General features: G+C 37.8%; 2 protein-coding genes across 2 annotated transcripts in view; one reads left to right on the plus strand and one right to left on the minus strand.

The window, feature by feature from the left end:
- The first annotated feature begins 45,456 nt into the window (after positions 1 to 45,456).
- Positions 45,457 to 103,277, plus strand: KAT6B (K(lysine) acetyltransferase 6B). The gene is made up of 16 exons (XM_009701701.1): positions 45,457 to 45,462; positions 46,223 to 46,331; positions 52,593 to 52,708; positions 52,859 to 52,940; positions 53,945 to 54,077; positions 57,718 to 58,646; positions 59,555 to 59,676; positions 61,331 to 61,446; positions 63,531 to 63,672; positions 66,767 to 66,928; positions 69,389 to 69,482; positions 92,532 to 92,763; positions 94,868 to 95,027; positions 95,637 to 95,903; positions 97,144 to 97,453; positions 99,391 to 103,277. The coding sequence occupies exons 1-16, from the start codon at positions 45,457 to 45,459 to the stop codon at positions 101,874 to 101,876; spliced, it is 5,466 nt and encodes a 1,821-aa protein (XP_009700003.1). The 3' UTR covers positions 101,877 to 103,277.
- Positions 103,278 to 109,037: 5,760 nt separating this feature from the next.
- The window catches only part of DUPD1 (dual specificity phosphatase and pro isomerase domain containing 1), a 24,585-nt gene continuing 15,503 nt past the window's right edge, over positions 109,038 to 118,119 (minus strand). The window contains exons 3-4 of the mRNA XM_009701700.1: positions 114,415 to 114,635; positions 109,038 to 109,335 (exon numbers count right to left, since the gene is read on the minus strand). Of these exons, the coding sequence (XP_009700002.1) occupies positions 109,088 to 109,335; positions 114,415 to 114,635 (469 nt within the window). The 3' untranslated portion in view covers positions 109,038 to 109,087. The remainder of the gene's footprint in view (positions 109,336 to 114,414; positions 114,636 to 118,119) is intronic.

A 118,119-nucleotide genomic window follows, 5' to 3' on the forward strand; every position in this document is an offset into this window, starting at 1 on the left:
CGGCCCAGCCTTAAACGGTGACATCTGTAATCAGGACTGTATTTGCCTGGGTATGAGGACAGACCCATAATAGTTCCTATAATTCTGAGGACCTGTTGTAAGTCAGAATACTAAGAAACTCTGGAAGCAAATAGAGGGAGTTGCTGTTGTGTACTGGAACGACACTATTGGGGCTCAGATCGTGGCTGTAGAATTTTGAGAATGACCTATGTCAAGTCAGGCACCCTTTAGCTGACACATCCCCTGCTGTCCTTTGTGGTTACATGATAAGAGGCAAACCAACTTTTAAAGTAGTATGATTTCTTTTCGTTGCAAAATCACTTCTGTGCGTGTTTGTTGTTTTTCCCTGTCTGCTTATATCCCTCCTCATTGAGGGACATTGTAACTGGTGTCAGTTAGATTTTTTTGTTTTGTTTTGTTTGTTTTTTTCCCTCTCCAGGTTCTTGCAGGAGAGCTTGACGTTTCGAATTTGCAGGCACAGGCAGCCTTCTTACAATATGAATGGTGTGAACTGTTAAAGGGATGTCAGTACAACCAACTCCAGGGCTGCTGCATTTGGTTCTAGGTTTGTGTGGGTTATTGTGACTTCAGGTTGCGCTGTGGAGAAGCTTTTCATAAGGAAAACATCCTGGGGGTGAGGTAACTGCAGTCTTGTAAAGTTACAACTCTTTTGTCTTGTCTCTGTAGTAGTAGCAGAAATCCCTGCGTGTGTGTGTCTTTCTAAAGTGTTTTGGGTCTAGAGGTGCAGAGAGTCCCATTTATCTCCCCTTGTGGCTGTGGTGGTACAGCCCATCAGTTACCAGCTAATGCAGTACTAGGTGGAGTTGCCTTGAGACTTCTGTTTTTAATTACGAGGAGGATTCTGGCACAGAAGAAAAGCTGTGTATGATCTCAGCAAAGTTGTCTGGGAGGCATGGCTGATGTTTCCTCATCTAGGAAGAATCCTAAATAGAAGTGGGGGCTAGTGTAAGCTGCGACAAGTTTGCCACACATTTTCCAAATGCTCTCCAGCATTTAATTTCACCACCAGTGGTGTTTTGAAGTTGACTTCAATTTCACAGCTCTGTTTTTTCCGAAATGGTGAAAATTACTGACTGTAGTTTTAGGAATTAATTTTCATGTAATGTCTATGTATCCATGGCAACATTAAATAGCAGTGTTTGCATTTGGCTCAGTAAGAGATATGTCAGTGGCACCTGTGTTTCAGACATTGAGTACACATAGTTCTTAACTAATGAATAAGTAACAGTTGAAAAGACTATATTCAAGATAACTTTATCATAGATGTGTAGAATTTTTTTGTCTTTGTGTGGGACTTGTGTTGGAGCACCTCTTTCAGCACTGTCTTAATATAGTGATTATAGTGAAGATGGTGACTGCTATTTCTCAAATGGCAAAAGGATGAGATGAGAGCTAACTGACACAAGTTACAGCAAGGGAAATTGCAACTAGGTGAAGGAGAAAATACTATTTAGTGAGGATGGAGAGACATGGAACAGGGGCTTGACATGGCTATGGAATCTCCATTCTCAGAGGTGGTCAGAGCTTGTCTGGGCAAGGTCTTGAGCAATCTGAGGGAACATTTGAGTCTGGTCTTGTTTTGAATCATAGGTTGGGATACATGCTCCAGAGGTCTCTTCCAGCCTAGAGCATTCTATTTCAACTTGAATTGAAAGTTTGTTTGTTTCTTCTGACTGTTGGCTAATAAAACAGAAGGTATAGTTTCTTTATGCAAGACTGTAATGATGAAGATTTGCAGACAGCTGTGTCAAATAGCCAAAGTGTAAGCTAAAGAAGTTTTAAGAGGAATGGAAGCTTCACCTGGGAGAACCTGGTATTGTTGGGGTTTTTTTTTTTGTTGTTGTTGTTCAAGTTTCTTTCATAAGTGCATTTTGTGTGTGTTGCGTTAAGAACAGTGAACATACTGATTTCTGCTTTCTTGGGACTCCCTGAAATCTGGAAAAATAAAAACTTAAAATTTACTGAACTTTTAGCTTTATATACGAGACCCAGGAGGCTGGGTCTGAAGCCTACTAGGCTTCATTTACATTCCACAATTATGTAGTGTGGATACCTTATCTGGTGCTGCGTGGAGAACTGTTGTCCTTTATATTGATCTGTAAAAATGTGAGTAATGCCTAACTTGCAAGTACTGTGTAATTCTCGAAAGTGCTTAGGATTAGTGGATAATGAGCAGTAGTTAGCAGAGGGGTTGTACAAAAATGCAGTTAAAAGGTGATGAAAAAGGCAGTGTTTGAGCCTAAAAAACATTTTAAAGATCTAAGTAATCTCCATTATAATCACTGAACTTAATAGTAGTTAGTTAACAAGTTTTATGCTTATAAAGGCTGCTGTATGCCTCCCTTCTGTTCCAAATTTGAAAGATACTCAGCTTTCATTTCCTACTTTGTTTTTTCTCTTTTGTCCTCTGAACACTAGTATACCTGCTGCAGCAGGAGTCAGATTAACAAGAATATGTTAGTGGCAGAGAAAGAGGACAGTGTATTGACTCCTGCAAATAAGTATTTGGTTATCAGTCAGTTTATAAACATATACCTGGAGGTTTATGTAATGAACAGTGGGATTATACATAAACATGGTATTTTCTGATCTGAATATTCTTGCTCTGCCTTAAACTGTCCAGCTCTCTTCCCTTCCCTCTTTATCCAGTTGTGAAAACTGAATGTCACTGAAAATTCGTTAAAGCTGGTTTACAAATATTAATGCTGCTTTAATATTGAAAAATTGTATAGTAAAAACAATTTCTATTTATTTTGTCCTGTTTGGCACACATTCTGCTGATTTGGCAAAGCAAGCATTCATTCACATGTTACAGATGTTTTCTGACAGTCTAAAAATTGTAGATAAATCAGTCAAGAAATGAGAAAACCACTCACAGGGAAGATTCTCACGTTAGCAACACGTGCTATGTGCATACAGAATGGTCAGTCATTGTGCTTATTTATGCATACGTTTAACTACATGAAAAAGTATCGGCACTCACACTGTCTTAGAAACCAGTGACTTGTTCTTCTGTGGCCATTTTAAAGAATTCCTCTTGTGTCACTTGACATTCTTGTCTGCCATACACTTGAGGAAGGAAATTATTGGTGCTTAGGTCTTTTAATGGTTTTAAATGTTCTTAAAAACCATTTGTAAAAGTGACAGCTTCCATTGCAGTCAAGCAATTCCTCCTATTTACATCTATGCATTTAACTTTACTCTCTAATGTTTAAAAGTCAAAGATATTTCACCCCAGATAAAACACAGAATGCAGTAGCTGTTTTTTTTAAAAAAATACTTAAAAATCCCGGCTTCAGCTAGTCCTGCTTTACATTAGTTAAAAACTATTTAAGAACTAGGAATCTGAAAACATGAGTTCTATTCTGGGCTTTGCCACTTGGAATTATGTGGTGATGGGCAGTTGTTTTCACTTTATGCATATTGTGCACTGTGTTTATAAAAACAGTGAGTAGCTGCTCATCTTGCAGGCATGTTTTCAGCTTTTCATTAGAGAGTTTCAGAAGTCTTTTCAGATCAGAACATGAGATGGATGGTAGGAGTCTTTTATTTGGAATAATAAACCACTGGAGGAATCTTCCCCAGTGTTCCCTACTTCCGATACCACTCTGAACTCAAGATGATACCTCAATTCTGCCTGTGAGTTTAAGGAAATAATTGTGGCTGCTATTCAGCTCCGGATTGACAGATTCTGTTTTATGTCTCCTGGAAGATACTAGTGGTGGGAGAGGGATGTACTAAAATTTTGTTCAGTACCTCTCTTTCTCATTGAGAGCCCTGCCTTCTTAAGTAACATCTTCAACGTGTTTATTAGGCACCTTCAGCCTGTTATGGAAAAGGTATTGATAATTTTCAGAGTCAGACTAGAAATAAAACTGATTTTTCTTTTTTATGTTAATAAACCTCGTGGAGTTGACTTTATTTGAGAAGATTACTTTGACAGCTGGCAGCTCTAGTCTGCCTGGGAAGACAAAAAACCCCCTGGATGTTCAGGCTTCATTGTGTGAACATGCCATATTTAATTTTCTGTTTGTAGTTCTAAACAGAACTGCCCATAATCTGCTAACATAAAACTGAATCTTAATGATCTGTATTGTTTCTTTCTCAGTATTGTATTTGGATGTATTTTGAAGAGTCCGCTGAAAGATTTGATTTCTAGAGAAGAGCTACTAATACAACTGAGGACAAACTTTTTCCCTGTCCTGATCTCTGTCTAGTGGTAAAATTCTAATTTGCTTGGTATTTTCTTATTAAAAGTGAGTTTCACTAAAACAAGTGCATTTCTTATTTTCGCAGAAGTTTTGTATGGAATTTTCTTGTAAAACTTGACACCTTAAAATTTTGTTTTTTAACTTGGAGTTAGTTAAAATATAAATATCTTGGTGTTCTCAATTGGAGAAGAGAACAAAAGTAACTTTCTTGCCCTTGTGTAGCAGTGGAAGGAATCCTAAAATACTTTTGGTAGCTAAAGTGTTTTTAACCTTGAATCTCTTATTTTACTTTTTCTGTCAAAAATGTTTATCTTAGTTTTTAGCAGACTTGTATCTTACCTTTAAATTTGTGAGAGCAGCCTTAACAGCAAATTTTTTCCTCTCCCCACAACACATGCATTTTGTTTACTTCACTGTTACTGATACCATTGTGAGGACAGCAACTTTAAATAAGGTTAGCTTTTGTCTTTTATGTGCACAGCTATAACGACTCCCATTGTTATTGCTTTCTTAAGCCATGACAACTTGACTTTTTTCTTTTTTTAAGTATGTATTTAGTAGATTTTACCAATTAGAGTAGACATCTGTTTGGAGATCAGTAGCACTCAAAATCACTTACGAAGAAATTGTTGGCTCATGATGGATCTAAAATATTTCTGGAAGTGCAGCTTCTCTTTAGCTGTTGCTAAGAGAGAAATTTTCATTGACATGAAGGATGTGAGGACATGTCAGCATGCTACCAGTTGTTTTATAGGCAGTTAGCTCTGCCGCCTTGCAGATGGTTGGAAATCTCTTGGTAGTGGGTAAGTGTGTACTGATTATCTCATTGAATTAAGGTAACCTTTTTGCCATTCATTGAATTCTGCAGACCAGGCACTGAGCAGCTGGTCTGCTGTTGAATTCTGGATTTAGTGAATACAAAGATTATGCTAAAGGGTATTTAGTCCTGTTCCAGGTACGGAGCGTTGGACCACTGTAGGAATGTATTTATTTAATACTACCTTCAGTGTGTTAGTAATCAGGGCAATCCAGTAAGACAGTATCTTCCACATTGTGACTAAACTGTGTTTTCCAACTTTGTTGTCACCACATGTTCATTGATTTGTTAAAACTTTGGAAGTAGGTCAGAAAGAGAGATTGCAAAGAACTGTTGTTTCTTCCTCCTTCCAACTTCTCTCCCTCTGTCTTTCTTGAAGTGGTGCAAAGGGAAGTAACTGTTGTTTCTACCTGCTTTTTGTATTACTAGTTTTGGGTGGTGTTTTGTTTTGGTGTGGTGTTTGGTTTTGGTCTGTCTGTCTCATCCCTGTTCCACAGCTGCGGCCCCCCCCCCCCGGTAGTCTGATTCGATACTAGCTCATGTGGCAAATATCACTTAAAACTAGTTCATATTTTATTGATAAGACTTGCCTCAAAAACAGTTTAAGCAATCTGATGATTATAAATACATCTGTTTGTTTGGAATTATACTTGTGAGTGTGCACCTCATGTATTGGGGGATATATTTAAAGGTCATAGTTCACTGTCATGTTAAAACTTGCTTGTAAACATGTTTCCCCACTCTTTTGAAAACAAATTACCAAGCAGAATTAGGTTTTCAGTGAGGTTGCTTTTATTAAAGACTGTTTTCAAGATTTAAATAAAATACTTAGTTTCTAGAACGATTTTGGAAAGGGATTGGGGAAGGAGTCGGGGTGTTCCCCAGGTAAAGCCTAAATTATTTGGATTGTAGAAAGCGAAAACACTTCTGGATTGTTAGACAATGTTTACAGGCTTTCAAAAAACAGTTAAAATCTTCAGATCAGTATAGTTTTGTCCTGAAAATTCTATTTTGTAAGGATCTGAAAGGTGGGTTTTTTGAGAATAATTCTATTGCTTGGGAAACAGAATGGAAAAAATATAACTAGAATAAGGTATTGTTGTAGCAACTACATATAAAGGGGTATGCTTGTATACTGTGCTATATAGAAGGGGGTAATATACTGTCTTCTGTAACATAGTAATGGATGGAGGACTTAAGGGATCTTTTAGAGAACTGCTTTTTCAAGGCATTATGGTCCTCTTGGTGAGATTTAGAAATAGATTAGAAGTAACTGTGCTTGGTATTACAGTAGCTCTTTTCTGGGATTGGAGGTGAAAAGAGACCTGGGAGGTTTCAGGGTCACTGCCTAATGCACCTTATAGGAGAAGGTGTTTCTGAGATCCAGTTTAGGTTCATCTTCCCTGCCCTGCTTAAATGTAACTTTGACTTAGTTCTTCAAAGTGTGGGGGATATGTTTTGTTTTGTTTTATTTTATTTTAATGGAATATATAATGTTTTAATGGGTTCCTATGTTTCCTCCCAACCCTCAACCCAAATGATATGTACTGATTAGGCTTCTGCCAGTAAATAGTTGCCCGACTTCCATGCAATTTCAAGGTGTAATGTTGGGCTGTTTCTGTTCAAAAACTAGAAAGTCTATTTTGATGTCAGGATTATAATGAAAAAGCTGATTAAAAATCAGTATTTGAAGTTTAGAATTTAGAAATGAATAATTTTTAATTGTATGAATTTTACTTATTACCTAAAACTACAGTAAAATGGGCATATGATATTCTGAAGAAATCTTTGCTGGAAGTCTGGGAGCTGAAGTGTTTTCCCTGCTGTAAAAATACCACAGTTGAATGATACATCTTTTAAATAACGGAAAAAATGAAGTGGCTTTGCATTTGTTTGATTACCCCTAATAATTTCTTGCCCTAATAAACAAATTAGTTTCCATTTCTGAATACAGTGTTAACACTTGGGTGGAATACATTCCATCATAAATGTTTGAAATAGCTTCTCAGACTGAAGAAATCAATTGTCTTGTACTTAGTGGAATTTTTTACAGTGTTTCTTTTTTTTTTTTTTTCTCCCCTTCTACTTTACTGAAATGCTGACATCTAACTCCAATACATTTCCAAGAATTCGTCTCCACTTCTGTTAAGTATCTAACAGGTTTCTTTTGTGACATGGTTCATGTTTTGAAAGTTAATAATGGTCATAGGGTATAAAAATCTGAGATACTGTCATAGAGAAATAGCTTTAAAAAGTAGTCTGCTCAGCATCTGTGTGATTGCTCCAATGTTAAAACTAACTATTGCATAATAGTATGTATGGAAATCAAGTCTTTCATCTCTTGGCAACCTTTCCTAGAATGTATTGGGTCACTAAGGTAAACGGATTATTAATGCTTGCTTCAGGCAAGCCAGACCAAAATATAATAGCTCATGCAGTGGTATCTTTCATTTGTGAGGGACTGTGGCCTCATTGGATGCAAGGATGAAGATACGAATGCTGCGTGGGAACTTCAAAAGTACCAGCTTCTAGTGTCAGAGTTCAAAATGACAGCTTATGGTACAGCCTTGGTTACAGCACTGTTGTTTCTTGGTGGTGCTATAATGTGGCCAAAAATAGCACAGATCAGCATTGCGTGTACTTGTTACAACTTGGGAAGTTTTATTTGATTGTGTAATCTAGCAGTCCTATTCATCTGAGGTCTTTTTAAGACCTGTGGTAAAGGGTCTTGCTTTTTGGTGGCTTTTTAATAAAACATTGCAAAATGCTACAGTTGGAGGAAAAAAAACCACCCTGACTTAACATAATAGTAAATATAATATTTAATAAATATTAAATTTAAATGTGGCCTCACCAGCACAGAGTACAAAGGGATGATCACTTCTCTTGGTTTTCTTGGAAAGAGTTTTGCCAGGAGGAGGTACTATAGGGAATGTTGTATATTACCTTATTATATCACTCTATTGGAAACAGGCTGTTAAGACTATTGAAGCCAGTAAGAGGGGGTAATTAAATTCTTAGTTGGGGCTGATATTAGCAGAGGTACAATGACAAATGTTTTGATACAAGCAAAACAACATCAGGGAAGCATGACTTAGAACTGCATTTCAAACTTAAGAAAGCAGCTATTGCCTGTAAAGAGCTATATGAATGTGCGTTTCTCCTGTAGTCTGTTGATACATTGACTTCTATATAAAAGCAAAAACACCAGTTTTGCTAAGAGTTTAAAGTAGTACTACAAGAAAGTAGTGTTTATATTTTATTTGCATTTTTAACTCACTTGTATTCACAAAACAGTAAATACTTAGTCTACAAAAATATTTTTATTGGTAGATCTATTAAATTCCATCACAGATCTATTTGATACAGCTTATACTGGCTGTCAGCGCCTATTTCCTCTGTGGTTACTGCCATAGAAAACAGATTTGGCATTTATGCTGTATGCCTGGCTTTGTTTCCTAGGTGCGCGGTTCCAAGTGCTTTTCATAGAATCATAGAATCATTATGGTTGGAAGAGACCTCAAAGATCATCAAGTCCAACCGTATACCTGATACCACCATGCCCGCTAAACCCACTAAACCATACCTTGAAGCGCCACATCTAAACGTTTTTTGAACACCTCCAGGGATGGTGACTCCACCACCTCCCTGGCGAGCCCATTCCAACGCCTAACGACTCTAAACAGTGAAGAAGTTCTTTCTAATATCCAGCCTGAACCTCCCCTGGCGCAACTTGAGACCGTTTCCTCTTGTCCTATTGCTAGTTACTGGGGAGAAGAGACCAACCCCCGCCTCGCTACAACCTCCTTTCAGGTAGTTGTAGAGGGCGATCAGGTCTCCCCTCAGCCTCCTTTTCTCCAGACTAAGCAACCCCAGCTCCCTCAGCTGCTCCTCATAAGACTTTTTCTCTAGGCCCTTCACCAGCTTTGTTGCTCTTCTCTGGACACGCTCCAGCAGCTCACTGTCCTTCTTGTAGTGAGGGGCCCAAAAATGGACACAGTATTCAAGGTGTGGCCTCACCAGGGCAGAGTACAAAGGGATGATCACTTCCCTCGTCCTGCTGGCCACATTTCTGATACAGGCTATTTCTGATTTCAGGCTTTCCTGAGAGCAGCATAGTCTAGAACAGATAACCCACTTAGCGAGAACAATGGCAAAATACAGAGTTTGTTTTTTTTATTTTTAAAAAATGCTTTTTATGCTGACTTAGAAGTGCATTGAAGACTTTTTTGAGATAGGTGTTTGTTGTTTAACCTCATCAGTGTAAAGCTTGAGGGAAAGGCTATAGTAAATACTTGATTAGCAGCTTCCATGGAGGTAGTAAGAAGTGTCTTGTTATCAAAGTGGGAGGCAGTTCAATATAATCTATATAAAACCTGTTCACACTACGTACAATTTAGCTAGGTTCTCAGGGTTCTTTTGCCCAAATTACCAGTTTATATTCAGACTCTATACTTCTCAGGTGCTAGCAGCATCAGTGAAAAGAGTCTACTGTGGTTTTTTTGCTACTTTTGTAGTCACTTTGAATGCTTCTTCAGAGTGCTAATTAGGAAATCACTAATACAAATAGCACAAGTGATAGATGAGGCCCAAATGTTGTGTCAAGATGGACAGATTTCATTCTTTCTCTTTTAAATCTGTGGCTACTTCAGAAACCTCAAGCTGAGCGGTGTTCATTTCTTTGTACAGCCCTTCCTCAACTTTTCCCATGAGGGGACCTTAACTGGTAAGATCTTAACATGGGTTTTGTGGTTTCACTGCTCATAATTAGGGGAAGGAAGAAGCCAACTATGATGTGAGTTTATCATTGTGGTATACGACACAGTATAGCTCCTGCTGTTTCCTGTCATGTCATAATCTCTATTAGGTTCTCTTGCAGAGTTTAAAATATTTTAGTATTTAGCTTAAAATAATTTTGGGAAACAGGAAACTTAGGTGATAAGTGTTGGACTGTTCATCTGCTGAAGGAGGGAAAAAATCTTTTTCTCACCTGTTTCACTAGGAGTAGCTTCTCCCACCTACCTACCTGCCTTCCACCAACAATTCACACAGCTTAAAAAAAAAAAAAAAGAAGCTGTCTTGAGGCCCTGACTACAATGTATATTTCTTTAATAACGTAGAATTGACTAGAAGATGCAGGCTTAAGGCAGTGCTTGTTTCCAAATCCCTGGGAAGGGACTCATGAGTCCCATTTATGGTATATTGTGCTGCAGGGTCTGCAGTGGTAGTAGCACAGGTGAAGCTTTACAATAGGGTTATCTCATGTGTTAGCTCAAGAGCTCAGGCTTTTATAGCTGGATTAAAATAATCTTTGATCGTGAGTTGTAACACCGGATTAAATTGTGACTGAGTTAAATAGATAATCCATTAGAGTAGAATCAAAAGACCAAATAAGTGCAGTGAAGACAGATAGTTTTTTAGAGCCTAGTACTTAATTATTCTGACTTGGGAGAAGATTCTGTCTTGAGAGGTGTCATGCCTGTTTTATTTGAGGATGGAAAGGCTTTTACTTAGATTATAGGAGAGAGCTGTTCTGCAAACAAATGAAAAAGGTGGAATATTGTTAATAGAACATTACTCAGAATTGAGTAGCCTGATTTATCCTGCAGAAGCGCATGTGTAGTACTGTAGTTTTTTCTGTTTAACATCTGAAAGCAGTATTAACAAAACCCTAGAAGTCCCTAACAAAAAGCTGTATTATGTACTTAAAAGGTGTTGTCCTTTAAATTCCAAGGGAGAAACCATAAAAAGAGTGTTAGTTACTTTCATTCTATGAAATAAAGGGTAGAAGTGAGGAGGGGGGAAAATACTACCTTCCTATGAAAGTTGTCTTCTGTGCATATGCATGGCAGTATGCAAACGGCTAGATTTCGAAAATCATGCTTTCCCTGTTGCTTTTTGCTTTGTAGGGATAAAGGGTATCGTACAGTACAGTTGCAGGCTGTTGAATCCTGTCTGTCTTTTCTACTACTGCTTTCTCCTTTGATTCATTGGAGACCATTCATGACCTCTGGGGGCCAATAAGAACGGGCTTCTTGGCTTTGAGACTTTCAGACCTTTTATACAAAGAAAGATACAGGTGTTTTCTCGGACATTCTTGTTCTTGGAGATAAAGATTTTGCAGAAGTAGATGAAAACATCTTAGGATTTCTCATGGCTATTTGAAATTATATACTTTCTGCATCATCCCTTGTCTTCCATGTCTACAGTACAGGGGGTTGCCATTTGAAGCTGTTTGGGTGGAAGAAATTCTAAGAACACGCGTTCCAGGTTTTCCCAGGAGGATCTAGGAGAATTTAACATGTTGGTCACTAGTTGAAATTTGAGTCAGCTACGACACTTCCTGTTCAATATTAGTCCAGAAGAGTATCTGGCATGGCTGGACCTGCAGAACTTCTGTCTGCATGTCTCATTCACTGCTGTAATTGGAAGTAAATGTATTAATTTCTAGTACCGGAGGTAAATGAATCTTGAGCTGCTTTTCAGTTTCTAAGTAATGAGTGTAATCTATTGCAATAAAAGCTCTACCAGTCAATGAGTGTGGTACTTCAAATAATTCTGTGGTTTAAATCTAATTACTGTACTGTGCTTTTTAAATCAAACTTTCGCTGGCTGCAGGGCAAAGCATCTTAAGCCTTGTCAGACTTAAACTGTACGTTACGTGGAATTATTTTAAGAGTGATAACTATGATCCTGTCTTGTGCAATATGTTCTGTATTTACAAGCGAAGAATTGCAGCTGTTGAAGTTGGTCAATTATATAGGAAATAATGGGATCGACTGTACTGAGATGCCAGAAAATAATTGAGTGTGTAAATGAGAGCCAGGCTCATTAGTCTGTGACATCATACAGTGAATGCAAGGTTTTAATGATAAACTAGGTACTAATTATGAAGCTTTTTCTATGCTACAAATGAGCTAATTTATAAACTGCCAGCACCTGAAGAAGGAAGTCTCTTAGGGCCAGAGGCTTGTGTATTATAACATATTTATTGGTTTGATAAAAGCTGTGTTGCGTTATCTGTCCAATTTAACCAGAAAGTATTTTTCTTATAATTTAACTGTAAATCTCAAGAGGAGAAAACTGTAGGAGAGTGATTTTTACATTCTAATGCTGCTTAGCAGTAGCAATTCCGGGATTGATGCAAATAATTGTTTTAAACAGCTTCCAGGGAAGGGATTTTTTTTTTTTTGAGAAGTGATTTCTGTGTGCCTTGGGGTACTCATTTTTACACTTATCTTATATTCATACACAAATGTGTATATATGTATGTTTTATTTACATCACCCTCATTTATACAGTGATTTACTAACCTTGTTGTCTTGTGAAGACTGACAGATTTTGATCTTAAAAATAGAAAAATATGGTGCAAGGCTCCATGAGGATGCAAGGGGAAAAACAGAATACTCCAGGGAATGAAAGAAGGGTGGAAGAAGAAAATACTCTGTGTACTGTTGACTTTGTAATGGTGACATTTATTGTTGAGAGCAGCTTCCTTTCTGCAGACACTGGCAACCATTCAGCAGTGTTGATGTTTTTCACTTGTCCTTTCAAGTTAGTTGAGTAACTTGTTGATAGCTGCAACCAGCTGCAGATGCTTGGGCCAAAAGGTGCAGGGTTGCTGTAACAACTGTTGTGGCATGTCCCACTCTAATAAACCGGGCTTTTATGATTGACATGTTGTTTGGCCTTCTGAAATCACTAGCAAGATTGTCCTGGAACCTGTAGTGTCAGCGTGTTCCTCATCTGTGAGATAACTTTATGCGAAAGTCATGTGAAGGGTGGGAGAAACTCAATAGGACAGCCATTCAGGTGGTTCTTTGTTTTGTCGTAAGAACTTAAGGAATGATCTTTGCACTATCACACTTCCTTAGTGCTTGTTTATGGAGTAAGCGGTAGTCACCTGAACATCACTTAAATAACTCTGTTATCATGTCTGGTTTTGGAGGTGGGCAAGAATTTCTAGGTACTTGAATCCCAGTTCAGAACTCAGAGCCTCAAAAGTATACTAGACTAAGCCCTATGGAGGGTTAAATGTTAGGAGGAAGACAAACTAGGTATGTCCTTCCCTCTTTCTTCCGGTCTAGTATTCATAACTTATGAAGTTACGTGTTTACCTGGAACACCTTGAATATTCTGCTGGTTAAAGTGACAGAGAATTAGCTGATGCTCTGTGCACACTCTCAGAGAGTTTGAGTTGTTATTTTCTCAGTGCCCACCTGTGATGCTTCACTGAAATCTCTAGATAACATCTAGAGATCGTAAGTAACCAGCTCTGATCATCAGCTTATCAACTCCTGCTTTTCCTTCACCTTCAGATTTATTTTTTTTGCAATAAAGCTTTGCTTTTACCGAGTTTTTCCCTATTGAAAAATTAAGCCTTGAGAGATTTTTACGTTCCTTGCAGAGCTGGTCCTTGGTTTTCTGGTCCATCTTAAGGACCTTAAATTCCAAACTTAATCTGCTGCCAGAAGACTCTCTCTCTCATCCTGGCTTATTGACAGCTAGCCTTCATTGCTTGTCTTCTGTGTGTCACGTTCATAAAAATCAGAGCTCTACATTCCCCATAGGTAGTGCTGTTGCTGCTACCATGCAGATGACATGGAGGAGCCAAGGGCCTTACTTTTCTAGTTTCCACTGCAAGAGGGAGAGCTAAGGCTGGAAGGTGCTGTCTCTGCCTTCAGGCTGTAAAGAACCAGTTTTCCTTTATGTAGACCGCTTTTCAGACTATTGCTGATGAAACCTGTGCTATAAAGCTGCAAGGATCAGGATGCACTTTTGAGGGGATTCTGCCCACTGGCATGTTTTCTAGCACCTCTCTCTGTTCCTTGTGGTGTCGTGTATCTTGTCTTGTATTTTCTCATGCAGAGTAATTTCACTGCCTACATGTAGTAGTAACTGGGATTGGTTTGAAAGCAGCATGTCTAAATAGCTTTGGATGGTAGTAGTTGGTGGTTTTTGAAGAATGGGAAGACTTTTTCATAAGGGCTCAGGGCGAGTGGGGTGTTCCACTTTTTTTTAATTTCTAAGAATACTGTCTTATTTCATGCTAGGTTATCCCCCTCTTCCTTCCCACCCCAGTCTAACATGTGACTGCTGTTTACAACTCAGATGTGGCCTAAGTATTGTACTGTATCTCATAGTAACACCTGAAATTACATGGGTGCATGTTTCTGTTTCCAAAAGAGAGGACATGGAGGCATAAACTATGCATAGTGAAAGCAGAGGGAGTGGGACAGGACACAGCATTGTCTTGGGAAGATAAAAACTTAACTTGTGAACTTTTCCACCTCTTGAAATTGTATAAAATATTTATTCTATCTGAAGTAGATGATGTGTAAGCACTTTGAGAAAATATGAATCTTCAGTGTGTGTATCAGTTTACTCGTATCATCTAGGATTTTGCTTGAGTGCCTACCTAAGAGCAAGCAGTCCCCTTGCATAAAGTGTACTGCCTATCTTGTCTCTTAAACTAGAACAGAGAAGAAAGGTAAATGTGTGTGGAAGTGATTAACATTATGCTCTTGAATTAATGCACGTGCCTTTAAGCACATTTTTAGTGTAACTATCTCTGTTTTGCCAGTGGTTTTCACATTGCATTATGCAGGCATCAGGGCTTGTGATAATATATGGTGACCGTCATGTCCTGTCCTGGAAGAGGAGGGGGTAAAGACTTCAAGCTGGAGACTTGCCCAGATTGCTGAACTATTCAGTGTGACCTGGCAGCTACATACAGAGCTGTGATTGCTGCCACCTTTTGCAGAGTTGCTGATGCTTTTGAATTCATGTAGAGAGGAGTATTGGTATAGTTCTCCTAGCTGGATCTGTCACTTCCGTGCAGTCAAGTGACTCTGCACAAGTTTCCTCAGCCCATGGATGTGATGTCTCCCAAACTGGCTTTGCACAAGCCACCTGTGTCTGCTGTTGATTTACAAGCCAACTAAGTCTGGCAGCCACAGTGCTAAACCACATCTGTGTTAGAATTAAACATAACTCTTAAACCAGGAAGCTGGGAAGTTGTCGTAATAGCCAGGCTTCTAGACACTTTATTTTGGTGGTCTTCCTGCTATTTGTCACTGTGAATTTCTGTAGTCAGGAAGTAAAGAGAATCTGTGTACTTCAAGAAAATGCTTTGAAAGCAAATAGATCATTTATGTTGGCTTTTGCTCAGACCAAATGTAAATGCCTTTATTGTATTATATATTAATGGTCTCGATTTGTTTGGGTTACTTTATAATGCACGATCATTTTAAAGGAAATGAATCTTTTTTGACTTTGTTCAAATACACCAGGCTTAATGAAAGGCAGTTTAAACTGGATCGGTTTAATGAGGCCTGCTTCTATCAAATTTACTGCTTTAAACCCAACTACAAATAAAGTGAATTAAAGACCAAATTATTTCAATATAGATGTGCATTGAGCCAGGGTGTTATAATGTTTAATTTCCTCAAGTGTTTAATTCCCAGTACGTTTTTGTGTCAACAGCTAAAAAGGAATTTATTGACTTTACATTAAACTTCGTTTGGTCTAGTTGATTGTATTGTTGAAGTGTAAATTAGCGGGTGGTAGAAGATTGTGTTGTATTGGAATTTGATTTTGTCTTAAGCAAATTGTCCTTATTAACAACTGGTGCTTAAAATGTATAATTCTGACTCCTGGAATAGATGCTAGGGCATTCAGAAATGTTTTTAGAGAGTTTCTCCTATTTATTATGTAAGAACATCTGTATTAAAGCAGTGTTTTCCCCCTCCCCTGCCCTAAGAGAGTGCTGTTAAGACTGCGTAGTAAGTTTGAATGTTTTTGTGGGAAATACACTAGTTTGTTTTCTTATTTATTTTATTGTATGACTGATAAGATGTTTGGGTTCAATATCAGTGTATGCAAATTTACAGACCATTTTCTTATCTGGGGTAAACATGATTTAGACACAAAACACATCACATTGCTTCCCTTCCAAGTCCCGTCTTGTACATCTCTGGCTCTAAATAGACGACTTTCATTTGTCTCTTTGCATTTTATGGATTGCAGTCAGGAAACATGATTTGACTAATGTCTCCTGTCTCATGCAAAGATAATGCTAGAGGAGTATCTAGTTTTTTTGCTTGTGTTTTAAAGGGCAGCAGATGCCATGTGAAGTACTTAGTACAGTGTATTTATCATTGTCAAAGAAGTTGTATCCTCAAATGCATTCTCTTCTCCCCTACCCTAATGTGGCATCAGAGTCTCATTAGGAGTGATAGGTGTTGAAACAGATGATCCTGATAGACCTTTTTATGTTTCAATTAAAAATTGTGCTGTGCAAATTTTTTAAAAAAGCAGATTTCTAGTTGGACATGACAGCCATCTGGTTTGAAAAATAATTAGTGTTGGATCAAACTTTCTGTTCTATGTCTGTTATCAAGCTATCTATCAAAGAAAATGAGATGAGTGATTAAAAGGTTCAGATCAAAGGCACCTGATTTAGCTTCACTGGAGGCTCCCATCTTTTAATTTAAAATGTATCTATGTCTAACTGATTACCTCTCACATTTATAAAGAAATATTGACATCCTGCTAAAGTATGCAATGACCTCACTTCTAGCTGAGTTGTGTAGGTTTCACTGCAGGCACTCGGAAAGCATTGATATTCCTGTAACCTTTTGAGGCAAGATATGTGTTTAGTGTATTAATGAGCTGGTTGAAGTGATGTACAGTAATTTCATCCTTGGGTAAAAACAGATGTGAAAGATTCTGTTTTAATATTTAATCAAGCTCAAAGCCTCTGTTGGCTTGTTTAAGTTGACCTGACAGCATTATACCTGGAAACACTTTGAATTAAATCCTGAGTGCTTGACCTTGTTCAAACAGTTGTAATTTAATAAGGCTGCTGTCTTTGTGGAGATAGTGCGGCTAATGGGCAAATCCTTTCTTGGCCAGGATTGCTTTATTGCAGTACAAAAACTTCCTTTCTGCTCTTAAAAAGATTTTAATCAGACGAAGTAATAAAAATGAAATAAATAGCAAAAGAACTTTTGTATGATAGTTGCTAGTCCTAGATTATAGTTAAAGAAGGGATTCCAGAAGATAACCTACTTTCTTCAGATGTCTTCCGGCATTCTCTTATGACAGGTCTTTGGCAATCACTATACTGTAGCTCCTCTCTTGCTAGAACTTTTCTTAGGGTTAGGAAATTATTTCTCGAGTGGTATATGTTGGTTTGGCCTCGGCGAAGTCAGCAGAACTTGCATCAATTTAAGGCAAGGGGAATGTGTTTTGTTTTTTTTTCCTTCCCTGCTTGTGCCTGCAAAAATGTTTCTAAGCTTTGACATGTTTCTCAAAACAATGGGACCCAGGAAACAAGTGCTTGAATGTTTGTGAACGAGTGTCACTGTATTGGCTAAGCTTTTGTGAAAAGAGGTGAAATGGAGTAGAAAGAAGATAACCAGTGAGCATCAGAGTAGGTTTCAGTGTGGAATCTGGGATCTAAATGAAGCGGGCTATGTAATGTTGAGAGGGGTCCTGAGACACAGGAGTTGTTCTCACTCATTAAATTTAGTCATCAAGCTAGGAAGGAAATGAGAGAGATAAAATTGTCCATCTCATTCTACTAAATATGATTTGCATATACTAAAAGCTTGACTGTTTTTTCTGCTCTCATTTTTTCAAAGGAATTGGACCTGTATGTCAGTTCAAGTTCTACAGCAACATTTAGGTCAATCATAGAGAAATACTCTGTAGCATGCGTGTATGTAGGTTTTCACCCGCCTGTGTTTTCTGCTTTGCTTACACTTCCGCAGAGTTTTGCTTGTTTATTTTTAAGGTATACCTAATAATGTTCTCAAATCACTTAAAATCTGTCTGTGGGCATTTTGAGCAAAACTGGAGATAGATTATAGGTATAGGTTGAGCATTACCTAGAGAAGATTTAAGATTTGATAGAGAAGAAAGGAAACAGATGATAAGGAGCTGCCAGTGAACAAGAAAAATAGAAGAAGTTGAAGTACAGAAATTTAGATGGTTACATTTTCAGAATCCATCTCTTTCTAATTCTATGTGTGTATTCAAAGGCTTAATAAAATTGTCGGACTTCTTAAAGATTGTCTGGGCAGGACTGTGCTGCTGTTAAAATTTGCCATCAGATCTGCGATTTAACAGTTGATTTGACTGTCTTGCTTCCCTAGGTTAAGCATGTGCGTTAGTAATTCCAGAGGCTACATAGTTTAGATAACAACAGTAAAATCAGAATTAATTTGAAGTATTTTTCATTCTGAAATATAGCAACGCTTTAATTATGTTACAGTACTATTAAAACATCATATGGTTGTTGTTAAAGAGTATTAATAGAGTTTGAAAGTACGTACTGGCAAGGACTGCACATACTTGCAGAAAGCTACCACATGTAACATATGCCTCACAATGCCGAAAAAAACAATCATTCGTTAAAAACCCTTTTTCTCACTCTAGCAAAACGTGACTTTTATTATCAAGTTCAGTAAGATAATTCCAGTTTTAATGTAATGGAATTTACATTGATGTAGGACATTACATTACAGCTTTCATTGTATTTGTAGGATACAGTTGATAAACATGGTGTGTATGGATGCATGTATTCAACACTTCTGTTCCAGAGTCAAGCAATGGATCAGGGTAAGCTTGACCGTGCAGTATAAAGAATTATGCTAATACTGACTGATACCCTGGAGTGGATCCAACACATGGTGATTTTTTTCGATCATGAGTTTTTTCAAAGGCACAAAAAGGAAATACCTGTTCAGAGTTCTGCTAAACCTCACTGAAGCATAGCTAGTTGTGGGTGGTCTTTAGCTTACGTGGGTAAAGAAAGGAAAACAAATTCTAAAATAAGTGTTTTTTTGTCTAATAGTTACTTTATTGACACCTTGCATTTAGGGTTTAACTGCTTCTGTGGTTTGAGAGCTTGATAATGATTTGTCAGTCTTGAGTTTGTTTCTCTGATCTGTCACCACTGTTGTTTTGTGCAGTAGCCTGCTGCTTCTAAAGCCTGTGTTTCTATTGAAACTCTGGCATGAGTATAAGGACACCAGTGATAGGAAATGGCTGTCAACTCTGTGTTAGTGTTGGGAACCTCTGGCAAGACTTTGGCTTCAGTTTCAGTCTGTTTTTGTGGATCTTCTTCAGATTCTACTTTGGCTTTTGAAATGTTAGTTGGCAGCATTTTGGCAGTTTATTGTTGTTTGGTTTTACCCTAGAAGGGTGATGACATGTGATGCTTTTCACCTCCAGGTGACTATTCAAAATATGGTTCAGGCCCTTTACTATAGGGGGTTATCTTAGCCATTTGCAGGCTTATGTAAATGACGGGGAGTCTCGGTCCAGTTCTTCATGAACAGGTGTCCATTTTAGACTTAATCAGGCTAATTTCATGGTCTTGCAAATTGCAGCAGGGACTCTGGGCTATTAATTTCCTGTAGCATAGGAAATACGTAAAGATACTGCCTTTTAACACAGTCATCCCTGTTTTAATTTCTTACAATGTGTCTCTGAAGCTGTCTGATAAACATGTTTGAGGGAACTTCATGTGCTGTACTTGTTTGACATGCTAAAAATACATAGTCCTTTTCCCAGGACTGTTACACCAAGCCAGCAGGCGGCTTCTGTTGTCTCATTTTCTTGATAGGACCTGGGGCCTTGCAGGTGGCTGCCTGTTAATTGCTGCTTGACTCATGTGGACAGGTGTGGCTGCTTCTTAGACCCATGATGCAGGGGTAGGATGTGCTTTTGGCAGATGTATTCTGTAGCAATTCATTCTGCCAGTAGAAGGAGAGAGGCTTGAACTTAGGCTTACTTGATTTGGATGTGATTGAACGACCACTCCACTTGTCTGTGCTGTTGGTTTGGGATTGGACCTAGTCTCAAGATACAATTTATCTTTTTTTAAATGAATGTCCTGTGATTTTTCAGACTATTTGTTCCTAGTTATTTTTTGAATATAGCAAAAGGGGAAACACAGGCTTCACTCTCTCAAAACAGGTTCATCATTCACGAAGATGCAACACTGTTTAAGTTTGTTTATTAAATGTTTCCTAGAAAGTTAAGTCTGTGAGCGGATTGGAAGCTTCTTGGAGTTTCCTAGGAACCCAGACCACATCTTTACATGCCTTGTAGTATATATGAATGCTGCTGTTAGCAAGAACATTCACTATGTACTTCCTTTATCCTGTGGTTATTAAAAGCTAGATTAACTGCATTTAAAAATTGACAGTTTGCTAGTTCTGAGTGTAGCTGGGCCTGAGGAGAAGGTGTCCAAGTTTTGACTTGTGTAAGGTTGTTTTAAAATGCAGCCCAGTAAAACTAGGTAGAGGGGGAAAAAAAAGGCAATTCAAGTGTTGTAGCAGATTGTCAGGTTTTGTTTGAATGGGAAGTCTCTAGTTTCTATACATCTTTCAACAGTGCTAGTTTCTTCTGAAATATGTTCATCTTGGATGTACACTGCTGGAATCAGTAGAGATGCTTAAGGTGAGGCTGGCCTGATATACAGGAGAAGAAAGAGTATTGGAGCTAAAATTTCTGTGAGGGGAAAAGTAGTACATTTGGCAAGGTTGCTTGCTTGCTGGGTTACTTTCTGCTTTCCTACGTTTAAAAAAAAAAAAGTTGCAGATACATTGCAACTGCAGTCAATGTCAGATTTACTTTGCCCATCTTCCTTCTGAAAAGTTTAACTTAATGGCCAGTTTCAAACAGTTAGCTTGTACTCAATCAAAAATGACAAGTAGGTTTTATGGAAATTGAGAGTGGCAAGGAGATGCCTTTGGAAGCATTATTGCTGAAGGAAAAGCAGGACAGCTTTATCTACGTGTTTGTTGTTGGTTTTTCAGATAATGGTAGAGATGGTAGTCAGCTGAACAAATCACGTATGGTACTGGATTAGAAGTGGTATATGTTCCTTCTTAGTAAGCTGACGACCCAGGGTAAATAGAGAAAAGGAGGAAGAATATTGGGGATGCCAGTGTGAGCATGAAGGATTTAGTTTGAGAATTTGGAGATGGGGGGCATAGTGAAGGAAATACAAGATAGGTAGTCCAGTCAGAAGCTGGGCTTCACTTGATGTGGTGTTCTGGGAAATGAACTGTTCATAAAGGTCCTAGACTCTAGGTTATGCTAAGTTTGTTACTATGAAACGAGATACTTTCACAATCTCATGGGTTTAAGGGATATTTCATAGCCTAAAATAAAACGGGAAATCTGTGACTGTTGTTTTTCTTCCTTTAGAGCAACAGTTGCAGATTTTATTCTCTTGTTTAAACAAGGATCTGCATATTCTGTCCTTTAGTGTAGCCTGTGGAATTAACCTGCTAGGGTAGCCAGACATAGCAAGAAAAGATTCTTTCATTTCTTTGGTGTGATGTCTCTGGCCTTTCTGTCCTCTTCTCTGCCATCCTGTCCCCATTACACAAAGTTGGTTCCAAGTTACATGTTCTTCCATTTGCATACCTTAATGGTAGATGCAGTGAAGCTAGGAATTGCTTCATTTTGTGTAGTAACATGATCCAGGAGTCGAATGTGAGTTCTTCTTTTATTTTTTGGCTACAGTGTTTAGCATGTGTTCTTAAGAGATTACCCCGGAACCTCTTGTGTATACATCTCCCCCTGTCCTCTTAGAACTTGTGTAATACAAGTACAAACCATGATTCTTCTCTGAAAAGTATGTGGTGATATTTTTGATTTGCAGAGCCCTCCAGAAGTTGGAGAGTTGTAAAAAGAGTGGAATGCTTTCCAATGATTGGGATGAAAAATTTGAAAACTAACTAACTTACATAGTACTGATTAGAGAAATGCACTTGCATTGTTTTGTTGTGAGCTTCTCCATTTGCTTTGTCTTCCTGAAAAATATATACATGCATATATAGTTAAACCAGGAATCAGACTAGGTTAGTTTCCTCAGTAGGAGATGCAAATAGTTTTACAACTTGTTTATCATGACTACAGCTTTATTTTCTGAAGGTGCAAGCAATTACCTGTGTTGAATTAACTGTATACTTGGTGTCAATACCCTGCACTGCGCCTGCAGAGTGATCAGTGTCACATTGAGTGCTGCATGGTAGGATCTATCTAACACGGTTCTGTAACACCAAGCCCAGGGGGGACTAGCAGCAAGAGCAGCAGTTTGCTTTTGACAGCAGAATGTCCTTGTTGCTATTGATTGGGTTGTTCAGTGAAGTGAAAAAACATTGATCCAGCTTTAAACTGGTAGTTATATGATAATCCTGGAGATGAATGAGTATCAAGTGAAGTATTGCTGGAGGGAGGTGGCATGGGAGGAATCCAATACTGGGGTTTTTTGTTTAGCTAATAATAGGCTAATGATACTTTAAAAATAGGTGTTTTATTATATAGATCTGTACTAAATTAAATGCAACTAATAAATATCGAACAGATGTTTTTGTACAACAGATGTTAATAGTGGTAAAAGGACGTAGATCTCCTCTCTCTAATTCCCCAAATAGGTGTTCTTTGTGTGTCTCCCTAGTCTGAGGCACTGTAAGTAATGCTGGTATCTTCACTGATGATGGCGGGTGGGGAGTTACTCTTCCAGTATTTTGGTGTCTGGTTGGCACTGAGCTGCTCAGAGACAACGTGTATGTGTTTTGCAGCCACTGCCAGTTAATTCATGTTTAAGGCCCGTCGCCCTGTACCCATCTCATGCCCCTGTTACATCTAAAGCTATCTGAATCACATTTCTTTTTCTTTGTAAAACTCCCCCCCCCTTCTGAAAGGAACAATCTTGAGGGGTGGAATATTAACTTTGAGCTGACTCTTGCAAGATTTATCTCCTGATTCTCAGATATTATTAGGCTAAAATAGATGAGTGAGATGGCATTGCTGGTGTTAATGTTTTCTGGGATTTGAGTCTGCCTTGACTTTTGCAATTTTTCTTTTGGGTGGATGCTTCTTACACAGCTTACTTAAGGAATGGCACAGGCATCTTGAATATGGGATGGGAGGACCCTCTTCCCCAGTCAGTATTTGATAAATGTCTATTCAGGGCAGGACTAAATGCCACTGTTCTATTGCTTAGCCTATATTCTGGCAGCAGTAGTGGTGAATGTCTGCACCTTTGTGTTCCTGGCTGAGTGCTGGTGGTGCTTGTTCAACCTGGGATCGGATATGATTTAGCTTTGAAGGATGCTGTGATCTCAAAAGGTTGTGCTTGCAACAGTATGCTTTTGACCCCTTGTTACCACTGCCGGTCACCAGTTCATAGGCTTGTGGTACTAGGGAGTAGGATTAATGGGCTTTCTTTTTCTTGCACTGTGTACTTACTTTTCTAGCTCCATAAAGCTATGCATGCACTTCTGAAAGACAACGTGGAAAGATCCTGTGTGGAGATCTTAATTTCTTTGTTCAGCGTGGTCCACAGAGCCTTCTCCAAATAAATGCACCAACTGTAGTTTACACTAAGAAATCATACTGGCAGAACACGCTGCAGGTCAGGTTTTCAGAAATGCTGAAATCCATCCTCCTTCCCTGTCTACTTTTGCCTTTCCCATCCCCCTAAAAGATTAGTCTCTGAAGTGCTTGCATTGTCTGTGTGCATGAGCTGTAGAGATAGTGAAGTAATTTTGAAGAAAACTGATTTATAATCTGCTGTTTAAAAAAAAAAACAAACCAAAAAAAACCCCCAACCAAACAGAAACTGCACCTGACACAATGTATTCTTTGAACAAATTAGTCAGCTAGTGGTGGGATGTTTTTTATTGTTGTTGATTTGGGGGTAGGGGATGCTTCAAGATATAACAAGTCCAAACTTTCTCCTACAAGAATGTTGGAGTCTTGGCTTTTCAGCATTGTAACTTACTTAGGGCAGGTCGTGTTAGTTAGAGATAAATCTACACAACTGGTGAAGAATCCTTTGTCCCAGCTTGTATCTGGTTTCTTCAAAAATTCAAATCGCCCTTAGTGCAGGAGGCCTGATAGCTGTTACAGTGCAACTGAAGAGAAGCTATCACAATGCTCAATGCACAAGCTAAAAGTTGGGGAAGAGGTTTTTGATCTGAGCAGTTGAAAGTGGTTTGATTATGGTCTACATTTTATTTCAATGACTTAGAAGGCAGATGATTTTGTAATATGTGCTCCTGAATATGGTGTCAGAAAACAGTTGCTCTTCTCTGATAAATCCAGCAAAACTGGGGAAAAACTGGAATCACTCCAGATGTTAGTATAGTAAAATGGAGTGGAAACAGAAACCTACCAGGCTTCTCTTACAGGTGGAAAGGCGAGGGAGGGAGGAGGAGGGGAGACCACAAACTGCAGAGTGCAAAATTGTAGTCCAGTAGGCTAGTGAAACAGATACTGGTCATACCTGTTTCTATTGGCATCTGGAGAAAGGGATTTGAATTTCATCAGCTTGAGTATTCTAGGAATTTACTGCCTGAACTTCATTGCGTGCCAGAATTTAGCAGTTAGACATGAGCACTCGCCTGGTTTAGTTGCATAAGATGATTGTGTTCTCTATCTGCACATCATTGCTCCTTTTACCCTACTGAACATAGCTACCAGTAGGGATGGCCAGACCAAAGAAATTGCTCAACTGTCTATTGCATTTCCTAATAGGATTGTAATTTCAATGCTTTAATTTTAAACTTTTAAAAGTTTTCATTTACAAAAAAGAGAAACTTGGTTTTGACAGTGAAGTAAAATTCAGGGGGAGAAATAGGTCTAGAAAAGAGCTGACAAAGCAATATTGTCTAATATACTGTGCCTTTATTTGGGTTCTTGGAGCATTTTTTCATAAAAAGCTGCTTTACAGTTACTCTTGTATTCAATTTTTAGACACTTGATTAGAAGTATGAGAGGTCACAGATTTTACTGCAGTGCTTGTATCCAGAATCAGGGTACGTATTAACTTGGTCTTGTATTTTCATATTTGACATCATCTGATTCCTTGTGTCATACAAAGTTTATTTATCTGTTTACAAAAATATCTCCTCCCAATAGTCATATTGACTCTTAGTCTTGTATTGCTTCCTGACCGATATGCATTTTAGGTTTAATAAGTAACAAAGAAACAAAAGACAATGATAGCTAATTAGTGGTGACATCCATTTTACTTCTTTAAATATATTTACCTCTTCCAGGAAGGCATTGTAATAACTATCTGTAAGACCTTTTCCAAATGGGGATGTTCTTCATAAGCCTAAGCGTTGAACATGGCTTATGCTACCACTTTTTTTTTTTTAGTGTGCTTGTGAGGGAGGGGATCACATGTTATTTTAAGAGTTGCTTCACTTCAAACTGTTACTTAAAGATGTATCCAAGAGACACATCTTGTCATTTTATTAGTGGCTTGTTTTGGGAGAGTTGTATTTGTGTTAAGCTCAGTCGTCCTTACTTCTGCAATAAAAAATTAATGGTACTAAGTTTTAAAGAGGCGAAAACAATTTCTGTATTATTCCTGTTCTACAGTACATTATCTGACCGTTTCCTCTCTTTGTTTCTCTGCTGGTCTTTCATCTTTAACTGTCAGCTCTAACAGTCTTCCAGGAAGGTTAATGTTGACTGGGAAACTCCTCTTCCACCCCCACCCCCCCCTTGCCATTAATTATCCTCAAATTTACCACTAAAGCATGATCATTTGCTGATCTTGACTTATATTTACCCTTCAGTCTTGCTTTATACACTTCTTGAGATCAGATGATTATGCACTTAATTGAGAAGCTAGAAGTGGCAAATCAGTTTAAGTGCTCGGCTGTAGTTGTCCTCAGTATCAAAATTGTGATGATACTGCAACAAAACCTGGTTGCATCAGTTGCCTCCTTATCTGTCTTGCATGCAGAATTTAAGTGTATGCACCTGTGTACACGTTTCCCCTCTCCCCCTGTCTCCCTGCTAATTTCAATATAAACCAGTTCTGTTGCCCATGTTGTATATTTTCTTGCCCCAACTCAGTTTGTTTTATGCAGTTGGGGAAGTTACAGTAACAATATGTTAGATCAATTTGGTATAAGTTAAGCCCGCACATTCACAGACCTTGTTCAGCTGTTTTATTTCTAACATCGTTAAGTACTGTAACTTTTGATTTGTGATTAGATTACTGGTACTTAGACAGTAGTGGTAAGAGTTTGCAGCTCTGGCATGCTGTTCCTTTTGCTGCACGTGAGGAACTATTGGGAAAGATGCAGGCTTAAGAACTGTTCAGGAGGCAGAACAATACACACAAGACTTCAGTTCTTTCCTTTAAACTCCTTTTTATGGTTTTCCTTCTTAGAGAGGAGATGGGTAGTGTATTTAGCAGGAAGTACTGGTGCACTTAAACTCTCAACATATATTATGCATACTTCATAATGTAAATGTGTAGACAAAACCTTTTTTATAATCTGAATTTTGGAGAAGGTCCTTTCATGCAATGGAGAGGTCTGTGTTAGAGCTGCATGCGGTTCTAAAAAACAGTTTCATTGGCAAGTGTATTTTCAAAAACATGTCTAATGGGCTTAAGACTATTGTACACTTTTATTGCTACACAGAAATGGTCTTTCTAGCATTAGTTACTTCACTTGCTGAAGTGGCATAAACTAAACTGGAGTATTTCTGTCCGCATAAACTATGTATGTTGAGATGATATGTCACTGTAGGTCACAAATGCTGGATGATTTTCGGACCCAGGAACCTATTTGGGGACACTAAAGAATTCCCTTTCCCCCTGCCATGGTCAAAACTAAACTTTAGGATTTCTGGTATCCCACTCACTCTCCAATCACATGACCAAGTATTTTTATTGATTTTTCTTCATGGACTACAGAGTCCATGCAATTTTTATGCTTACCTAATAGGTACCTGTTCTTACAAATGAGTGAAAGGGTTTGGTTGTCAGATGATCACTTTTCAAACTAAAATAAAATGAAGGCATTTCCCTTAATTCTTCCCAATATATCTGAATGAGTGGAAGGGTCAGTTTGAGAAAGGTGTTAGATATTTTGGTATTTTTCTGTAAAACAAGGTGGGATAGTCTGGAACTGTGAATAGCTTATTAGTTTGTGGGTATGTTGTCTTAAGAATAGAATAGCTTTAGAAACACTTTAAAATATTAAACTGATGTCTAGGGCAAATAATGAAGTTTGTTCAGAGAAATTATGCTTGCTTTGATCTTCGAGCAGATAGAGTACAGATGAATGCATGTTCACTAACTCTGCTAGAGTGTTGAATAAAGACTGACAGTCACTTCTAAACTGCTTTATTATTGCAGGTGTCCCAGAAATGCTTAACTTTGACATTATTGCACAATCTCCTCACTTTTGTCTCGTGTGTACTTGGGGGTTTGGGTGGGGAGGAGGTTCCTTCTGTCTGTAAACTTATAATCTTGAAGCTGAAAAGTTCTTAGTATAACTGCTTCTGAGAATGAATTAATGTCTTAGGTTACTTTCTCAGAGCTGACACCTTTTGACTGAAACTGTGCTGTAGGCTTCTGTATTTTTTTCCCCTCATGTATCATTTAGGGCATATATGTCTGCTGACCATGACACATCGACTGTCTGTGCGTGCAAAACTATAGTCCAGCTGCATATTCAGCCCCAGTTCAAGGGGCAGAGTCAGAGCTCCTAGGTGCTGGATTCTCTCTGGCCATATTTAAGTATTGCTGGAAGAGGAAAGAACAGTCTGGAAGTTCTATAAGCATCGCTCTCTTCTAGTCTTTTTTTTTTTTTTTTTTTTTAACAGTGATACTGTAGTCAGCTATCCAAAGACAGTGTGAAAGGAGTCAAATCACAGATCCAAACTAGAACCTGGATCTCTTCATTGAATTTGTATTCTGGCAGTTGTTTCTAGCTTAATTCAGATAATTTCAGTTAAATGGGACTTGTGAGGAAGCTGTAAAAATACCCTGGTACATTGTTTGGTATTTTAGTGGAAATACAGTTAAGTGGGGGAATGAGGGATTAATTAGTGCAGTAATGAATTCATGCCCCTATATAAACAAAAGTTGCAACTATGGATCTGGCAGCTTATGCAGCTCTGTCAGGTGGTACCATTGTGATCCATTTGCTGGTAGGTTGTATATGATGCTTATTTCTGTTTGAATTCGGAGATTTCAAGCTTTTGGAGAATGTGCGTGTGATAATAGAAGGATTTTTTTTCCTGAAAAAGTCAGGAGGCTGCCCAGAGAGACTGTTGAACCTCCATCCTTGGCAGTGTTCAGTGCTGTATGATGCTGGTTTGCAGTGTTTCCCTGTTGTCTGACTTGACATCAGTTTATTTGCTGTGAATTTGTCTCCTTCTCTGGATACGCCATGGAAGTTCTTTGTACTTTCTTTACAGAGGTGATTCAACAGAGGTATTCTGCGGGAAAGAGTGAACTTCGGAGATAATGGTTTCAGGAGGCTGCATAGATTTGTATGGGCAATACCTTTTGCCTAAGCTGATGGCTTCAGTATTCCGTTCTACTTCACTCCACCTTTCCCCTCCAAGCAGTGCAGGTGCTCTAGAGGACGCTGTGCCAGCAGATTCTGCAAATTCTGATGATGAGGGTAGACATCTTAGAGAAGGTCTTGATTTTTTTTCCTAGAAAGCAGTGCTGCAGTAGTGACTACAGTCACTGTGTGATTAGCTATGATAATGGACAGGAGAACAGCATTTTCTCCCAGGAAGTAGAAGTCTTAGAATGTAGAAAAAGACTCTTGCAGTATCTTTTCTCCTGCAGTTGTAATGGAGAAGATGACAAGATGCAAAAAAAAAAAGTAACGAAGATGAATTTGCCAGATGTCCTAACTTTTCTACTTCCTTCAGTACCCACGGGTATTATCCGTAGCTGTTGTGAAGAAGTAGATGGTGTTTTCTTCATCTGTGATGTGCGGATTTTTTGGGGGTTTTTTATTTTATTTTGAAGAGATTCAGATCTTAAAGCAGAAATTTATGCATTTTTAGTTTTATGGTCTGGAAAATTTAAATGTAATGTTTTTGCGTTTAAAACTGAGCATTTAGGAAAACATACCTAATTGTATCCATGCTTCCTTTTTGCTATGATCAGTGAGACAACATTTTATTGTGAATGCATGAAAGATCTCATAATTAATGTTGATGTTTTGGGGATGTTACAGTACAATGTCTTTTCCCTGAGCTGCTGGGAGAGAGAAGATGTTAGGAAACACAGAATCGTGATATTGTCAGCAGGTTTGGCTTATAGCTGCTATTTTCTATACTGGTGGCTTCTGATATGGAGACGTTCTTTGCTTTGATGTGACAAGGGGTATGGGGTATAATATATAACAAAGTTATTAGCTGTCATTAGTCTTTTCCAGCACACTTTGAACAATAAACTTTACTTCAGTGAATAATTGTCAAACTTACAATTGTGCTCATGTGAATACAGAATCATTAAATTGCAATGATATAATTAAAAGGTATATGAATCTGCAGGTTGTGTGGGCCGTCACTGATACAGGATTTGAAGAGAGACCTTTCCAGAGCCTTATTTTCTAACAGTAGAAATGCCTGACACTTTCAGGGTGAGGTGAGTTTTGTTGGTGCGGGGGGGAATAAGTTTTCTTACTCTGCTGTCAATAGGAGAGGAGGGACTGTTGCCTATGAAAGCAGAAGCTAGATAAACTGTAATCATGGTGTTCTTCCTGAGTGCATTTTAACTGTGTTTTTATTGATTCATTGATGGACAGGAGGAGGAGGGAAGAGAGGAGAGAGTTGTGTTCAGTAGTCAGTAGCAGCAGAACTACAACCTGTTAATTTCCTCAGCAGAAGGAAGGGGTTGCTGTCCCTAAGAATTTAGTATGTAGCAGAGAAATTGCTAAGAAACCTCTGTTACCACAAGCTCATGAACTTTGCCAAACAGCAGCAGTGATAAGTATTATCGTACATATATCTTACAAGTGCAAATTTGTTTTCTCAAGTATAATGAAACTTTAAAAGCGTTTAAGAGAAATAGGCTGTGTAAGCCTATGTCATAAACCACTCACGACTTGACTTGTCTGTCAAGGAAAATCCTTGTCAGAAGGCATTACTTTGTTCCTTAGTATGCACTTCGTAGTCTTGCTAAGCAAACTCAGTCTAAATTTACTGAAATCTGCACCGAGTGGCCAGTAACATTTTAAGTGTTCTGTCTGTAAAGAAAGTAGTATTTGTTGTGATGCGAAAGTACTTGTCCTTTCTACCTGCTCTCAACTCACTTGGTGAATAAATTGTGGAATTCCTTCTACAGTGCATCCAAACCTGGCAGATGTGTGCAGCCTTCGTCTCCAGTCAGCACCAAAGAATGGTGCTGTGCTCTCTGCATAATCAAAGATACTGAATATATGAGTAGTAGAAACTTAAAACCTTTACAGATGTCTTAAATGACTGGAAACATGCACTCTTCCACCACCCCCCTCTCCCCTTTCTAATGAAGAAAGCAAACTGGTTACTATATGAATGTATGTATTAATACATAGCTGTGTCATAGATTTACATTGTGGGGTTTTTGTGTGTCGTAGAGTGGAGTCCCATGTTTGCATGTCTCTGTCTGTGACTTAGGTAGTAATTAGGTAGATGCTGTAAACTCTTGGAGGATGTGAAATTAATGCTTCTGGAATCTCAGTTTGATTCCACTGCTCCTCCTCCCCCCCACCATGATAAAATGGTTGTTACTTTATCAGAGTGCATTGACCGTTTGGGGTTTGAATGTATTATCAGAGGGGACTACAAGGAGGATTAAAAATATGTTACTAGGAGAAATTGATTTTTGGCTTTCTTTATATCTGACTTTCTTTATATATGTTTTTAACATATAATTTGAATTAATCATATATTAATATATTGGCAAGTCGGAAATGTAAATCTGGGGCTGTTTTTCTGAAATATAAAAGTAATTGTGCATGATCTGAGTACTACTGGATCTAACCCAAATGAGAAATAAACCCACTGTTGTCAGAAGGAGATTCCTGATCTCAGATATGTGTCACAGAATAAGTTGCATGATTTAGGTTTGTGTTTCTGAAGTTCTATCAAACATAATTTCAAGAAATAGTCTGTCACTTTCAAAAAAAAAAATCAGAAAGATTAGAGTGAAAAGTTGTTTTTGGTTGCTGGGTTCACTTGATTCATGTATTTTGACTTTTAAACTTTGCTATGTTTTGAGTAATAAAATTATACAGGGATTTTTGTGCGATATTAATACTTTCCCCTTCCTCTCCCCCCCTTTTTTCTTCCTCTCATGTTTTGTCACTGTCATCTCCCTTCAAGTGTAGATTTATTTCTCATACAAATTGTTGTTTTCTTTGGCAGGAACTGCAAGCAAGTCTGTGTGAAATTATGTAATGTCTGAAAAGTTATGTTCATGATTAATTAGCCTATCATGAAACTGTTTTGGTGTGTGTGTGGAATAACTAGATCATACTTTTTATTTATTTGGCTGTGGTAGAAGGCACTCTGGTCAGATCAAGTAACTTTAGAGTGCTTTGTATTAGCTGTTATATACATTACCTGATTACATTTGGAACATGAAATGTATGGCTCTTTTATTGGTCGGTTAATGTGGAGCTTGCATTTAGATTCAAATAAACTTTAAAGGAAACTCGCTTGGGCTGCAAGTATGTCTTATTTCCCAAATAGTAAAATTTATAGTTGTTTGCTTAAAGCTGAACACCCTTTAAATGACACATTATAAGAAAACTTTGCAAGAAGTTAAAAAATGGGGAATGGTATGTTCTATCTGAACTGCATTGACATCAGTGGCACAGCTCTCAGATGGCAGTGGAGTCAAGATCTCAACCAGAATTTTCAGTCTGGAGAGGACTTTCTGTACAATTTATACTGCAGGGACTTCTTTTGGTTTGTTTTTTTCTTGTAGGCTTGCCTTGTTGTGGTGGTGGTGGTGTTTTTGTTCTCAAGAAATCTATCCAGTACAGGTAAAGTATCTTCCAAAAATTCCAAGGTGTAGATGTTCAGTCTTTCAGATATTGACTTGGTTAGCAAGACTTCTTGTTAGTAATGAAGGCTTTTCGGTTATATTGTAAGCATCAAAGCAGGGGTGGGGAGAGAGAAAGGGCCTCTTCCGTGGGTTGGGTTATATAGAATTCTTTATAAGCTGTTATTGAAGTGATCTGTGATTTAGATAATTAGTTTGCAAAACGTTTTCTACACTCTCTAAAAATTCTGATTTGCATCACTTGATTGATATTTCACAAATGCTTGCTTTTTGCAAAACTGAGGGAGATACTGTACTCCTCCTAAATGTAATTAGTCATTTAAATTAGCTTTGCTGTTAAAAACCACCACATGTAATTTCTTGTTTTCACTAAATTAATGGCATTCTTTCTTATGCTGTAAGCATAGATGCTCAATTGTAAGCATTTTAAATAACTACCAGAGAGTTAAGCCGCCAAAGGACAAGAGCTGCAAGTAATACTTTGATTTAGACTGTTAGGAAATAGCAGCATAGCCGATCTTCTTGCTTGTGCCTCGAGATCCGCTGTCTACTTGCTACTTCTGACTGGTTGAGAGAGATGCTTTTCTCACACTAGCCTATAAGGGAGCATAAGGTAATGTAGAGTCTGTAGGGATCAGAATTGCAGACTACCTTGTGAGAGATCGAGGTCAGAATTTTGTTGTATTTATCTGCTAGTGCTAAAACAGCTGAACAGTGAGTACACAAGGTGAAAAAGACTGACTTGTTTACTTGTCCCTTGGCCTTACAGGTTAATCCAGTCCTAAAGACTATGCAGTGAGTTGTACAGGGTAGCTCTTGTCATGCAGCTTCTCTGTTTCCGTTGGGACGTTGCATTTTCTCCTGTATGTGAAGGAAGAGGCAAGGGAAAAAAATCTCTGCACAGAAAATTTTCTGATGAAGTGGATTTCTGCAGTATGTTTTACATGAAGTTATCAGTGTGTCTTGTCCCAGCCATACTCTGCACTCATTTGGAATTAGATCAAAGAAAGTATTTTTGTGGTTGCACTGTACAACAAAACTTGTGGAAGCAGTTTGAGTATTACAGATTAAGACTTTTCGTTTTAAAGGGCAGTAGCCCTTAACTGTGGATGATGGTATAGGTGGAGGTTATTTCATTACTTAGTGCTGTTACTGAATGGAAGTGAACAGGACCAGCTTCCCCTTACATTAAATAATCCTGTCAATGTTGGAGGGAGGTTGATGCTAGAAGACTTAATTTCAAACTTGGGCATGGTCCAGTAGTATTGTTAGGTGGATTTCCTAAGTGATGATTTTTTAAAATACATTCTTTTCTTCAATGATGCCTTTTTGTTGGAGTAGAAGTTTTTTGCCACCTTCTGTAGGCTATCAGCAATACAGTTGCCTTTTTTTGAGGCAGAGCATAACCACCCTGAAGCACTGTTTAAAAATCCCTCACAAAATTACAGTAAGCAAGCTGCTGGCTGAATGAACTTTGCTATGACTGTTCTCCAATCCTGTTATTTCTGTAGTACAAATTCTGATTCTGGGACTCGTACGCTTCCCCTGAATAGTGTGGCAATTTAATATTATTGGTAGGACAGAGAATGGTATCTTGGACTTCACGGGTTTTGTTTAATACTACAGACTTTGAAATAATGTAGAAGATAAATTAAAACCAGGGTTTGAGAGCCTGACTAGACTTGTTCCTAGAAGCCATGCACTACAAATTGCTGCAATAATTATTATTTTTTTTTTAATCTGACTTAAGTGTAATAGTTGAAGGCAAATCTCAAGCCTGTTTCCCTCAAGAGACTTTTATTAAACTTTATGTAATAAGCCTACTTGGAAACCTTTATAAGAAGAACTGGTCTTTTGTGAAATATTTACTGGTAGTCTTCTGAGATGTTAGAGCTCTGGTTTACATAGCATGACTAGTTAACAGTGCTTTATTATATTCTAATGGAGATAATTTTAGTGTATTTGTAAGATCAACTACAGTGATCTGGGTTTTTAATTGTAAAATTACATTTTGATTTGGGGAGGGTAATTTCTTCACAGTATGTCAATATTGAACATTACCTATACATATAAAGAAGCAGGGACTAATAGAGCAATCTGTTTCATTTGTTCAAAATGCCAGTCTCTTAGGTAACACCTTGGGGTATAGGGCTACTTCGCCTATTCACCTTTATTATCCCTCTGTCATGGATTTCAGCTCTTGATCAAGTAAAAAACTGCTATTCTCCTAGGTGTTGTGTAAAATACACTGTATTTACTTTATGGATCTGGCAGATTTTCAATGTCATTGTGTCTTGACTGATGGCTTGTAAAGGTAAATGCCTGCAAGTGATTTCAGTGTCTTGGCTGTTGAATAAACTACTTTTCTTCTCTCAAGAAGAAAGTTCAGTTCCTGTTGGGGGAAAAAAAAAATGAAGCTGTTAGCATTTAATCAGCTATTTTTCCAGCTTTCTCCCTCTTCAGAAAGGAGACCAAGAATGACATAATTTTAAAATAAAGAAATTAAAAATAGATTTTTAGAATTTGTATTGCTCTGTAGCTCACCTCTTAGAGTAGTAGCTTAGTGCCAGTGTTTTTACCAAATAAAAACCAGTGACTCAGCAACAGAAAAGTCAGTGGCCTTGCTGCTGTCAGTTGTTGCCCACAGGAATCTAGGTGTTTAGCTATGTTAGTTATCTACTACTTGGGCCTCAGTAAGAGAAGTGACTGTGTTATTTACACCTGCTCTAAAAATAATTGTTTGAGCAGAAAGGATGTCAAGTTATATGTGTGTGTTAAAACTAAATCCTTTTTTTTAAAAAAAAAAAACCAAAACACTAAACCACAGCAAAACCAGAACATAGCTCTCCTTATTTAAAGCTTCCATTTCATAATCACATTGGTGGAAGAAATCTAAAGAAACAGTTCTTTTGTAATCCCGTATCAGGTTCTGAAACTTGCAGCCTTAATCATTTTGCTTTGGTCCTAGTATTTTTCCCTTCAGGTATGTCAGGCTACTAGGCAGGGTATTTCTTGACTTTGTCTGGAAATTCAGCTGTTTTATCTTGAAGTAGAATGGGGGTCTACTTGTTCTATTTAAAATTGCATTTCAAACACTAGCACAGCCTCATAAAGCCCTACTTCTGTATTTAGTATAGTGCTGCTCAAATCTAGATAGTGCTGACAGTAAACTTGCCCCAAAGAGTAAACTAAATAAAATATGCATATGATCAATTTAATATGCAATTAAACATTTTCCCTGAACAATTAGCATCAAGACAACTAATAATTATCCTTTGCTATGCTGAAAACATGTTATACACTTTTATGTAGGATGACTTTAGTAATAAGTTATGAACAAAAATATGCATATATACAAACATTTGAGTAAACGTAATATTATGGCAATGAAGTGTGTGCTTTTCATACTGGATTTTGTTTAACCTGCTTTAAAGCAACACTTTTGCCAAAATAATGTAGAAATTGACATACCCATGGGATCATGGTCTGTGAATTGCATCACTGCTTAGCTGCTTGTGAATTACGTGTGTCACCTGCTTCAGCCTGGTTGCATTGCAGTAACAGGTAGAATTTGGAGTTAGGAAATGCAGTCCTGTTTGAACAACTGTAAGTACATGGGACAGAAATGAATGGATTCCATGCCAAAACATTTGGAAATCTCCTAAGCATATGAAGAAATAGAGATATATGAAGAAAATGTGAAAATAAGCAGCAAGTCATGAGCAGGATTGTAGAAAGCTAGATATTTACATAATTAAGTTTACCTCTGAATGAATACCTAGAAGTGTACTTAGAGGTGAGATTCTTGGAAGGGTTACATATTAATGATGTGGATAATGTGTGTTTTTTAACTAAATGTCGTCAAACATAATGGATGGCATTGTGGTTGATGGTATAGAAGATGAGGTTATGATGAGGATAATAATCATAGGTAATTGTTTTAAGGCTCACGTGCACTGGTTTTGTGACAGAGTGCATGGTGAGTAACAGAAATGTATGATACTCTCAAGACATTCAGATGGATTTAGAGGATTGAGTTTTGAGGGAAGTGTGAAGAGTGAAAGCTCTTACTACTTTGGAAAAAGAATTGGAGCTACATAAAAAGCAAATGTATTGGAAGATGACCTCATACTTCAACTAATGATTACTCTGTAAGGAGTAATGCAACTTTGAGTATGATTTGGCAGTAGTGATTTCACTTTGGTCTGTGGGAGTCAACAGACTACTTCAGAAAGGGAATGAAGAAAAGCAAGCCTGTTTTTGGTATACTTGAGATTGTTTTGTGTGCCAGATGGAAGAGTTTAATTTTTTTTTCAAAAAAAAAAAAAAAAGGCTTTTTTAGCCAGAAACTGAGGTTCAGGATATGTTGATTTTGAACCAATTGCTCGTCTTGTAGGCAAGTAGGGAACAGAAAGGATCAAGTTTTGAGTTCAAAAAAGTTCTGCAGCCCTTCTAATTTTAACTGTTATTGAAATATCCCTTCAGATGAGTCTGAAAACATCAGGTTTTTTTACATCTTAGGTGTAAAGAAAGTGAATCTGAATTATCTTTATATAAAATTGATCTGAGTTATCTTTATATAAAAATCTAACTTACAAATACATTTTGAATTAATTTCCCAAGGTTACCTTGCAGAATGTGAAAGAAGGGAGCAGACCCAGTAGCAGTTGAATGTGGAATTGAGGAACATTGTCTACATGCAGTACTGATGGTGCATGGTCTTTTCAGTCTTGTCTATATGATACAGACAACTTACAAATGTGTATTGCTGGAGAGAATATATTGCCACAGGTATCAATAATGTAGCTGAAAAGTACTAAACTAACGTCCCACCCCTCGTCAGTCTTTTCACCTCAAAACCACTGAAGACACAGTTTCAAGAAGTCTGAAGACTGCTTGGCCCAAGGTTAGATTTGCACAATGTAGGTGATGGTCATCAGAATTACAGCAAGATGCAACTAGAAAACTGCAGTGTGTATAGGATGTATTTACAGCTTGAGCTATTTCTGACCTGACTGGTAAGCGTAAGTACCCCTTAGTGGCAGGATCTGTAGTTGGGCTCTAATCTCACAGTGGAGAAATGCAGAAGAGGGGACTTCGGGATAGCCTTCTTCATAGCCCAGTTATATCAATAGCCTTGGTTACAGGACTTTTTTTAAATTGTTTTATAAACACTCTCACTACTACAATAATGGAAAGGTGAATATGTTTTTTAATTGTTTAGTCCCAGGTGCAGGACCAAAGCAGGAAACCCACACATGAAATAACAAATTCCCTCCCATTCAGGAGGGAAGAGCCTTCTTTCTGCTGTAGTGCTACCATAGGAATTGACAAAAGATCACAGAAGGGATACAATTTAAGTAAAGTATTGGAGTTCACTAACTTTTGAAACGATAGCAGGGCTATCCAAAGTGTTGGTTTTAGGCTGTCTACCATAGTCCTGTGTGCCTATTAAACTTGGATTATGATTTGAAAGCCTCCTCTCTAAGTGTAGAGGCTTTAGGTTGATTCTGCTAAAAATGAAAGCTGAGCCTCCAGAGGACTGGGAGATTCATCTGCATTTTTGAGTTGCCGCTTTGCACCTTTCTTGAGGAGATGTATCCTGTGCTTTGGGTGGTGATTTTTCAACAGAAAGTGGATTTTTAAAATTTTCAATGGATATAAACTGCAAACAAAACATGAATGCAGGTTGGCTTATGTGCAACTAATTAAGCGGATCAGGGCAAATGAATAAACCTCTTTCTAGAAAAGGTACGTGTGTGTACATGTGTGTTTCTGTGGGTTTTTTCTGGCGTTTTTGATCAAGATTTCCTCTTCCTTGCATGTTGAGCAATATTCACTATGTAGAGCACTAATCTTAGTTGGTTTCTTGAATACAGCTGAAGCAACTTTAATAAATTGAGATTTGCTTTGGTTTTGATTCTAAGATCTTGTACTACTATATGAAACAACAAAAGTCTAATTTGAAGTAGAATTTTACTCTTACAGTCTTTTCCATATTGCAAGGAAAAGAGACTTTTGAAGCCTGAAGTTGCATTCTGTTTTCTGGGCAGTAATTGTTGTGAGCTTCCCTGTTCTAAGTTGTTAACATTTCCCAGTTTGGAAGAGAGCATGAATGCTCCTTTCAGTAACTTAAAAATAGAAACTGTATTTAGAAAACTGTCTAGTAGTATATGCTGTTTTATGCATGTCTTCATAAGCAAGTGCTGTAATGAGGAGGATGCAGGTTAACTCTTTCATCTATTCAGTTCCATCAGCTGTAGTGGCGCTTGTTGACTGATGAGGTTAATAGTAAGGCACACAAAGTGACATGAGGAGCTGTGTTCAAGTAGGACACATCATATCCAGGGAGGCAGATGATATATTTTCCTGTGAGAGCTAGTTAAAATACTCTGGAAGAGAAATGTCTAAACATACAATTTTGCATTGTAGGCTTGCCTGTCTTTTTTAGGGTGGGAAGGAAGAGGCAAGTTTTTTGGTTTTACACTTCTTGACTTAAAAAAAAAAAGTAGCTGTTTTAAGGATATGGAATGGAATTATTGGCTGAAGAACAATCAAAAAGCTGGGAATAACTTCGTGTATGCTCGGCATACATCGTTTCAGCTCAGGTTTGCAAGGGAACCGGTGTGCTTACATGAATAGAGTTCTCAAGCCTGTCTAAGGAACCATAGGTTTCTTATGGGCTGAGGTAGGAGACTGCTCCCCCTCCTGCTATTACCTGTAGAAATATGTCAATTTGATTGCACTTTCAGGAGTTTCCCACTTCATCGGGAGTGCAGGATGGAAGTGAGATTTCCAGTTTTCAAGATGACAATTCAGGAATGTTATATGAGAGCTGATCTTTATAGGTGTGCCCTCACAATCTTCTTCACCAGTCATCCACTGATTGCTCTGTGTGTGTCCACACAAAGTGGAGGTCATGGACCTGCAAGAATGTGCTTAGAACTCTGAGATCTAGTATCACTGTTGCAGTTAAATGCCTTTCGGGTGTGTGAATCCAGGACACGAAGGTTTTTAAACTTCTCTGTTTGGGTGTTCACGTACTTCTCACAGTTACGTTGTGTATCATAATTCCCATACAGACATACACCCTTTGAAAGTACAGGAGAGGGATGTGAGCAGAGGAAGCCACTCTGTAGTAACGAAATCAGAATTTTGCAGAGCAAAAGAGAACACGAACCTGTATTCTTGCAATAAAGATACTATTATGGGGGAAGAGGAGAAGCTTCAGGCTATAGTTCTTCCTCAACACATGCTGTTTATGTAACTTATTGACGCAAAGGTGTACTAAAAAAATTTGGCACCCAGAATTGTCCTTTTTTCTTGGAACTGCCCTTGTGCTGCCTTTTGCTTTGTGCTCTCTGGATGTGTAGGTGCTACTTCAAGGTTTGTGACAGGTCTAATGTTTTCACACTTCTGCAGTAGTAGCCTGTCAGTATGTTTCTACCATCATTTGAGTTAGTGTGTACTTTTTACCCTGTGATACCTGTGTGGTACTGTAGAGCTAGCATGGGATCTACTGGACAGTTGTCATTAAGAAATTGTTTTAAAAAAAACAAAGTTTAGCTTACCATATAATAACTAGTTCCTCAAATGCGATGGATTTCTTTCAGATGTGGAAATTAAATTCAGGTGTTTTTTTTACCTACAGAATGGATGCAGTAAGGGGATTGCAACTGAAAGTACCCGTAATACCTTGTCTTGCCTGTGACCAAGAGCAACTGTTTCAGTAGCTGAGACTAGAAATCAGTACCTGTGGCTCACTTAGTTTTTGTTTTTCAATATTAATTAAAAAAAAAAAACACACCACCAGTATTTAGAGATGCTACTGGTAGTATTTCTTGTTCACAGACTACTTTTTTCAAATTATGATATGATGGTCAAAAAAATAAATAAAAAAAGCCCGTGATGGTGTTTTGTTGAAAATGTGCATATTCTGAGAAAGCAAGCTTGGCTGCTTCTGTCCTTCCTAAGGCTGTAAATAGTTAAGTAATTGAAGTAGGGTGAAGATTGGGACCAGAACAGTGGATCCCTAGTGAAGATTCCATTTTCAATAAAATTTGCCTCTCTATCCTATTAACTTTGAAATTACTTGCATGCTGTTTCTATTCATAGGATAATAGAGATCTAATATTTGTGTATCATGCGTAAGGATATGTCTTCCAGCAGGTTGTCAGATGATGTTAGGGTGTTTCTGAAAAGACATTGAGAGACAGTTGCAAATGTGAATAGTTGAGGGTTTTGGTTTACAGTTCGAACTTCAATTTCTTGGGAGTATATGTGAAACTTTTCATGTCTTTTAACATATATATAACATTTAATGAGACTAGCACTTAAAACCATAATTGTGTGTACATGGCTAATGCCTAGCAGTTTTCAGACAATCTGTTTAAAACCTCAGAGTGCTATAGCAATGCAAATAGTAATCTCCTTGCTTTCAGTGGGATTTATAGTTGTGAGTAACTTTGCATACTCAAAAATAAGACTTTTCAAGAGTTAACGATGTGACTCTTTGGGAAGTGGGATGTTAGAACATGCTAAATGCTTTAAGAATTTAATGGGAATTATAAATGTAGTCAGATGAGCATGTAAGCTCTACAAGCACAGAAACAACAGTAGGAAAATAATTGTTATTTCTGGGCCAGAGTTTTGAGACTCATTCTGTTGTAAGGTAACAGAAGTCCAGCTGAATTTTTACCAAGGATTCATTTTATGCAGTGGCAAAGCCTGTTAGTTTCTCAAAATAGATAGCTGTGATTCATATAAATAAATAAAATAGTTTACTGGTTGCATACATGACTTCAAGGTCTTTGCTTAAATATGGAAACTGCACTACTTTAACTAAATGCTAACACTATGTTGTTATTTCTAAATTAGTATAATTTTTGTGTGGACCAATCTCAGAGTTTGCAGTATATGTCAAGACTGTGAAAAAGCAGTAAGGATAGTGGGTCCTTAATGTTTCAGAACTTGTAAAATATATGCTAAATAGTTGAAACTCATGTTTGGTTTTTTTTCTTCTTTAAATTTTAAAAACACTTCCTGAAGTCACCAAACCCAGTATTTTTTGTTATTTTTAGTCTTTATCTGTAGCACAAACTTCTAAATATGGCTTTTCTTCTTTTCTGAAGTGACTGAAAAGATGAAGTTATAATCAAAATTTGGTATACACACATTCGTGTACTTTTCAGTGAAAATGATCTTAAGTGTTAAGATAATCACAAACAAGTGTTGTCTAAAATAAGTTTAAAACTATAAATGTTGTGAAATTACATTTTGGGGATGTGCTTACTCTAAACATTGGGGTGTCGGGGAGAAACCTGAACTTCTTATGGAAAGGTTGCTGTAGCATCCAGTGCTCCACTGACATCTTTGGCACTGCGTCTGAGTCCTTGCCAGTCTGTGGACATGCGGCTAGCATCCTTCTTAGGCTTGATTCCTTGGGTAGCCCATGGGTTTTTTTCTAATTACTGCAGTAACCCGAATCTGGAAACACTACTCTCTGTTCTTTAATTCCCTGGTGTTTCTGCTCTGCCAGATGTTAAAGTTGGATGATATTTTAGATTCTTTATGGTGAATGATGTCACTTGTGCCTTTTCTCTTTTCCTTTGTTATGTGGGTGGTTGCGCTTCCTTCCTTTTTCTACCCTGTATCAAATGCATGCAAGAGGATGAACTGTGATGCTGTCCTTCTCCGCCTCACCTGCTGCACCAACTTGCAGTCTCCACTTCCCCCTCTACCCCTGCCAAGATCCCCATGATTTGTTCTTCTGCTCGTGCATTCTTGCCTTGCATGGTGGGGTAATGGCGTGGAAATCTTCCTTTTCCCATTGCTCAAGTTGAGGCTGTGTAGGCACGCTGAGGTGAAATCATGAATGGGTTTGCATTTCCTTCCTGATGAATGGCAGTCACTTTCAGACTTGACCATCTGGTGGTCTTCAGTCTTTCTCTGTAGATACTTACTGGTGGGCACTTGAATATGATACTTGTTCCGATGGTTTTGGTTTGTTTGCGGGGTCTTTATGCAACACAGAAAACATCATAGTGTATATGGTATACCACATTTTTGTTGGGAGTAACTGAGCTGCAGACTTTACTTGTTCCTTCATCTTTTTAGTGCCCTCTTTAGGAAAGTAGGGCATTTATGAGATCAGAGCAAGAGTTTATGTAATGCCTGAAGCAGAGACACTAACTGGGACTTGCTAAATAGTCTGTGATATTCTTTATACTAAGCCAGTCTCTTGAAAACGTACCTGCATAGCTTTTCTGGTTCACACAACTTTTATGACAAGTGTTCTGATCGGCTGCAGTCGGTGGCTGTTTATAGGAATAATTTTGCCTCTGCATTTTTGCCTGAAGGGAAGCGGGGGGATACATTTGAGATTTTCTGTTGTGAATGTTAAAAATAATGCCTGGTTTAACATTTGTACTCTGTGCGTAGCAAGATTAAATAGATATCTTCTCCCAAAAACTAATAATTTGTCAGTGTAAAGTGATACAATCTGTTTAAAACTTGTATATATTTGAGCAATTTATATACTGTATTTTGCAGCATAATCCTTTCCTACTTATTGTAGGGAACTAAGAATGTAAACATAGGCAGATGATCACAGTGTGTGCATCATAAGGGTTTCTGAGCCAGAATTACTAAGAAGAGTAAAAATGTCGTGATATTGTACTTGGTTTTAACACTGTTTAGACGATTGGTGGACTGCAGTGGTTGGATGTATGGTGTTTTAAAGGATTGATGAACTGTGACAGTTGGATGTATGATGCTTAAGTATTGTTCAGTTTCTAATTGGAAAGTAAAAAAAAAAACAACCACCTGTTTACAGGTGCTGAGTTGATGGTCTCTTACTGCTCTATGGCATATAATATATTGAAAAAAAAAATCCTATTGCTGGACTGCTTTTTGTGAAGCTTCAGTTTTTGAATGCAACTGCATATTGGCATAAGGTATGAATTTTCTGCAAATTTGCCCTTACTGCAATTGGAAATACAGCACAGGCAATAGAGAAATAGAAAACAGAGCAGCCTTTTAAATTTGGATGTACAGTTTCTAGTGACCTAGAAAACTAAACCCTTTTGAAAGCTGTAATTTACCTTGTTCCCAAAATTAAGGGAATGAAAAATTCTTCTCAGTTTATTAGCTCTGTTGAAGAAATAATAGTATGTTACTGGATAAGCATTACTGGGTAAGTTATTCAGACCCATCTTCAGTGGCAGAGCAGACACCATACTCTTAAAGTTTTTGTAACACAGTTATTGATGTAGTTCTTAAATAGTAGATGAAAAAGTTATTTTCCTTTGAGGTTGAATGACAAGAAAAATATTACAGGTTCATCTGGTGTCAAATATTGCAGTGTTGAATAACTGGCCATACTAGTTCCTCTTAGAGATGAAATAGAATTAACCTTCCTGGTGATTAATCATTGTTATTCAGAAGATGATACTTGATTGCTAAGAGGAGAGACCGGTAGGAGATGCATTTCTGTTTGGATTATATCCTGACCTGATCAAAAAACCAAACTACACACCACCACCCCCCCTCAACCAAAACCCACTTAATTTATCCTAATTGAGACAGTTGCGAGCCAGAAATAATACTAGCAGCATGAATATGGTTTTGCTTTGACTGTGCAAGCTAATGCAATATGAAACTACATTTTGTTTACTGTGCTGACAAGAATGTGTGTATTCTTAACTTTCAGTAGCTCAGGGATCAGATCCAGTAATACAGTTATTAATGTAAATGGTTTCAAAATATATACTGGAACCTGTAAGTTTCTTGAAAACTTGTGTGTGAAGTGATAGGATTTGCAAGCTCTCTATTATTAGGTTTGGTATGGGAACATCAGTCTTTGTAGCCCTGAACTGCCAACAACCTTTGTCCTTTATTTTACCTTCAGTTAAAAACAAAAAAAAAAATAAAGGGGGGGGGGGATAGGGAAGTAAATGAATGTTGGCTAATGGCCATGTCTTTTCCTAGAGCAAGAAAAAAAAAAATCTTGGAAGGATTAATGAGATTGTGGACCTGGATTTGAATGATACGTAATGTTTTGTAAATTATTTATCAGAGCAAGCCTTTCTGAAATGGCTAAAGCGCTGTTATATTAAAGGCAAGGAGAACGATATGCTTGCCAAGAGGAGATTTTATTGGATTCCACTGAAAGAATAATTTTTCTTTTAAAATTAACTGCTACTTAAAGTTTAATACAGATAAGAAATGTCCACAAGATGCTGCAAGTAAATAGTTGTGTTTGGATAGCTCTGAACCATTTTTCTGCTGCTGATTATTTGTATAATTCATGTATTTTTTTTTTTTGATTAATATAATTTTGCTCCAAATGCAAGTCTGTTCAAAACTATAATGATGGGACAGATCTGTTGAATTATGGTAGCTTACAGTAAGAATAGTAACTAATTCATTTTCTTTTATTTGTATATGCGTTGTTTTTAACTTGCAAGTGAAAAATTCTGCAGGTAATTGGCATATCCTTTCCCACCTATAGAATTACTGATGTCATTCAATGCCATCCTGCCAAAGCTGACAAAGAATATCAATAATTTTTTTTAATTTTTTGAAGCATGACTAAATTGGAAATCTGCCAGTTTTATAACTTGAACAATTACTTTTGTCCAGGTAGCAATTTAATATTTCAGCTATCCATATAATCCATAATGGAGGCCTTAGTAAGACTAAGGACTGCAGAGCATGTTTGTTCCTATTAGTTGTAAGAAGGTAATATTGCAGTTCCCTTTTGTAGTTTATGGAAAAGGGCAGACATCTCCATACTTAAGGAAATTCTTTGGCTCTGGTCATCTTTTACGTGTATTCTTTGGGGTGTACAAGTATGTCAGTATTCCAATAATTGGATTGTGAAGAGGTGAACAGTGAGCAGACCCTCTGAGGACTAAGCTTTCAGAAAAAGTACTATGCCTCAGGGTATGTTTATGTAGAAGTTGTTGTAGGCTATCGTAAGGATATGTGTGCTCCTCTTGGCTGGGTAGGACAACTTTAGCTTGCGGGTGTAACTATTCTCTGGAATCTGCTGCTTGATCTAAGATGATCCTAAAGCTCAATAATATAAACCTAGTTTCAGGATTTCTGTATTATGTTGTCTTGAGGTATAAGGGCTTATCTACACTGAACTGATACCTTCTCAAGAATACCCTTAAAAACAAGCATTCCCCACTTTGCAGAACTGTAATGGAATGCAGATTCATAGGTCAAGTGAAGATAGTCTGTCACCTATCAAAGTATTATGCCATAGAGTGGAAGTGTAAAAACTGAAGGTGAAAACAGCAAATAATTACTTTCATATATAAAATTAACAGCATTGCTTAGCTAAATCTGGAAACTATGAATTTGTTGAAAAACTGTTTTAATTTTTGAGCTGTTGTGATACTACTGCTAGAGGCCAGTCTGGGAAGGTACTGTATTATTTGAGTATGCCACTTGAAGAAGTAGTTGTACATCATTTTATTCGTTACAGATCTATTTACAGATACTTCTATGTAGGCATTAACACATGAATATTTTGGATGATGCAGGTAAGTAGTTTCATTAAAGCTTTAAAATTTATTGCAGAAACCGTTTTGGGGTGTTTGATAGTTTGTCACATAGCAGATTAGGAAGATCGGGAGGTAAGTTTGTATCAATTCTTAAGTCTTTGTCTGAAAAGGTCTGTGTATTGCTTCCAAACATTGAAAGATTTGCATGGTTTTTTTTTATTCTGATTCTGTATCATAGCTGATGGGACTCATCAAACTGGAATGGATAACTAGTGATCTGTTGAATCCAGTGCTTTTACCCTAAAGTGGTAGTTTCAGAGGGAAGTGTGAGTTGTATTAGATGGAAAAGTAAAAAAGTGTGTCTTAAATTTGAGCATTCTTGTAAAAGTTCCTGTTTTCTTGTGGAAAGGAACTATATTCATCTGTAACAGAGGCCAGTTTGCATCTTAATCTTTGAGCACTATTGCATCTGAAGAACAAGTGATTGTGTTCTGGAGTCGAAATTGTGTGTTCAAGAATAGTGTCCTAAGTTCTAGTTTTTCCTTGGTTTTGTTAACGCTAGTCTTGTATTGGAGAGATTTACATGAATTAGTACAAGGTTGCTTATTATGGGCCAACTTAACGTTTATGAAATATGTGAAGATAAGAAACTTTGTTATTCCAAAGTTACTGAAATGGATGTTTGTCTCGGTAATTAATATGTGGTACAACAAAATGTCAGGTAAAATTGAAAGAAAAGAAAAGACCACTGAGGCTTTTTCTTTGCTAGCTAACTCTGATTATTTATTTTTAAATCTAGCCACGAGCTGATCCCATCCCGATATGTAGCTTTTGTTTGGGAACGAAAGAATCAAATCGTGAAAAAAAACCAGAAGAGCTGTTGTCTTGTGCAGACTGTGGCAGCAGTGGTAAGTTGGCTGAATTTACAAATACTAGAAATGTTTATGTTTAAGTCTGGTTTTAAGGTATTAAAAACATTTTAAGCTTCTGAATGTCATCTTCTCTTTGGACTTAGAGAACTGAAACAAAATGGGGGGTGGAAGAGACTTTTTTACTAAAATTTTTTTATCTGGTTAACTACAAATGAGAGGTGTGAATTCATCTTTATGCCAAAAGTATAGATCTGCTGAATAAATTCATAGGGAAAGCATGCTTTTAAAATACTGCGAGTCTGTTATTGTTTGGGATCTATGATTGATCAGTTTTGCATTGTGACATCCAGTGATGATCAAGAATTTTGCTTGCACAGATTTGCAACATTTCAGAAGCTGAAGAATAATAGTAATAATAAAGACTGTAACAGTCTCTTCTGTTGTGTATCTTGTGTATCCAAATTTTTTTTTTTTTTAAATAAAACTCTTTTGTCACTCAAGTGGGAATCTGAATATTTCAAATAACATACTAAAGCTGATAGACACCTTTTGCTTGTCGGGCACAAGATAGTGACATGGTACTGATCATAGGTTACCTTGCTCCTGTGTGTTACAGCAGCTCTTGCAGACTCCGTTCAACTGCTCTGAATGCAAGTTCTTCCCTTAAAGTGAGCAACTAAGTTAATTTTTAAAATATAGCATAGCATACTTGGTTTGCGCAGTGCTTCTGCATGGGTGATACCAAATGTGTTCTTGGCCGAGGTTATTCATGGTTTGCAGAGGGATTTGGCTAAGAAACTTGGGCAAATGTCTTGAGCAACTCTATGCCATAAAGCTTTCTCTGGTGCAACTGTAGAGTTCTGGGTGTGAAAATCCTCTGATCAGTTTAGCTATTCTGAACAAAAACCCTGTGGAAAATAACTTTATGCTGGAAGAGGAGTTATTTGGCCAGTATAGTTTGTCAGTTGAGTAGACTGCTTCTTGTTTAGCTGTGCCAGTTAAAAATCTTTTGCTTCCGTAAGCTTACAGTTGCATTGAGAAGTACTTCTGGTAGAGCATTGCAATGTGGGCCATCCCATCCCGTCGCAAAGACAAAATTGCAGTGCTGCTTAAAGTCACAGGCTGCAACATCCAACTGCTTGGTACTGCCTCTTTGTGCTGGCACCTGATTGCCTATAAACTGGACTGAGGAACAAATGTAGTTGAAAGACAAGTTTGATCAGTTCCCTAGTCCAGTTCACTGCAGAGCCATGCCAGCTTCTATGCCAGAACGAAGAAGAGGGAAAGGCTTGCGAGGGAAGTGAGTAGAGAAGCGGTAGGGTCTGCGTAAGCCAGCACTGCTTTCAAGAAGGCTGGAAGTGACAGTATTGTTTTGGTGTCTTTGAATTCAGAGTCCATGTGTATCATCATTTCATAGGTGTGCTGAAGATAGTCTGTCTTGGGTACTGTGATAGCTATGTAAGTGCTTGAGTGAAAACAAAACAGTGTGGACCAAAAATGTGTTTTCAGTTAATCAGGATCTGCTTTTGATTGTGTGCTTCTGAATCCGTCACCTCGGACAGATTCTTTTTATTTTAGCCAGTGTATTCTTTAGTATTTAGCAAACGATTAAACAGTGAAGTAAGGCAGTGGCTTTTTCACCCCAGTATGCAAAACCAAACCCCACAGATTTTAAACTGTCTTCCTTTAATGGTTTACAGGTTTCCTGTATTTTCAAATCTGTATTCTAATATTTGGAAATATAATAGGATTTGTGCTTGGTTAGACTCTGATACACAGAGTTTACATTAATCAGGTGGGCTTAGATATCAGCTACTCTTCTGTTGTGTAATAATCCCCTGGTAGGTCTAAGACACTTTAGAACTGGAAGTCTCGACTTTCATGGATCAGCTTGGATTTGAATTAACACTGATACATTCTCTCTGCCTCATTAAGACTAAATTGTCTTTAATTAGTTCCTCAGACGGATGAGATATAAAGAATGAAATGTTGAGACTGCCAATCAGATTGCTGGATGGTTAAACTTTAGCTACTGATGCCTGACGAAAATAAAAACCCATCTCAATGCAATTTATAAATAACAAAACTTCACTCAAGTGGAGGTTTATTGTAATTGGATTTGTAATTTTGCATATTGCAGTGTATCTCAAAGCTGGTCTTGCTGTCTAACAAACATAAAGGAAATTGCATGTTGCGCACAGCAAGCAGATTGTTCAGTTGATCAGAGATTAAATTGCAGTGCCCACTACTGGCATGTCTGCTTTCCTTTATGGTTTTGTGTCAGTTGCTTGTGTCTGTTCAGATAAAGCTTGTGCATTCTGAAAGCAGAAACTATCCAGATATCTGCACATTTCACTGATGTTACTTTTATTTTGTAGTATTTGGGAGGATAATGTATTTGAGCAGTGCAAATGAAATGCATTGCTATGTCACTTTGCACAGGGCATTTTCTAAAGGAGTAAGATGAGGGATGTCAGATGTGAGAGAACAAATCTTATTACGAAAGCAAACATTGCTCCTCTTCCCTGCCATCCCCCCCCCCATGGTTTTTTCCCCCTGTGCTTTTTTCCCCCTTATCTTTTCATTTTGAAAAATCGATTAGTCTTGAGAACTGGAATCGAACTCTGCTTCTGTTTTCCCAGTTGAGAGATGAAGAAGGAATTAAAGAGCTGCTGCTGACAGATTTTTAAAGGGTGTTGAAGTTTTAGAAAGAGGAGGGGAAAAAAGTTGAGCTACTAGGGAACTATAATAAATACTTTAAAAAAAGGGGAAAAAATAGCTAAAAGTAGAATGCCTGCAAGTACTGTCCTTTCAAACAAATAGTATGTTAGGCTGAGAAGGCAAGAGGGTTACCGATCAAAGATAGGTAGGGCAGGCTGGAGAGAAGAGTAACAAAGACAGCAGACTCGGGTCAGGAGGAGTAGGGACAGAAAATGTTTGGAAAGGACTGTGCAAAGGTTGCTTTATAAAGGAGATTTAGGGTATGCTTTAAGAATAAGGGAACATGGGAATTGTATTAATTATTGCGGTCTGTGGGAGGATGTTGGCTAGTTGGATAAAATGAACTGCTAAGAAACCTGCAGGTGGAAAAAGCTATTACATAGGTGCACTGATCCTCTCTGCTCATAGGTAAAGTCACCCTAAATAATAATACTTTCTTCCTAAAATGTTGCCAACACAAGACTTTTTTTTAATGAATTATCTTATATGTTAGTTCGCAACATTTGTATCAAAGTTAAAAATAACTGGAGATACCAGCCTATCTAATTTAGCGCTGCCCATAGTTCTGGTCACTGATATAATGCGTGTTCTTTTAAAAGACTAGTTGTTTTGTCAAATCGTTTGAAGAATAAAGAAACCCCAAATTTGCAATGAGGAAACAAAAGTGGGCAGGTTAAAGGAGTTGCCTTCAGTCACCAAGGAGTGAGACATTATGCTTTATTTTTCTGATGTCACCTATTTCTGCCACAACAATGCCTCACAAATATTAACCTTCTCCAACTGGGATGGATAAGAATGAATTTTAAAGCATTTAATTTTAATAGGTTTATTTTAAAGTAAGCCTATATGTATTCTTGGTGGAAATTGCCAGCTTTCAAAGGTCTAAATTTCCGGTAATCTGTTAAACTTGTGTGCTACATTAAAATATTGATGCTGCTGAGGTTTAAAAGAAAGTCAAGTGATTGAACCAGGAGAAATTACCATCTGAAACACTTAAAACTAGAGATTGATCAAGTGTTGAAAACCTCTTGGCAGGATGTATCAGCTTCTGGATATGGAGAAGATGGTATGTTTTCAGTTTCAGTTTAGATCAGTTAGAGCTGAAATACTCTGAATTTTAAAGCCAGAAACATGCTTTCCCTCTTCAGCTCTTTCAAATTTAAAGAAACTAGCTGTAAAAATCACTGGAGGTCACAGTGACTCCATTTAACTGTCTACAGAAATTTGTTAACAGAGTCGCTTTTAATAGTGAAAGCTGTGTTGATTACGATTTCATCTCTGGTAAGCATTCCTCTCTACTTGTTATATTTGCATGATGTCAATTTGTGTCGAAAATGCAGAGTGTAAGTACTATCAGCTATTAAAGAGCAATACCATATAGTATTTTGAAATCAGAAAATTTCTGTGCTGTCTCTGCTAGTGCATACCTTGGAAAGACAGTAAAAGAAGATGGCAGATGTGTAGTGAAGATTCCCATTTGCACTCTTCTAGCCTCTAGTTATTTGTGGCTCAAGGACTTGGAGTTGCAGGCAGAATCTTCATATTTAATACTAATGGAATTATTTTAAAAATTTTTGTTCAATAGTAAAATGTAACAATTAAGGATATTAACAAATGTATTAAGTATATAATTGCTTGAATGAGAAATGTTATGTTGGTAGATAACGGAGAAATAAAGTAACCCTATTTACACCTTATCTGTGCATAGTTATAAATCAGTGAGAATGAATGTTTCTCATGTTTATGCTTTTCAGTTATTTACTTAAGGCAAAGTTAAAATCAACAATTTAAACCACAACTTACTTGCTACTTGAAGTAAATCACTTATGTGCAGCGTAGATACTGGAATTAAATGTACTTATATAGAGGTAATTGGTTTATGATTACACTTTAATGTGTTAATATAGTTGTTAAGTCACAGTTGATAAGTCTTTCTGTGATATTGATTACTAATATCAGCCACTCTAGGGAGCTTTTTTCTTATTTCTTAGCAGATTTTTTTTTAAATGAAGCACTTGTTCCCTTCAATAAAGCTTAACAGTGTAGCATCAGACTCAGCTACGCAGTTAGAGTATATTTTTCACTTTCAAGAAAAATAGTCACTTTAAGTGCATACTGGGTTTTGACCACAAATGTATCTTCAACTGTATACTAAGAATCAAATGGCAATGCTTTTTCAATATCATTGTTTTTGAAACTACTCTTTGAATTTATTATTGATTGTTCTTTACCAATACATTATATTCCTGCATTTTATTTTAAGAATATGCTATATTTACACAATTTAGATTGTCTTTTAAAGTTTAACAAAAAGTGGATTAAGCCTTGGGTATATATATACAAGAAAAGGAAATAAAATCTGAAATTTGCACTTACTAAACTGGTTTTTACATTCCATCACTCATCTTTGCCATTCATGCCTCAGTCCATTAGAAGACGAAAATAGCAAATGCTCATGGATTAGATTGTATTCTTGTTTGTGGTGGTTTAGTTCACTCTTGGACTGAGAAAGAGCAGATGGAGAAAGTCTGGATCACCATGACTAGACCATGACCTGGAAGAAAGCATGTATCCCGACTCTGACAGTGAAGAAAGCATCCTTCATGTGCATCATTTCACTGCAGCCATCTATAAGTGCAGGATGGCGTCAGGGATTCTTATCTCTGACAACTTGTGGGTTGATGTTTTTGATAATCTCTGAATATAATACTGGTGAAAAGTGTTTCCCTGGGAAGGCTTATCCCTGCCTGTTTAGAGTGCTTTTATCTTTTGTGGATACAAAGGACACTGTTGAGGTGGTTGAAGACATGAAAAATCACTGCCAGTATTGCCTGAGGTGTTGTGTGTGTTCAGTTGCCTGATATCTTGTATTAAGTGGAAGAGTCATGTAGGCCGCCTAGGCTACCATGAGAAGAGGGTGGTCCCGCCAGGGAATAAAATAGTTTCATGGGAAGTGGTAGTTCAGCTGCTCTTCCCCCCACCATTTTAAATCTTCCTTTGCAGTAAACTTTTCTTTGCCTGCTTGATTTTTTTTTTTCCCCTTCTTACTGCTCTGAAATTGTTCTTTGTATATTATTAAGTAAGAAGTTGGAATGAAAAATGCATATAGTGAATAGTCAAACTGTTAAATTTCTCTGGTACGTACTTGGTATATTTAGAAAAATAACTAATATGGCTTTATCTAAAGATTTCCTCTCTTCATGTTGCACTGCTGTGAAAGGGGAGTGGGGTCAAGTTTGTATTTGTAAAAAAATACTTTTTTCAGAACCAATGGCAGTTTAATGTGCTATGAAAGTAACCTAGTGAAAATAAAAATTCAATTTCAAGTGCTTGTCTAGACCATTCACAGGTGTCAGTTACAGTAGAAGTCAACTTTCTACCTCTCTTCATAAACGAGTTCTATGGCAGTTATTCTGTATCTTTGTATGAAGTAGATTATTTAATTAATGTGTTGCAAAGTTCTGTAAACAGCTGGTGCTTGCAGGGTTCTGTTGGTGCTGGCTACATCCTGTTGAACTTAAGAATCGGTCTTGCCAATCTTAAATCTCAAGCTGTAAATATTTTGGGTTTTTTTAGGACATCCATCATGTTTGAAATTCTGTCCTGAATTAACAACAAATGTGAAGGCCTTAAGGTGGCAGTGTATTGAATGCAAGACATGCAGTGCATGTAGGATCCAAGGCAAAAATGCGGTAAGTTGGACTGTTGAGTGTTATCTGACTTTTCTTTGTTTACCATAGCTCTATACTTAGCACATGTGCAAATACAAATCACTGATGTATAACTTCAAGCAATCCTGTATTAAGTCTTTTTTTCCTCTTCCTCCCCCTGCCCCCCTTCAGGATAACATGCTTTTTTGCGACTCCTGTGATAGAGGGTTCCACATGGAGTGCTGTGACCCACCGCTTTCCCGAATGCCAAAAGGTGATAATAAAAATCCTTTGAATTACAATACTTTCATTCACAGTCTTTTCTTGTATTAAGTGACCAAAAGCTCTTGAGCATGCTAATATTTTTTTGCATTGGTAAACAGTGTGATTTCAATTATGTCAAAGCCAATCTTATTTTTCTTTACTGGAGTTTTTTTTTTTTTTCTCAGGAAAATAAATCTGGTCACTTGACCAGGTGAATTCACTGTGTATTGAGTTGTTGGCCAATTTATTGAAGGTGAAGTTTTACGAAGGCTGTTAAAGTGTTTGGAGTATATATACTGACAAGGAAATCCTTAGAGCAGGTGAAAGAGCCTGCTTCTTCATGCCTTTTGTAAGACTAATTTGAAAAACAGACAAACAAAACACCTGTGTCTTCAGGTTCTCTAATCTCTAGATTTCTGATATATAGCACCTATCAGTTCTGCTCTCGCATCTTTATGGCTTTCCCTATTTAATCTTAAAGTTACACTAAAGACTTTTTCCAACTTTTTTTTAAACCCTGAAATTCCTAGCCTTATCTATAATAAATAAGTGTTCAGACATGGTCATCTAATGTTGAAAGGATGCCAAATTCAAGTTGTGTATTAAAACAAACATACCTGTATACCGGTATTTTCTTCAGCGAACTCTACCCTAGATTGCTTTGTACTGCATGTGTAATTTTTTTTTTTTTCCCCTGTCTTAATTGTGTCTGAAGAAAGATCTAGGTAGTATAAGGAAGGACAACCTAAATCAGAAATTCTTCCATTTGCTCACAGTCTTTTTGGTGATCCTTCTTGTCTCTTCCCCCCGCCCCTACCTTCCACAAGCATTTTACTTTCAAAAATGTCAAAGTATGGGTAGAAGTGGATCACTTTTCTCTGTCCGCTCCCCCTTCCCTATGTCCTGTTCATAAGATAATTTGTTGACTTTGTGTACTAGGTATGTATCTTGGTAGACACCTGCAGTACAGATTAAATAAACTGTGTACAATTAAACTTTTTTTCCTTTATGTAGGGATGTGGATTTGCCAGGTCTGTAGGCCAAAGAAGAAAGGGAGAAAGCTACTTCATGAGAAAGCTGCCCAAATAAGGCGACGATATGCAAAACCTATTGGACGACCGAAAAATAAACTAAAGCAACGAATGTTGTAGGTTTCTCTTGATTATTTTTTTTTTTTAAATGTTTCTGAGAATGTTGTCAGATAAGAGTTGATGCAGGTTGAACTACAGTTTTTAACTGTATTTCAAGGTGGGGAAAGTAGGTGATGAGTATTCTAGTATATGCATTCCAGCCCAGTGGCCAATAACCTCTTAATTCTTGTTAATTACAGTGGGTGCTTTTTGTGTCATGTAAGAAGATGATGAAAAAAATTCCTGTAACTTACTTTTCTAGATCCTGTAATTTCTTAACAAAGCTTGTACCTATAGCAGATGCAAATAAAAGTCTGTATGATAACATATGCCACAGCTGTCTTTCAAGTGTAACTTCAAATAACTGAAGTCCATACAGAATACACACTAAGTGGATAATAGTGAGTTACTTATATCCAGCTTCAGGAGACTGTTCTGCTCAGAGAGCTGTTCAAAAGTTGTATAAAAATTACTTTAATATCAGCTCACAAAGCTCCTTCCAAAAACCAAACTATGCAAGTACTACAGAAGTTCTGGTTTCAGTGATACTCTGGAAAAAATTGTTACTTGAATTCTGCTGTTAAGCTGCCTCTGGTTAAAAAGGTTGCAATTCCTCTTGCTTCTCAGGAATGTGTTTATCTAAGACAAGAGAGTGCTGTAATTCTTTTGGCATCTATCTTTCCAGGGAACAGTGTAGTTGAACATCTTAAGGCTTGATTGGAGGATTGTTTAAGTAGCGTTCAAATGCTGAGTTGACATTACACTGAGTGTTAAACAGGAACAGATTCTGTGTTAACTCCAGTAGTATGTTGCCCTCCATCACATGTTCCTATCCACATATGCCTTTCTTCTCTTCCTATTTAACTGTTTGGTCATGTCAACTCAGCAGCTGAAAAGCTTTCTGGCTCTATCCACTGCTCATTCTGTCGTGTGGCTGTTACCCAACCATTTTTCTCTATAGTCTAAACACCTGTCTGGTATTCTTCAGAGTTGCATGGTAGCTGCTGTAAAACCTCATTTTGCAAAATAAGGATTTCTGGAACCAGTGAAACCAACATGTAAGAATAAAAGATTTATAAAAAAAAAATACACTTGCAGTACTAGAGTACAGCACAGTAGTCAACTTGATGTACTTGGTGCTGTGCAGCTCGCTATATAGTCTCTTTCCACTCTCTGCCAGGATCTCTCATCTCACCTTTTTGGTCCTTGTCCTAAAGTTTAGTGTATGTTGCTTTAGGAAAGTAGTACAGGACAAGGACGAATTTCGGTGCTACATAAAAGTAAAAGATGTAGTCGTAGTGGCTCATGAGAGCATGCTGTTAAGGGAAGAGTGGGTGAAACATTCGTCTACTTCTCCATTCTCCTCCTGACTAAATAACTTCGGAATTTTGAAGGTCACTGAAATAGCCATACAACTTTCAATGTTTCAACTGAAATTCCTATGTATCATTGTGTGTGCATAATAAAAATATTCCCTGTATCTCTAGCTACACCTCTGGTTTTACCCCTTTGAAAACTCCTAAGCCTTCAACTGGAGATTAGGGTTCTAATACAGTATTGCCATCCTGCTTCTCTAAAAACATGTCCCTGATTTGGGTTCCCACAGTGAGTTTAGCAGGAATGTCTGTCCGACACAGTAATTTTGCTTTTCCTCCTTCCTCATACATGTAAAAAAAAAGTTGGAAAGGTTGTGAGGGTTTTACTGTTATCTTTTGCTAATGGGATTGTGAGTTACAACTTTTAAAATAAATGTCATGCCAAAGGATGCAGAAGTTCTCTTAGTGTTGGATGATGATTATAAATATTTTAATAAAGATTTTCTTTTTGTAGCGTGTGAGCCACCTGAGCTTGTTAGCGTAGTACTTGGGGGGGGGGTTCTTTGTATAATAAATACTTGCAGTGCTGTGATACATTTCTATTACTTCAATGTTTTGTATATTAAAGTAATCTTGGTTTGCAAAAATAGTGGTTAGGAGATGGGATAAGAGTAGAGACTCTTCCTCATGCAATCCTATTTAAAAGATCATGGGGTGCATAAGATGACAGTGTCATACATAAAAGTGTGTGGTCACATGAAAATACAGGAAGGTTAGCTAATGCCACTTAGTTCTTCTTGTGTACTACAAAGAAAATCTGTCTAGTAGTACTGGAATGTTTTGTTTTGTTTTGTTTTTTGCCTGTTGACCATCTGTAGGAAGCCCTTCACAGGCAAATTGCTGTGTAGTATTAACTAAAACCAGGTGTGTGTTGGCCTCTGGCATCAATGGTGATTACTACATCTGCTAGTGAGAATAGGTCTTGTGATGGACATAAGCTTATGGCACCAAAGGATTTGAAAGACTTAGAAGTTTTTGGTTTTGTTGCCTCTTAAGAGCTAACGAAATTTAAGGATGTGTGAGTGGAAAAGGGGATAATTCTTAAACTAGCAGGCCCTTGGAGTTCAGTAAACCAGATGGTAGCCCCGGGCTGTTCAATCTCTAATTAGAAGTAACCTGTTAGAATTAATTACTTCAGCATCTCAATTAAGAAGGCAAAATCTGCGGAAGAAAACTTTCCACTGCAGAGTAAATAAGCTAACTTCAAAGAGCAGGATGGAAAAGGGAATGGAAGCATTGGATGCAACTGTCCAGCTTTGTTTGGATTTGCAATTTGATCATGGCTGCTGATACATATTTCTTTTACTGCAAATATTAAGTGTTCTATTTCTATATACTTAAATTCTACTGCTCTTAAGTGTATCCTTCACTGTTGTTCCTCTCTCTAGTCATTAGTGACCAGCTAAATGTGTACTTTTGCTGTCACAAATGTTGGCTTTCAGCATGTCGTTTTTCTTCCTAGCATTTAAATAACATTCACTGCTCTTCCTTAACACCTTCCATGTTAGGCCTTGATTGGTTTACGGCTTTTCTACAACCACCACTTGGTTTTACAGTTTTGCTCTTTCCTTTCCTTTGCTATTTTTGTTTTTGCTATTGTTACAATTTCTAAAGAAAACAGAGTCTATGTCTTTGGTTTTGTTGTAATGCTCTTCATAAACTACCTTATTTTGCTTTTAGGTATTGGGTGGTTATTTTTACTACTAGTGTTGACATACATAATCCAATGAGAGTGTGCAAAAAATAGCAGTTTCTTGAAAACTGACTGTATTGCTTTAAAAAACTAATAGACTTTCACTACAGTTTAAGCAAATGTAGCCTGAAGTTAAGTGTTTGGATACGCAGTAATTTATTAATACTGAACATGTGTATCTCCTTTTTGTGTAAAACAAACTCTATGGTGATGGAGGAGTTACTGTACTCAGACACAATGCATTGATGTTTTTCTCCAAAGAAGCATGCTTTTATGATGTCTAAAAGTAGGTGGGGAGGTTGTATATTTGGGAGATCTTGTTAGCCCAGCTGCTTCTATTTATATGTACTGTGGACTGTCTTCTGGGGGGCATGGGTAAACAAAAAGAAAAAAAGGGAAAAAAGAATAGTTGGATGTTATGTCATACTGTGAAATGTATTTCCAAAGTATATATGTCTTTAAATTTCTTTAAAGATTTTTATATACAGTGGCATAAGTAACTTGTATAAACTGTAATGCTATTTGACAGTAATTATAGATTTATTTTTTTTTAAATGCTGATTTTCATTTTCCAAATTTTTTGCATAGGTCTGTAACCAGTGATGAAGGATCCATGAATGCATTCACAGGAAGGGGGTCACCTGGTAGGGGTCAAAAGACTAAAGTCTGTACCACACCTTCATCTGGTCATGCTGCATCTGTGAAGGATTCAAGCAGCAGATTGCCTGTTACAGACCCCACTCGGCCTGGTGCCACCACCAAAATCACCACCACCTCCACCTACATATCTGCCTCTACACTTAAAGTTAACAAGAAAACCAAAGGGCTCATTGATGGCCTTACTAAGTTCTTTACACCATCACCCGATGGTCGCAGATCACGAGGTGAAATAATAGACTTTTCAAAGCACTATCGTCCAAGGAAAAAGGTCTCTCAGAAACAGTCATGCACTTCTCTTGTGTTGGCTACAGGTACCACACAAAAGCTAAAACCTCCACCTTCTTCACTTCTACCCCCAACCCCCATCTCTGTTCAGAGCCCCAGTTCGCAAAAATCCAGCACTTCCACTTCTGACTCTCCCCAAAGTTCTTCCAGTCAGTCAAGCATACCCTCCTTTAGTAGCCTTCCTACTAACAGTCAGCTAAAGGGACTCTTTGATGGACTCTCTCATATCTATACCACTCAGGGACAGTCTCGAAAAAAGGGACACCCGAGCTATGCACCACCCAAGCGTTTGCGTCGTAAACCAGATTTATCTTCCACATCAAAATCTAATAGCCTTTTCTATGGAAAGAAAGAGGTTAGGAGTAGATTTATTTCTCATGCCTGTACCTCTGGATGGGGTGTGTCTAGAGGACATGCTTTTAAAGCAATTGCTCACCTCAAGAGAACAACTTTCCTTAAAAAGCACAGGATTCTAGGCAGATTAAAGTATAAAGTGACCCCTCAGATGGGTACCCCCTCACCAGGGAAGGGGAGCTTGGCAGACGGAAGGATTAAACCTGATCAGGATGATGGTAAGCAAAGGTCAAAGCGCCAACCAAACCTGCGTCCCGTCCAAAACCAAAATTCTTATATTGTCACATAGGTCTTGGCTATTTCTCTTGTTCTTACTTCACTTTCATACAAAAGCAACAAAACTTTGACTTTTTATCTAATGCTGACTAAATCTCAAAAATGTTTTTTCTGACTAATACCACACCACCTTTTTATTATTTTTTGCATCCGTAGTGACACTAGGAGCCCCAAATGCCTTCATAATGTTGCTTATGGCTGTGTAGTACCGCATGAGTAGCCACTTTTCATGCTAGTTCCTTGTTCTTCCCCTGCCCTTTCTCTGGCAGTAGTGCTGTCATCATGATTGTGTGCTGTCAGTGCTTATAGTGGTGGGCATTTCAATTCATTTCCCTCCGCTCCATTGCTTTTTCATGAACAATTCCATCCTACTATAGTCTCCACAACACTTGATCTGTACTGCTGTGAACTACTTTTTTTATAATTACTTTTATCTAAGAAAAAATAGAATGTTTGAATGTAGGCTTAGCTTAGCATTGCTCTCCCAACTTTTAAGGGCAACTTTTTTTCTTTTATTTTTACCTTGTACAGTATACTGCAATTTATCAGGTGGCATAGTTCTAGTGATAGAATATACTCCATTTCATGAGGCTCAAAATTAATTTAGTAGAACTGGACTGTAAAGGCTCATTCAGACAGACAAACAAGTACCAAAAATAGCTCATGCAACAGTGAACTACGAAACAAGGGGGGAAGGTTTCATTTCTGTTACTTAGTAATCCCAAATTTAGTTAAAATGGGGAGTCATAACAACCATAGTTGCTACAATCCTATTTAGAACTATCACTTTGGTAAGGTATGTGTAACCTTCATGTCTGTGAATAAACTTTTTGCTGGTTTTAAATAACAGATACTGAAATCAAACTAAGCATCAAACAAGAAAATACGGATGTATTTCTGGTGGGAAGCAAGGACACTGTTACGCAGGAGGATTTGGAAGTATTTAAGCAGGCTCGAGAACTTTCCCTGGAGGTAAGAATCATGTTGCATAAAATGTAGTTATTTCTGCAAATAAAAACTCAGTTCATTTTCATGTCTATTCATCCTCATTCTTAATATATTCCTTTTGATCTAATATGTCGTGCTTGCTGTAATTTTAAGTTGGGAGAGACTGTATATACAGTTACATTCTCCTAGATAAGAGACAAGGCATCACACTGGAATGGGTCAGATGATAAGTGACAGTTGGGATACATTTTGAAAGATATACTTGAGCATTTTGGCTACCACTCATTAAGCACAGAGATTAAGCATAGCTGACATCCTGTTCAGAACTGAGAAGGATGATGGTTGGTAAGAGTGTGCCTGATGATTTTCCTCTGCGGATAAAAACAGCCACTGTGAAAAGTTAAGCCTGTCCCAACAAATACTGTTTGGTAGGAAACTGGGTTTAGTGAGTTCATAACTTCATTTTACCCTATGATTTAACACACTTTGAGCTTAAATACTATAGACTTTTTCTAGCAGTGAAAATATTTGAGCTCAATCTGACTAAAACTGCTGAGCCCAGCTGGTGATAACGTTCTTCTTTGAGGTATGTAATGGTAATATAAAGCTTGTGGAGACTGAGCTTTTTGTTTTTAGTTTGTTTGTTTTGGGTTTTGTTTTGTTTTTTCCCCAAGGAAGCTGGACATGGCAGCTGAACCTTCCTATAGCAAAACAGAGTTTTACTTTTCTGTGCCTATGAATGAGCAACAAGAAATGAGAACCTGGGTCAGAAGGGAGGTTCTTGTAACATGTAACGTTTCAACTGTGACTTTTTATAAAATTGCATCATAAATGAGTATGTCTTTTTTTCAGTAATGGAAGTCACTTAATTTTTTTCAGGTTTAGGATACAAGAACTGACATACCTGCTGTGGGTCAATGCCGTGACCTTTTTATAGTTTTAATTGAAATTATGTGAACCAACAGACTCAAACCAAGTTTAAAGATTCAGCTTCCTTACTAGTTTGTACTTCCATTTGCTCTTGGAAATGGTTCCCACCTCCTCTTTTTTTTTTTCTTTCATATGCAGTCCAAAAATGCTAGGTGGTGAGATTTCTAAAATTTGTGACATTGAAATTACTTTTTTCTTTTTGTGCCCACCGTTCTTTTTTTTGCATTTCACCAGCCTTTTAGGGTCTAGCAGTCTTTTTCTGATCAGCTCAACATCAGTATGATAGCCGAGATTAGTGTGTGTTAGTATGCTGTTGAGTGTTACGAGGTAAATTCCAAGGACTCTAGAAGGGTTCTGCCGATGCTTTCTCCCTTACCCCTTTGACGAAAGGACAGCTTTGAGTTTAAACCAGAACTGTAAAGAAGTCCTTGCACTACATGCCGTGGGAGAAGAGAACTGAGGCAATTGTGCCTCTTATTTGGCTGTGCCATGCACTATCCATTTGTATGCACTTGCTTGTAAGCACTGCTCCCTTAACTTTATGTTCAACTGTTTGGCACCTTGAAAGAAACTTCCACTGTTTGTATTTGGCTGTTTGCAAACTCTGTCTGTCTAGGGAGGAAGAACTGAAGCAACTGATTTGAGTACTTCAGGTTTCTCACACCTTCACTGGGTGAAATTGATGATATAAAACTAACTTTCTTTTGACTTTTTCTATAACTAAGATTTTGCTTTTATTGCACGACAGAAAATTGGGTGTAAAAACAGTGGTGAAACAAGTGGACGATACCCTTCAGTGATTGAGTTTGGAAAATACGAGATCCAGACCTGGTACTCTTCACCTTACCCACAGGAATATGCAAGGTAGCAAGTTGTCAAGATTGCCATACGTTGTTGGAATTTTTACTAACGTGATAATTGTAATTTATTTTCTTACTCTTTTGTAACTGTTTATAATTCACAACTTTTAAAAGTAAATATGCTTTTGTAATTATAAGTGAGAACGAAGATTTGTCCTTTTTTTTTCTTTTTAAAAAAAACCCAGTTCTAATCAAAGATGCATTAAAAAGACTCATTTTCCTAGTCTTGCATAAACATAATCTTCTGGTGTGTGTTGGTGTGGTTTTGTTTGGGTTTTTTGGGGGTGTTTGTTCTGGTTTTGTTTAGGTTTTTTTGTAAGTGTGGGGGTTTTTTGGTTGTCTTTTAAACCATTGCAACTAGATATGTCCAACCTCTGGCCATTTAGAGCAATTAATATTGTTTGTCATCCAGAATTTATTAACCTCCTTTTTCTAGGGACCAGAGAGAACTCTGAACATGCTATATAAACAAAGTCAAAGTAAGCAAGTTGTGGCAACAGCATTTCATTTCTGGCCTTCTTTGCCAGGGCGCACCTCGGAGTCAGGCAGAGAGCATAAATTAGTATGTGTGCTCAGCAGATCTCTGCTGATTTTTTCATGTGCTGAAAATAAATGTTTTATGAATCCATTGGATCTATGGCACATACAGAGATTTTCGGAACTGTGTATTTATCAAGCTCTACTGTTATAGCAAACAACCAAGTTATGTGGTCTGTTGCAAAATGCCTTTGCATAGCGTTACTGTAAACTGCCTTTTTTCTCAATCCCTCTCATTCCTAGATACTGTCATCTTTGTGTGGTGGGAATGAGGGATATACCGTGAATTGGTAATACAAAAATCAAGGGCTAAAAAAAAATGTAGAGAGCGTTTCTATTTCCTCTTCTTACCACTACTTTTATAGTGTATTTTATTTCAGTTACTTTTTTATTCCCTCTATTTAAACGAGAGAGTTACCTGTTCCATCAAGTAAATTAATCCCAGATAGAGTTATAATGATGGATAATTATTAGTATGAGGCAACAGTGGGATGGCATCTGTAGGAGGCAGTGTGGTTCTCTGCTCTGAGTGCAGTGGGATTACATCATGGAGCAAACTGTTCAAACTACTTTTTATGTTGTTGGTAAACTTTCTTACAATACTGGAGTAGTGTAAACCATGGCTATGATCGCAACATGATCCAGGATGTGCCAGTAGCTTCAGAGCAGATAAAGATTGTCTTCTGCTCTAAAACTTCGAAGACTAATTAATTTCTGCAGCAGTCTTCCACTGCTTCGGTAATTTAAAATGAAGGTAAATTGCTACAAAATTCACTGAAAGGAGAAGTTTCTGGTACATAGTACACTAGTAGCATTGTCGTACGCGGGGCATGTGGGTTACTTGTATGTAGTCTGGACTGAATCCTTCCCAGAGGGGTACAATCATCTGTGTTGCCTGTGTCGTGGAGATGTGTGGAAGGGAGACATTTTGTCTGTATGCAAACTGTTTGTATGGGCTTCTGTGTTCAAGTGAAGTGCTAGTTTAGGTGGAGGTGAGCGGTTACAATCCTACTACAATTTGCTGTCCCACCCAAGTATTTGGAAGACAATGGAAGGAAAAATCCTCTCCTAGCCTTCCGCACATACAAAATAAGGAAAATTTAAGGGAAGGAGATTCCCTGTATTCTGCTGTGTGCCTCCTTTGTCTTCACTGGAAGAAGGGTGAAATTTGAGGTATGACTCCAGTGTGCCTACTTTGATGGAGACCACAGCAGAAGCTTAGGTGGAATGTGGGAAGGAGGAAGTAACTGGGATCTACTGGAGGCTGGACCACAAAACAGCTGACCACAGTCCAACTCTATAGAATTAGGTTCACTGTGATTGATTGAATCTGATCTTTTCTTATCTTCCTTTTCTAATGGCTGATGTGTGTATGTTTAATCATTCACTCTAATGTGACTTTATTTATTTATTTATTTATTTAAACTGAAGCAGCATTTATTTATGGTACCTTATATTTAAATGGGGAGGGCCTTTTACTTTGTGGTAACTTTTTTGTTTACAGAATTTAACGCATTTTTTCTATAAAATATCTTTCTAATTTTAATACAGATTACCAAAGCTTTACCTGTGTGAATTCTGTCTTAAATACATGAAAAGTAAAAACATTTTGTTAAGGCACTCAAAGAAATGTGGCTGGTTTCATCCTCCAGCCAATGAAATCTACCGAAGAAATGACCTTTCAGTATTTGAGGTAGGTATATCAAAAATCTAAATTTCAGCAAGTAACCAGTTTGTAGACATTACAGACCAGTTGTAGAACTAGTTAAAACTTTTAACATGCTTAAATACTTTCTTGGAGATTCTTCTTATACTACAAAAACAAGTCCATCTTCCCTGTCCTGTTCCACCCTGCCATGTTCTCTCACGATTTTTACTTCCTTTACTCGTACTTCATGTGTTAGCCAACCTCTTAAGATACTTGTATAGCATGCATCTTAGATGGGGACTGCAATGGAAGCCCTTTGACTTGATTGCCTTGCCTTTCTCAGCAAAAGTACCTCTTGCACCCATTCATTTCTGGCTATTTGAGTGTCTTGGGTGTAGGGAGAATATTGATCATAATGTAGATGCTTCCAATGTATAAAAGCAAGCAAAGCAGTTTCTTTTGTATTGTTCTAAAAATACAAATGTAGCTACCAAGTGCTTTTGCCTTTCGTTTGGATGTTTGAGAAACTTGCCCTGAAACACCTGGGTTGGGTGATGGAAGTTCAGTCCAACTTTGGCCAGAACACACTGCCTTTAATCTAGAAAGTCCAGAGTTGAGCTTGTAGATATGTGTTCTTTTATAATCTAAATTACTGTCTTGGGAGACAACTTCCTCAAGTTTGAGGTTTTAAGGATATACTGGATAATAGAATTCTGTGTTTCAAATAGCATACCTGCAGTTATTAAAACTATGCATTAACCTACACATTCCTTTGTCTCAAGAGTTGTTACTGATTGCATTAACAGAAAAGACCGCTGGGGTTACTAGGAGTTCTTTTGAGGCTGTTTCTCAACAGCAGTATTTAGATGTGTATATAGATAACTTCCTTTTAATTACAGGTATCATAGATTCTACTTGAAACTTGTGCTTTCATATTGTATAAATGTCTGTTGTGCTTGGTCATTGCCTTTGTTTAAACAGGTAATGGTAGATGCAGTCTTGAAGTCCATACTTACATTAGAACAAGATCTTAATGTTTGGTTCACTTATTTGGTTTTGTGCTATTAAAAAAATACCTATCTGCATCAAGATTGCTTTCTTCCTGACTTGGGCAGTTTTTGTAAAGATTGTAGATCTGCCAGCAGAACACTTAAGTTGTAAATGCACTTAATTTTGTTTCTTTATAGGAAAAGAGTTATCCTAGTTAGTCCAAAATAACTTAGGTTTTCTCTATTAGCATGTGTTAAGAGCTGCACAGCATACAATAGGCAAATCCTGCTTTCCAGTTTATTTTCATTAGCTACTGCCAACACATGAATAAAAACTTCTTAAAATAAAGTAAAATACAGCTCTGAGAAAGGGCATGGGCAGGTGGGGGATTGACACAAAAAACACGTGGAAAACAAGGTGCATGTGAATGCAATGTCCTGCCTCTTCCTTGACTGCTTTTATTCCCTTTCTCTATTTTAGGTGCTTCAATAAACACTTATGTTAAGACTTGTGAAATAAAGTGGGATTTTTGTTTCAAAGGTTAATGTCAGTTGTTACTCTGATAACTGTAGAAAGTTACTCATCAGTTGATGTCCTTCCTCAAAGATACTTTCAGGAATTCTGTATACCCGTTTTCTGTTAGACAGAATGAAATGTTTGTGATCCTTTATGCTTTCTGTTTTTGAGAGAAGTAGAAATGAGTTTGGCACTTAAGATTTATGTACCTTTGCCCAGAGCATGACTCTGACAGATTTGAGATAAGACTTTGACATAGTTTACTGCTATGCTGTAGCCAAGAAACTTTTGACAGATGCATGCTTTTGAACTTGCAGTCTCTTTTTTTCTTTTTTTTTTTTTCCCCCCTCCTTTTCTCGCATTTAAAACTGATGAACAAGCTGTGTTTGCCTGGAATTTAAGAAGTTTTTTACATTTCTGTACAAATGTTCTTACTGAAAAAGCTTATATAATTTGGGTTTTTAGGCTTGTGGCTTACCTAGTGATGATTTCTACTTGCTTAATGTTCACATTTAACTTGCACACTTGCTAATAAGTGTGAAAAGGATTAAAAAGCATCTGGACAATGGAGTGAGTTGTATGAGAGCTTAATGTATTTAATAGGTTCTCGAGTGCTGTATGCAAGGTTATTCTGATGCCTTTAGAAGCAGTAGCTGTCCATTAAATGTTTTTTCTTTAATCCAGATAATGCTACTGTACTACTGAAGTCACGTTGAAATCCCTAAATATATCGAAAAGGTTGGGTTTTACTCAGGTTTGCAACTAGGATTCTTACTAAAACCAAATTAGAATAGAATATGGCTTCTTTTTCGGTACAGTGTGCATACCATTTGGCTGTCTCTGTGAATGAAATACAACTAGTGACTTTATCAAAGAACATCAGTACAAGCAAACCTTTCCATTAAGAAGATTGTTTCAAAAATGCTCGTGCCTTTGACTGAACCTTCCCTTTCAGGGAGTAACTAATTGGTCTAGGAAATCTGCATATGTGTCTGGCTTTTCTGTAGCTGTCTGAGTCACAGCTTGACTCTTTAGACTTGTAACATACCTAGACTAATTGTAGTACTTAGCCTGAAAATTTACTTCTCTCACTCAATAGCGTTTTAGTCTGGCATAGAAATTTTGTCTTGTCTAATTTATATAAACATTGCTATGTTGATAAGTAATTGATAACTCATTCGTTGGCCTTACACCTTAAGGATTCAACATAATACACTTCATTGTTTTGTTGTGGGTTTTTTTTTTTAATTGTTGTACACCACTGCCTTCTAGCAAACCACAGTTTAATGTAGCTTTAACTAGTACATTTTTGTTGTCTGCCAGTAATATTCATTTTCATTCCAGGAATTAAGTGAAAGAGGTAAGTCTAACTTGAAGAATTAAAAAGTGAAGTGATTTTGTTTAATAAATCTGGATACTCAGAGCATACTTACAAATGCAAAGTAATTGGTACTAACTGGAGAATTCTTATTTAGCAAGAAGTTTGGGCATTTCTCTTCTGAACCTTAATGTGGGTTTTTTCTGTAACACCATGTTGTTCATGTTTCCTTCTAGCATATGATAGATTCAGTAAGTTGTTTTGTCCTCACATGTTGGTGGCATTGGAAATAACTGCATCTGTCTTGCTTTCTAGGTTGATGGAAATGTGAGCAAAATTTATTGTCAGAATCTTTGTTTGTTAGCTAAGCTCTTTCTGGACCACAAAACCTTGTATTATGATGTTGAACCATTCCTCTTCTATGTCCTTACAAAAAATGATGAGAAAGGCTGCCATTTAGTTGGATATTTCTCTAAGGTAAAAAAAAAAAAAAAAAAGTGTTTTGTTTTTTTAAACACTTGTAATTTCGCACTCTCCTTAATAATTGTGCCAACAGCAAAGAAAAACAATTCAGAAGCTTGAAATTGCTGTAAATCTCAAATATAATGTGCATTGTCTCAAATACCCTTGTACATTCTTGTCTCAGACTGATGCAAATTGAGAAATTATATGTGCATTCAGCCACATGCATTGGGATTGTTCTGGGGTTTTTGTTGGTTTGGGGGTTTTTTGGTTGTTTTTGTTTGTTTCTGCAGTGTGCTGTGGTTTCAGTTGAAAATGGAATGTTTTTCTTCCCCCTGCCATTTTTGCAATAGTATACCAAGTCTGATTTCTAAAAGCACTGGGTATTCAAAATGTTGATGTGTTTTCTTGGTTTTACTGCTAGTGGTTCAAGCTGGCTATTTAGACATAAATGGCCAGCTATGTTCATCTCTTTTGTACGGTCTGATCTAATGCAGTTACTCGTTGCACTGCATGTAAGAATGCATTGCCTAGCTTTATGGTGGATGCCTTCTTTAGAGTGGATCTCTATTGATTGTGGTTTTGCTTTGAATTTTAAAGCGATAGGTGACTGCTATAGAGAAAAATAATGCTTATGTGGACTGTCTTGACAAAGATGACCAAAAATAATGGTGAAATATAGTTAGATATGCCTACCACAGGAAAAGCTTCCATTATTGTCTGTAATTTGTCCATAAGAAATGTGATGAATTGGTAGTTACGTAGAAATTCATCCAGTACTTCTCGCCGGTAGTATCATCACCTCCTATCACCTACGTAATTTTCTTTCTTTGTGAAGTGATTTGTATGAAGATGCTATTTTGAAGAAGCCCAAAAAATCGTGTCAGAGTACCTGCATGTTATATAGTGATCTCTTGGGGGTCTGACTGGGATTAAAGTAACAGTGAGATGTGTAAGTGCCATTTGCACTGTCTCTTATGTCAGTCACAAGTTCTTGTGGCATACAAACATGTCAGCTGTGATATAGGCAAGTATTTTCTAGATTTCTTTAAGATACTGCAGGTGTTAAGGTGCGTCTCTCTTGATGTTTGTTCCTTGTTTCAGCAAGGATGCATTTTCTTCCCCCACTTCACCATTGTTGCTTTTGGCCAGTCTGTTTGTCACACCTGATGATCACGAATGTTTTAGCTACTAAAACTTAGGGGAAAAACCTTCATCTCAAATTATTTACTGAATTGCATGTGTTAAGCGTGTGTGTGTCCCTTTTTAAAATTTTTTTTTTTTCAGAAACGTGTGTGTGTGTGCTCTTGCTGGCAGAAATGCTGTGCCTTTTCTTCCCTGATTACAAACATGTTACCAGGATTTGAACTTTGTATTAGCAGCAGTCTTGAGAGTTTGGGAAGCCTATACAGAGAAAATACTTCACCATACTGTAGAAACTAAGAAACCTTGTGAAATACAACTTGGATATCTGCTCTTACACCTGAAGAAATGTTTGGAAACAAATGTACTGGCATGTGATCCTGTCAGTGTCATCACTGGTCTGGTGTCATCTTATATGTGGAGGCTGAAGTGATAGGTGATATCTTAAACTATACGTGTGCTTGCCACAACTTCTTGTCAGCTATGCTGACCTGGATATTTTTGGTTGATTTATTTGGTCTCCCTCAAAACTACCTAGTGCTGATTTTTGGTGGGGTTTTTTGTGTGTAATCTTTAAAGGTAACAAGAATTCAAGGCTTTTCCTTTTCATCAATAAATCTGAAAGAACCTATAACCTTGCATTGTTAGAACAGCTTCCTAGTTTAGATTCTGTTCTTCCTTCTGTTGTCTTGAACAATCAGTGTAATATTTGCCTCCATTGCCTGTATGTTATCTGACTTCATTCTGTCTGAAAGAGCTCTGGCTTCTGAGCATTCTACCTTGATTTGGCTTCAGGTGAGAAGTATTCAGCTTTGAAAAAGATAGTATGCTTCACGTGTAACTTCTTTGTTCTGTGGGTATGGGAGTCCTCCCCTCTACCCTGACCCCATATTCATTCAGAGAGAGAAGACAAAATAAAGATGGAAACCAGCAGGCACTTTGTGTAGCAATTGCATAAAATACAACTTCACGATGTGTATGGATATTTTTTTCCACTTTTATATCCTTGACAGAATGGTCAGTGAAGCATGAAAATATTTCCCGCTTCTTCCTGTCCTCCTCTTTTACAGCACTTAAACTTCATTATGCTGTTCAGGCAATGTATTTAATTTTTAAGATGTTGAGTACTTAACCTTCAAAATATTTTTTTATTAGTTAAGTTTGATACTTCCTTTTTATAATTAAATATTAACGTGGAACTATTTGACTTTGGTACTGACCCCATGCATCTGTTCACCTTATTGGGATATTTTACAAGGACAGTGGCAGGTGCAGGCAATTGCCCACTTCAGCAGTGCTTTGACGTACTTAATCTGTTTCTCCTTCCCACAGGAAAAGCTTTGCCAGCAGAAGTACAATGTCTCCTGCATAATGATCATGCCCCAGTACCAAAGGCAAGGATTTGGAAGGTTTCTCATTGATTTCAGTAAGTGAAGTGTTCTATTTACACTTGTGATCCAAGGAGCTGATGGCTGTTATAAGAAATTGTAACATATGAAACTTTATTTAACTTGCTTTGTTGTTTTTATCAATAGGTAATGGGATTTCTGCTTATATTTACATAGGATAGAAAAGCTCCCTGAAGTGAAAAACTTACTGCTGCTCTGTTATTGTACTTGAGGAAATTGAGAATGGATCTCTCGGCAGTAATATTAACTCACAAAGCTATTACCCTGAATGAATTGTCTAAATTACTTTCTATTTTGCCTTGCTCATTAGTATAAGAAGAGGCAATTATTTGTGATTATAGCTAAAAAGGTGTTAGTCCAAGGCATTCTCTACATTCTAGTATTTCTAACTTACATTTTCTTTTAGCTAAAAAACTGTTTTAGCTGAAGGATTGCTACATAGAAGGAATGTATTTTGGGTTTTGTCTTGACGTTCATCACTTCCTTAGTGGAAATTGTTACCAAAAAAAGTGTAGGTGCTCACGGCTGTATATGTACTTGCTGCTTTATTTTGTTGTCTGACCTGTTAGAAAGCTTCAGGAACACTTGTTTAAATATAGATTTATTTATTTATTTTATTAATTCCCCAAATCTTTAAGCTGCAATGAAACTCCAAACAAAATTGTCTAAAGAAACTTCTCAGCTGAGTGTCCTCCGTACTACTGAATCCAGCTTTCCACTGTAATTTAGAGGGAGGGTGATAAGGAATTTGTGTATATTGTATATGGTTAATTTTCACTATTACTCATGTTTTTTAAAGCACTGTAGAATTACATGACAATAGAGATAGTTAAGATAATAGGATTCCTGCCCTGGAGGTATATGCAAGAACGTTAAAATGCAAATAATAATACATTGCAGTATAACAGCAGGACAAAGACAATAATTTGAAACTGTAGAGTGTTCAAGTTCTGTGTCTTGTAGTGTTCTACGCAGCATGACTACCCTAGAGTTCATAAAGATACTTAGTATGTCTCATCATTGTATGGCTTTATAAAGTCTTCACTGTTCCCCTGTGAGTTAGGTAAGGATGGTTCTGGACCACTTAATCCACCATTGAAATGTAGCCATCACTGGAGCGGAACACAACAGCTGTTCCATTGTGTGCCTTCTGCAACCTTTTAGAAAAGACAGTGAGAAGTACTGCATACTTCTGGAACTGCAGAGTTAACTTTAAGCTTACTTAGGTAGAAATTGGCCCTATTTTAGGATTAGGATCTCTTCTTGCAAAAGGAGATGGGGAACTCTTACTGGGCACAACTGGTAAGTATTTCTAGGCTTTTTCTTTGTTTGTTACTCTGTGGTGTCTTTCAAAAAAAGGACTCTCAACGAACGTTATTCTGGTTGAGTTTTGTGGTAGTTATGTCTACAAAACTGATGGCACAGCTATGAAACGTGGATTCCACAGAAGGTCTGGATGTGGATATGCTAGGTCTCTCTGCATCTGTGTTCTGTTACTGTGCCACATGCTACTTAATCTGGAAAAATCAGTAGGGTGTTCTGTCCCTCTTACCCTTCTGGAAAAATCTGGAAGCACATTGGGTTGTTTGAATCATTAGGATTTCTGTGATAACTTGCAACATGACCTAACGGTATCCTTAGCATGAAGCTTATCAGGTGCTATTCTTGTGCCTTTACTTTTTGCAGACATGTTTGTATCACAGGTATAGGCTGCAGCTGTGTGCATGCTGGGCATAGTTCAGAGACCAGCTTTATCTTGTGCTGTAGCTAATGCACTGCCCACTTGGTGAGCACAGTGTCAGTCCTTCAGTACCTTTCCACAGTGCTTTCCCTTTGTTTTCTGGGCAGAGGTTCCCTTAACTAACTGGGAATCAAACGGTCTCGGTTTCCAACAGAATGAAGAACTGAGAGGTGACTGAGAAAGTCTGGCTCAGTAGTGGAAGTGAGGTGCAAACAAGTGAAATGCCGTGAGAGCGCTGTTTGTGGCTGTTTTTCCATAGGTGTAGAAAGGAAGGTAAAACTTCAGGGCTTGTTTTCCTAGGTTGTGTTTATATTCTTTTGCAGGATGGAGGCTGAATGCCATTAAATGGGGCAGCCATAGCCTCATCTAGATTAGTGAGTGAGCCCCAAATCTGTCTTCATACAAAAACCCTTCCAAATCAATTATTTACTCTTTTTCTTGGAATTCTATTTGTGTTTCTACTTCCTATGTTGTAATTAACTGACTACCATCTTTTTTGTACTTCACCCTTTGTGTTCACTTGTGGTCTCCTGAGAATAAGTTGCTCTAACTGACCTGAGAAGATGGGATATAATAAAATCCCAGTTATTATTCTAAACGTGAATGAGCAAGTTTATCATAGTTTAAAACATTTTTTGCCAGTAACATTATCTAGATTGTCATGTTCTCATAAAGTTATTGGAAGATAAATTTTATGTGCTGAATGTTAAGTCTTCATTTGTTATGTGGGGTAATGCATCTAAACTGCTCTATTTTGAATTCTGTGAAGCAGTCACTGGTACTTGTCTTTTTTATAATAGCAACTGGAACAGATTTTAGACTAAAATAATAAAAATGTAACTGAGCAAGTAATTTTCAGAAAATTATAGTTACAAACCACAAAAGGGAAGGTCTCAAGAACTGTGTGCAAGCAGTTGACTGCTCACATTACTTTGTATATATCTAGACACTTGACAGAAAGGCTGGAAAGAATGCGGCCTTAAGCCACTACACAACTCCTGCTTTGTCAGCAGTCTGGTGAAAATGTAGCTTGTGGTACAGAATTTGCTGCTCTTTCGGTGAGTGAAATGCATTTGTTTGTTCAAGTTGTGATGCATTCTTTTGTCTTGAGCTAATTTAATCTTTGTGGATGAGTCTATGTGGTCATCCTATAATTTGGAAGTGAAAAGAAATTCTTTTGTTTTGCTAAAGAAAAACAAGTATTTGTTTTCTTACCATTGATTTTTTTTTTTTTTAAAAAAAACTTTCTGGTAACTATATTTAAACTTATCTATATTTCAAATAGAAACTGATAATACTGATTTTTCTTACTCTGTAGACAGCAACATAAAGCTTTGTGTAAGGTCTACCTATCTGTCTTTTCAGGAATCCATAATCTCACATGTGGAAAAAAGATTTTTAGCAAGAGTACTTTAGCTTTTGTGAGAAGAAAGCGTATGTCATGTCATTGGTCATTTAAATAGAAATGTTATTTTTAAAAACACAATATATGCATCTGTATCTGTTCCATTTTTTTTTAAGCCTGGTGAGTTTTGGGTTGGTTTTTATTGGTAGGGAAGTTACAGGTTTTGACTGTGATAGAAACTTCTTGAGCTCTTAGAAATGGAAAAAAAGTTTAGTTCTAAATATTTATCAGAGAAACTGTTGATTTGTAAAATTGCATACTTGATCCTGCTTCATTTTGCTTGATTCACTTTAAGTTAAAATCAGTTTAACCTGGTTTGTGTTCTAGAAGCATGTCATACTGAAGACAAAATGGTTTACGTGAAGTCTTCTTTTTATTTACACAGAGTATGCTTTATTAAATATTATTTTTGTAACAGTCTGATTTTTCACAAAGTGAACCAAATTTTTACTTGGAATGTATCTAAATGTACAAAAGCAGTTCCTGAAAATGAATAAGGGTCTTAATTCACTTGTTATATTTATACCTTCCTGCCTTTTACAGGATTGATAATTCTTGCTGGACTTCTTAGATTTGACTTTTTGTTTTGTTTTCATTTCCTTCTTGTTCTTGTATTCTGTGAGGTGGACTGGATTGTGACTGCAGGGTTGTTCCTGAGGGAGAATAATTGACTTCTGCATCAAGCTTTTGTATTTGCTGTAAATTAAATTTTGCGCAAGTGGACTCCAGCTTAAGTTGATCCAGAAATAAACCAGAGAGCTTGCTTTTATTATATAAGATCCTGTTCTGGGTTTGTTTCACTTCATGTCCATTTGTGGTGATACACAGCTGTCATTCCTGTCATGAGGATTATATATACTTGCATTTGGACGAGTCTGTATACGTCCTCTGTCAGTTCAGCCTGCATTGCTGTTGTGGTTCTGACAGTGCAAGCACTGAAGCTACAGTATTGTAGCTGCTGCTCTCCGTGCAGTCCCATTTCTTGTATAAACTTTAGCAGCTTCTCTATATAAGAAGTTTTTCTTTGCTTTCTTGATTTGAGCTCTCACAAAGCCTGAGATCTTCGTATGCTTTCTATTTCTATTCATTAGGCTGCAGTGCCAAAAAATATTAGTCTTTCTTTATTTGGCATATCTAACACTCAGTTCAGTATTACTAGAATGGAATATTGTAGTATTTCGTATTTGTTTTCTGTTAAGTGTAAAGCAATCTTTTGATTCACACTTCCTCACAAAGCTCATCTCATCGCAGTCTCATATTTCTGCTTACTGGATTGCAAATTCCATGCTGGAGGCCTAGCAGCAGTTGAAGGAAAAAAAATGCATGTAACAATATTAGGATAAACCTTTCCAAGTGTGCTGCCTAGTATGTTGATGATTCATTTGCATCACAGTAACAACTGGGTTCAATGCTGAGGAGCAAAGTCCTTGATAGCCTTTTGTTATTTATCTTGAGGGTGCTTCTGGTTCAATTGATTGCAGCAGTTTCTTCCTCCCCTTCAGAATTCCTTCTTTTCATTTGGTTTATTTGTTCATTGTGAAATGATCATTCTTGCTGGAGAGAGAGGAAACCTGTTTTAATAATGCTGGGATTCTATTTGGACTACATGTGTTTTATTTTGGGTGTGTGTGGGTTTTTTTGATTCACTTGTCTGTACCTTTGGGAAAGTTACTGCCGACTCTGACCTTTTGTATCATTTATTGCATGCAACTTTTAATGGCTTTTTTTTCCCCATTAGATTGAACTAACCGCTGACTCCCTTCTGGGATGTGTAGCTCAGTGTTTTTTGTGAGGGAGACCTTGATAGGGAGCAGTGGAAGAAACAAACAATTTATATTCATTGAGGAGTTGTATTCTGGTGTAGGAAAAGTGGCTATGTTAAATGTCCTTGTTTGCTCATTTCCGCAAATCTAGTATCTGTTTCTTGGTCAAGTGTGTTTTTGTCTTGTTCATTCAAACAGGTGAGTAAATCTTCCAAGTCCTGATTTGCAGTAGCAGCACTTGTGCAACAGCTAATGTATAACACCAGGGAAGGCAAGTTTCCAAGGGATGAGAGGAACAAAAAATTGGCTCTACAAGTAAAGGGAAAATAAACTGTTAATAAAAGCTATGTCTTTCCTCATAAATGCTTTTCATAAGTAACCATCAGGGCAATTGATAAAGGAGGTCGCTACCATTACTGATACTTACAAATTGGTAACTAGAGAGAGATTGGTCCACTGTTTTGCTCCAAGTCAGTTAGGTTAGTAGCAACATTCATTAGCCTACCTTGCTTCTCAATGGGAAATGACTCAGCAAAGGCAAGTGAACAAGATTTGTTGTGGAGTGTTCATTTGCTGTTTACAGCTTTCAGGAACTTGATTGAAGATCCGGAGCTACAACCTGTTTCTTTGATCTCAGTTCTAGACCTGTCCTGTCCTCCACTGCAAATTCCTACAATTGCTTGTACATGTGCAACCGTTCAGGTGTTTTCGTGTGCTAAAGCTCAATCGGTGAAATATTCTGGGCTAAAAGCCGGTAGGGAGTAAGGACAGATGTGTCCTTAAAGGTGTTTGTTAAATTCAGATCAGGTAGTGATCCTGTATATGCTTTTCATTGAGAAGTAAGGGATGGTGATGGGGCAATAGGCAAAAAAGGATGGGTACCTTTGTAAAGTGCATTTTTGAATTCTTTTCAGTTTGCACTTGTTTTGGAAGATCTGCATCTCTGTGTGGAAATGTGGAAGATACTCATTGCTTAGGGCTCAGTCATGCAGAAGTGGTAAGCATTGTCGGTTGAGTCCAGAGAGCTACTTTAGGCACAAAAGCTGCCCCACAAGCGTCAATGTGTAACATAAACCTGTACTGATGAGTATGGGGACAGTGGGTTAACTTCTTATTGCCAGCAGTTTTGAGACAGTTTTGAAATAAGCTGAAAAAACTGTATTGCATGAAACCTAGGATAGTCTTCAGGCACAGTTTAAGGAGGTTGTGAAGAGCATGAGATTTTCTTCTGGTCTCTAGTGCAATTTTTTTCTTCCTGAAAGTTTGGTAAAGAGCTGGTCTAGCCTGTAAAATTGGCTTTTCTGTGAAAGGGAAGAGGTTTGGTTTCTGCTAAGCTTGAAGAAAATGAATACCATTCAAAAATAAAACTGTTTATTTCTGAATATGATCAATTCAAACAGCATTTTCTCGTCTAGGATCAACTAGCTATTTCAAACTTCCTCATTGCTCCAACACTTTAAAAACTCTGTCTGCTGATGCAGACAAAAGGTTAGTTTTGATTGAAAATAAGAATTTATTTTAGACAATTTGGGCCTAGTTTTCTCATTCATGCCCATTACTATGTCTTGGGTTTTGCAGTGTCTTCAGAGGAATTGGAGTTGAGCTTTCCATGGCTAGTTGCAGTTTGGACAGTGAGCTCTTCTAGTTCCATCTTCCACACTGGCTTTGTGGTCCTTTGGTATATTAAGAAGGTTTGGAAATGTTGCTGTGCCAGAAGATTGATTTCATGACTCTCTTGTCTCTGGTTCCTGCTGTAGTGTTTCTAGGTGCTCTGCTTTAACAGCAAATTGGGTTGCTCCTCTGTGGAAACCTGAAAAGCAATTACTTTTTGTGAAGCCTCATGTTGGTGAAGTCATCCAAAAAATCAAATTGAACAAAACTTGAAACTGGTGATGGACTAAAATTTGGCCTGTCATTTAGGGCAACTTATGGCTGATAGATGATACTAGCATTTGAGAAAATGTCATCCCTGTTTTGAAGATGAGTAATTTGTTTTAAATAGAATAAATATGTTGGAATTAAGTGGTGGAATAGAGTAAAAAAGCTGCCTGAGGTTTTTACAGTGCCTCTGAGAAAGTATTTTATCAGTAAAAGAAGAGCTTTGGAAAAGGTGACAAATTTTCTATACTGAAGGGCTTTCATTTTTGGTAGGAAGCTGGAATGAAGCAAATGAGCAAAGCTATTACAGTATGGAAATGGTATTGTTTCTTCTTTAAAGAATACTTGAACACAGAAACAATGAGAGACTGTTAACAGAAGCATGAAAAGGGCAAAAGAGGGCAGAAGTGATGAAGAGACATACAGTTTTCTCCTTCATTATGATGAATCCACACTATTTCTTTGCTGTGTAGCCTTAGCTTGTGTTGTTTTAAGTAGCTGTGTAGACTTGCCTTGTAGTAACAGGCTGGGCGTGGGTGGGTAACTGATTTAAAACTATGTATTGAGTTGGAAACAAGACACAGACCTTGAACTGAGAAAACTTGTGTTCTTTATACTAATTAATAAATTAACTTCTGGAAAACGAAGCAGAGCGAGGTGGAGGGGAGGTAAAGGTGGATGCTGTAATGGAGCAAATATCTTAGGAGAGATCAGAGGAAGTGTGTTCACATGTATGGCATGTAAGTTCTGGTATGGTTATGGAACTGCTGGGAACCACTTCTGATACCTGCCTCCTGTTTAGAGCTAGGCCCAGGGTGCAGTGAGCTGTAAGTGGTTGGATCTACTTCTTTGGCATGTGTTTATATAGAATTGATAGTCTAAATCCCGTAATCTAGTTGTGAGAAACACTCACCTATGTAGTTTTTAAAAGAGGACAGTCTGTGAAGCAAAGGTTTATTTCAGCACTGGGTGCACGGGAGATCACCTCTGTGATCCTCCTGCACGCACACTGGTTAGTCTCACTTCCACATATTTATTTAGGGCAGTCATGCATATTTGTGCCATTTCTCGGAAGTCATATATATTCAAATTATTTCCCCGAAGTTATTTACATCTATACCCTCCCACTTGTATCTGCGCACTGTTCTCTAGGGGTCTTCTTTGAGGGTCGTGGGATGAAGGCTCCAAGTCTTCCTCTCGGTTGAACTCCTTCTTCCAGCACCTGCGCTCTATTGTTTCAGTTATATTGCAAACCCAAGTCGACAGTTAATCCTCTCTTTCTTCCATATAAGGGCAGGAAGGTGACAACCAGGTAGAGACTAATCATGGCTAAGATAAGTGGTGTCAGCCAAAGCAAGTTAACTCTATACCCGAATATACATTACCGTGTCTCCGTCCCAGTACTTGGAAACTTACATTCTTTCTGACCGCCTATGTGCTGTGGCTTAAGCAAAACTACAATACCACTTATCACACTGGTCATGGGAAATAATGCTTTAACCAGAAAGTAACCTTTTGGAAAAACTACTTTAGGAAAATCAGAAGGAATTTTGTATAAGTGTTTTAATCAAATATGGATATGAACTAGAAAAAAACATTTGAAAAATGAAGGTGTCTGTGGAACCATGAACTCTTTTTGTAAATACCTCTTGCACTGTTCTTTTCCAAAGTCTGGCATAAAGATGTTTTACAGTTTGCTGTAACCAATACTGAAATACAGCAGAAATACAATCTAGGAATAAACACACTTAAAAAAAAAAAAAGTAGTTTACAGTTATACTTTGCTGTGCCCTGTAAGCAGAATTGAGATGGGAATGAAGTGGGAAAATACTTTTTTTTTTTTTTTTAAGATAAAATTTGTTTTAACCAAGAGCATTTCGGAATTCTTCCCTTTCTCACATTACAATCCTGAAAAGAACTGTTTTATTACTGCTGAGGGTGTGGCACACAACAAAGGGTGAGAATGAGAGGCTGAGGATGGAGAGGAAGAGTTTTGTTTTTGTTTTTGTTTTTTTTAAATAGGCTTTATTGGAAAAATGTATTCTTAAACTACACTTAAAGTCAACACCACAGTTTAAAGGTCTGTATAAAACAGGCCTGTGCAATTTCTTACCTGTGGTGGCCCATGTTGAATCATTCTGGTTTTTTTGGGGGGGGGGTTGTGTTTATTTGTTTGGGGGGGTGGTTGTTGTCTTTTTTTTTTTACTGTGGACTGACTTATGTACCCCAATACAGGACAGTGTCAGTCTTCTGGTCATTTTTGTTGGTGTGTTTAGAGCTGTACTGTGTCCAAATGAAAGGTTGAATTACCTGCCTTTTTTCGTGGTTTTTTTTTTGTGTTGTTTTTTTTTTTTTTTTTTTTCTTTGAGAGACTTGAAAGTGTCTGTCCCTGGGAGCTGTGAATTTGTGAGTAAGCTGGAATGCTGCTGCTTATTTTATGTGCTTTTCTTGATGATTGATTATGTTGCTGACCTGAAGGCATGAGTTTGGCCTCTCCTAAATAACTAATAAGGAATGTTCTGTCAAGCTGAGATTTAGATGAGGGGGGAATAAAGATGGATTTTGAATCAAGCTTTGTTGACTTAAGATTATTCCAAGAAAATCAGCCTCTTGGGAGTTCTTGGCATCACTTTTATAGAGCTTCAAGACACTGTGCATTTATCAGAACTGCAAAAGAAAGCAGGCATGTCACTTCAGATACAGAAGCTAAGACTGTTTTAACTCAAGAACATCTTTATTTCAGATAGCATTGAAAACAGCTAAAAGGCAAGGCCAAACATGGTGACAATGAAAACAAATGTTTATTGGACAAAGCTGTCTTTGTAGGTCATTGGAGAACAGGAGAAGCCATCTGCCGAAGACTGGTGGCTGAAAACAGATTTTAATTATGTAGTGCATCTTTAGTGATCAGGAATTTCTACTTTTGACTGCAAAGTGTTATGTTGCAACAAGTCAGTGGACACAGTGGTATTTTGTAGCCTGTTGCCCTGTTGTTGAGGCACAGTGAGATGTCTCACCTCAATGAGATAACCTTGTGGCTTTCTTAATGAATGTCTGTCTTTTCCGGTGCCACCACAGTTATCAGGCAATTCTACCTTCTTGTAAAGAAATTATTTTTTTGTTTGTTTACTGCTATTTTGAGTAACAGTAGCTATTTAGCAGATTGCCATGTCTTGGGCTTAGCTTTTTGAAGTGTGCTGTAATAGATGGATTTTTGTGTTCAGTGCTTGGTAGATAATGTGCGCTTTTTTGTCACGCAGTTTCTGTACCTGCTGGCTAACTAGATGTGAGATTCCGTAATAACCTCCTTCATCTGTTGGTTGGTTCTTCTACATCTTACTCGGTTAATTCCTTGTTCTACAGCATGCTTTAGTAGAGCAAATGAACAGCAATGATACTTTGCTGCTCACGTAAGACAAACACAGTTTGCATCTTCTGTTGTGTCTTACAGAGCATGTGTGTCATGACCACTTACCTGAGCAAGTACAGTATTTGCAGTGGTTTCCTAGATGTGCCTTTTGACTTCTCAGTACTGACTCCCTGTTTCACTTTTGTTCATGTTCTTTAGTACTACTAGGCTATCTTTTGTAGATGTGAATAAAACAATGATAGGAAAAGCTCTTGAGCTCTGCAACTTGGTTATCTACTCTAAAACAGTTAAAACCATCCCTGATACAGTATTCGTCCAGGGCATCTGTCGCTTTCCAAGTGTGATAACAATTTTCCTGAGCCATGAATCTGGGACAGTTACATTAACAGCCAGGTTAACACTCTAGCTGAGAGTTGGAGCTTAATGGTATGGATGCCATGTGTCTGCGTTGGCCTCGGTGCCATGTAAAGGTTCTGGGCATATTCAGTTTACTTGTTACATTAGGCATAGCCTCCTAGGTCCATCTTCCTGTCTTGTCAATTGAGTCTTGTAGGACTATGTACTGCCTATAACAAGGCAAACAGTATTTTCTAATGAGCATCTTTGATATATTTTTAACAATGGTATTCATGTGCTGTCAGCATTAAACACCAGAAGGTAAACGGCAGTTCTTAAAGGAAATTCATTCAACAGTTACAGTTGTATAAACAATTTACTGTTCATTGTCACTTATTTAAAATGTAAATTTAAATAATAACGTAAAACATAAAATCGAGAACAATCCAGCCTTGTTAATGATCTTCTAAACTACTTAACCTACTGACAAATTTATTCATCCAGTTGGTAGTCAGGACTGATGCCCTCTGTGCATCCAAGTCTTCCTTGTAAGGGTACTTCAATTCCTTTTCTCTTGCTTATGCTTTCACTGCACTTACAAGTAGTCCACTTCGTACACAGAACCTCCACTCAAGGGGTTTGACAACTGGCATAGGTGAAATAAGTGTTGGCCAATTAATTCACTCAAAGGGTGCCTTTTGTTGGTATGAGTGTAATGCAGTCATCTACCTTTCCTTCCCTTCACGAGGGTCATTTGTTTAGCCCTGACCTCTTCTGTGAAGCTTTCTATAAAGGAACTAAAGGTTTTGGGCCCCCTGTGTTGAGTTTACTTGAGGATGTGGAAAGGAATGAGAGCTGGCATTATTTCTTGTAACAATAATGAGAGAATCTTTGGCTTACTCTGTTCATCACGAAGAAAGCTTTTCTTTAACCAGACAAAGAAGAAAAGAGAACGTAGCAGGTTGTTCACTGATCTAAGCATCTCAAGTTACAGCTAGTCTTTTTTTTTTTTTTAATAGTGTTTGTGTGGATCTTGGCGTTGGGGTCCTTTGAAGCTGCCTCAAAAGTGCTTTCAAAGAGGGTACTACAACCTACTTAAGGTCCTCTATCTTTGACCTTCATCCCATTGACATAGACAAGGACAATTCAGAGACACACAGAATAGTTATGGAAAAAATGGTAACATGTATTACTGTTTTAGGGATCTTAATAAGCTCACACTTTCAACTTACCTATTTCTGTCTTCCACTCATGGTCATACCTCTGAACTTGGAATGCTGAGCTGACCTAACTGCATTGAGCTGTCCTATCTGAATACTCAGCTGTTTTGATTTTCCCAGCTACCCTTTTAAACCTGTGTCTTCACAAGTTGTTCATATAATTTCAAATCAAAGTATTTGATGTTTTATAAGACAAAAGGAAGTCTCTTAGGATGACTTGAAATGCTGATTTGAGGGAAATCTTCACTTTAGATACTGTTTAAAAACAGTTACTAGCACTTGCTGTTCTTTCTGATCTCTGGTTTGATACAGAACATTGCATGAAAACTTCTAAGTTCTTCCTTTCCATATTAAGGGACTTATTTTACTTGGTTATGTTTCAAACAAAACAAAGTTTAATGGAAAAGTGCTTGATTTCATCTGTCCGAGTCTGGCAATTCGTTTGTGGGGGCTGACTTTTAAAGAGACAGAGAAGAACTCAGAACATGCAAGAGCAAATAGTTCACTGGTTGCCTCTCTTGTTCTGGGCAGATTCTCACGAATATGTTTTCTTCTGACACAAATATTAACAAAATATAAATAGGAGTTGAACAGTGCTGATTACATAAGGGCAATCTTTTGAGCACAGACTATTGCTTGCCACTTTGAGAAGGGCTCCATTTTGTGACTAGGCGCCTCTGAGAAGTAGATCTCGAGTTGTTTCCAAATTCTGGCAGTAGTTTGATTTTGTTGCGGCTCTCTTGTCTGCTCAGGGTTTTCAGCAGTGTGTTGGCATCTTTAAAGTGTGTATCTGAAAAGCTTTCATAAGTAACTTGATTCTGTCTTCTGTATGAGAGTTACTTTGGTGGTGTTGGGATACCTTTGCTATATCTGGAAGCATAGGTAAGCATTTATATGTGTGATTGTGATGTGCATGCATAACTATGAACCTGAGACTGACAGGTTTAAGTTTTACAATGCATGAAGAAAAGCTATTATCCTTATAAATGAGACTGAAGTCCAGAATGCTAGCATAGCATTAATTTCTCATTTTGCTGATGTAGTATGTACGTTTCTAAATCACCTTCTGCTGTGAAGGCTGCATTCAGTCTAAAATTGGGGAAAGATCACTAGACTAAAATCTGTTCTTACGATCCAAGTAACCTGCTCCTATTTGGCTCCCATTTTCATGACATCAGTACCCTTTGCTACCCTCCAGCAGCTCTGGTCAGTGGTGATGTTTTTTGATCTGACTTCACTGGCAGGTAGACTACATCAGTGGGCTTCATTGCTGACTGCTTAAATATATGACATGAAGAGGTCAATAACCAATATGATCCAAATGCTTAATTGCATGTATTCTTGCTCTGAATTGTAGTGGAGTTAATCTGTACAGCTGGTGCAGAGGTGCACTAGCATTTGAGGTCCAGATGTTCCTGTTTATTATGTAATTGCTCTGGACAAAGTAATTAGTTGAAATACCTGTGAGTTTGTTACCTGTTATTTAAACAGCTATGAGTATATATAGTTTAGAGGTCATAATCATGCTAGATCTAATACTTTGTGATAGGGAAGTAGTGTTTAAAGTGGGCAGAAACGCATCTACGATGCTAATACAAAACCAGAAAAGTCTTGAACCTTCCCCAACCTTTGTCTGGATACAAGTTCATAGAAGTGCTCTCCAAGATGAATCCTAAATAATAGGAGAATATATTTTATTCTTGGTGTAGTTTCTCATAACTGTCTATCTTAACGCTTCATGGAGACCCATACTTGTTTGAAGTGTGGGTTGTTTTTTTTTTCTTTTTCATGTAGAAAAACATACAAATGCAGTGACCTTTGCTGTAAACTCAATACACTGTAAAATATGGTAGAATATTTGTGTTAGTTTCTTGTACTGAGCTGTATTCAAACTAAATGGTAGGAAGTGGAACAAGATACTGCATTTTAGAGCTGTGTGATAGTGGTTAAGGAGAAATAAGTTTGTGTACAACTAACTTGGCTCCTAATTTAGCGTGAACATTTTGGAGCACAACATAGAAGGAGGGATTGTGTTGGTGGATCCTTAGTTCAGATGGTGATTGATCTATGTTTGGGAACCAAAAGACAGTAGGTAAAGTTGTTTGTCAAGTAGGAAGTCTTGAAGTGAGGTGGAGTAGACTTGTGTCCAGCTTCTTATTCAACAAACATGGATAGCACCAATGACCAAGACATGCAAACCTAGCAGTTTAATGGAACATTTGGCCCAGAATGGGGTGTCCTGACGGTCCAGAGAGCTGTTTGGAGTTGACACAACGATGATGGTGGTGTGTCACAGGCACCAGTTGGAATGACCACACTGACACATCAGAAACTAACTTACACAGAACTTTTAGGGGAATAAGTAGCCATCCAGGTCTTGGGCTTCTTGGAGAGTGGGGTTTGCAAGAGACAATGTGATTGACGTGGGCAGGGGAAGGGGGTCCTCTCACACTGTGTTTGAGATCCCATTATTCCAATTTCTCAAGTCCTGAAGACAAAAAGTAGGAATTACAAGACTCTGCTCTGTCACAGAGCTGTAACCTCATTGAGGTTACACAGATGCAATGGGGTGGCTCAGAAGACTGGACTGCTGCAATAGGTTGATAACAGTCTCTTCAGGAAGGACAGGCAGGGAAGCCAAGGAGGGGAGGTTGTGCTCTACACAAAGGAATGACTTGGAAGCGTGCAGCTCTGCTACAGGGTGAGTGATAGGCCTGTCAAGTCTGTATACCTCAGAATCAGAGGATAGGGCAATGATCATGAATAGTGTGGTGGGCGTTTGTTATAGACAGCCTGATCAAAAAGGGAAGAGGATGAACCTTCCAAGCAACTGGATGACATCTGCTAGTGGAAAGCCCTTGTTCTCAAGGACCACTTGAAGCACTCTGCTGGAAGGGCAGCACAGCAGGGTACGAGCAATCCAGCAGATTTCTGCAGGGTGTTTGGGGCAATATTTTGATCACAGATTATTGGAAGGACCAGCTAGGGCAAATGCTTTGCTGGATCTGCTACTTGCAAATAAAGAGGAGTTGATCAGGCAAGTAAGTCAGTGGCAGCCCATGCTGTAGTAGCTGTGAGACAGTTGGGTTTCAGATCCTGAGAGAAGTGAGGAGGGCAACTAGCAGACTAAGGCCCAGAATTTTACCTTGTTTAGAGAACTGGGAAGTGGTATCCTATAGGAAGCTGCTGTGAAGGGCGAAGGAGCACAGGACACATTAATGTCCAGACAGTTTTCTTAGACTGCAAAAACGGCTCATTCTAATGTTCATGAAAATAGCAGGCATGACAGCAAGCCTGCTAGGCTGCAGAGACAGCTCCTGACTGGAACAAAAACAGAGTCTACAAAAGGTACTGGTATTACTTACATATGCAGGAATGGAATAAAGCCAAAGCTTGGTTGGAGTTGAAACTGAAGGATGTGGAGTGCAACAGGAGAGCTCTTACAAGTATGTGGACAGCCAAAGGAAGAGTAAGCAGAACATGGCCCTGCTGCTGAATCGTGTGACAACATGGGGGTGCGGTGGGAATCTCAGAAGGGAACTGAGGTACTCAGTGCTTTCTTTGCCTTGGCTTTCACTGACAGGGCCTGTTCTCAGGTGTGACAGAATTTAAGGAGCAGAGAGAGATGCCATCCATGGTAGAGGAAGATCAAGTTACAGAGTACTTAAGTGAAATGGACATATACAGACTCATAGAACCAGGTGAGATTCACCCAAGGGAACTGGCTGACATGATTGTAAGACCTCTCCTCATCATCTTTGTGAAGTCATGGCAATTGGGGAACATCATCAGTAACTGAAAGGTGGTAAATGTTACATGCATTTTCAAAAAATACAAGAGTGGGCAACAACAGCAATGAGTGAAATAAATGGATTTGTATCATCATGATATTACAAAGATGGTAAGAGCATTTGACTTGGTATAAGTCACATAAATGCTAAGGTGCTTCTGGATCTGTATAAATTCGGTCTTCAGGTATTTCTACATATGCTGCCTTCTGAAACTTCTGCCGTTAGCCTTAGATTAGCTCATGGTAGAACTTCAGAAGTAAACTTTAGGAAGTTTGGAAGTAAAGTGCTGTTAGCAGGCTGTCATTTAAGCACTGTCGCATAGGTGCATTTTGAACTGGACTTGTGGTACTCAACGCTGGCAGCTTTCTTCAAACCTATTTATAGGATAGCTAAACAGGTCCAGAAAGATAAAATGGAGTTTAGTTGTGTATTGACAGGAATTCTGTGTAGCTGTTCAAATTAATTTAATTGTGGTGGCCTTAGCACATGGTGGGAGAGCAAGCATGTCCCTTAGAGTGGCAGCATTGCTTCTGTATTTGTTGTCTGTCTTATCCTTGATTCACAGACCATTAAGCCATTTACAACTCAGCTGCTGAATACCAGTACATACAGATGACATGACTCGTAGGCATACTGAAGCTGGTGACAGTTTACCTTATTATGACATGCTGTATGTTGTAGCAGCTCAGTAGCTGTTTCATGACTGTGAAAGCTGACAACCTGACAGTTGTTCTAAGCTATGTCATTCCTGTTTGTGAGTTAAAACCTGTTTTTAAAATGGACCTTCTATGCAGGCAAGGCTTAAGCAAGTTTGGAACCATTTAAGTTTGCTTTTATGTTTTGCTGTGAGGTGGATTACAGTGGCAAAAGAGACTTAATTTTGGAAGCCAAGGTTAATAGATTTAAATTTGATTCTTCATATGGTTTATTCCCCACCCTGATTCTCAGTCATTACCTATTACAAGCATACCATCTGACTTTCTGGGTTTATAATTCAGATTTGATAATAATAGTGTTGTCTGTTTTGTGAGTGTTTTAATACATAAGCAATAAACTAATGCTTTTGCAACTATACCTCTCTTAAATTTTGGTTCTTTGTACTTGAAAAGGTAGACAGTCTCTTTCTTCTGTGTAAATGAAGTAAAGATTCACAATAGAAATTTTCCTCTTTGAAGCAAGGTACCATGATGATGATCAAGCAGTCGTTAAAGTACTACCAGTGCGGTTCTGTTTTTGAAAGAAAGATTGCATTTGACTGCAGCTTTTCTTCAAGGTAAAAGCCAATCTAATCTGCAGAGGATTAAAAAAAAAGTGAAGATCTAAGTTTGAATTACAGAATTTGAGTGAAGAGTTATATTCTCTGGAACAGCTAGGATGATCCAAGATGAGGACTGTGGAATACTCTGGTAGTACGGATCCTCATTTTAAGATGTTTGTCTTGTGGGGTCTTTGTAAACTGAGTTCTACCTCAGTTGCAAGAACATAACACTTCCTTCACTGGTATTTGTAACTTTCTTATTCCAAGAGATTAATATTATTGATTTCCTAGAAAGTGATATTGAACATGACTTCTTAAATAAGATCAGAACTCTGTTGTCTCCAGTGCATTATGTGATTGATACATCAAACTGTTTCCTAGATCGCAGGCTGTCAGATAAACGTATTTTAAATTTTTCAGCGTAAACTATTACTTCCAGCTTTTTGTAGCAAGCAAAAAAAGAATCTATCTTAGCTAAAAAGTAGGACTTACGAATCCCTACCCTTGGCGTCCACTTTGAAGAGTCAGTTTGTTTTAATTTTTAACCTGCATTAAGTGAAAAACAAATATGTGGATTTGTTGCTAGTAGCATAGGAGAAAGGAACTGCAATTTGTAAGTACTTGTACTTGTCCAAGTACAGAATGAGATTCAGTACTCTGTTTGCCTTTCAGGCACGTTTTTGCTGATTCTGTTTCTGCTGAAGACAATGCAGTGCATTGAAATGAGGTGCAATGAAGTGAACGATATTTTCAGAACAACAGTTAAACAACATACATGTTGTTCTCACAAAAGTGAAGTGCCTCTCTTTCTGGCACTGTTCTCAAAGAACCTGCCTCCCTGTAAGCAGTGAAGTTCAGGGGGTGGAGGAATTGTGTTAGATCAGTGCAGTGTCCATTGCATCTGGCACAGTGTCTATTGTGTGTGGTGAGATTGGTCTGTCAGGTGCTCCATTAAACATGTGGATGGTAGAAGACAGGAAATGATACTTCGAGATTCAGTTGGTGGCATCTTCTGGAGTAGATTGTGTTGAAACTGCCTCAGGATGCTCTGGGTGGATTGTATTCTGACTATGTTGAATTTTCAATAAAAAGTACAGTTATATTGTGCATTGGAGATTGGAAGAAATGTTGTGATACTTTCATAAAAAGAGGACTAATACACTTACTTTACAAGCCAAATATAGCCCTCTATTTAACTTTCTTAGAACCTACTCTGCTACAGTTCTTTATTTTCCAAAATATGGATGCTAACCAACCAACTATTGCTTTACTCTTAAGCTAAACAAAGTAAATTTTGTATTTAACATAAAATACAGCATTTCTAGGGTTGTTTCAGATATGAAGTTTTTTAAAAATAGAAACAGTAAATATAATTACATCAAAAATACTTGTTCAAAACCTTCGTATTAGCTAAGTTCTCTTGCTTCTCAAGTGAATAGGAAACCACTAATGAAATGTTCATTCAGTCCTGTGCAGTATCCATACCACAGTTTACTACTTTGTGTGTAACTGGGCCACGGTGTGGCTGTGCTCTCTTGCATGCACACAAACAAGTGTAATTTCAGACACCTGCATCCAGGTCACAAATGGACTGGAGGGAAGGGAGGAGAAGACTGAGTTTTTTGGTTTTGTGGTTTACTTGAATCAAGTTAAATTACTTAGCTTACTTGAAAACTTAATGGCTTTATAATGATTGTGGTCAGTCCTAAACACATTCAAAGAAATTGAACTTTTTTTAGCTGGATCTCTTTTGACCATTCATCAGAAATTAAATGATAAATTAATTTGTTCACTGCTACAGAATATAAAGCATGTATAGAGAGCACACAGATTGCAGGAGAGTCCTTAAAGAGTATCTTCAGACTTCATTTGACTTCCTTCTGTCAATTTTACTTTGTTCACTTGGTCTTTCTCGGTATACAAGTTCAATTGTTTAGTGTCTTTGTTTGCTGCTTCTTGCTATGCCACTGGCCTCTATGTAATCTGCATCTCTGTCTTCTTACACCTTTAAGGGCTAGCATGCCTTTGCTACCATATTAAAAGCAAAGGGACAAGTCTGTATTTCTTCAATAGATAATAAAATTCAATTGAGCTGTCTCAAGCTAAATGATACCTGTCTTATTTAAAACTGTGGAGTGATTTATGCCTAATATTAGAAAGCTAAGGTAGTGAAGTTTGGAAGTGTGTATGGCAGGGAAAGAAGGATGTGTCTTGGGGATTTGGAGATAAAAGAGACTTAATGAAATAGCTGCTTCTGGCAGTTTGTAACTTGAAGTGTGCATAAAACTGCTTTTGTGCCATAGGACTGAAAGGGGGCTGATACGATCTTGATTTTTAGATTTTTCAGGAGAGAGTTAGGGAGATATAGTCAGTTCACCTCACGTCAGCACCAGGCATAGTAGTAGACATGACAATAAAGACTAGTGCTAGTGAACACATAGATAAATGCAATGAATGGAGGAGGAAGATGGACTCTGTGTTGCTTGTAAAAGATAGTGATACTTAACAAATCTTACCAAGTTCTTAGAAAATGTCAAAAAAGGTGGGGATGATACACATCTGGTGGGTTCCATTTGTTTGGACAGAGCCAGACTAATTCTGTTTGCATGTGAGTTTCACAAGATGATTGCCTGTTTTAGTATGTCCCTTGGATTTCTCTGTTGGCCACTGTCAGAACAGGGTACTACCAAGCTGGACCTCTGATCTCATGCTGTTCAGTTTGTTTTAAGAGATGGAACTGAGCATAACAAAATCAGTAGTTAACTAACTGAAAATTTCTGGAGACTGACACAGATATATTAAAGCTATTGTTTTCACATAAGTGTGTTGTGGACTCTGCTGTAGCTATTTCAGGGGAGTACATACTAAGAATGCTGTAGATTGAAATTACAAGAATACTGCTCAAGTTAGTTTCTTTAAATGTATGTTTTAATGTCTGATTAGCTCCTAAATTTGTGTTGAATGCATAAAATGTATGTACCATATACTAACTTTCCCTTTCTCAGATTGAATTTCTTCTAATTGTTTTAAATCTTGAATAAGATAAAACCTTAGTGGTTCTGAGGAGGTTTGCATGACAAAAATCAAAGGCTTTAAATTGCATGTGGCATGTTGCTTCACTATGTAGGCTGGAGATAAAGCAAGAAATAAAAATCATTAATGGTATTTTGGCTGTTTAATTTTGTGATACTGTCACTCATATGCCCAGAAGATGAGAGACAACTCTTTGTTCTTCTAAATTAGGTCTTACATTTTGTGGGTTTTTTTATGTAACATAGTCTGACTCATTTACTCTTGGGCGTTGGGTGGGGAGGAGCTATACTTTGTCCTCTGAATGTTGCTGTTGTTCACAGTCTGATATCAGGGGTTATAGTTTAAGAAAGTTCTTTCAGGTTTCCACTTTGAGGCTCTCCGTTGTAGAGATTAGGTAGACACAATGACACTGAGGGCATCTGTTTAACAGGGGCATATTGTACTCATTTCAGATGCTTCAGGATAGATACACGAGCTACCAAGATCAGTGTTTTTTATTTACCTGCAGCTTAGATCAATTATTTGGCATCTCTTTGGTAAGTTTACTTTGATAGATGTCATTCAAATCGCAGAATCTGTTAAATGAAACTTGCCATTCAGTGCTCCCTACATCTACATGAGACACTTAGCTCTGATTTATATTTTTGATCCTGTGGAATGTATCTTGAATAAGCATAGGTTATACTGTGGAATGGTAGGAGAAAAATACTGACAGATGTTATTGCCATGCAGGTGAAGTTTCACTGCTTTAGTGTAGAGTGAAAATATGTGAAAATGACCACTAAGAACTACTCTCAAAGTCCCCAGCTATTGCAAGGAACTGGTGAGCAAGGATATACTAGTAAAACCCTAAAACTACTTGTGGTTGCCAAACTAATGATTCCAAACTCGATAGTGGTTTCTTATTCAGCCTCGTAAGACGTTTACCAAGAAAGTATAGTTATAGCCCTGCTATGTATGAGGAAAATGGAAGTGGAGGAAGAAAGTTCTTGTCAAAGTAATTTTAAAGTATAGTGAAATACAAGAATGAAATCCAGGCCCTACAAACAGCCTACAAACGCTTTCTGGCAGTGCCCAAGTTTTCTGGAATGTGAAGTTGGTAGGTTAAACTGTAAAGTTACTTGGAGCAACTGTAAGTTCTCCATGTGGATTTATTTTAAAAATCTAGGTTATTCTCCCTCTCTCTCTTTCTGTGTTGAAACTTCCATTACTACTTGTACTGCTGGAGTTTCACATGTTTTTCCATAGGCAATGATGTCTTAGTATAGAACTTGACTTCACGTGTTTTAAACAAGCTGATCCAAAATTCTTTCTTGGTACAAGTAAAGCTTTGTCTAAAATTATGCAGAATAGGCTACACGCTATAAGTCTCCTTTTGTGCAGTTGGAAGTAAAACAACAATTCTTTACCTACAAACTATTCAAGATGCAATGTTGTTTTGAATGTGAAGTATGGCTTTTCCTGTCAACAACAGTTACATGTAGTACTAAGATGTATTATCTGGTTACAAAAAAAATTTAATGTGCTGCAACTTCAAATGTTAAAACACCTTTTCTTAAGTTTTTAGGGTAGTGTTTTTTGTGTAAAACAGAATAAATTTACTTGCTGAATTTCCAGTGATAACCATGCAGATGTAGGCAGGTTTTATGTAGGCATCTATGTGCTATGTAGTAGTAGGCTGATGTGGGATAGTATTCCTCCTGAAGCCCTGGCATTTTATTATGAATCATGCTGATAGATATGAAGGGTACACTTTATTTCAGTATCTATGTTGTTACCGATTGCTTGAAATGTAGTGGGATGTCTGCTTTTCTGTGTAAACATTTTTATGCAAACTGGAGGTTAGAGTATGATGACTAGCGCATGTGTATTTTCCAAATTCCATTGTGGACCTTTTGTATTGCCCCCAAAACAGGGAAGACCACCACTGTTTTAGGCTAAGTAAATATACATGTATGTACGTATGTGTGCATTTCATATTTTTATATATACAAAAAAACCCAGTGTGTGTCTGTGTACAGTTTGTGTATGGTAGAGCATACAGCAAAATAAGGAAACAGCTACTGCTTCACTCAAAGCTGGATGTTGATCATATGTTTCTAATTTATAGCTGACTTGATTAGGAGAAACTTTGTGAGGAAGTCAGGAAGAATTGTTTAGCAAATGTGACATGGCTGTACTAGGTATGTTTTAAAGCAATCTTTGAAAAATAAAATTAATTATTCCAACTTAAGTAAAGTATTTAAGAATATTGGAAGGCAAAAGAACCATATATGTTGGTGAATTCCAAATATAATGTAATTCCATAAGCATGATGTCCATGCTTATGGTGGAATAAACATTTTGTAAGCCTGGTGTTCAAGGCCGGTGTTTTGGTAGTGTTTCTAAAGGCACAGTGCAGAATATGTATCACGGAGGGATTAGTTGCTGTGAAAGGATACATTTTATTAATTGTGTTGGGTTTTTTTCTTTACCCTGAATTAGTTTTAATGGTGGCAAATACCAGACTTCTGTTATCTCCAAGCAGGTGTGTTCTACTTTAAATTGTAAAAGCTTCTTAAAGCTGAAGAGAGTTAAAAAGGACTTAGAACATATCTAGAATATTAAAATAAGGTGGTATATTGTATAATAGCTGATCAGTTACTGTCTTGAAGACTGCAAACTGGAATTATGTGAACGTTCTTAAATGTGAGTTAAGGGAGATTATTTTTAAATTATTTCTCCCAAGTAATTTTCCTGGTAATTCAACTTGTGAATTGTATGTCACCTCTGAAATACAACAACTGTTTACTCAAAAACTTACGTCACCTGGGACTTCTTGAAGAAAACTGACTTAACTGATATTACCCATGACACTTCTTTCTGAGATTCTTCTGAAAATTCTTGGCTTCAGTGATGTAACTCAGGTGTAAAAGTTTCTCAAAAGGCCAGACAGTTGTAGTTCTAAATGAGATCATGTATGATGAGACTGGTTCTGAAACATGTTGGCCTTTTCTTTCCTCCTTGCCTTATGACTAGAAGGAAGGTTTTGGTTAATCTTTGATTCTCATAAGATCTGAATCTCTTACAATGATTTAATATTTTTTCTAAGTCACTATAAATAATGATGAAAAACAGTCTCTTTTGTGGATAGGATTTCTTTAATTGCAAGAGTTGCCAATAATGTAATCAGTCATGCTGATCTTTCGATTAATACCAACTTTCTTAAGGGGTAGTTAAAATACCTTAGTTTTGTTATCTCAATAAGGTATTCTGTTTCTTTTCCTTCTAGGCTATTTACTCTCTAGAAGAGAGGGTCAGGCGGGGTCCCCTGAAAAGCCATTGTCTGATCTGGGTCGTCTCTCATACTTGGCTTACTGGAAAAGTGTCATATTAGAATACCTTAACTGCCACCATGAAAAACAAATCAGCATCAAAGGAATGAGTCGAGCTACTGGAATGTGTCCACATGATATTGCCACAACCCTGCAGCAACATAGCATGATAGATAAAAGAGAAGATAGGTCAGTGAATCTTGTAAAAAAAAAAAAAAAAAAATTTTAAAAATACTGAGACAAAACATTTACTTTCTCTACTTAAAAAACAGTTGATGTGAAAAAAATCTGTGTAAAATTCTGGCTTTAAAAATAATGATAATCATCTTACTGAAGTAGTCACTACAGCTGGATCTTGTTAATGGGATCTTACATAAAGAGTGTTTCTGCCTAAACAAATGGTGGGTTTTTTGGGTCGTCTTTCACGTCAGTGGCTATTAGAAGGGTGTGGCCACCTTGAAAGTGAAGAATTTTGTTTATTCAGTATCATCTTCTGTAAGTACAATGCCTGAGTTTTGCTTTGCAAATATCTTGCTTTGAATACCAGTGAGGGAAAAATTTGGGGTTGTGGGTGGCAGTCTCTCCTTCCATACCCCCCTTTTCAATCATTACTGAATTCACACATGCCTGGGATCAGATCAGCTCTACATGAAGTCCTCCTGCCCAAGGTTCTGGGAATGCAAGTTTCTGTTCAATGTTATGATCAATGTTGAAAGTTAGTGCACTGGGAAGGTGAGTTCCTGTTCTGTGAATATCTTCTTTTTTAATGATCTTGAATGACATTTCAATTTTAAGTGTTTTAAGTGGGCTGTTTTTGGTTTTGGGCCTGCTTTTTTTTTTTTCTTCCCATAAAATGCCTTAAATGACTTTCAATGGTATTTGTGTTTCTGGAGACCTTCTTAATTCTTTCTGGCTATCTTTCCAATCATAGAAAATTTATAATTAAAATAATAAAATTAAAATAATAAAAATTATAATTAAGCAACACTGCCTTACAAACAGTGGGTTGCCAAAAAATAAAATTAAGATCAGGAATAGCTCAGCCTCAGTAATTTTTATGTGACTAGTATTCAAAACTAATAAGTTTTGAACTAGTAAGAATGCAAGCCTTCAAAAAGCAGATTGCCTTACAGGATGTTATTATGAGAGTATTAAGAGGAGTGCTGTCATTGCATTAAAACCTTAACTTTCTGGGGTGCTTATTTATGGACAACCAGATGGGGACAAATGCATTTTAAGGGAGAATCAAATATGTATTCATTACTTACATGCAGGTTCTGCCCTGTCACAAATTATTATAGGCCCTGAATACTGACACCCAATTAGAAAATAAAATTTTTTCGTCTATAGAATTCAAAATAATTTATGAACAAAGTCAGTTAGTCTTTTTTCACAGGTAGTAAAGCTTACACAGGGAAATGAACTGACCTGGCTATAGGCATCCGGAAGGTCAGTGGCTGAGCCAGGAAAAGAAATCACATCTTTGAAATTCCTGCCAGACACTTGCCATACCTGATCCAGGTTCACCTGGATTTCTTTTTTTTTTTTTAAACATTCTCTCAGTGAAAAGCAATGTTGTCACTTAAGCTAGCTGATTTTTACAGCATTTGAAATCCTTGCTAAAAAAAACAACATTTTTTTGGTTGTTTAGAATTGTATAGTTCTTTGTAACAGGAGACTTTGATGGGATATGTGCTAGTATGTTAGCATACTGTGCTATTATGTTAGTCTTTACCTACTTCTGATATGCTACTTCATTTCATAGTAATTAGTTGTTTCCTACGGCATCAGCATAGGACTAAGGTACATTTTTGTATTTCGTTAGAAAACATATGTTTCTAACTTGCTTTCTTGTCCAGTTAGCTGCTATCTTCAGTTGTAATATTAATGACTTTCTCACTCTTTACTTGATGATCCACAGTGTTTTCTATTTATTGCTTGTATGTCATATTAAAATTGGAAATTGTTCTGGCAGTGACTGAAGTGCCAACACTAAACCTCTTGCATGGATTTAGAGTAGTTAACTATGAAACCCTTACTTTCCTTTCCATTGTCCTAGTGATGTTTAGTATTGAGCTTTCACCTCATAAACTGTTGTTTCCTCACTTCCTCTTAGTAAACGGTCAGTAGTTTAAGTGTGTTAGCTATGTGTGTCAGCTGATGTTTTTAGTTTGATGTATCCATTTATTTATCCATCTATTTTCACAGATTATTGTGCAAAAGGATTTAAACTGTAGGAAGACTGTTTTAGGTGATCACTTTCTAAAATAAATTACTGTTTATTGGATTGTAGATTTGTAATTATTAGAAGGGAGAAGCTGATTTCAAGTCATATGGAGAAACTGAAAGCGAATCCACGCATCAATGAAGTAGATCCTGAAAGCTTGAGGTGGACTCCTTTGCTGGTTTCTAATGCTGCAGTTTCTGAAGAAGAGAGAGAAGCAGAAAAGGAGGTAATAGCAGAAACTTCTTATTCTGAATTTCCCTTCCTTTTGATTTCGTCACTGAATATTCAACATTAGGCTGTCTTAAATAGAGCAGTTTTAACTTTGACCACTGCTTAATGGTAGAAGATACTGATATTCTTGTAATGCACAATTTCTGGAACCTGTGCAGCAAGGCATGCTAACTTGGGGGATGAATATGAAAACTTAAAACATGAGTCACTTGTCATGTATTTATCAGTCTTGAGGTAGTTGAAGAGCATGTAATCAGATCAAATTTGGTGCAGAGCTCAGGGGCTGCAGTGTCAATCGATTCTTTGTGTTATGAACTTGCTCAAAGTGATCCATGTCAGTGGGCATGTAATGTAGTGCTAAAGGACTTAAATCAATTCACTGCATCATTAATAGTGCTAAATATCCCATGAAATGCAATCTTCTTTGGTTTGTTATCCTAACTGTTGTAAAGGAGCTGCTAGATGATTCAGCTGAAATGCTGTTGCTAGGTTAGCCAGTAGTGCTAATCAGGGTTGACTTATTGTAACTCTTTAGCTGAACGTAAAGGATATGGCTAAGTAAATGCTGTTTCAGTGACCCATTATTTTAACCTCAACCCTTCAGGCTGAGCGTCTGATGGAGCAAGCTAGCTGCTGGGAAAAGGAAGAGCAAGAAATATTCTCCACGAGAACTAATAGTAGGCAATCACCTGCAAAAGTACAATCTAAAAATAAATATTTGCGATCTCCAGAAAGTGTGGCAGTGGTGGGGGAGCGAGGGCAATCCACAGAGCAATCTAAGGAAAGCAGCGAGGAGGATGGCGGCGATGAGAATCAGCAGAGTTCTCCTCCCCGGCTGACAAAGCCACAGTCGCTGGCCATAAAAAGAAAGGTGTGTTACTTCAATGGTTTGGTTTAAAGTCATTCATCTCTGTTTTCAATCAAATCATTATCATGGAAATAACAATGTGGTTTTTTACAAACACTTATTAGACTGTTTTAATCCTTTCCATATTGTTCGTGGACTGAAGAACAACTGAACAACCACTGAACAACTCCTGGCTTCTGTTTTTTCCCCTCTGTCCAATTTTTTTAGCTTTCAGATTTTTCCCAGAACTGTAAAATACTAGTGACACAAAAAAATCAGAATTTCCTGTTAATTTTTAAACTAGTGATTGCCCTCTGCTGTTTGACATTGGTATTGGTTCAGTATTTTAACGGTTCTTTTAAGATGGAGTCCAGCTTGTGGGGTTTGTCTTTTTATTGTTTTTAATATAGGAGCTCCTTAAAGAGGAATACTGTTTTTCAAAAGAAAACGCTGTTAAAACAAAAGGGTTTTTTTACCTGTATTCTTCTAATTTAACTTAAATGTTAAATTCTGGTTACTGCACTCTTTGCATAATTCTTAATTTCTTTGAAAAATCAGATATTTGAATGGTTTAAATTAGTAAACTAATTATCCTAAGATTTTAAAGCACTCAGCATATGTATTTAAGTGTCTCTGGTGAGAATTTCTGTCCTTTCGTTTATACTTCAGATGAGCAAACTTAACTATAAATCTGTGAGAATGCATAATAATAGAAATATAAACTGTTGAACAGTTTTTTTTTCTTTGTAGCAGCCAACTGTAGAATTCTTTTAGTGTATGGTTGAGACCCATGTGAAGCTTGAGGTGTGCTTCCTTTGCTGTTACCTATTTTTCTATATGCATACTTATTTCTAAAATAGCAGAAACCGGAAATGTAAAAGAATAAATGTTGATACTTGTGAAGGTTGTTGGAGAATTATAAGTCTACAGAGGAAAAATATGTAAGTGCAATTCATGTATTATTGCTATGAAGATTATTTGACAGAAGAAGGCAAAAGTCATTACAATGTGAAGAAAATTCTAGTCTTAATTTTCACCTACGGAAAGGTTTGTATGCATGTATACATACGTACCTATTTTAACTGTTTAGATGTTTTACTTTTGGATTCTATCTATATTTGAATTTGATGCAATGTCAGGTATTTTTTTGAATGAGTAAACAGATTATTCTAAACTCACTTTACAAAAAATTACTTACTTATGGCCAGAGTCAGCTAACAAACAGGAATGTAGGAAGAGTTACATTTGTGGAATTATTTTTCAGAGACCTTTCATACTGAAAAAGAAAAGGGGCCGTAAACGCAGAAGGATTAATAGCAGTGTTACAACAGAGACAATTTCTGAAACAACAGAGGTGTTGAATGAGCCATTTGATAACTCAGATGAAGAGCGGCCCATGCCACAGCTGGAACCTACATGTGAGATGGATGGGGAAGATGATGACTTGAAGCCTGTGATTAGAAAAGCTTTTGAGTATCAACCTGGGCAGCAGAAACAGGAGAAGGAGGAAGAGGAAGAGCAGAACAAGGAGAAGAAAGATATTAGTTGTTACAAGAGTGATGACAATTGTACAAGTAAGCTGAAAATCTTCTTATATCTTCACAAAGTTAATTTGTCAGGTGGCCTTCAAAGGAAGGTGTTTATTTTTGTCATAAATCTGGAAATTATTAACAAGATGTATTCAACCATTTTGGTCTTAAAATCTTATGATCTTAATAATGCTTTCTGCTTAGGGGTGCTACTAGAGCCATTGATCTCATGTGGTTTATTAGAATTCAGTGGTGGCTTCAGATTTTTTTTGTTTTGTTTCTATTGTGTTTACTTCTTTTGTTATTCCTGACCCACTAATGTTATAATCTGGTTTTTATGTTCAGAAAACAAATGTTTTCCAGTCTGAAGCGCTGCAGTCCTTGTCATGTTGCCAAAACCAACTTTATGTTCCTACAACAGGGCATTTCATACTCGACAGAGCAGGGATATCACTGGAATATTGTCTAAATTGGTTTTGTATCCTTGGTAAAGGATACAAGCAAAAAGTAAGATTTGATTTACACAACTATCTTCCTGTTGAGCATTATTGGTAATTCATTAAATGTTTGTTGTTTCTGGGGTATAATATGTCCTTAGCACGAGGGCCCCTCTTTATTTTTCCCCACAAAAGAGAGGGATAGTTTTAAATGTTCTTTCAAAGCTGCTTATCTAGTTTGATTTCAAGGATATTTCCTGGCAGAAAAGCTAACGGATGAATAGTGAAGCTACTAATGAACTATTCTGAACATATATTCATCCCTTGACCTCCTGGCTCTCAAATTGTGCTTCTAAGTTTTACTTCTAGAATGAATGACTGGATTCTTGAGTCTATAGATCTTCTCTAAGAAGCCAGTGGGTACTATTTTAGTATTTTCATAATTGCATGGCAAGTTTAATCTTTGATCCTCAGTTCAGGGATCATGCACTAATTTCTATTTTAAACAGCTTTTGTGCAACTAGAGCAACCACACTTATGGATATTGGCGCTGTTACAAACCAGTGCACAGGTACATTAGAATATTACTGCTTTTTCCTACTTCTCAACAGAAACAGATTAAACTAATAGTAGTCAATTCAGAGTGTTCCAGCTATGTCCCAGTGGTCAGGTTTGCACTGCTTTAACTAGACTGATATTGTGTCTTTGTCTGTGGACCATGTCGTCACATTAATTGACTGTAGGAGTGTTATAACACTACAGTGAGAGGCAGAACGTGGCAAAGGAGTATCACTGAAGCCATTACACTCCCGAGTGCAGCATGTTACATCCTGAGAGTTCTCCCTCTTTCTGGTGTATATGTTAGTGGTATCTGGGGAGAGAGGAGAGAAGTGAATGTGTTTAGGTAGGGGTTTTTTATAGTCAATGGATTAATTTAGTGTACTGATGCACTCTGTTTAATTTCAATTATCTTTTGCCTTTTGTCATACATTGTGAGCTGTGTCATGATACGCTGCCCATGAGAAGATACTAGAATGAGCCACCTGGGTTTTTTTTCAATGTGGTACCAAAGCATGATTATATTCTTACTATGGCTTGTCCTCCAGAACGGTCAAACAGGAAACTCCAGACTCTCATGTTATTACTGTCAAAAGAGATAAATGTGCTTTAGATCAATGTCTATATAAAGTGATGGCATACCTCTATTCTAAAAACAAAGGCTGATAATCAAATATTTGAACAATATTTTTGCTTTAACTTACATGTGGTTTAATTCTCTGGGATTCTCCTAGCGTATAAGTGATGGTTCTGATGGTCACTGTTAAAAGGCCACCAAACAAGAACAGCTTTACGTATCTGTGTGTGTTTGAGTTGTAGATATTATGTCATTCTGTTGTGGTTTGAGATCTGTTTATAACTCTTGTTCCAGAGTTTCTTAATACATTTTGAGTTTATAAATTACTTTTGGGTTTATATTTTAAAACATATTGATTAGTTTGTGCAAGCTAAGACTTTTCTTTTGTCTCTATTTATTGCTTCCCAAAGATAATACAGATGATGTAGCTGTGTTGGAAGAAAGCACTAAAGACAATCTTGAACCTTTAAAGAGTAAGCAGAGTTGGCCCAAAGGAGTTAAGCGTGGTCCATCTAAATGGAGGCAAAGCAAAGAAAGAAAACCTGGCTTTAAACTGAATTTATACACTCCACCGGAGACTCCTATGGAGCCTGACTATCAGGTACTGGTGGAGGAACAAAAGGAAGTAGCTGAAGACAAGCCCTGCTCAGTTCCTGCTGTTACAGAGGAAGCGATTAAAGAGCCTCTTGAGGTATTACCACCACCAGATAATGAGGGAAAAGAGGTAGAACCGGAACCTCTGCATCCACCCAGTGAACCCTTTGAAAAACAAGAAAATGATATAATGAAAGCTGAGGAAGAAGAAAGGAATGTAGAAGAATGTGGAATCAATTCAAAAGGTCAAGAAAAAGACAAAGCAGAAGAGGTCTTTCTGCAAAAAGAGGAGTCTGTGCATTTGGATGATCAGGAGGAGGAGGAGGAGGATGATGAAGAACCTTCTCACAATGAGGATCATGATGCAGATGATGAAGACGATAGCCACATGGGTTCAACAGAAGTGGAGAAAGAGGAATTGCCTGGTGAAGCTTTCAAAGAAATGCTGGAAACACAGCAATCTTTTTTAGACGTAAATGTTCAAACTGGTAATTCGAATCAGGAGGACTTAATGGATTGTGGTGTTCACCTTGCAGCTGCTGACTGTGAAAGTGACCAGAAAGAACTTGCTGCAGATTCAGACCCGGTGCCTGAATCTGATGATGATCATACAGATAACAACCAGGACCAAAAAGCTGGTGAAGAATTACATTCCAATTTCAAGGGAGAGAGTACTGAGACCATGGAGATTGATTCAGAGACAGTTCAAGCAGTACAGTCTCTAACCCAAGAAGCAAGTGAACATGAAGATACATTTCAGGACTGTGCTGAGACTCAGGAGGCCTGTAGAAGTTTGCAAAACTATGCCCGTAATGACCAAAGTCCCCAGATGACCACACTGGATGATTGTCAGCAGTCTGACCACAGTAGCCCAGTTTCGTCTGTGCACTCTCATCCCAGCCAGTCAGTTCGTTCTGTTAATAGTCCAAATGTTGCTCCTTTAGAGAACAGCTATGCTCAGATCAGCCCAGATCAGAGTGCCATTTCTGTGCCATCTCTACAGAACATGGAGACCAGCCCAATGATGGATGTTCCCTCAGTTTCTGATCATTCGCAACAAGTTGTGGATAGTGGTTTTAGTGACTTAGGGAGCATTGAGAGCACAACAGAAAACTATGAAAACCCAAGCAGTTACGATTCTACAATGGGTAGTAGTATCTGTGGAAACAATTCTTCTCAAAACAGTTGCTCGTACAGTAGCCTTACGTCTAGTAGCCTAACACAGAGTAGCTGTGCAGTGACACAGCAGATGTCTAGCATTAATGGAAGCTGCAGTATGATGCAACAAACAAACATCAATTCTCCTCCCACTTGTAATGTAAAATCTCCCCAAGGCTGTGTTGTTGAAAGGCCTCCAAGCAGCAACCAACAGTTATCCCAGTGCAGCATGGCCGCTAATTTTACACCACCTATGCAGTTAACTGAAATCCCTGAGACTGGCAATGCCAACATTGGATTATATGAAAGAATGGGGCAGAGTGAATTTGGAGCAGGGCATTACTCTCAGCCATCTGCCACCTTCAGCCTTGCCAAACTGCAACAGTTAACTAACACGCTTATGGATCATTCTTTGCCTTACAGCCATTCAGCTGCTGTAACTTCCTATGCAAACAGTGCCTCTTTGTCTACTCCCTTAAGTAATACAGGGCTTGTTCAGCTTTCTCAGTCTCCACATGCTGTTCCTGGAGGACCCCAAGCACAGGCTACCATGACCCCTCCCCCCAACCTTACTCCTCCTCCCATGAATTTGCCACCCCCTCTTTTGCAGCGTAATATGACTTCGTCAAATATTGGAATATCCCACACCCAAAGACTGCAGACTCAGATGGCCAGCAAAGGTCATGTTTCTGTAAGAACCAAATCCACGCCTCTGCCACCCGCTGCTGCAGCCCATCAGCCACAAATTTATGGGCGTGCTTCACAGACTGTGGCCATGCAAGGGCCAGCACGGACCTTAACGATGCAGCGTGGTATGAACATGAGTGTAAATTTGATGCCAGCCCCAGCTTATAATGTCAACTCAGTGAACATGAATATGAATACCCTCAATGCTATGAATGGTTATAGTATGTCCCAGCCAATGATGAATAGTGGATATCACAGTAATCATGGGTATATGAATCAAACGCCCCAGTACCCTATGCAGATGCAGATGGGGATGATGGGAACTCAGCCATATGCACAGCAACCAATGCAGACAGCACCCCACAGTAACATGATGTACACTCCTCCGGGGCATCATGGCTACATGAATACAGGCATGTCTAAACAGTCTCTTAATGGATCCTACATGAGAAGGTAGGCCCTTTGGAGAGACAGACTACCAAACTGGCATATTGGATTGATCTGCACAAATATCCTTTGGAGAGTACGATTTCAAAACCAGCACTTGGTGTGAATGCAAAAACGTTTGTTGGCACCATTTAAAAGCTGTATGCAGCAGAAAGCCTTATACAAGTTTTTCTTTTTTCTTTATTTCTTGTTTTGGTTTTTGTTTCATTTTGGCTTTTTTAACTTTATGGGATTTAACTTTTCTTCTCTTTTTCTTTGGGAGGAATTAGGTGGTTTTCCATTTTTTTGTTTATTTCATTGAGCTTGAAGTTCTCTGGAAAGGAAGAACTCTTTCTATGAACTGCAATTACACAGCAGCTGATGGTTCAGAGCCATTTTATGTGCCTGCTCCCATTAAAAATGTGGATAAATAGACTCCAAAACTATCAGACAGTACTGGATCGTGGGCTTTTTCTCTCTCCTTTCCCCACATGTAAATGCCTTTTAGCAGTTCCTTTATTGTATTATTTTGTTTCTGAAGGTGACACTTCTGCATGCCGCTAATGTCTTTGTTAGTGACAGTGCATTTTGTAGTACTGTACAAGTGTTGTGCTTAACAGTAAGCCATTTCTTAATTTTTTTGCCTTGATTAGGTTACCCTAGTTTGAGGGGTAAAAAAAACAGAACTATATTTTTGTTAATTATAAAACTTGTAAAAAATAATAAAAAAAAAAAGCTGTAAAAGCTATTCACATTTTGGTTAGTTCAAAGGGTTTTATTGCTGTATGTTTAGTGTAAAGTTGAGACTCTTTTCCATTTTTGTGACCAGTTTCTTTGGGGCTGGGGTAGGAAAAAAGGCAGCTTTCTGTTTTATAAATACTGTTATGTTGGGGTTTTTTGATTGAAACATCTCAGTGTTTATTTGTCAAGTTTTGAAACATTTTCATACATGTCCAAATACTTGGCAGGATTTAAAAAAAAGTAGTGAATTGTGTGTAAAGTTGCTATTTTATGGAAATGCCTCTAACTTTACATTTTCATTCCATCTGTAGATTTTTCTATCTTTATAAAATATTGGAGTTATTTTTTAAGGGAAAAAATAGAGCAGTAGCGTGTGAATAGCTCAAACTAAGCTTACAGATCGCATGTAAAAAGGCAAAAGTTATTTGTGTCTGTTTATATTGCTTCCTTTTTTGTAGCCTTTGTACCTGTACAGAGTGACTGTAAGGGCCGAACAGAAGAGGCTTGATACATGTAAAAATAGGACCCAGTGACACTCTTGTATTTATCTGTTATCTTTTTAGTCATTCACTTTAAAAAAAAAAAAATACACACACAAAAAAACCCACCCAAGAAACAAAAATAAAAACTGCAAAAAACAACACCCCCCCCCAGCTGTACATTTTAACATAAAATAAATTATGATGAGCCATTTTTAGCCTCTTGTGTCTTGTCGTAGTTTGATGTTGCATGGGAATTACCTCCTGAAACAATGTTTGTTATAGTGCTCTCACATGCTTGATCTAAAGCCCATTGAGGTTGATGGGGTTTGGATTAGGCTGTTAGAGCCTAAGTGTAGGTTACTCATCATAATTGCGTACACTTTGTGAAAATAAGAGAGTATCCAAGATTATTTTTTTTAATAATCTTAATAAAATATTGAATAAATATGTATTTAATACATTACAAGATTGTCAATATTTAATGTATGAAACTTCTTTCCTATAGAAAGTGTTATTATATGTGTAAAAGGGTAAATGATAGACATGGTGTTTCAACTGTCTTAATGATAGAATTGTAATCTCTTCCTTTGTCATTGTTGCTGGGTTACAAGACGATGCAAATCTTGTGTTGAACCTCTGAGTTCTGTGTATATACATGTATATGTGCACACACAAACACATACATATATGAACACTTCTAATCTAGTGATAGAAGGTCTGTAAAAATCAAGAAGGATGTCTGTCTGTGGAGCTCGTGAGTGGACCAAGTTTAAGTTGGGTGCATGTGAATCTGCACCAGAAAAAATCCTTGTAAGAATTTTTCAAAACGCTTCTAATGTGAATGCTGCCACTGAATCCTGCTTCTAGCCTGCTGACACTGCAGAAAGGTTGCTAGCTAAGGTGAAGGGATTGGTTTTCTTGACTGAAAACTCGATGTCCCCATTCCAGTGTATAAATCAGCTTTATAGATGATATTTTATATGCTTAAAAGTCAGAGAAATGTATATTTCAATAAAACCCCCAAAGTGTGTGGTGTTGCAAAATCAGGAAACTGATAGTACAGATTCGTGTGCATAACCTGTTCAATTTTAATATGATGGGGCAGCAGTCTAAAATAGTGGATCTGAATGAAAGCTAAAATTGCTGGTCAAATGGTAATTTGCAATAACTTGTGTTTTAGGAGTTTGGAATACTTGATAAGGAGAGCACAGTACAACAAAGATCTCTGTTCTTGCACTTAGACTGTTAAATTTATTTTTTGAAGACAGAGGATATTCATAGTACTTAAACTGTATGTGTGTTCATCTTCACAAAGTCACTGTCACCTTTTTTTTATGCTTAGGAAAAGGGAAGTTGAACAGTTAACGTGCAGCCTTCAAGTGTGTATAACTAGGACCTTGTATCTTTATTGAATAACTGCATCTCAAAGTAGGACTATGTCTTGTGATTTTTTCATTTGTGTGTTTTTACAGTGAGTGAAAAAGGTACCTGGGTCTTTATCCGTTGCTGTTTAGTTTCAGGTTTCCAAGCCTGCAACATAGAAGCAAATCAGACCTTCTTACCATTTTAGTATGTGCTAACCTGAAACAGAGCATCCTGACTCCAGCATATTGCTAAAATTCTGTATTTGCAATATATGGATTAAAAGTTGGGTGGAAAATGATGTACTGTGTGTGCACAACAGGCAAGTTTCCGGCATTATTTTTTTATTTCAGAACTGAATTCCTTTCAGGAGGACAAATGGCTCTCCTACATCTTTTTCCATAGTGACTATTTAGCTGTGAATTGCATTACTGCACTAAAATTTTTGTTTTATAAGAAGGCTGTCTTTTCCTTGACAGATCTATCTGTTCTATATATTGTGTGCCTGTTGCAGTGTCAGTTTTGACTGTGTGCTGTAGCACCATCCCAGCTGAGAAGTAGCTCGCTCTTTTAGTGTCTCAAAAGAATTCTTGACAGAGTTGCAGTAGGTGATTCTTGTGAAATGCAGGAGGTTCCCCTGCCAATGCAATCTTAGTCTTTGATTTGGCAAATAGAATACTCTGTACCACTAGTGATTTGCAAGAAGGAAATAAACTTGCCTCATTCTGCATGTACATGGCTTGCAGACCTGGCTTGTAGGTGAAGTCAGTGCTGCTAACACTTGTTAGTTAGCTAGTTAGCGACTTGTAAGAGTTGCCTGCTTTGTAGAAGGTGCATGTTCCAGAACTTTTGGTTTCTCTGATTTAGTCTAATTGATTCTGGGAGAATGGTAGGGAAGAAAGCTGGGAAGTAAATAAGAAGTATGTGTACTTCAGGATTGCTTAATTGGCATAGCTGTACCAGCAGAAATGGTTCAGGCAAGACATGGTTCTAGGGAAGATCTTGTCTTTGGAGCAGAACGTACTTCATCTGGAAGCTGCCAAATGACAGTAGTCCTGAAAGCTGCACTCTGGCCCTTTAGCAAAGACAGGAATGATAAATGCTGTTGCACTCTGGCTACCTGATCTCCTAGCAGTGGACAAAATACAACCAATTTTTGACTAACTCTGTAAGAAGCTGTGTGATATAAGCAGAAACAGAGGACTTCTAAATGTACAAATCTTCCGTGTTAGATCACTGTCTATGTCTTATAGTTTTATAAGCTGTTCAATTTGTCCATCAGGCATGCTAGTTGATGGAAACAAATTCAGTTTATATATAGTGTGGTAAATAGAAAGAATGGACCTGACAATTTCATCTGTAGTGCTGAGGGTGATCCTGATATGGCCAGTTCTGTGGAGACTGACACCTTTAGCAGCAAGCAAACCAACCAACTTAGTGAAGACCTATGACTCTCTTTTTCTTCCTCTTCTCTTTGCTTTTAATACTTCTTTGTATTAAAACTGTATATTTCCAGCATTGTTTATGACCTATATAGTCGTACAAGTCAGCTCTTCCATAGTGAAGCTCTAGCATATGTGTTGATCAAAGGTTGTTGTTTTGAGCTTTGTGGAGTAGGGAGGCAGTTTGTAAGAAGATACAAGGTAGGATTACAGTTTTTGGCTTTATCATAACTTTAGTTGAGTAATTTAAATTCTTAGTAGTTTTTTTTTTTCCCCATCTACTGAATAAGAATAAATAAGCTTAATTAAGCCATGTTTAAGGCCTTCAAGTATTATGTGTAGAAACACTGGGATACAGGGTTCTGTTGATTTACCTTTTGAGAAATCAGGTTTGTGCTATTTTTCTTCTCCATGCAAGAATAGCAGCTCCTAGTTTCTAAGTAGCTTGGAATCCTCTCCTTTGGAAGTTGTCGATACATTCTTCTGTCTCTGTTGTCAGTGTTGCCATGTGCCAATTTCCTAATCTTCTATGCAGGACAAATATTAGTGGGAAGTACTTAGGAGTTCTAGTATTTTGCTTTCTATCAGTAGTTGGGAGGCTGCTGTTCGAAAGCTCTTGTCAGTCTCTACCAAAAGCAGCTGGGCCTCAGGAAATTAAAAATTTTCCTGTGTTATTTGCACGAGCCTCAGACTGCAAAAGAAATACTCATCTCCAGGCCCCAGAAAACCTTCCTCAAATACAATATTCATGTAAATCAGCTACAAACCCTCTTCCAGTTACAGCAGTCATCAAGCTATCATGCAGGATGCAAGAAAGAAAATAACCTGTAACTTGACTGAGGGAGGTCCTGGTAGATATTTGTTGGGTTTTAGTGTATCATTTGGCACAGAATTCCTGTCTGTTAAGGCTAATGCTGAGAAACACACTGCTGCCATAGAGGTGAGAAAGTTCAGCTTTCTCTATCAGGGTAAACGAAAGAGTGGGGCCATGTGTCTGAAAGGCAGGTTTGTCGGACGCAAGGCTGGGAGAACTGTTGCATGTCCAGGCTGTGATTTAAATTACAGTAGACAGTAAGGTGCTCTGAAGAAGGTGCATTTGAAGGTCTGTGGAAGGAGTTGAGGGACCCCGTCCAAGAATTCTTTGACTTTAAGCCCACATCGTGACTGCTTGCTTATTTTTTAAATATCAGATGACTTCCTTTGAGTTTCCTTTTATTTCTGTTTTTTCTAATCCAGGTGTAGGGATACTTAATTTGCTGTAAGTCACAGAGTTTTGTTGTATCTCTATCATGAATATTGTTCACATTGTGATGTCTAATTTGTTTTTTAACAGTAGTCTAGTTGCATTTATTGTGTTCTGCTGTGTCTGAGAATTTGAATATAAGATATTTATTATACAGATAAATACAAATGATAAGTCAAAAGCATTGCATCATGGGTGCCTGCAGCCTTGGCTGCAGTTACTGTTTGGAGATGAATGATTTACTGTGTTCTGGGCCCCAAAAGGAAGTGAAGGAATAAGAAAGCCTTCACACTAGAGATACTAAGCCTGTAAACAGCTGTTAACATCTACAAAAAGTGGTTTAAATTTGTGCTCAACTCTGGAGTGTATACTTGCAGTTTTCAGTGGCACATTTCTGCCTTGTGTTCTTTTTCTTTAAAGTATCCAAGACATCTACAGTCCATACTGCACCAAAGTTACAAAGTCTTTGTCCAGCTGGTAAAGACTAAGAGAACTCTCCTGTGCTCTCAGTGGCCAGGTCGTTCCTCTCTGGCACTGAGACTGTAATTTGATCTTAACTGGAACATAGAATTAGGCAAAATTCCAGTGGGGAGGGTGATGGTTTGACCTTTTCGCAGATGCAAAAAAGCTAAACATGGCTTAATTGTGATCCTCCTCTTCAGTATGTTTTAAGAATATCAAATACTGCTGAGGTGCAAAACTCTCATTGTGTCAAAACACAGTTATTGATAATTTGTATCGTAGAGTAAATTGAATAAGTTTAGGCAGAAAGGTAGATCGGGTATCCTCATTTGTGTACTTGGACTACTTCTGTCAACAAATACAATTATTACCGACTGTATTGGAGCACAATAATGTATTAAGGTGACTAAAGCTGAAATCGGAGGAAACATTTGGTAGTGGTAAATATAAACAGTGATGTCTGGAAGCACAGCAGCAACATTGTCATGGTTAGTCAGGTCACTGTGAGATATTTTTTTAAAGGCTTCACCTGTGTCTCTTGCCTTTTTAATCATAACTAAAATCTCAGTAGAACTGGTTATAATCCATGATTATTTAGGGGATTATTAGGGCTGCACAAGTTCAGTGTTGAATTTTCTCTTAGTAATGTAAAGGACATCCTATTTTTCTTCTTTGTTCTAGCTGTTAGGTTTTTCCAAGTGTAGGAAAACAAGTCACAACACAATTTCCTCAGTCTTCTGTGGACCAGTAAATTGACTTGGATGCTGTATATATAGGACCTTTTAAAATTTAGGCAGTTGAAGCATTTAGGAAAAACAAAACTGAAATGGCTAAAATGTCATGTGTATGTATCTCCTTGAATTGTTGTCCATTATAGCTGCTTATGCATCTGACTTTCTCAAGGGTCTTGCTTTGTTTCTAGTTTACATGATCTGCTGCACAGTCCATTGTGGAGACTGGGTAGTTGATCCTCATCTGGAGGCTCTCTGCAATGCTGTGCTGCCCTTGATTATTACTGTGAAAGAAGTAGTGGAGATGCCAGGGAACAGCACAAAAAGGCAAACTCATGCAAAATCCTTCAGGACTCTGGGACTAAACAATTCATCTGTGCTGCTGCTGCCATCCCAGTGTTTTTTTTGCAAAATTTCTTCAGCAATGCCTAGCGCCGCTCTTTTAAAGGCCATATGCTCGGGTTAGGATCAGGACTTTGGGGATACTTGGCTAGAAGAGGGTTTTCTTTAAGTTGTGACTGCTTTTGTGTTGTAAAAGCTTTATTACAGAGTAGAAATTTAGTTGTTGATCTAACAAAGAATTCTGAGACTGGAACATTCTAAGAATATGGGTTTTAGATCTGACTTCCCTTCTTTCTCATCTTGACAGCATTTGAAATGACTTTGGTTTTCCTTGCAAATAACAAATGATCCTTGTGACTGTGTAATTAATGACACCTTCCCCTCCCCTCCTTTTATGGAGGTTCTTTTCCAGTACCGCAACCCTGCCAGGAGCAATGCTAGATTGTGGTGCTGTTCTTGCCGTCATCAGATGGTAGGCTGCTTTTGGTGTTCCTCCTCTGCAGTGCCAATGCGATGTCCAGTTCTCTGAGCTGCTTCAAGAAGCCCCGGTTTGGCAGGATGCATCGGTGTCTTGATACTTGCTCAATGGCATCTACTATTGTCATGTTCTTGTAAATCATCAGGTAAGCCAAGACCAGTGTAGCTGACCGGCTGCGACCCATAGCACAATGAACCAGAACCTTGTCTGTGGAAAGAAAGAGAGATGATGCAGAGATGACACTGAGTAACTTCTTTTTTTGACAGTGAAGGTTTCTGTAGTGCCCCTGCTCTGTTTGGTGGTTTGAATACCCTCTCCAGCATTTTTTAAAGGCCCGTCTTTTTACAGGTGGGGAAACTTGAGGCTGTAAATCCTACTGTAGTAGTTGAACACCATCTACATTGGACATTACCCATTTAATCCTAAACCAGGTAACTTTGAATTTATTTGTGAACAAAGGTTGCAGAGAAGGCATGGGGGCTGCAGCCTTGCATTAAGTTACAGCAAGCCCTGCTGCAGCCTAATCTTGCATGCCTCACAAGCAGCGTATGTATAATTCTGGTTTTGGGCGTAATGACCAAAGCACAAGAGTGTGGGAGGGTTTGGTATGCTATTAAACCATTCTTCCATGAGGATAAACAGAATGCATGGAGGTGCCTTTCTCAGGTCTACCAGCTAGATAGAAAAGCTAACCAAATTTGGTTATTTTTTGTTGTTCTCACAATAATGTCCTTAAGATCTAGATTGCATGACTTTATGCCTAAATACATCATTTGTAAAATATAACTAACAAGATTTTTTTAAGGCTCAGTGGTATTTTTGAGGGCGGAGGCTAAGAAGGGCCATAGAATTTAAGCATATAACCAGGGGGATAGAAAGAAACTGTGTCTTAAACTGCAGGAAAACTCTAGGAATCTCTGGCTAGTCACTCTTACCCTGTTGTGTTGAATTAAAGTAACATTTCGCCACTACCTCTCCCAGTGTTTTATATGATCTTCTCCTTGGAGTAATGGCCTGTCTCATATACTGTGAATGCAGACTCTCTGCTAATAGTTTTCGTCTCTGAATAAATGTGCCTTGAGATTTAGCTTTCTGACATTGCTTAGTTTAACTTTGGAGTTCGAGAGGCAGAAAGTCCTTGGCTTCAGGTACTACCAGGGATGTAAACCAAAGTTGAACCTTCCCCATTTGCTGTGTCTGGGGGGATGGAGGAAGAGAACAGTAAGTGGGTTCAGGTCTGATTGACAGGTTTCAAAACACTTCAGAAGATTTCCAAAAATGATTCAAAGCCTTTGAGGGGGCCTCACAAAGGGTTGAACTGCTGAAGGAAGTAGATTTGGAGCACTCTAACACCCTGCTAAGCTGAATTGCCACAGGGAAAAAAAAAAAAATTGTCAGTTTATCTCTGTCAGCTATGCCTAGTGAGAAGTGTTGGGTGCAAAGCCATGACTCCTGCCGGTTAACTCCTTTGCTTCCAGGCACAAGAGGATGTCTTGGCACAAGGGGCATTGCTGTGTAATGGATGCATCAAGAACTGCCAACACTAGAGGATTAATGGTTACAGTCTGCATCCTAATCCCAGGAGACAGTCTTAGAGGCATCTTGGCAATATTCCAGTTTCTCTGATAACTAAAAGCACCTCTTCCTCTTCTAGAAAATGACAATCACTTCTATTATTACTGCAAATATTTGAAATGGATGAAAACTCTCATTTGTTCAGCCTTCATGCTTCTCTTTAGACCTTCTCACCCTGTAAATGGGTTGCTGTTGAGGTGATAAAATACATGATAGGACAAGGAAGGCTTTGTTTTGTGTTGTTGGCAAATGCATGGGATCTGGGAGAAAATGTACAGTTTTACATTGTGTTAACAAAGGCAAAAAATGGCTGTGCAATTTTCTGAAATGCCCTCTGGTTGCAGGAAAATGAGGTCTGTCTCCTCCTGTGTGTCAGTAGTCAAGATCAGACTGCCTGTTAAAGCGAAACGATGGTACTGTTCTGCAAACCCCTGTCCCTTCTCTACTATTTTGTAGTCTCTTCAGTTCTGATGTAAGGACCAATCTGAACCCTCTTTCCCCAAGAGGGAGTCCACTCTTTTCAGTCTTTGATTCTGACCACTTATACCCTTCAAGGTATGGCTGAATATAAAATGTCAATGCACAGAGCCAGAGGTCTGCTGAGTGATGACAGATCCCTGAACTATTTTGGTCACTTGACTTGGGCTTGTGTTTCTTGAAAATCTGTCTGGATGCAGCACTCCCTTTCCAGAGTCAGAGGAATGATGAATGTTGAGGTGTCTTTGGTCAAATGCCTTGGGTCTTTGTATCTGTCTCGTATGATTATTCTCACATTGCTTTTTTTAGTCTCTGTCTTTAGTGTATTTTTTCCCATGACATCTTCACATGAAAAGAAAATGCTATTCAGTTCTACTTTAGGTTCTGAGGAACTAAGACACCAAGGGAATGAGTACTTAAATCTGTAGCATAGTAGGGAACTTTAAAACCTCTTAAAATAATGTCTTCCTTTTAGGTTAATCAAGACTCACTGATAGAAATTTTAAGCTGTCCTATAGTCTGAATTGTATGTTTTGGTAAATCTTTATGCACAACTGAATGATAGCATGCATCATTATGAACAGTTCGAGTTTGCCTCTAGAACTTACTCTTACAACTGAGTTACTTTCACTGTTCTTCAAGTCCATCTGCCCATGCTTAAAGAATGCAAATACTGCTCTGATCAGGGAATTTCTTCATCATCACAAAGATTTTGAAGGTTAAGTCAGAATTAGCACATTAGGACTGTGTTTTGAGAGCATCCAAATTGCCAGACTTTCTGGCCTGTTGCAGAAGGAGAGAGGCTTCTTCATTTTCATGACAACTTGTTTCAACAACATTGACTATTGAACATCTTCCAAGCAAAAAGTGTTCTATGATGACATCTAGTCAATGAATTTGTTTACTTGGCTGGCTGAAGGTCACACTCCAAACAACGCGATACAGCCGAAGTAAATTCATTAATACATACATTCTCGTCACAAAAGTAAAAACTTTTCTACTTTTTCCCTTTTTCCATCTCTTTGCATTTGCTAGTTCTAATGCAAAGTAGCAAATGAGTGTAAGTGTGTTACTGATGAGAAATATTTAGCACCACTTACTGAAGTCGGGTGTTATTACCACTGGAGTTAGATACTTGGTTACTTACTATAAAATCCTGTTTAGGAATCTGGATGCTATCTGTCAGTCAGGAAGGTACACGCAAATAGTCCTTTCATTAGGCACTTGAAATACAGAGCACCTTTCTACACTAGATACGCATTCACAAATAATGCATTTATGTTGTTGGAGGAGAGCACTAGTTACTTGCCTCTAGTCTTTTCTCCTGTAAGTATAAGAGACATCAGTCTGCTCTTTAGTCTAGCTTCTAGAGTCATTCTGTTATATAAATGTGTATTGGAAAGCTATTGTCATGCGTTCAACTTCAGTGTCTTTGTGGGCCACGCATATATGCCTTTGTGCATATCTTTGGCCAGGATAGGAGATGTACATTTAGTGTACTTTTCCCTCATGAGAGTTAAAAGCTTGCTCTTTTTCTTCATGAGTATTACAGTAATCCGTCATTTTATTGGTCTCCATCAGAAAAGATCCTAGCTATCTTGCTTAAAAACCATGTGAACGTGGCAGGCAGTGCACAGCTACAGAAATGATTGTAGTTGGTAGCATCTACTTAATTGCCGATTTTTTTGTTGTTGTTGTTTTGTAGAAGTTCATCCAGTCACTCTTTGATTTGGTCTTGTGTTTTCAGTGCTGGACTGGTGCTTGATAGTGTCTCAGAACTTCCTGGACTTTGATGTGGTTTTGAAACAAAAAGGTTAATACTGCCTCCCCATCCTTCCCTGCCCTAATATTTACTGGGATGCAAGGGGGTTTTTCTAGCCTTTTCTGCTCCCCTTGTGCTTGTTTCTTTACCTCAGTGCAGTAGGCAAAAGTCTTACAGGAACAGGAGGGTGGTGGGAGTGAGGAAGTCTGCATTTCTTATTTCAGCTACTCGTTTGATACTGACCTCTGGCCTCCAGCCATGGCTAGACCCAGGTGTGTGTTAGTTATCCACTCCTTCCCAAAGGCAGTGCTTCAGACATACTTTTTTGAAATGCCAGGCACCTTTCTTCACAAGCAAGTAAGCTCCTGAAGCACTTTCTCCTGCTATTAGGACTTTGATTTTTAAAACTGAACTGTTTTCAGGACTTTGTCCTGAACAAGGGAAGGAACTGTTGCCGTAGACTGTACTTGCAGAATGGGTAAAACTGTAAAGACCTGGCTGGCTACTGGGGGCAAGCCAGGTAGTAGCTGCCTACAGCTGAGCTAAATGGCCAAGAAGAGAAGCTGACACACGGCTAGAAACTTAATATGTGACCCTCTGATATTAAGGTCTTTGTAGGTCACCAGGAAAGTCTTAAGTTTCTCAGCTGACTTCTGGTAAAATACCCTGTAGAGATTTTAAAAAAAAAAAAAAAAGCATGGGGAGGGGAAGGAGTAGGAGTAACATTGGAAGCCAGTGTGAGGCCTAGGCTATAGCACTTCACATCAGTGTAAAGCTTTCTGATAGAACACTGCTGGAGATTAGCAAATAATGAATTGTAGTAATCAAGCTGAGAAATTACGAAGGCTTTAATGAAATGTTTCTAGATCTCCGCTGTCAGAGTTGTTTCACTCCCATGCTGCTTGGAAGACGGCAGAGAGATAAATGTTATAGCTTGGGGTAGATCTGATGGCCAGGTGAGAAGGTGGTTTTTATATTAGTGGAGTGAATCTGATGCTGCAGAGCATGAAGCTGTGGAGTGACAGCCTGGAATCTCTGCAGAGCACTCGTGTTCCACTCCCACCACTATGCAACCATTATTCATTAAGCCTTTCTTAATAGGGACTAATTTGAGGAAAAGACAGCTAATTCATGGAACCTATGCATGTCCAATTGTCTCTCTGTTTAGGAAGGAATCAAAACAACAACAAAAAACCTCTGTCAGACAGGAGACCTTAATGCAAGCTGTAATGTGGACTTTGATAAAGTGCTTGGTAGGGGGCTCTTGGGCTGGTGAGATCATCTGCAGCAAGAAAGGTCCTAGTTACATCACTACCTTCTCTTAACTAGTTCCCTGCTACTAGTTTTGTGTTCTCTGTTAAGCTGTATTGGACTTGTTTTGTTCCCACAAGGATGAATGCCATGGAACTATGCTTATAATCAGATGGAGTAAATACTGTACTGTTTTCAACCATTTTCAGCACCCTCCTTACTTCTTTCATCCTGAAGCGCATTATCAATGAATTTAGAAGCTGAATAAAAGAACTGGCTGAGATTGAAAGTGGGGAGATCATCTGCTTCTACTCCATGGTACTCTACAGTCATGTCATGATAATATTCTGGTCCTGTGTCCACGTTCCGCTGACCATGGGCCGCGTTGAGGATGTGAGTGAAGCCTTCCTTCTCAAGGCTGTAGCGATCTAATGCAGTTTTTCTGTTAAAACAAGAACTGTCATGTAAGTGAAGAAGCTTCTTGCCAAGCAATCCAGAAAAAAAAAAATAAACTCCAATTGGTATGTTCTAAATGTTAATGAAACTGATAATGCTTCAAAAATGCATCATTTACCATTGTAAAGATCTTTGATACTGTCATTCAGTGTGAATGATCCTTCTGAAGTTCATAACTCTCTCTCCCAGGTCCTTAGAGCACCTTAAAAATGAATTTATTTTCCTGGTGCCTTTGTAATGTAGGCAATACTGGCTTCTATCCATCTTGTACAAGAAGAAACTTGAGATACAGAAAGAAATAGAATGAATTAAAGTCGTAAAAGAAAATCAGTGGCAGAACTTGAAATAGGACCTATGAATGCTGCTTTCCCCTTCTGTCCCATCAATTGATACTGCAGAACTAATAAAAGAGTCAGTGATATGTGAGTAGAAGGATCATCTGGGATTCAAAAAGAAGCTCTTCATCCCTAAAAGAAGTTACTGAGGTTTTTTTCTCCATTTCTATTTTAAAAAATAGAAATTTTTATTTTATTTCTATTTTAAAAAATAGAAATAACTTTAAAAGATCACCCTTCTGTGGTCACAACTCCCTGTAAGGTTTTCTTTTACTGTCATGTTTGGTTAAACCAGAGGTCTAAAGCAAAAAGAACTAGATATGGAAATTGGATATTAGCCTTCAGTGAAAACTGAAAGTCATACACTTAGTCAAATATTCTAATTTATTCTTGTTCTCTCTTCCTTTGGACAAGGGAATTCAGATAGGAGAGGAAATTGTAGATTTTTGTGTGCCCAATACCCACTCTGAGTGCTTGCCAGCAGCCTGAAATTCCTCAAAAAGTGGGGAGTTTATGGACAGACACGTAAAAACTTTTTTATTCCATTACAGAAAGCTTTGAAGTTTTGGAAAGTTTTGTTCTGGAAAAGCTGTCAAGTTTCATTAGTGCCTAGGAAGACTACTGAACTTTTTACAAAAAATTGCATAGGCTTTATTCTGTTAATATATTTTCACATACCTACTGCTGCCATAAGTGAATTAGTGCATGATGTGAAACAGCTTTTTCCAACCAAAAGTACTTCTCTGTGAATGTTTCATGAATGTTTCAGTGTGGAAATGCAGCTGCTGTCACACAGGACTTTGTGGTGGGCTACCTGTTGTGTTTCATAATTCTAGTGGTGACAACTCAGAATAGCTTGAAGTTGACTCCCAGCCTTTGTCAAAGTCAAAATCCCCCTTTGAGCAGTCAAGAACCTAGTGATTAGAGCATTTAACTGGGATACGAATACTGAAGGTCGTGCCTGTGCTCGCTGTTATTTAAATTAAGCTCATGAGCTTATGGACAGGTATGATAATGTCTTGACCTTACTGGTATTTTGCCATGAAATAATGTCGTAAGTCCCCTATGTGATGATTTAAAAAGTAAATAAAAACTCCAGTTAGTGTGGTGATGCCTGCCTAAGCTCAGTAGACTCTGAAGGACAGAGATGCAGCAGCATCTTGCTGCTAGTGCTGTGACGTGGCACCTTCACCTCAGGTTAAATAATGCTCACTCCTTCCCTTGGTATTCTTGTTGCAGTGATTGACCTAGAAAGACTTTTTTCTTTTCTCTCCCTCCTTTTTGATTTGCGCATTAGGATTCTCTTCAGGTGCATATGGTCTATACACTTTGCCAGCAAAGGCACTTCAGTTCTGGACTATAAGGATGGCCAGCACTTAAAACAGATTAAATGTCCCAACCAAGCAGTAAAGGTGCAGTGAATAACTACTTCTCTTGGTTTTGATGTGGTTGAGGTGACCTACAGATTCTGCTTTCAAATTAAGTCTTGTTTTGTTTTGCCTCCCTGATGCTGGGATAGAGAAAAATAAGTTTTCTATTCACCAGATTTGGCCCAAAGCATGTATCCAACAAACCATGAAAGGACTGGTGGTTTCAGGTCAGAGATCTGTGTTCAACTAGAACCCCTGCAAGTGGAGACTTAGATGCTGAATAAGACCGCAGTGTATTTAGGGTCAGTGGAAAAACAAAGTTGTTGATGGACTGTAGACTACCAGACTTTGGCTTTTGCAAGCACTGCTCAGGCTAATAGCACTTGAATTAAATGATGAAGGTCGCATGGCAATCTTTAACATTTGACACTTGGGTTCATCTGAAATCCAGTTTTCCTGTTTCCTTGTTTAGGTTCTCAGGAGATTGCCTTTTGACGCTGTGGGTGCAACTAATGCATGTGTTTGACAGCCGCACTTACAATCTTGTTCTATGTCTTGGAATCTCATTTTTAAGTGTTCATTGGCCCAGTGCTTCAATAGGTATTCAGAAAGAAGGGATACCTTCTTTCACTAACCACCTAAGCTGTCAGTTCAGTCTGGCCAAGCTCCTGGGAACTTCCCCCTCCACCTCCTAGTCTTGCCTGTAGCTGCATACTGTGAATTTAGGGCCTGAGGTGGAATTAATCTTCCTCCTTTTAATTTAATCAATCAAAGGCAAGGCAGTTAGGCGTTCATTTTGCATCACAGTTTGCATTACCCATTGTTTTGCCCTTGATCTGTTGGAGTTTGGGAATATGCACATTGTTACTCTGTTAGATCGCTCTGTTTCCCATGGCTTGCACTGGAAATGGAATCGGAAGCAGCAATGGATCAACCTTGAATGCTGTTGCAAAAAGCCCACCATAAATGCTCAGATGTAACTAAATAACCTGTGAAATATTTTATTTTTTTTTCTTTAAGTAAATTATAAATGTACCAAGGAAATACCTAGGGGTTATCTACTCCACTGGTTTTGGCAGTGAAAAATTTATACTCTGTTTTGCTCAATGCTTGTGATAGGCTGATCTTAAAATGTCATCTGCTTTTTAATTGTGCTTGATATGCAAACTAATTCAGCAGTATCCTTTTGGACTGAATGTAACCTTGCCCAATATAATCTTTTTCTTTATAATATGGATGCACATTTTCTTCTTTCTATTGACATTGCTAATCTAGAAAACTTCCAAAAAATGAATACTAAGTGTTGAGCACTCAAATCTCCACACTTTCACTGCAATAGCTGTTCAAACTGTGCTGTGTTTAGGTGTTGTACAACCTGTTAGTTGAACCAAGACCTGAAACATTTGCCCTGTAAAAGTAGAGCAGGGTCAGTGTAGGTCCTGTGGGTATGTGTTTTGTGCATCTGCAGGCTGAGCTATTCCATGTAATCTATAGTCAGGTACCTTTCTTCCAGTAGATAGCCTGGACAGTATTATCTATGGAAAGCTTTTCCTAAGGTTTCTCATACATAGTGTTGTGTAAGAGGTCTGAGGAAACAGTTCTTGTGCAATACAAAATAGGGTTCACTGGACTGCAAGAGGTACCTGCCTTGGGCTTTAGAATCTGCATCTTTTGAAGAAAGCTGAAGTGGCACTTACGTTTTTTCAAGAGCAAGAGTGCTTGGTTTCAAACTTGATATGGAGATTAGGAAGCACTTACACTCTTT

The sequence above is a fragment of the Cariama cristata genome, unplaced genomic scaffold (genome assembly GCF_000690535.1).
Source record: "Cariama cristata isolate BGI_N322 unplaced genomic scaffold, ASM69053v1 scaffold20096, whole genome shotgun sequence".
Classification (NCBI taxonomy): domain Eukaryota; kingdom Metazoa; phylum Chordata; class Aves; order Cariamiformes; family Cariamidae; genus Cariama; species Cariama cristata.

What these genes read in the sequence shown, in the direction of transcription:
- KAT6B (XM_009701701.1), top strand. An exon ending in AAGGTTTCTCATTGATTTCA is followed by an intron (nt 69,483 to 92,531) that starts GTAAGTGAAGTG and finishes TTTTCCTTCTAG; the next exon opens with GCTATTTACTCTCTAGAAGA. An exon ending in CGCTGGCCATAAAAAGAAAG is followed by an intron (nt 95,904 to 97,143) that starts GTGTGTTACTTC and finishes ATTATTTTTCAG; the next exon opens with AGACCTTTCATACTGAAAAA.